We start from the raw sequence: 141,895 nt of genomic DNA, 5'->3' as shown, positions 1-141,895 counted from the left end.
GTTTTGGTAAACAGATTGCATCATGGTAAACATTGGCTGACATCTGCAGGCTCAGGATCTCGCTGCCACTATTTGAAGGAGGGTAAATTTGGCACTTTTATGCTGATGTCACCAATGTTGATGTTTCTGGGCATTTCCGGGAGGTTCATGTTCTTTACAGCTGATACGGCACGAGCAGGCGCTCCTGCAATACCGGCCTATACACACACACACACACACACACACACACACACACACACACACACGCACGCACACACACACACACACACACACACACACACACACACACACACACACACACACGCATACACACAAGGAGGGATGATAAGCTATAAAACAGTAAAATTGGAAAAAAATGCTGTACACAACAACACGTTGAACAGTGAACTCCGGACACACACACACACACACACACACACAATTCTAAACAAAGTACTAGACAAACAATATTCAACTGCTGACAAAATGCAAAAGCACTGACAGCTACTAGAACAGACATCATGTGCAAAAGTACATTCGGATGCTTTCATAGCTTCATACGCTCATGCATTATTTGGTTCTATAATGATTTACATCACAACCAGAGCCAATTATGAATCAACTGTGAGGACATACTGTAGTAGACCATTCACTATTTTTTATGTACTAAGCAGAACTGAACATTCATCAAATGGAGAAAAAAGGCAGCATTGCTTGGAAAGTGAACCCACCGGACTCTTGAGGACCGATAAGGGTAAAAATGCAAGGAGAGAATTGGTAAAGCAGAAAAAAATGGATTTGGATATGAAGGCGGAAATGATGTTTGGATAGATAGGTGTGTATAGAATGTGTGTCAAATTAAAAAAAACAACAACAAAAAAAACATGTCAACATCATATAAGTTTTAGCCGTAATAATACAGGTGATCATGTATCTCTAGTGGGTTGAGATACTTTTGGAAAGACTACACATGAGTGTGGCTAACATTCTTCTGTCTAAATACATATTTGTGCATAGAGGAACAACAAAACTGTGCCATTTACGCATCTATAGTGTTGCCTACTGATGACATGAGGAGGTTGTAAGCCTAGTAGTACTAAACTACAATGGGAAATCTTATTCTCAGGGACAGGGAGGAGGCACTTCACTCTAACACAATGAATCTCAATGTGAAGCTGTGTAAGAGCAATTCAGGATTTTTAAAGAAGGCATCAAGGTAGTTTAGCCTTTTGGAATAATAAAATAGAACACCTCCGTAGAGAGTGAATGATTTGATGTTTTCGTCTCAGGTGTGAGCAGACATTTGAGAATCACCGCAGTTAGAGATCCCCCTACTGAATCTTCAGGAGACAGACCCAAAAATGAGCAAAAAAAAAAAAATACAGCTTAAAATGCAGTTCTCTAACGAACACATTCAAATCAATACCCTTGTAAATCATTTAGTGATATGACACACACAAAGTATGTCTGGAATGTAGACTTTATCCACTCCACTTATTTTCACAAGATTATTTCAACGGACCATTTGTCTAATGGGCATTCCTCCCTCTGCCAAGCATGAAGGAGACTTGTGTCAGATGGGAAGATGACCGTGGCGTTAAGGGAGAGGAATTCTGATCCAGCACATGGGCTCAGTCCTCGGGAGTCAGACTCAAGATATTTCTTGCCTCACAGCGGGTTGCCTGGAGCCCTACTGCCCAAGTCCATAATAGTGGGGTTTTTATTGAAATGCTGGGTGACTAATATGTACAGAAATAGTAACACCAGCTGCGTAACACACAAGAGCGGTTTGATTCTCTGGTGTGTGTAAGTCAGAGAGTCTTTTAAAGCTCAAGCAGTACCCGATCTCTTGTCTGTGAGGGATGTCAGTGCAAAAGAACCACAGGATAAATGTCTGGAAGGTTTCCATCATTGGTTAGAGTCAAACTGTGCGTGGTTTAGAGGAATAGATCTAAAGGGAAAGGTTTTGGGAAGTAAGCTTATTTGCTTTCTTGAATTAGACAGGAAGATCAATACAACTCCCATGTCTATGCGGCAAATATGCAGCTTGAGCCAGCAGCCGGTTAGCTTAGCTTAGCATAAGGACTGGAAAAGCACAGAAACAGTTAGCACCTGCAAAGCTAACTAATTACCGTGTTGTACCTCATTTTTTTAGAAAGTGAAAAAAAAAATAAAATAAAATAAATTCAATTTGTGGGGGGGTTGTTTGCCGTTTTGACTATTTCTTGGATGGGACCAGTCAGTAACTACTGAAGTCTCCGCTGGCCAACATATAATCAGACACATAATGCCCTATAAAATGGCAAATTGTTGTTGCTACACTTCAGTTTCCGAACAAGCGGGAAAACCTTGTTTACTACTGAGCTTTGGAGGTGCTGGTTGGCGGATTATGCCACCGTTTGACAGACCCAGGCCAGCTGCTTCTCCCCGTTTCCATTCTCTATGCTAAGCTAAGCTATTCAGCTGCTGGCTCCAGCTAGACATTTAGCACACAGACATCAGAGTGGTATCGTGGTATCGATCTTCTCATCTAACTCTCGGCAAGAAAGCGAATGGGAGTATTTCCCAAAATGTTGTACTGCTCCTTTATTACGCTGCACCGTTTTAGCTCAGAGAAATGTTGTCACACAGTCACACAGAGACAAATATCATAAAATAATTAACATATTTGCTTTGAGTGTGTTCTGAAGCAGTGATGGGGAACTGAGAAAATAAATAAAAAAATAATAATAAATTAAAAAAAATTCTAAAAACCATCTTGAAACTAGGTTTCGAGACAGTTTAAGGATATACAAAAACAAGAGATACACAAAAGCACCTTTAGTTTGTCTCACCTTTCAGATTTACATTTCTTCAAACTGCAGGGGGTGGACATTATAATAGGTCCACCTGACAATACGTATAATGCACCACCACAAACTAGATTATACTGTCAGGTGTTTCTATTATTCTGTCCGGCGTGCGTACATTCACCAACGTGATTGCTGTGTGTAACTAGTTAAGGAGAGTAATGGCAACATTTTTGGGTCTGCCATGAAAGATTCCTAGACTATGTTAGTGACGTCAGTTTACTATTGCATGGAGGGGCCATATGAAGAGACTGAGGGGGGATAAACTTCAGTTAAGGTTGCAGTACTTGGTTGTAAATTTAGCAGTACCTGTATCTACCTGTCCTGCCTGGTAGACTGAAAGATAAACGTCTGTAAAGAGAGAGAAGAATGGAAAGAACTAGACAGGGTCAGGAAAAAGAGGAATGAGGAATGTTAAAGCAGGTTAAAGTAATTACAGTTTATCTCCACAGAAAAAAGTGATAGGACCTATCATAGACCACATCCATGAAATCAAAAGCGATCCTATTTTTCTCCCTCGATTACTTTTATTGTAAAAAATAAAAGATATTAATTGGGAAGGATCACTTTGATGAAAAAGCACGAATGCCAATTAAACAGTCTTTGCCAGTTTGGACGAAGAACAGCTCGTTCCCTGCTCCCTAGACACTGCCCTGTAAATGGACGGTGTCATTTTGAATCAGCATCAGTGTGAAAAACATACACTGTGGTCTAGGGTAGGTCCAAGAGGGAAGAGACAGAGCAGCTCTGATGACTGTAGAACAGTAAAGTAAAGACTCTGCTTACAGATTATCAGTCGAAAAAGAAGATTCTGTCTGGTTAGAAGCACACAATGTAGCTCAGATTTTTAGAAAAAGTTTGTTAACAGTTTAAGTTTATAATTCAAATATTAAAGCACACAATTGATGTCAGGCAATTAAAAACCTAGCAATGTAACAATTCACTTTGTCGTGTAAGCAACAAAACAAACTTTTACAACTTTGTGACTTTATGTCAGTGTTTCTCATTGCAAACATAAAAAGGACTTCCCAAAAAAATTGCCTCAGTGTTTGGACATAATTGCAGTGCATTGTAAGTAATTTAAAAACAAAACCAAATCATTAGTGCAAGTTTTAGGACTAAAGAGGCTAAAATCCGCATAATGCAAAACAGAAATGATTTCATGAAATTGTCTCTGGCTGTCTGTCTGATTAAAACTTTCCCATGAATAAATGAATGTTTATCAGCTAGCAGAAGCCATATGGAAAGCAAAGCAATGTCCCTGCATAGAACAAATATCTAAGCAATGACACTGGCTTATAGATGTTACAAAACATATTTGGAAAGCAGTTTCAACTTCAACATGGACAGCTTATACAATTCACAAAATATCCTCTATCATAATGAGCAGGTAAAAACTCAGCCTAACACCGGCCTATTTTCATTACTGTGTGTCAAATTTAGAGGATATGAGAGATTTAATGGTCACAGATTCTGGAGATGCATTGGACAATGGTACACTTAAGTCTGCATACTAATGACAAAAGTGATGACTATGGTACTGTATTTTATACTGAGGGTAACAGGAGAGAATATGTTGAGTCTTGTTCTGCGTTGAGGGCAGTGCAGCGGCAAGAGGAGAGGCCGAAAAAAAGAGCACAAACACTCAAGAGTAGGTAGGGAGCATCCACAAGGTCACCGGAGAGTGGCATGCAGGGTGCAGCATACACACATGCCTGCATACTGCATACAATACCTCGGAGAGTATGGAAGTAGAATCAAGTCATACACAAACAGTGGAAGGTCAGGGTCAGGCTTACCTCAGACTTCTCCATCTTGTTCTGAGCATCCACCTGCATGATGATTTCATTCATGTTGGTCTCCAGGACCATCCCGCCCATCACCATCTCTGCCAGAATGTTGTGGACCTGGGAAAAATGAGATGTGAATTGTGTCTCAATATCTTTTTTTTTTTTTCAGTCATTGTATTTCCGCTTATTAATTTAGCATTTGTAAGCAGGACACAAACATTTAATAAATTGGTTTTAACACACTATATTGTGGTTGTAAGCAGCTATAAGGAACGTTAAAAGGTTTATTTATGTACCGTATTTGTCAACAATTATAATTTCTCCTATGAAGACATATTTTATATTATTACAAGTGTGGTTTACTATGTTATAGACCATCCATCATCCTCTACTTATTGGTGCCCACCGGAGGAGCTTTAAGACCATAAGAGCTGAAATCAAAATTGCAGCTGGGCTGCAAATAATGAATGTTATTATTATAAATGAATCTGCTTATGTTCTCAATTAATATTGTTTCCATAAATGTATAGGTAGAAAATAGTGAAAAATAACCATTATAGATTCCAAAGGGTCTAAGGAGACATATTTAAATTCTATGTTTTGTCAAAGTAACATTTATTACAAAAAAAAGCAGCAAATCCTCACATTTGAGAAGCTGATTATTTGGAATTTCTGCTTGAAAAATTATAATTAATCAACTATCAAAATAGTTATCAATTCATTTTCTCTGGATCTACTAATCAATTCAGCTCTTGATTGCAGGATGCATTTAAGTTCTGTTTAAGAAGGACTGTGCAATAGGACTTTTGGGACAAATTGCTCAACTACAAAGTCTGGGAAGTCAGTTGATCTGTTACAGCACAAGACAGGTCAGCAGATAAGTGCAGGCAAAATATTACAATAGATTTCTGATTTCAAAAAAGTTAAGAGGACACTTCTAACATCAACAGTTCAAGCAGTATTATTAATATATAGCATCACAGAGAGGTTAACAGATCCAAAGGTATTTCCTACCTTGTCTACATGGAAAATTAAGTCAAGCTCACAGACATTCTCAAAGCATTTGTCCAGCGTTTCCACAAATACCTGAAAACGGATTTGGATTTTGTAAAACAGAATTCAATATGTACACATATGTAAATCTAGAAAAGATAGTACTTTGTCAACAATGGAAATAATTGGACTGTAATTTCATAGGCTGTTACCTGAATTAAGTCTAAAATTCCTAGTTCACTCTCTGAGGAGTCCACACAAAACACAAAGTACAGTGTGGCATAGTGTCTGTAGATCAGCTTGTAGTCTGATCCTCCAATCAACCTGGCACAGACGGAACAAGGAGATATCACAGCAAAATTATTCCCGATCGAATACATCACGTGAAAAAACGTAAACCACCATGCTCAACACATCAGTCACTGTCTCCGTAACATTTCCATATGACTGAAAGACAGAAATCTTGTTTTCTACTTGTTTTCCATTTTAGGAGAATAGACACAAAAAAAGGTTAAGTTCACCGGGAGTTGAAAAACACACAGGGAACGCTACACTCTTCCTAGAGCATCACCTGGTACAATTTGCCTGTCGTACACATGTCATCACAGAAAACAAACAACACAACACAGAGTCACTGCTAAGCTATACTAACATGAGAAGATGTGGAAGGTGGTTACTGGGTTAGACAAGACCTCGATGAGTGTGTTAAAACACACAAATGTAGCTTTAGCCGCAGGAAATGTTGTAACCCGCCCAATCATGTGTTATCCCTTGGAAGTGATTGTAATAGTTGTAGGAGTTTGGTTTTTGGACACTACTGAGTAGTTGTCTAAATGCTTAATGTACAGTGCAATACAATATTTTCATAACAAACAATATAAGGTAACAGTGTTAAGAAGGGAAAAAATGCAATATTGAGTGCATATAATGGAGTTTCCAAAGGTAAAACGGCACCTAGTCCCTCATTCATCAATGAATGAACTTCAAACAAACACCGTTGCTATCGATTGTCATTCAGAAAGCCATCTGAGCTTTACTTCACAGAGTGAAATGAAATCCTGTGATGTTGCGTTCGAGTAAATTATTTACTTCCACTGAGTTAACACCTGGTTCTTTGGCATTTAGACGCGGTTACTTGCTAACACACCCGGGCCTCATAACTTACATTCCACCTTCTAGAAAGTTACAGACGTTCTCATCTCTTTTCGACACCAAGTGGAAGGTTTCCCTGATGATCTGTTGCTCAGTGTCTTCACTCTGCGGGAGGAATGAGGAAACAGAGGCTGTTAAACAAACAAGAGATGGTAAATAATGCGTCGTTTGTGCCCTTAATTGCTTCCAGTAAGCCATTTCATCACTACTAGCCAGAAGACTGGGTTGGCAGGTAAATTAATGGTTCCTCTCTTTTTCTTGAATACATGTATTGGCTCTGAGCGTAAAAACAGGATTTACATATTTACCGTTCTCTTAGTGGTCATGTGTGGTCTCATGGTTACTATCTTATTGTGCGCAGCTCTAACACGGAGGCTGCCTCACATTAGGGTGGTAATGTCCTGTCGGGGTCTATGAAAGGTCACTGAGCAGAAGGAGAGAAGAGGGAGTCCAGTGTGCAGTTGGCTGGAAGGCTAAACCGGTCATGTGATTCGCAGCACGGGACTAGTAGGGTTTGAGGTGCTCGCAGTTTAATGATACAGTCGCAAATAAGCACAGCAGCATCTTTTAAACCTCTCATTGAGATGTTTTAGTGTTGAGGATTTTAATGGACCCGGGTTCCAGTGCCCTCCTCTGGACCAAATCTGACCCTCTGAACCTGTAACTTTCCTCCAAATTTCCCCAGTCTGATTTTGACCAGGGACCCTTGTCACATGTCCTACCTCTCTCTCTCCCCCTGTGTTTCCCGTCTGTATCATCACCGTAAACTGCCCAATAAAGGCTCAGAAAAAAAATCTTATAAATGGTTTATAAGACACTACAATGTAATTGTAAGCACATGTAAGGACTTTTAAATGTTATTTGATTTACGGTATTTATCAGCAATTATAACTTCTTATATAAAGAAACATTTTATATCATTACAACTGTGTTTTACTATAGTGTCGTTCATTATCTGATTATACACCAGCCTCCGCTTACGGGCGCCCACAGGAGGAGAGGTAGTTCTAGTCATACCTGCTTACAACTACATTAAGTGTACTATAAACCATTTCTGAAATGTTAATACACCGCTTAAACTTACTAAGTAGAGGGGTTAAAGTAAAGTGTTACCGAGCATTAAAAACCACTTTACAGTTCTGTGATTACATAGGCTGTAGCACAGAGATTCGCAGCTCTACCACTGTCACATACTGTATATGTAAGATTTTTTTTTTTATACAATGAACCGCTGCAGCTTTAATGCTGGAGAACCAGAAACTCACACAAAAATATAGGCCTTGTGGTTATGAGATGATTACACAGCTGTCCTTCTTCCAAGGCTTCCCATTGATGCTGGCAGAGTTCCAATTGATGGTACATGAATTTATTTGGTGTGAGCTTGAGTGTGTCCATATTTCACTCTCCTCTCCCCGACATGTCACACTTGGATCGGACAGATGCTTTGGCTTTATGTCTCAGCCTGCAGGCCGGGTCTAACTGACAGAGCAACGCCTCTTCAGCTCCTTCACTCTCCCTCTTAACACAACAGACTTTACACCCAGCGAGACTCACACATCGTGTTAACACCAAACTAAGGCCCTGACTTAACAGTAAACTCACTTAAGTAAGCTGAATACCTGAGAGCGAGCAATACGCGTGAAATATTACACCCTGCCATCCAGCAGGCTAGCATTTCAGCTTTCAATATAACAGATGGTGTCTACATAGTCTTCTTATAATCCAATCAATTTCAATTTATCCTCCTGAAACACAAATACATCCATGTTCATCTCATCTCAAGATTAGACAACATGGGGAAAGAAGCTATACTGTTCATTGGGGCCGCAAGTAGGGCTTATTTTCATTATTGATTAATCTGCTGATTTCTTTCTTGGATACTGGATCTTGGTTTATAAAACGTAAGAAAATCGTGAAAAAAAAAACAAAAAACATCAAATTAGTTTTTGTGTCTGAAAAATACTCCAAAACCGAAAGATATTCAGTGTAGAATGATATAAAACAGAGGAAAAGCTAATTGTCAGACTGAAGAAGCTGCCACGGTGTAACCGAAGAATTTCTGGTGGTGTTTTTATTTAAAAAATGAAAAAATGATTAATCACCCATCCAAATAGTTGTCTATTCATATTCTGTTGATTGACTAATCGATTAATTTACCAGTCGTTTCAGCTCTAATATTTGTGTTTTTAAGTGCAGAGAATTCAACTAACAATTATTTTTTTATTATTATTTTTTTAAACTGTCAGTTACAGTATTTTCTTGATTAATCAATCAATAATTTTGTCAATAAAAATTGTAAAAATGTGCATTTCCCAAATCCCAAGATGTCATCTTTCGTGTCTTCCTCTGTCTGAACAAAATCTAGAGCTGAAGAGAATAATTGATTATTTAACTAGTTGATTGACAGAAAGTTAAGTGGCACATATTTTGATAATTGTATGTGGTAGAAATGCAGGTGCCTCAATAAGTCAATTAATCGATTAGTAGAACGGCAGAAAAATAATCTACGATTTTGATAAATCAATTTATCTTTAATGTAATTTTTGTGCAAAAATGGCAACCAAAAAAAAAAAAAAAAAAGCCTCTCAAATATGAAGATTTCCTTTTTTCTTTTTTTTTTTTTAAAGCCAGCAAATATCTGGGAAGCCAGTGCCAGGTAGTGTTTGCTCTGAACACGACTCATACACAAACTGATCACCCAAACAGCTGCCAGTTAATTTTCTCTCAATCGACTAATCGGTTAATCGACTTAATCGACTCCGGCTCCGGCGGAGAACTCCTTTGACGCCACATTGCCACTGTAGTACCAATATTAAAGGGAAGGGGCAGGCGGCCAACCTTGAGATATAAATCCAATTATGAGAACAAGCCGACGCAGCTCGCCCGGCAAAGGACATTACATAAGCTCTCCTTCAATATCCGAAACTTACTCCTTCACTTTTTTTTTTTTCCCCCCGGCAGAGCGGGCACGGCAGCCGATGCCACTCGCCGGGGTTACGACAATGAAGCTAATTGGATCGGCTGCGGCGAGAGGCTGGCGCGAGCACGAGTCAATCACAAGGGCGTCACTGGAGTCATGTGACACAACACAAACACCGAGTGAACTCACCCCGCCGCAGCCGGGTTTAGCGCGTGGGAGCGGAGTTGAGGCTGGCCACACGGTCCTGCTCGCGGAGGCTTCGACGGGAACGCGAGAGCCTCGCTCCGGCTCGCACGCGTTCAATTATTCATATTTAAAAAAAAAAAAAAAAAAAAAAAGGACAGAGTGGTTCGCGCTGGCATCGGTCTGAAACAGCAGCACATCACTGGGGCGGTTGTGGAGTGGGCTACACACACACACACACACACACACACACCTTCCCATTCAGGCTGTTTGCAACAATAGTACAATATGTTTTTTTTTTCTTCTAATGATTGCATAAGAAAACATGCAACAAAGTATCTTCACAGCTGCAGCTTGAGGTTTACTTTTTTCTCCCCCCCCATCTTGGCCTGTCAGGCAAACACACAAACCTGCGTTAACAGTAAAATGTGGAAATAGACAACAGTAGTGAGAAGAAAAAAGCAATCCCGTTACTCACATAATGCTCGTAGAATTTAGAAAGCCTTGGTTTCCCGTGGTTGTTGAATATTAAAATGGCTTTTATCATGATTGTGGCTGAACGGAGGGAGGCGGGGGGAACGGAAAGGGATCAGCCTGTGAGAGACTGTCGTCTGTCAACTCCCGTGAACCCAGATCTGACTGGGATTCGGGGCTGAATCCCGGCTCGATGGAAGGTTAATACGGGATGGCTTCGAGCTACACGCTGCTACTCCCTCATAGTCTCTCTACGGAAATATCCACGTCAAAGGACCAGTCATGCTCTCCTCCTCCTCCTCCTCTTCCTCCGCCTCCTCCTACTACAGCAGCCGCGATGGTTCAAACCACGGAGGGAAACAAGTTATTACTTATCTCTGGTCTAGGGGTAATGCTCGGATCATCCCTGCAGAGGCGCAAGACCGAAAAGTAATTCGTTTATCAAGGACATCATATAAATATTACCTACAACTATGGCTATATATATATATATATTAGATTTAGCTGCATAAGTATTTGGACAGTGACAGTTTTTGTACTGTTGCAACTGTACACAACCACAGTGAATCTGACACATCAAGATGTGACTGAAATGGAGACTTTCATCTTTAATTCAAGGGGTTAAAAAAATATATCGCATTAACCATTTAGGAATTACAGACCTTTTTATACATAGTCCCTCAGGTTCAGAGGCCCAAAAGTAATTGGACGGCAAACGGATAATCAGTTTCATGGCCAGGTGAGGCCCGTTCATTCATAATTTCATAACGAATTAAGCAGATAAAAAGGTCTGGAGTTGATTCCAAGTTTTGAATTTGCATTCAGAAGCTGTTCATGGGAAGTCTCAATATGAGGTCCAAAGAGGTGTCGATGCAAATGAAGGAGTCCATCATTAGGCTGAAAAAACAAAACAAACCCATCAGACAGTTGGCAGAAACTTTAGGAGTGGCCAAATCAACAGTTTGGTACATTCTTAAAAAGAAGGAATGCACTGGAGAGCTCAGCAACACCAAAACACCAGGGAAGACCACAGAATTCTTTCCTTGATGAAGAAAACCCTTTCACAACATCTAGCACGGTCAAAAACACTCTGGAGGAGGTTGGCGTATAATTGTCAAATCTACAATAAAGAGACGCCTTCATGAATCTAAATACAGAGGGTTTACCACAAGGTGCAAACCACTGGTAACACTCAAGAACAGAAGGACCAGATTAGATTTTGCCAGAAAACTTCTAAAAAACCCAGCCCAGTTCTGGAACAAGAATCTCTGGAGAGATGAAACCAAGATTAACTTGTCCCAGAATGATGGGAAGAGAAGAGTGTGGAGAAGGGAAGGAACAGCTCACGATTCAAAGCATACCACATCATCTGTCAAACATGGTGGAGGCAGTGTACTGGCATGGGCATGTATGGCTGCCAATGGAACTGGGTCACTGGTGTTTATTAATGATGTGAAGTAGCAGGATCAATTCTGAAGTGTATAGGGCTAGACTGTCTGCTCACATTCAGTCCGTTATAAATTGCAATAAACACAGAAAATTCATTACAAATCACAAAATTAATGCAAATTGCAGTGAATTTTGCACAATAAAAAGCCACTGTTTTTGTTTTTTCCTATGAGGTGTGTTATTGTGTATGTGTGTGTGTGTGTGTGTCTGCATGGTTATGAATAGGATTTTGGCCTATTTGTAGTGTTGATGTTGGGTTTTGCTATGTGTTTTTATTGTTTCCTTCACCTGCCAAGGGACTGCAAAATGAAATTAGCTAGCAGCTAAATCTGGTACAAAGCTTGAAGATTAATGTCTTTTTCTACATGTCCCAGATATGAATACATTTTATTAAAACAAAAAACAACATTAACAATAATAATAATAATAATAATCGTTATCATTAATCATTTTTAACCTAAGGAGTCTGTGAGTGCATACATATTGTGAGCTGGGATAGAGGCAGTGGTGGACTCCAGTCACGTTCTAGACACATCTCAAGGACAGTTAAAGCAGAGAGGATGCACGTGACCACAGTTTGGAGTGCCAGAGAAAAATGTCTGAATACTTTTGTAAATGGGAGATTTAAGATTTTGATCTTCAATAAATTTGCAAAATTTTCTAAAAACACGTTTTGCCTTTGTCATTATGGATTATTGAGTATAGATCGATGGGCAAAAATGGCAAATTTATGCACTCACAATTAAATCTGCCACCTAATGTGTGCAAAAACTGAATTGGTCTGAATAGTTTCTGAAGCCACTGTATACATATGTAGATGTGACAAAGTGTATATTTCATGTATTATCTGTATGTTTCTGTGTGAATCTTACTGGAAGTTTTAATTTTTTTTATTTGTTCAAAGATTATTTTTTTGAGTTAGTAAATTACATGTACAGTCACTTTATTACACGGTCACAATCATGGTCCTGTTTTATTGTGTTTCTTATCATAGCCTATTATCATAGCCTGTCTGGTAAATTTAAGTAATTACTCTCTGAGATAAAGTTTTCTTATTTGTCATCCCATCCAATTATATCTATTGAATCATTCAAGGAAATCTATCAGCACATTTCTAGCCATAAAAATGTGATATCAAAGTTGCATAATCTTTTTTGATAAGTCACTTCCCATTTAGTCACTTAATATTTCCTACTGTCCTGAAAGAGCTGCGGTTTAATGACCAATGTCACTACTACTGGCTGATTAAAGTAAAGTTAATGTTTCAGCCACAAGGTGGAGCAAAAGTACATCTGGTACTGATGATGTGGCAGCTCAGAGGAAAACTTGGCACAACCTCTCTTACAAAGAACATTCTCCACTTTTTATGCTGCAAGTAAACATGACAACCTGAATATCTTCCTCGGCCTGAGAGGACTTTCCTTTGACAGACTGACACATATTGGAGTTCTCGTGCCGGCATATCGCAGCTCGAGTAAGGTTTGGAGCCCAAACAGTGGTAGCCAGTAACACTGAGACAATTTTACCTTACCCAGTTCTGAAAAATGTGAAAAGTGAGCTGTTCTCACCCAAGCAGTCTCCTTTTGATTGCCCAAATACTCCTAGCAGGGTGTCCCTGAGCAAGGTACAGTGTCAAAGCTGAAGCTCAGCTTCTACATACCTGTTTGATATGTTGTATTTCTGAGCAACAGTAGCAGGCAAAAACAAACAATTTATGCATTTTATCTGCACCATATTTGACCTACAATACCCTCAACAACTATATAGGCTTCAACTGACATGTTGTTTTTCTTCTCAAATGGAAACGGGTGGAGCTCTGTGAGTGAAATAACCCACTGAAGGACTTATGACTTATGATTCACTCCAAGTTTTCAGAGCTGCACTGGCTGACATACCGCTTCAAGAGCATCCCGCTGAGAGGATGTTGGATGTGATATCAAAATCACAGGCAAGATCATCTCTCCCTGTGTCTGACTCGTCCATATGTGTTGTGATTTTTGTATGCACTGTGCGCCTGTTATTTTGGAACTCGCTCACAGATGCACACATGGACTGGCAGGTGGAAAGTCAAAACATTTCCCCAATTTAACTTCCGGTGTTTACTTATCTGAGGCTGAGATGTGACATTATACTTTACCAGAGTATTGGAATTTTGTGAAACTCCACATTGCAGATGGAGAGAGTGCACTATTAGAGTTCAAATCTACCTGTCAATCTATCTCTGGATTTACCTATCCTTAGCTAAATAACACGAGTACTTTTCCACCAGTGCTCACTCACACCCACAAGACCTGCATGTTTTTATTGCATGACCCATCATCAGATTATGGGCAGTTAAGTAAACCATTATCTATCTGCAGTATTAATAAAGTATTTCCCGCCTTCCCTTTATATGTTTTAATGATTACCATTTTCCTCCTTTTGGATATATTGTTATAATATAATAATCCGAGTTCTCACTAATTAATTAGTACGTCTATTATTTCATGTATTGCAAGTTATAATCTCTTGATTTAATGCAACCAAAACACGGGCCTGAAAATAAGGCAGATTAAAACCAGAGAAGTCTGCCGGAAAACAAGATGTTGTGTTTCATAAAACATTCTTGATACCAGTCGATCTTCCCCCCCTTACGTTTTTCTTTTCCAACCCCCACTTGTTGCTGAGCCTCTGGTCTGCACACACCTTGGCCAGTGTGTTGGTGACTGCGTTTCTGAGGAGCCGGCCCACAGAAAGAGGCTGAACAGCTATTGTTGTTGGAACGCCTCAGTGAAAAAGAAAAAGGGGAGAGGGGAGGTTGTGTTTGTGACAACGTGGTGGAATTGGACTCAAAGAGGATTAGTCCAAGTTCGTAATGTGTGAGATGGATGCATCATCTGGATTAAAACATGCAAAATAAAAATAAAAATGATCTAATCTCTATGGAATAAGTGTAGCGAGTGGGCAGCCGCGTATTTGTTTTGCAAGGTTTCATTATGCGCTCATTACAAAGTTCATTTAAAAGGGCTGTGTACAGGGGGCGTTCACCTTTTTCCATAATGGTACAGTCCATCACCAGCTCGCCCCTAATTTGCGGCACCAGCCTATAAAAACTAAACGACTTTGCAAAGTAGGTAGAAGAAAGTTGTTGTTTCAACTGAAGCAAATCATCTGAAAAAAAAAAAAAAAAAAAATAGCCTCCGGCACGACTCAGAGAGATGGAGCACACCAAGGTGATCAAGCCAGAAACTCTGGATGACCTGATTAAAATCCTGCATAAAAAGTTCGAGGGCGACAGCATCAATGTTGAGGAGGTCCAAGACATCATGGAATCCTATGAGAGCAAGCCTGACGAGTGGATGAAATATGCCAAGTTTGACCAGTACAGGTAAAACAGCCCGTTTCGTAATCCTGCCGTTATTTACAACTTACTAATCAGATATTACTCATTTATTATGCTGATGCACTTTGCACTCTTGCTCTGCAGCCTTGTCTGTCACCTTGGCCATAGTGTGTTTGTTTTTAAAATACTCAAAAGTTTGATTCGTCCAGTCACTTTTTTTTTTTTTTTTTTTTTGACCTTAGTTCGTATTTTATTTCTGCTGCTCTTATTTTTATTGCGAAAAAAAAACGAAAAAAAAACAGACTTTTCTTGAAAAAAAGCGGTGAATGTAACACATTTTATAAAATTAATTTTATGCATAAACTTTTACATTCCTTATAAAGTGTGCAAAAACTACTGAATAAAGTTTAAAAACCCACATGACCAGATATCAAAATGTCTGGCCCCGTTCTCATATTTGAATGAAAACCAGTTTTTTGTTTCCATGCAGAACAGCAGCTTTCGTCACATCTTATTTGAAGGTGGGGGGGGGGCGAGTTGTTTGTTTAGATGATATATATCAATGCAGTCAACGTATGAGCGCCACTTCTGCGACGGCCACACGCCAATCAGACTACTCAAAAAGTTTAGCTCTGCTGCAAGGGGGCTCCTCGCTCCAAAACACAGCTGCTCTATTCAAACGTGTTCAAAATGTCCATGTCCCAGTGTTTTGCTTCGGACGGGTCAAGCGGAGGGAGGGTGAGTGGGCCGTCCAATCAGCGCCGAGAACCGAACACACCCGCTGATTTTAGCCGAGGCGGATGCTTGCGGTGTGACTGACCGTTCCCCGCCGGGGAGCTGCAGCTGCCACGGAAATATTTGGAGGCTGACAGAATCGCTCAGAGCAGGCAAACGTGCGGGGTATCGACGATGTTGTTGCGGACCGAGCAAGGACGCAGCCTGCCCCCGTGACGCGGAGGAGAGGGTGGTCGATCGTGTGGGTGGAAACAAAACCGACAAAAACATAAGAGGGGCCGGGGGACCCCCTTTTTTTTTTTGCCGTCTGTCCGGTCGGGTAGCGCTGGATTTGTCTGTAGTGCAGGTGACAGATCAACTTTATCGGGCGTCTGTAAAATGAAAAATGATCTCCCCACTCCTTCCCCCCCCGTACACGTTTTTACAGATCAGTAGGATACGGCAAGTGGTTGTTAAAGTTGAGGGAATGGAATTAGCCTCATGAATGAAGATCAAGCCATTTCAATCAAATACACCTCATCATACTAGTAAACACATTGAGATTTAGGTTTGTCAAAGTATAAAATGAATCTACATTATTGGAATGAATGATGCAAAGCATGCAAAGCAGCCCGTGTCTCTACCGGTTTGTTGAATGTCTCAACAACTTCCAAAACTTCAAGAATACATTTACCAGTTCCAGTGGCTCTCGCCACAAAAGCTTAACAAGCTGTCCTTTGGACTCCTCTGACACCTTGAAGTCTTCGGATTAACAGTAGCAAGGACACATAAATGTGACGTACAGTCTGTCTCCCTGTTCCTTTAACAAATTGCGCTCTTTTGCAGGTACACGAGGAACTTGGTTGATGAAGGCAATGGGAAGTTCAATCTCATGATTCTGTGCTGGGGTGAAGGCCATGGCAGGTGAGATGCTTACACATGCAAAAGAATAATTAACATGACAAATTAACTTAATGTGATATCCTTAGTTATTGCAACACACATTACTATCTAATACTCTTCTGCAAATTTTCATTTTGTAGCGGCAAGGTCTCATAGATTACCACCGACAAATTGAAATCTATTATACCTGTTGCTTTATGTAAATCTATCAAACCTACTGCATTTTGGGAGTAGTAAGATTATTTCATCAGTCCTGTTACCAGCCTTTCATTTTAGATGGTAAAGCCCACATATTCAAGTAATTTCTACCTGGTAATTATTTTATTATTTAATAAAGATAAGAGAGTTCAATGTTCTTCAGACGGACACAAAGGTTGTATAAATAGACATTATTTGATGATATCTTTTGCTGGCACCACTCCGTCAGCAAATGTCACTTGAGCACCTGACATTGGCTGATGGTGATGTAAGGGATTCATTCAAGTTTGACGTGGTTTGATGATTTCTCGACGTGCCCCAAAAACACATGGCAGGTTTTTATATGATTACACAGTAGATTATAGGACGAGGATAAGAGTGAGCTGTTTTGTCACAAGAGCAAAGACACCTGTTTTACCACATCCAGTGGGGATGTGGTTTTAATAGGGATGGGGTTTTACCATTTTAGGTGTGTTCAGACTTACCATAGCCGCAATACTGAAGTAGCAATGGGGCAAAACATGCATCTTTCCTCTTGTGAAAAGTGACTGTTCTGGCCATATCTAGGTTTGTTTCTACTGTCTGGTCTAGCCTTAGAGCACTTGTCATTGGTGCTGAGACATTTGTCTTGCCACATGCCCAGTGCACTAACAGGAATATGGTATATGTAATGGTTAACCAAACAAAGATTTTCAAGTGATAGTAAAGCCATGTTTCACAAGAACAGCCTAAACATGTTGTGCATGTGTTATGCCTCATTACTTATGACACTGTATTAACAGTGTATTATATTATGTGTAAATCTGCCGGTCTGGATGTGCAGTTCTAGTTGTATTTTCAGCCCTGCTGACCAAAGAGATCAAGAGTTTCTAAAAAACACAAAACTCTCCCGAACACAAAAAAAAGTCTCACCTTTAGACGAATTGCCAGATTTAAAATTTTTTTTTTTTTTTTTTTTTTTACTCTTTAGGACAGTCTTTCACCTTTGCTTCAGATCCAAATGTCATGAAGAGGCCAGAGTTTTGACACCATCTGACATTGTATTCTTCTGTGTTCTTTGATGCTTTGCAGTAGCATCCATGACCACACAGACTCCCACTGTTTCATGAAGCTGCTGCAGGGTCAGCTGAAGGAGACTCTGTTCGAGTGGCCGGACAGTACATCTCACGGAGATATGGTCCAGAAGTCAGAGAGGATTCTCCAGGAAAGCAAGGTTGCTTACATAAATGGTAAGAAACTAGACTGTTTGTTGGTTGTTTCTTTTTGTTTTAATTAGAATTTACACTCCTGCAATATTAATACCAGGTAGACCTATCAATATCTGTATATATGTGTGTGGGGGGGGGGGCGATGTGTGATTTTTTAAAACTGGTTCCTGATACAGCGATACACTCATGTTGCTTTGTTGCTGTCGCTAAAATGCTGTGTTCAGTACATTAGAATAAACATGTTCTTTACATGTTCTGTCCCCCACAAGATATGCTGATGTGACATATCTCTGAACTCTGTGCAACAGTGTAATATGTGTGTCTTTTTTTACAGCGCCCATTAATCCCTAAGTTTCCAACCTCTGCAGTTATGTAATGTCAAATTGGCCTCAAAGGAGTTACCAGCCAGTAGTAATTTTATGATGAAAAGTACTGAGGTCTCTCCCCGAATCTCTGCTAACTATGTATTTCCACAAAGCCAGCGGAGTCCTGGTGTGCTGTTTTGAATCAGTTGTTGGTCACAGCACTGCTAGTAACTGCCTCTGAGCCCCATTTTACAACATTCAAGTGGCATGCACTTTATAAATGTATGTTGGTTGTGTGTGTGTGTGTGTGTGTGTGTGTATGTGTGTGTGCGCGCGCGCGCAAATTTTAGACTCCATTGGCCTGCATCGTGTGGAAAATGTCAGCCACACAGAGTGTGCAGTCAGTTTGCACCTGTACAGTCCCCCGTTCCAGACCTGCCAGACCTTTGACCAGCGGACGGGGCATAGGAACATCGTCAAGATGACCTTCTGGAGCAAATTTGGAGAGAGGACTCCACTTGTAAGGGACTTTAATACACACACGTTCACATTCAATGAAAATTGACATTTACAAAGAAAAAAAAAAATCTTCTTCTGAGCCCGAACTAAAGAACACTGAAACTGTAAATGTGGGAAATTAAACCGAGGATATGTGATATTATGACAATACGCACAGTACAAAAAACTTTTTTGATCATAGCATTGCCCTCAACGCACTAACAGTCTAAAGTAATGTCATTTTTAGATGTTAGCTACAACTAAAAAGAGAGAGTAAGATTTATTTCATCAAACCTCTGTTGTTGAAGATAACAGATTCAATTAATACATTTTACTATAGAAGCCATAAAGGATATATAAATGCATAACTGCATATACAGTATTTACATAAAAATGCATATCGCGATAATTAAAATCTTGATAGCAAAACAGAACAAGCACAAATCGTTTAATGTAGTCTTTTTTTTTTTTTTTAAATTTCAGCACACAGGATCACTACAAACAGTTAATTGAATACACAGTTCACCCCCCAAAAAATTTACTAACTGAGCAGGAAGCGGGAAGTTTTTATAGTGCCTTGCTACTCTCATTATGCAATTACAGCAGCTGATTCATGAATTTAAGAGAAAGATTCAGTTCTGCTTCAATTTGCTGCTGTTTCAACAAAAATGTTGCTCTAGTGGGCAAGAAGTGTTACTTAATGAATACGTAAGAGCAGTGTTTTTAGGTTCAGGGAGGAAGGAATCAAATTAACTTTTTTTTAAATGAACCTTTTGAACATAATGAGTCCAAAGTCCTGCACATAATGAAATAAATTACAGACAAATGAATATTATACAAAGGTAAAACAAGAGCACTTGCAATATAGGACCGCTGCCTGGTTCGGCCACCCTGCCAACAGGCCTTATCTGAAATCCACTAGTTGTATAAGTATACCTTGACCATAACACTGTCAAGTGCATTAGATTGCAACACGAAATGGAGGAGATAAGATAGTATAAGTACGGGAATGTGAGTACAGACTGAACTTAACTTACCATACGCCCCTAGCTCTAAACGGTTGTTGTGGTCTGACGTTGTGTCTTTTGGACAGATGACCAATTAGGTGCTATTTTATGTTGGAAATCTTAATTTTAGCCTAACGTAGGAACCTGAGTTTGAATAATCCTGGTCTAGCCTCGGGGAGGACTTTCTTAGCGACTCTATCGCTATGTGAAAATCAGTGACCTGATCCCAAAGTCTGACTCTTTCTGTCTTTCACTCTTTTCTTAGCAGACCACGGTCTCCCAAGAGAACAACTAATGGTCACCAAAGGAGGCTCCTGATGTTGAAGACAGTTGCGGTCAAAATGAAAATGTTGTGAAATTGATTCAAGGGAAACTGCTGGGGAGGCGAAACGTGGACCTACTATGACTAAGCAACCTATTTAAAAATCAGGACCGGGCCAGTTCAAAAGGATAACCCAGTAATTAGAATGGCTTTATCGCTGCCCAGTGTGAGCTTGGCAAATACTGATGAGCACAGGACGAATGCATGAATAGGCTTGGACATGGATTGAATCTGCCTTTTGTTTGCTGGGCCTGAGGAGACCCTTTTCCAATAACAACATTCCTGTCTATCCATGACCTGTGTAACCACATTTTTGTAAAGTTATGGCCCATAGTCGAAGAGTAGAGCTTAAGCATTTCACAAAGGGGAAGATATTTCTGTTATAGTGCTTCTCTTAAATTTTATATCTAAAGAAAAGGTAAACAGTTCTGCAATCAGTATTCTCATTCTCAATGGAGCACTTTTATAGCTGTACTTACCGTCAGTTTATACCACTCAAAATAGTCTTAACACCTGTTGAAAATTGTGATGAAATGTAACATTGTTTGTATAGTCTAATTAAAAAAGAGTTTGTTCCATTTGCATTTGGAAAAAGAAATGTTAAGCTTTAAAGTTGTGTTGTTTTTAAAAGTGTGATGCTTGTAATTTATTTACAGAGTATTCTGTTCATGGAAGGACTGTTTAAAATCAGCAAGCTACCATGTCACTCCTAAATGTATTCATACTCGAGTTTTGACCAAGAGAGTTTTAGGGAGCGACTATTTTGTCGTATTGGCAAACAATATGTTTAGATAAAACTCATACTTTTTCTCAGGATTTTGGCATATTTTGATTGTCGCTGTATATATATATAGTGTGTACTATTACAGCATAGCACCTCTCATAGCACTGTCAAATGCATGCATGCTTTCTGTGTTGCAGTAAATGATAAATCTGGCCATAACTGTAGACCATTAAACACGATTATCCTTTCACAGAACTCCATTTTGTGCTGTCTTTATTTTTTGGGTTTCATATTTTTGTAGTTATTGAGATACATCCATAATTCACTTCATCTGTCTCATACTTCATGCAGCAAGCACCGAAAACCCCCAACAGTTTGCTTGATAGACCTGAGGAAAAGCTTCAGTGTCACGTACCAAAAATAAGAGGCGACACGTGTGTCTCCTGCTGTGGGATAGTGGGTGTAAGTGCTCACATTTGTTAGGGTCAGTAGCTACATCTTATTGATACACATATAGTAAAAGCTGGCTAGTAACCCCCAGTGGTTCGTTGTTACGTAAAAGTACTAAGTACATTACAGTAATTGCGGCATTACAGCAATTTATTAACAGATACGCACTGCTTGGCGCCAGCATGGCAAGCAAATGCTTTGGTTCAAGGGAAGTACTGACTGGTCATTACTGTGACCAATAAAAAGATAATATTAATACTGCACTGGTAACAGTGCTAAAGTACCAGACATGAATGTCTGTGCAGAATTGGCATCTCTTTTGCAAGTAAACAAGTGCGTTAGGTGTGTATGTATTAGAGACAGACAAACATGAGTGGACGTGGGAAGCTTCATTTCTCTTTGCAATTCACACATAACGGTGACTCTAAATATTGATTCTGACACCTTGTCCTGTTTCAGTTGCACGTGTCCAGCTAGACTTGCAATGTTAGTCCACGACCAGATAAGAGAACAAGTAACAGTGTATGAGGTAGAATGCACATTGATATTGTATTCTAGGGTGTCCACTGTATATACCGATGACCTCTTGGTCTCTCCCACTAGATTTTTTCCATTTTAAACTGTTTTTATGCTGTTTTTGTGAAAAATGGGGAAATGCAGCTTCCAAAATCAATGATACTCATGCAATCTGCGCCACCCTGGATTTCACTGCCTGTAGTCAGCACGCTTGTTGGTGACAATTTCTCTAAGCTTTAGCCTCTCTTTCCCCTCTGACATATACTGACAGTGCAGTCAAACAGCAGACATACGTCATTAGTCACATAACATCATTATTTGCTTTTGCTGAGAACGCACAGTGTATCGGAGAGGTGAATTTGTAAAATAAATCTGCTCAGGTTTCCACAGTACTAAACCAACGATGGGACGGGCTACAGCCAGTCTTATGTAATAACGAAGTGAAAGCCTTGACTGCCCCAGTGAAGCACCTGTTTTATAAGAGGCCCTGATCACCATGTGCCAGGCTGGGTGCAGGCTCCCGTGGAAGACTTCTATCTTCATCTGATGATATATTCTGATATTTGACTTGTCAATTTATTGATCATGGTGCTACCAATCAGGGGACTAATCCTCCAATAAAACAGGAACAGTGCAGTGTCAGAACATTGCAGAACAACAAACAACAAGATGTTGAGCTTCTTGTACTGAAACAAGGCCCCTTTCATCAATTGTGCAGATATAGACTGGGACGCAATCTTTCTCTCTGTCTTAGATTATGGTTATATCATCCATACACAAACATCAAACCCCAGTCGAAAACCTCCAGAAACCATCCCCTTGACTTATACAGTTTGGAACAGTGGACTCTTATGTGACACATCCCTGCTAGTACTATTATAACAATACTTAAAAAAATCTTTATATTTCATAATGAGAACTCTCCGAAGACCTATTTTAAATACACACAGTTCTACAGCTAATATAACTCACCTGTATATGTTCTATCACAGGTGGCATTTTTGAGTCGTTTTTCTTGTGGTGGTTCTCATCATTTCATTTCATATCTTCCTGTTGTTTATACAGTTTGAATTGCTTACTATAAATCACATTGTATTGAAAGAATGCAGAATGAGTGTAATGAGTGTAGATGTTGACCTTGGGTGATATCTTTTGCTGGCCTGGATAGGAGGAGGCTTGGAATGTAGTCACGACAATGGTCCACTTATTTTGTTTAACTGGGATATTTGGAAGTGTGACAGTTTTCATGTAGTGTTTTGTTTGTTGTATCAACTTCGTCGCTCTGTCTCCACTTGGATCTTTTCTCTTTGCGCCCTTTTCTTCACCAGTCACACTTTTCTCAGTTAGCGCTGCAACAGTAGTCTCCATATCTATGGAGCAGCAGTAGTTATGGTTGAGATCATAAAGCATGACAGCAATTTTCACACTGTTTTCCTATTTTGTTCTGGCGGTGCTGATTGAAAGTGCAAAGTAGAGTCTGGGACTGTGTCCTGTGATGATAACAATGAGCCAGTGTTGTAGAATCTTCTATGACACCGAAAGAAGCGGAGGAGCTTTGATAATTTACTTATCAAAGGACTCAGTACATTGATAGTGAAACACTCATTTATACAGCAAATGTACATATGCTGTATCAACATTGTGTGGCACACACAGTGGACATCCCACTCTTTTATTACAGGAGAGTGATAAAGCCCCTGCTCTTCCCCTTCAGGGCCTTTTAGCTTTTTATGTTAATATTATTAATTATTTATTCACATACACATAACATTTAAATTGTGAGCTTCTTATATTTTTTTGAATGAATCCAACTTTAAGATTAAAGGCTCAGTTGACTCAATAACAAATTACGCCATGCTCTGCAAAAAAATTGCATACAAGAAAAACATAAGCACTACACCCCGGATGTGCAAACCAGAATTTAAATACCTCAGCTCAGTCAGCATTTCCAAAAACTAGCCTGAAATGTGGCTTCTTTCAAGTTTGTCAATTGAATGTTTTCGTTCTTGGCTACCTTCACTTTCATTCTGACTTTATATTTTCCTGTTAGGTAGGGCGCTTATGGCCAGACGGTACTGTAATATTCCAGTTCTAAGAAGGGATATATTAGTAATCAAGGATTTTCTATTGTGTGGACTTCCTCCATTAACATATTTTCAAAAAGTAGATGGAACAGTTAACAATGGACAAAGAAGTAACAAAGAAGCTGCAGAGTAAAGGTCAAAACTGCAAGGATGCTGGTTTGATTCTTTCCATGGAGTAAAAGGGTAAAATAGTCAGGAAGACGAGGATTGTGTGAGTGACAGTAAAAGCTGCCACAGCCACAAAAGGGGAACTGACTGTAGGATGATTCTGTCAATGCAGAAAATCCAGGAAATTAAGCTATACAATGTTGATAAAAACGTAAATGCAGGTAACAAAGATGGCTGCAAAGTAAGACCTAGCTCATGTTTAAGGGCAATTTGTCCTGATCTACTGACTGCACCTTAAGGCTCTGGTTTAAAAAAAAAAAAAAAAAAAAAAAAACTCAGCATCCTGTGATTTTCGTTGAGTATAAACCAAGGTAACAATCAAAGAAATAAATTTAGAACATAAGTAGAATAGGAATTTATAATGAATAAAAAAGGTTTAAATAAATCCAAGAAAACAGGTGGTTGTGTAAAATTAAACTCCTGTCCTGTCAGAATGAAACTCTTGGCTCAACACCAAGACACCAAAGACCGTAAACCAACAAAACCAAAAAAAACAGATATACATCAATTTAAAGGCATCTCAAATTGAAACAGAAATTAAAAGTCACATCAGCCGTAGGAAGTGAACTTACAATAAGTAGCCCAGCATTTAGGGGAACACACTTGTTTGCCTTCTTACCTACACAGTGGACATCCCACTGTTTTATTACAGGAGAGTGATAAAGCCCCTGCTCTTCACCTCCAGGGCCTTTTTAGCTTTTTATGTTAATATTATTAATTATTTATTCACATACACATAACATTTAAATTGTGAGCTTCTTATATTTTTTTGAATGAATCCAACTTTAAGATTAAAGGCTCAGTTGACTCAAAAACAAATTACGCCATGCTCTGCAAAAAATTGCATACAAGAAAAACATAAGCACTACACCCCGGATGTGCAAACCAGGATTTAAATACCTCAGCTCAGTCAGCATTTCCAAAAACTAGCCTGAAATTTGGCTTCTTTCAAATTTGTCAATTGAATGTTTTTTTTCATGGTTACCTTCACTTTCATTCTGACTTTATATTTTCCTGTTCTTTTGGGTTTGTTTGTACCTTCACCTTTTTTAACCTCTGCAACCCTTTTCTGGTAAATGCTAAAACATTGTGTAACAGTTACACAAGTAAAGAAGCGTCATAAAGTAAACTAAATTAATAAACTGAATTAGCAAGATCCACGATACAGCATTATCCATCTAAAATTTTAGCTATAATTAGCGACCATTAGCAAACTATGATTACTAGAAGTATTTATACAACAATGTTTCCCTTTATAATAAGAAATAAGAAAATAACATGAAAATCAATTGAGTTAAAGGCAGTTAAGATGACCTCAAGATAAAAAAAGAAAAAGATGAGTTAACAATAAGAAGCCCGTATAAATGAAACGCTGTCTGAACTCTTAGTCATACTTGCAGAGAGCTCTACTTTCGGCTTTTACTGCTGTTTGGTGCTCATTTGTTATGTAAAATATGCATACTCCAACAGAACACTATGTCCTATTTTAACCCACAAAGATCATGCTTTGGTCCCATTTATTTCTCTCTCAGGGCACCAAAAGAGGCTGCAAACCAGAAAATATAGTAAACAAATTTTTGTCCTGCTAAGGAGGCTTCCATCCCCCACAAAAAGGTATCTACATTTAGAGTAGAAACAAGTCCAAAAAGTATTTGGACACAGTTTTATGCACTGATGTGCTGACTTTTCTGACATTGGAGTGGCATTAGAGTGCTTTTTGAATTTTGAATTTAAAAACTCAGAAAACACAATTTGAAACTACCAACATGTTTATCATAAAATATACGCTTGAGACGTGCAGAATATCCTAATAGAAACAACAGATGATGCAATACAACATCATAAAAGATTATTTAAAAAGGACAAAATTCAAATTCAAATTAAGGGGGAATTAAATATCCATCAAAAATCTCTACATCAGCACGAAGTTCGAAAATTAAAAATATTTATTTAAAAAAAGGATGTATAAAATCTATATCATATTCAGTTTTAAAGTGAAAAATGATCTTAAAAAGTAACAGAAAGAACTTTAAGAAGGCAATGAGAATAGACACAGAGAAAGCTTTTCATATTTCTCTGGTCAGTGGGTCAGAAGGATTCATTTTCTGACTGCCCTCCCAGACTGCCGAGAGACCTGATCTGCTCCAGAGTCTCCCTCCCAGGATAGGCTTTCCCCTCTGACCCTTCTGACCCTGACTGACCTATTGTCACTAGCCTTCCCGTTCCCCTGTTCCTTGACCCTACTGATGGCACAGACTCTGCCTTGTCACTAATAATGTCACTAACACTCGATTTTACAGATAATGCACAATGTGACCCATTGCTATGGGAAGCATGACTTTGAGCATAGCTGTTGTTGTATCCATGGGAACTGTTGCTATGATGGGAATTGCTCCGGTGAGAGTTGCTGTTGCACTTGTGCTTGCTTGGTTGAGTCTGAAAAATGTTACCAAAGGAAAACTTATCAAAGGATTTTTGGCTATGGAAACTGTGCTCAGAACCTGACTCATGCTGGGTATCAGGCTTGGAATATTGATCTGGATCCTCTTCTCCACCTTTACCGGGGTCTACTGCAGGTCCAGAAGCCTTACTGAAGGTCACATCTAGTAGCCTGTCTTCATGCAAGGACTTCCTGACAGAGGATGAAGATCTGGGTATGGTGATGTCAAATTGGCCACCAGGGAGAGCAGGCATGACACTGCCTACCTAAAGACAGAAATTGGACGTTTGATTTGGTTTCAAGATATTAATGTGATACCACCTATGGATTATGTGCCATCACCAAAGACAGAGATGCTTAGAAATTACAGCAAATCAACAGAAGACATGATAATATTGGCAATACTCAAAGTTATTTTGTAACCCTGGTTCTCTGAGTAGCAAGAGGAGGTTCTCTGTCGCAGAGTTCTATGAAAGAGAGTTTAGTGCTAACAACAATATAAATTGTCAGACTTGGCATAGACCTGGTATTCAATAGGTCAGGTTATTCCTAATTCCCACTTGATACGGTTCAGCAGTGTTACAGCTGAGAGGCAGAAGCAAGTTTGTGGTGCTGTTAAACAATTCATCCTTCAACCAAAATCAATATTTGGTATATGGATTTGTGGTGTCATAAGGTCAAGTATACACACTGCTCCTGTGTTTTAAAACTACATGAAAACATGAAACTAAAACAAGCAGTGCAGGTCTAACACAATCACCTGCCCTTGGCAAATGTTTCCCAAACATTGCATTGCATGTCCTTACCAAAGAAAAAGCATTAGTCTTTGTCCGAACATCCCGATACTCCCCTCTAGTCGGTGATGCTGCACCATCCAAATGTGTTCCTATTGTAGAGGAGAGCTGAGGTTTTCCCAGAGGCTGAAAATCTGGCCTGTCAATTCCAGCCATTGAAGCTAGCTGCCCAAGGCTACAAAAAAAGAGATGAAATCTATTAAATTTGAAGGAAAGGTCCAGACTTGGCACATGCATTTCATTCACGAACTACTGAAGTATATGCCAAAAAAAAAAAAAAAATCTGATATTGAAATATCTTATACACGTTGCCTTTTTTCCCCCAACACAAATGTTAATAAAAGTCCACTGAGATGCCACATGCATCAAAATGAATTACTTATAATTATTATATTATTATTTGGTGTTAAAATGGTAAGAGCACTAAATTGCATCCATAGCAACAAGCGTCTTCGTATCAGGTGTGGACACAGTAGGGCGCTTATGGCCAGACGGTACTGTAATATTCCAGTTCTAAGAAGGGATATTTTAGTAATACAAGGATTTTCTATCGTGTGGACCTCCTCCATTAACATATTTTCAAAAAGTAGATGGAACAGTTAACAATGGACAAAGAAGTAACAAAGAAGCTGCAGAGTAAAGGTCAAAACTGCAAGGATGCTGGTTTGATTCTTTCCATGGAGTAAAAGGGTTAAATTGTCAGGAAGACGAGGATTGTGTGAGTGACAGTAAAAGCTGCCACAGCCACAAAAGGGGAACTGACTGTAGGATGATTCTGTCAATGCAGAAAATCCAGGAAATTAAGCTATACAATGTTGATAAAAACGTAAATGTAGGTAACAAAGATGGCTGCAAAGTAAGACCTAGCTCATGTTTAAGGGCAATTTGTCCTGATCTACTGACTGCACCTTAAGGCTCTGGTTTAAAAAAAAAACAAAAAAAAAAACTCAGCATCCTGTCATTTTCATTGAGTATAAACCAAGGTAACAATCAAAGAAATAAATTTAGAAAATAAGTAGAATAGGAATTTATAATGAATAAAAAAGGTTTAAATAAATCCAAGAAAACAGGTGGTTGTGTAAAATTAAACTCCTGTCCTGTCAGAATGAAACTCTTGGCTAAACACCAAGACACCAAAGACCATAAACCAACGAAACCAAAACAAACAGATATACATCAATTTAAAGGTATCTCAAATTGAAACAGAAATTAAAGTCACATCAGCTGTAAGAAGTGAACTTACAATAAGTAGCCCAGCATTTAGGGGAACACACTTGTTTGCCTTCTTACCCAGGGTCACAGGAGAGGACATCCTGTTCAATTTTATGCATCAAGCACAAAAGGCCCTAAAACACTTGACTGTTCCACTGTATGAGCTCTGTTAATCATGCAGTCCAGTATGATGGACATCAGTTACACAACTAATGTGTTTTTTCATACATAATCACTATTAGAAGATACTTCTACTGTTGCACCAATTACAAAATTAGAACAGACTTCCAAGAAAACAAGGTCACAGCAACAGTCTTGATAGACAGTATGATGAGCCTATGGCTGACTCTTTGCCTCTTTTTTGTGCTGGGCAAGTAGCGCTTACATGGCTTGTCTGAGCATATCTGCTTAAACAACTGCCTATGGTTTTACATTGTGAGTTTACGGAAAGCTGTTGGGAGTCAACCATGCCATCTTTATAAACCTTTGTTAAAAAAAAAAAAAAAATAGATAAATTAATTTAAAAAAAATCAAACAATTACAAAACGAACCCTTAGCGGTTTTCGACTGTTGGTGAACAAAATAAACAATTTTAAGGCATCACTTTGGGCTCTAGTACCTTGTGAACATTTAATTGAAAAAAATAATATATAGATTGATTAATAATAAATAATAATTGTTATAGTGGTCCCAAAAGAAAGACATTGAAAACAAAATTAGATAAAAGGAACCTATGACAAGGGGAAAGATTAATAGTTAAATTAAATGAAAATATCTTTCTATGGAGATACTGTCAGAATGAAACTATTTTGTCCTGGGGTGTGTGCCATATTTCCAGTGGACAAGTACTCTAACTCAGGGGTCTCAAACATGTTGCTCCCGAGCTATCAGTAGCTCGCTCCCTGTTTTAGAGTAGCTCGCCCAAAGGTTCAGAGAACATAGCATGTACCCACCATGGATGCTGTCAACTTGGTTTATGTTAGGTATGCCGTAGGCAACATGCAGTGTTAGCAACTCTGCTGGAAAAAAAAGTTTTCACCTATATGAACAGATATAAACGAAACTTTTCCAAGGAACAGGAAATATGTTGCCATGGATTTAGTCAGTTATGCTGTGGGCTACAACATGGAACTCATTTTTTTTGTAAAGTCTATCTATTTACATTTTGGAAAATGAAGTATGCTGAATTAGCCATTATAAGTTCCTGTTTGCTATGCACCCTTGGATGTACTCACAACTATCACTGAATTACTTTGATAATGAAAAAACTTTAAAAAAAGTGACAATTCCCAGATAAGTTCTAAAATTATAAGGAGCCTTCTTCCCCTCTGATTTCTAAGCGTTTACTTGCAATGGACATCAAACATAATTGTTTTCTTGGAAAGTGTAAGTCATACTGATTCTAAAATTTGTGTATCGTGTACGTGTGTTAAGGATTGACTGAACTATCACTCCAATTTTTGACACAAAAATTGACAATGATGTGATGCATGATGTGAGTTTAAAATGTGAGTTTTGGATGGTGAAATTTGATAATTGGTTACACAAAAATTACCTTATTCAGCTGGTTTGGTTTGGAGATCAATTTGAGTATTTTTTTAATACGATACGTGAATAAATGTAACTAGTTATATAAGACATGAGCGGCTCACTTCCACTTTCCTTTTGGCGAAGCAGCTCTCAGAGTCAAAAAGGGTGGAGACCGCTGCCCTGACTAACAAATATATTCTAAAACATGATAGGAAAAAAAAAAAACCCTGGATGACCAGAAGTACATAATGAAACTGAAAGTTCTAAGTTGAGCAAAGACTTTCTTTAGACCTGCTATGCCCAGAACCAAATTGGTACAGTCCGAGTCAAAAGAGAAATGTCTCACTGGCCAGTTTTAAGGCTACACACCCAGCATCCTTGAGGAGATCCAGGAAAGCATGGAACTTGTTAAATGAGCTCTCAATGCTCTCGAGTACGGCCCCGTCTTCAAGAGCACTGACAGCAGGTGGTGCTGATCCAGAGCCAGTGGCTGCGAGCGCCTCTGACAGGGAGAGGTTAGCATCACGAAGACGGGCATTCTCCAGCTCATACTGAATGTAAATAAGAGGAAGACTGAATAATAAAAGGTATCATCATTCATTTGCTTACTTACAAAAGCAAATATATAAACATAAAATATCAGGATGAACTGAACTGATGGCCAATGTTAAGACTGAAGATGCAGATATGAACTAAAGTAACTTGAGCACAAATGCTTGCAGGGTTCTCCTTAAAAAAAACCCGCCAAAATTTAAAAATTTTAATGTTAAGGATTAAAATCATAAGATGACACCAACTGTCTATACAAATCATCTCAACATGTCTATATCTTAATAAGATTAAGACTAAGATTAATATCTTTAAACATTATTAAAAAATACTTGAACTCAAACTGACCTTTGAAACCATGAAAGGTACAAAAATTGTCAATTCAGTGGCAAACATTTAAACTATACAATAGTTATAATGGTCACAAACTTCATATCCAGAGTGTAGTCGTCCACTTAATCTAGCAGGGCAAAGCTGTCATGGCTGCATAGAGAAGTTACAGTGGTGCAAAACAGAAGAAAAATAAATAACAGACAAAAAAATAGTATAAGTATTTTCAAGATTATCATTACCTCTACGAGCCTTGACTCAGCTTTCATTCTAGCTCTGCGCTCCTCAGCCACCCTCAGACGACACTCTTTTAGCTCCATCTGCAGGACATGCATAAGAGCACATACAAATACGCAGCATGCTTGAAGTGCTGTCAACAGTTTCAAAAACAGAACTCTGCCTTTGTGGCTGCAAAACATAAAAGTCCAACAAAGTTCCAGTTTGGGATCTAGCCTGTTGTGACTGACCTGCATATGTTCAAACTGCCGTCCAATTATCCTGTCCTTGACACTGAAAGAAGATGGTCTCTGCTCCACTTCCACCACCAATTCTTCCTCTTCCGCATCCTCCTCTCCCTCTGAATCTGAATCCACAGTAACTTTCACAGTAGCTGCACCCTAATTGAAACCATGTATTTCAACAGATGAACAATTTGACTGCTATTTAAAGGGTTCTGATCAATCTTCTAAACAAAGCTAATCAAATCCATACTTGGCCCAGATAATGCTGCTGTCTGGGTCACTTTTTTTTCTTTTCTTTTTTTTTTTTTTTTTTTTTTTTTTTACAGAAATATGCTGTGCATAAACACAGGAAAACTTACCTGAAAGCTTTGGTCTGTCACAGTTAATCCAGGAGGCAGACCTCTGCAACAAAAACATCCAACATAAAATTAGTATTTGATTCACTGAGTGATATTACAGTGACATCTAGTGAATGCTTTGTAAATATTTTTGGATCTGATAATTTTGTTCTATCAAAGTTTAAAATAAAAAATGTCTTAAATTTATAAATGGAATACAGTTTTTTTTTTTAAACTAGAAGCAAAGCCAACATCTGCTCACCTCTGGCGTCCAGCTCGTGCAGCAGCGCGCCAAGGAATGTAGCAGGAACGGGAATAGGGATTCTGTGCCTGAGCAGCACCTGAACTCTGCCCTCCAGGACACGTTCCTTTATGAGGGGCTGCAGCAGACAGAGAGCTATGTGAAGAGCTGAATTTTTAAGATCACATACTTTTATGCTGCAAGGGGTTATGCTAGGAGTAATGGCAATAAGCCTCTGTTGATGAAAAACGTCACACTGAGTCATGGATTCAAAGCCCCTCATATTGTTAAATGTACTTCACTCGATGGTGAGCGAATGATCCTAGTTCTGTGATATGTGTAGTCATTCCGCACAATGGTCACCAGAACACAGGCAGGCAGACCATGAGTTAATGAATGCATGAATTACCAGTAATAAGGGACTTGTATACTGTATGGATCCAAGAGGTGCTTTACATCTAAAGCAGGTTCTAAACATCACAAGCAAAAGAGAATAAAGAAAATAATTTTAGTTACTGCATCAGTTATGACACAGAATCGCACTCTTTTGCTTTTGATATTTACCACAGGGTATCTAAACCAAAAGTATTTTAAAGTGTTGACCTTGGTGTCATATAAATAAAAGTAGACATTTAAAAACATTTTTAACATTTTATCAATAACATCTAAACCATATCGAGCACATAAACACAATTTTCAAGTTCTTTTATGCAGCGGTCGGCAGAGAACAGGATGAAAATGAAGGAAATCCTCACCATGTCTCCAGATGACTTAAAAGCCAAAAGGTGAGAAGTCAGAAAGGCATAAAATGAGTTGCGTGGTCACCACCACAAATAAGTGGTTATTTTGAGCTGTGTTATTTTGTTTTACTAAAAAATACAGTGACCTTACATGTTTGAAATTGTATACAAGAGCCTATGTTTTATGTAGCATTGTGGGAAAAAAGAAAAATGTCAATATATACCTATCCTAAATGTAGCTTTTCCTCTCACTGAACTGTGCAGTGATCGCTTCTTTGGACCAGAAGCTCTCTGTGGCTCAGTGGTTGCAGGCTTGATCCAGCGGTACTGCAGTACAGCATTAGAAAGATACAAGCCATTAAAAACTTGGACACAGTTTTTTAACTAATATCAAACAGATATGCTAATAAACCACTAGTGCACTTTGATTTTGAATTTTTTTTCTTAATGATGACATTAACTGCAGGTACTGACCTCTAGTGACTGTCCATCAGCATTCATGAGTACTTTTTCTATTATAGTTTTAATTAGGACCTTGTCTGTCAAGGAAAAAACAACATTTAGCAGTTACTCAAAACTTGGTTAGAATTAGTATGCAATTTGGACACAGCTAAACAAAAATCTAACAATGCGCTATTTTTACCTGGAGGTTGCAATATTTATTACGCCCACAGTACAAAAGTTCTTTGTGAAACAAATAACATACTGATAAGTTATCATATTGGCCAAAGTTCTAAGCTGTGTGAAAAAAATCTAGACTTGTTATGACTTTGTTTGAGGTATCTTCTTACCAACTAATGGGTTGTTACGAATATCCAGTACACAAAGAGCAGAATTTGTTTTCAAGGCTTCCAGCAAACGACGAGCTCCTTCATTGGACAGACCACATCTCTGTAGGTCCACAGCTGTTCAACAAATCAAAAAACAGAACACCTGAGCAAAATCCCTACAAAAAAGAAAACAGCAACAAAAACCCCTCTCTTCTCTTTGTCTCATATGTATCTCTCAAACCCACATACGCCCACTAACCTTTAACCCAGAGGTCCTCGGCCAGTTCATGTGCAAGAGCGGCAGCACCCCGGTCCCCAATCAAAGTGTTACAGTTAAGGGTGACACGGCGGAGACCTCCCATTCCCTCAAAATGTGGCTGTCGATACCTCAGAGACTCTGCCCATGCAGTACCATGCCTCTGCATTCCCTGATGCTGATAAATAACTTTGCATTATTATATAAATATGTATTTTTTGAATACAGTCAATTTGTGAAATTGGGTCTGGGTTTACAATTAATTAATAATTGCACATCTACTGCAGCAGATAGAGTCCATAACACATTAAAAAATAGTATGCCAGGTCAAGTCTTAAAATTAGATATTACACCTTGATGATGTTGGCCATATGCTCTGCCCCTCTCCAGGTGAGATTGCATCCTGTAAAATCTACCGTCCTGATGCTTGTAGAATACTTAACACTTTGGCAAATCACTGAAACATATGAAAATTGCAGTTACAAAGACAACATGCTCACATACAGTATAATCTTGTGAAGGCTTTCTGAATAATTAAAGGAAGTAATAATGTGAATATACATACCCTCTAAGCCCTTATCAGTGATTGGACAGTCTGCTAGAGATAGGTTTTCCAGGGAAACACTTTTTGCCAAACCCTGAAACATTATATATATGGCTCATTATTTTTTCTTTAGTTTTTAGCAACTTTCACTCTTAAACTTAGCAGCTGTTTGAATCTATTTTCACCCAGGTCTTTTGTTCCCACACATCCAGAAGGTATGTCTCCTCCTCCGAGACGACAGTATTCACCATGGTTTACAGTAAACAGGATTATGTGCCAATGATCTTATAATTCTGTGCCAGTCTCTCTAAATAAGCAAAAAATAAATAAAAATAAAATACTTAAAATTTCACTGTTCACACTGTAAATAATATTGTCAGTCTGTTTTTACCTTTGTCAAGGTGATGAGGTCCCTCTCTCTCAGTGGAAGTCCGTTAAGCTGCAGAGTCTTGAGGTTGGAAGAGACAGTCAGACACTCTCTCAGGGCCTTGCACAACTTAAATGTCATGTCCTTAGAGCGAATGGCTGGGATCTTCTTCCTGAAGCCAGACTTATAGTACCTCCTATCTGAAATTGGTGGTGATATGATTAATGTTTACATTCAAACGTGGTAAGTCTAATTGAACTTTTCTTGTACAGCTTAAAACCATAGGTAAATAAGATGATATAAACTATTTTTCTCTCCCTCAGTTGAGGAACCAGGTTTAAATTCTGCCTTACCTGCATCTCCAGAACCCAGACTAGCTTGGTATGTGCTACTTATCGCAATGTGGTGGAGGTGTTTGTTGATGGAGACAGAGTTGAGAATGGGTGGCCAGTCTGTCAGTTTGAGCCTGTCTCCATTAAAGTCCAGCATCCCTTTGTCAAGGTTCATCTTGACAGCGGGGAGAGGCACTGATTCCTGTCTGGCACAGGCAAAGTCATAGAATGCCATAAAGTCCTCGGCCCCCTGCCGCCGAATCTGAGCACTGTCCTTTACCATCTTTGATCTGGGAACAGAAATCATTTTAAAAAGTCATCAAACAAACTGTTTACTTGTCAGAACATTTCAAGGTAAACAGGGTCATGAAATCTTCTGGTATTGATGTGAAAACTGTGAATAACCAAAACAAAATAGACATCTCCATCATCTTGTTCAGTACCAAAATAATAAATCATCATTTTGTTCTTATACTGTAAATGGCTGCCTCAGTACATTTCTTAACTTCTGCAACATGTATTTGCATAGAAGGCCAATGCCCTTTAATATTGAAAGAACCAAAAAGTGTGGTTCACTTGTACCAATTTTGTACACCTCAGCTGTGAATGTTCAGCCAGCTAAACAGCTTTTCCCCCATCGCTGACCTACCCTAAAAAGATAACGGGTCAAAGACTATAGTTTAACACCTGACCGCCAATTTAAACCGTAACCGTAGTAACCAGACGTTCGGCTAGTGGCGTTAGCGAGCTAAGCGCCTAGCGACCGTTGCTAGTTAAAGACAGGAGCGGGCTCTAGTGCTAATGACAAGCCGTAAACGGTCGTGTTTAGCTGCAATTTCATACATTATCAAATAGCATTTAATCAAACTAAAACAATATAATATACCTTCCACATACAACTGGAGGCTCGTCTTGGCACTGTTCTGTTGGGTTTTCCTTGACCTCTGCCTGACAACTTTTGCGATCTGTTACTGTCGGCGACGTGCACGACCGAGCGCTCAAAAGTTGCGCTGTTGTGGCAGAGGAAACCTCGCCTACTCCTCTTCCTCACTGTATGCTCTTCGTCTCCATCCGGAGCCCTGCTGCCACCTACCGAAGCGGAAAGTACAAACGCACTCACTAATAATCATGGTCAGGTGGCTTTGAGTTCGAGTGTCTTGTAAAAGGGTGGTCCCGTGTGACAATGGAAAAGTGTCGTAACTGCCCAAGGGGCCCCAAAAGCCCTATATCATTTGGTCTACATGATCTGATTAATCTCAGATTTGTTTGAAATTTGCACCAATAAGCGGCAGCTATGTCAGGTCCTCCGTCCTCCATCTTGTGGCCCCGGTCAGAGGGAATCTATAGTTCTTAACGGTTTTAGTTCTTATTGAGCTCATTTGTTGTAAAGTTGTGTTTGATCCAATTGCTTTAATTTTGTTCTTTATCAATTAATTAACTCACGGAATACCTGAGGAACCGTAGTATTATGCCATCATAGAAGTACTGTAGGGCTTCACCCAATGATTATTTTCATCATCAATACATCTGAGTTATTTTCTTTAACAATCAAATGATTGTTCAGTCAATAAAATGTCAGCAAATAGAGTAATATACTCATCATTATTCATAAGTTAACTTTTCAAAATGCTTGATTTTTTTCTGATCAACAGTCAAAACCCCCCAAATTTATTTTCATAGAATTTATTATCATAGAAAACCGGAAAATTAACAAATATTCAGAGTTAATGAGTTGGCTGCATTGACTTTGGGGAATCTTTTTCGCTTAAAAAATACTTAAACAATTAACCAATCATCAACATTGTACATCAGTGGGTAAATGTCTGTGATTTATCAAAGTGTGTGGACCAAAATCATGTTTTGGTCGTAACCCTTACGTACCCCCTTGTCCTTTGTGACTGGCACGCAGCAGGAAAACGCCCTCTCCTCCTCTCCTGCAAAAAAGTATCAGTCGAAGTCCATTGGTCAGTGCAACCGTCAATCAAACGCCTGGTCCGCTCTATTCCAGTAATCCCAACCTACTCTGGCTGCGTTGGGAATGGGCTAACGACACTTCACGGGAACGGGACTGTGAAGCGACCGAGCAGTTATAAATATTTGAAACGTTTTGCTTAAAAAGGAAGACTGGGATATTGGATATCGAGCCCAAACGGCACTGAGAACGATTTCTTGCTACATCAGAGGTAATTTTGGCGTTATTTGTCCGCGCGTAATAACCGTTTAACGATAGTTCGTGGATGGCAGCTACTGTAGCTAGCAGTGTTTTTTCCAAACATCAGTGGCCTGTGTGTGTGTGTGTGTGTGTGTGTGTGTGTGTGTGTGTGTGTGTGTGTGTGTGTGTGTGTGTGTGTGTGTGTGTGTGTGTGTGTGTGTGTGTGTGTGTGAGTGAGTGTGAGAGTGAGAGTGAATTTGATATGTAATTATGACCCCGTTTATCCCTATTATCTACACTGTTGCCCTTGATAAGACAGAGTAAAAGAATAGCTGCATTTTGTAAAGTATAACTACTGTCTGCTGTTTTTCAAGATGAGACTTGCTGTAACCAGCAATGCTGCCCAGTTGCTAATGCTAATGATGCAAAACGTCCTGTGATGATGCAGTTTGGGATATCTGCTGTATTAGCCAGTTCTTCTGAAAGAGCAGAGTCAGAATCAAAATATCGCTACTACATATGAACATGTACAAGATGTTAAGTGAGATGACGCATGATTTTAAACCTTTATGTGATTATGTAGTGGGGACCTCAAGGTGTGATGTGCATATCATAAGGTGAATTTCGTCATCAGGGTTGTTTTATTTGCAGATTGAAGAGGGGTCAGATCAAGTAACCTTTTGTCGTAATTTCTTAATATTTCGATTTCATACTAAGTGTGCTACAGTATGGATGAACTAAATAGCTTTTTGTTTTCTTTCTTGGTCTTATCCTGGGAACTTATATTTCAAGTGAGCAACACTGTTGTTTCCTTGACTATTAAGTTGTGTGAAGTGTACATTATAGGCTGAACTTTAAATACATTTCCTGGTTATTGAACTGTGTACCAAGTATATATATTTTACTTGGTAAATGCAAAACGACTAAAATATGATCTATCAATATTTTTTAGGCCTAAATGTGAAAAACATTTGAACAAGAATAATAAACCTGCACCACTTACAAAGGTTTCATCATATCTATATAATAAGAAATAATTGCTATCCCATACAGCCATTCATGGTGTTGTAGCAGACGCTTCAACTTAGTACAGACTTTAATGATCATTTTTGAGCACAGACAGGACGGAAAGTGAAAGTCTGATCACTAATTCATCTGCATTGCTTGTGTTGACAAGCCGTCAGCTGTTAGCTGGTGTTCGCTCAATGGCGGGGAGACACTGAATAAAGTAGAATCCACACACTATTCACTCGACTTCCATGGCTTCCTATTTGGTAGCCAGAGATAAATCTGTTTAGCAAACACAAACTGAGAACTCAGATCACTTTGTAGAGTCTTTTTTCAGTCTATCCCCCTCGTAGGTGCAATCTCTAGATTCGCTAGGAGATAGCCAGAGTGAGCTAACCATCCTGATACACAACAGTACCGTAAACGGTGGTGGAGACTGTAATTATTCACAGTCACGGTTTACAGGACTGTCTCAAGGCAGGTAATATAGGTAGCTATCGTCTACCTTCTTTTTTAATTTAAAATAACCTTTTTGTGCACATTGTAATGATTTGTATTTCCACAAAACAGTAATTTTACACATTATGCAGCCCTAACTGAACCACTTACAACAAGTAACCACTGCTTACACATAACATTAACACATTTACATATTTTCTGAGAAAAGGTGCAAAGTCAAAGATCGATCTTGGGAAAGAAAAATTGCAATTAATTGGAAAATCTCTTTTTTTGTTTTTATACAACCTTAACAAATGGCTTATAGCTCAAATTTGATCTACATGCACAGAAGAAGGGTGTTTTCCTCTCTTTAAACATATAGTATTTTCTCAAAGAGACTGGGTGGGGTTATTGTGCCAAATTTTATAAAAATTAAATCATGCACTAACATACCCTACACAGAGGTTGGTTACCATTACAAGTGATAGTGAATACTAATTATTATAATGTTTTTTTCATGAGACTATTTCAGAACTGTAATGCATAAAGAAATAAAAGTGGAAATGCAGAAAGTGCATCAAAAGGAGACAGTTGAGGTGGATCAACAGTCACATGTTCAAAGGTATTACAGTGTCTGCACCTCCATGGGGAAGGGAGGTGATCCCTGTAATTACAGTGTTAATATTTACATGCATTTACATCTACAACAGAACACAGATTAATATGTCTTAATAGTTTTAATGTTCCTCTTTCGCTTGGTACAGTCTTTCTCTTCATTTATTCAGCAAAAAGGAACAATAGTTATTTATTCTGTATTCTGTTCCCGGTTTTCTTATGCATTAAATCTGATGTAGTCCTATATAAGGGTGAATTGTAAATTTTCATGCCACATACTTTTGTCTTAGTATAACGCAAAACCAGAAATACCGAACACCAGTCACGATAACAACCTGGATAAATATAAAGCACCTGACCGGAAAATAGCCTCTGTTGGTGTGTTTTCTTTGTTACCAGTCACTTGTCTTTGTTTGTGCCAAAAAATATAAGACCAGTTTGTATATTTCTCCAAGGGGTTTGGGTAGGACTGGCATGCTTTTGACTTCAGTGTGTGTTTTATTGTCCTAAGCCAGTAATTTAGAAGCAAACACTTAAGAGCAAATTGTTTATTGTTGCCTCTAAGATTTACATTTACATTCATGAAGGATTACAGGGAAAAAGGAAGGAAGGAAATGCTGTTTGGTTCAGGTCCAAAAGCTAGACAGAAATACAGCACACACAGAGAACTGAATGTCCTTTCTCCAGTGAGGTCAATGCACCGGCATTTCACACAGACACACTCATCAATGCTCACTTTTTTTTTTTTTTTTTTTCTCACAGTAGCATCCGGTCTTCCTCTACTCCCATTCAAAGGTCAAACATAATTAGCAGAAAATTTAGCTCGTGTTTCAAAATGTAACCACACTTACATAGTACACTAGAGCCACAGTGTGCTTATTTCTTTGGTCCTGGTCGTCATCATATGACAGCATTGCTAAGTGTAGGCCGAGAACAGGCACACAAATTTTCCCTGGATTTGGCCTCAGCTGCCATCCCACACACTTTTAGTCAAGAAAAAAGTATCAGAAGTTTTGATCTTTGTTTTAAAATGTGGTTGTAATAGTAAGGTGTTTCAAGGTTGGTTGCTGTGTATACATATGGATAAAGATAGAAATGCTTGGGTCATACCTACTAGTGCTTGGGGCAAAATATATATGGAAAACACTGCAGCTCACATATAAAAAGGTATCATCACAATCTGAAGCCTATTTAGATAGTGTCTGAAACTTTTTAAGCCTGTAGTGTTTTCCATGAGTAGTTTTTTTTTTTTTTTTTTTTTCTTTCCAAGCAGTGGTAGTTTGGAGTAATTTTGGCTTAGGCTCTGTTTCATTTCTATTTCTGTCCTGGTTTTGGTTGTAGTAGGGATAACATTTCATTTTATACTTCAGGATGTCTCTTAGACTGAGATTAGCGTTGAGTTGATAGTAGATTGACTAAATATTAATCAGTGACTGTTTTTGTCACTATTGACACATCATTTAGCAAATATAAATGCCAAACATTCAGTGGCAGGCAAAAAAAAAAAAATCCCTTTGGGCTCTGAAAACTTGTGATGACCATTTGTTATTATTTTAGACTGAATAGTTATTTTATTTAACAACCATTAATTCCAGGACCACATTAGCTGAAACACAAAATAGTTATTATGTGAAGTGATAGAAATAGTAAACTAGGGTCAGGTGAGGTATTTTAGAGTGAATTTGGAGAAATCACCGGGTTGGTGGTACGAGCAACCTGAATCTTTTACATGTCTTACTCCAAAAGGCTGCCTTACACAGCTCATTAATCAAACAGAACAGTTTAAACAAATCAACAAATCATGATGCTGTTTTTTTTATGTGAGTTGGTTTTTCCTTCTAAGACAGGACTACTGCAGGAATATAAATGAAGTCTGGGCTTGGTGTTTAAGTAACAACATCCTTGTTTTTTTTTTTTTTTTTTTAGTTTGTGGTCACATTTATTGTTGCTGCAAGGACTAGGACCAGGGCCCAGCAAAGAGGTATTGATTTGTGTGTGTATGTTGGTGTGCATTTGTAGCTATCAGTTTCTTGGTGAGATTTCCCAGAATCTACAGCTGTTTTTCCCGTTTCCCATCAATGTTTTATGTTTTTTTCAGGGCTTGATGGTCACAGGATATATTGGAGGTTGTAGAACCTTTCAGCCTGGTGTTGAAGTTGGAACAATAATCTTGTTTAGGATCCAGGGCCAATAAACATGTTACTGCTCTTTTTATGTAGGGACCTGCTAGGCCTGCAACAATTTTTGTGCATTCACATACAATAAGTGTGTGAAACATTGACTCTACACAGCTGTATTTACATTGAGCCATGCCTCTGAATTTCACCTGGAGGTGATGTTTTTTTTAAGCCAGGAACACACTAGAAAACTTGTCTTTCCAACTGTGGAAAGACTCAGCCGCACACTTTTGGGTTAACAAAGCCTCAAGTGCCCAGATTGTCTTGCTAACCTTGTGAAAACAAAGAAATCTCATTAAGAAAAGTGATTGTTCAGTGTGTTTTTTTTTAACCGCAGAAATAGTTGCTGGATGGAGGCTCCTCAGTATTTTTTATGGTATTAATTTAACATGGGTGAGCCTCCAGTTGTTACACTACCATAAAAATGAGCAGTAAAATCAGTTTCTGTACATAAAAAACAAACAATTGGATGGATGTGACCTTTAAGTTCATCCATGTAAGCTACATGTCTGTATAGGAGCTCTTTTTAAAACCATTTGTGGAACTACTTAAGCAGCCAGTAGTAAAAGCACATCCGGGATTTGAAATTCCTCTCTTACGCCTGCTGCTGCAAAATCACACAGAGGAAAGAAAATGGTTACCAGATAAATGATTATCAACAAGTTGTGGGTAGTGTCCTTTAAAATGCACGACAGCAAAAAAGCTGTGTTTTGCTGCCATTTAAATGTTGATACTCAATCTACTGTTTTTTTTTTTTTTAAAACGTTAGATCTATTTATAACACTTTTCTGCCTGTACTAAAAGGTTTTCAAAAGCCTCTTGTAAAGATCTTTTTATCTGACCTGTACACTTTTTATTCCTGTATTAGCATTCTATCTTTCACCAAATTGAGCAAAATGAGGCTAACTAGTGATTTAGAATGAAACATTGTGGAGGCACTCTTTTTTTAAATCGATCTCTGACTTCTGTTTTTTTTTTTTTAATCTCCGGGCAGAAACAGAGGTTTACAGTGGTCGTATTCTAAAGCAAATGAAATAACATGGTGAGGTTATATTAGAGTCATACTGTACTGTCTGTCTGTCTGCAGTGCATACTCATTTATATATTTATATATATTTAGTCATCCAAAATGGGCTTTGCTTGTGTGTTTGTGTGTGTCTGTGTATTTTGCTTGCGTTGTTACAGTAATGGGCTTGGCAGTACTCGAGAGCATTGTTTTATCAAGGTACAAAGAAGTTTGAAGCCTGTCCCAGCTTGTCTCAAGGGAAACCAGACAAACTGCACCGCAGCGTCTCGGGGACAGTTAAACACACAAAAACAGAGTTATGTACACAAGCATGCACATGCCGGTTAATGCAAGCCAAGGCTCATAACAGAATTTTTGCAACATCTCCTTTTCTGCTTTAAGAACCTGGAACCAATTAATCAATTATCAGAATAGTTGCTAATGAATTTTCTGTCGATTAATCGATGAATTGTTTCAGCGCTATTCTTAATTTTGTTAACCTGCGTATTTAACCTGTTTGTTGTAACAGCTTCAGTGAGCAGTAGTGTGGCCTATCATTTGCTTATTCCATGACATTAGTATGGTAGACTTGTTAGGAGCACAAAATTTAATAGTACAAGTATGTGGTTATAGTGGTACAGCGGGCCACAGCCAGTGAGCAAGTTGTGGCAGTGCAACTTTTTAGGAAGGAGGTGTGTTGACAGTAGAATTTAATACACTGTGGCCTTTCAGTTAGTAGTTCTCTGGAAAAATTTTGTTAAATATAGTTGTACAAGTTTGTTTAGGTGTATCTTCATTTTTCCCAGCTGCCTGTAAATAAGTTTATTTTTGTTTGAGCGTCTGTTAAGCATGTAGTACAAATAAAAGCTGTGACAAGAGCAAACTAGCCGAATTATATTTTATGAAATTTCTGTCCATATTCCATGAATAAGGACATTATCTTTGCATGACTCCGACTTCACAGTTTGACAGCAGCTGCCCTTAGCCCAACACCACCTTCATAGTATGAAACAGCCCTGTGTGTTGACAGTCAGGGAGTTTTATTTGAACAAAATAGGTTTCCCAGTTAGCTGACTAATCTGCCTGTGTTTTTGCAGATCTGTGTTGTATTCTTTGTACAATTACCGTTTGTTTTTTTTTCGTTTTTTTTTTTTCTCTCTTTTCTGCTGTCTCTACCCACAGGTCACCCTCTGCCTGCATCTTGCCTCTTGGGATGCCTAGAATTTTGTTACAGTAGTGGAGAGGATCGCCACCTTAGTATCTGCAAACATTGGGTCAGCCAGCTGATCACCATGCCTCACTTTAGCGTCAGTCCCAGCTCAAAGCCTAACTGTTGCCCTGTCTGGCTCATTTGTATTCTCCTGGGCCTCTCGGCTGCACACACTCATGCCAAAGATGGTAAGAACCGAACTACACTAAGGGAAAGATCCATCCTCGAGAGTCTGATAAATCAATAATCTGCAACGCTCAATGCACATGATGTTGAAAGTGTTGAATATTGACGCAGTATAGCAGGTGCATATGGAAAGGTTTGACCTTTGGTTCTTTGGGGCTGATGCTAAATCCATGTTTGCTGATGGAGAGTTTGCTGACTTAAATTTACATTAAGTCTATATCTGTGGTCTGTATAATTTGCCATTTAAATCAATTGATCCTGTCCTGATCGTTTTTTTTTCCCAGTCCTTAGTGTACCCCAGCAGGTGAGCCTGTCAGCCAACTTGTCTACACAGCAACTATCAATATCTTGGCTGGGAGGAACAGCCACAACGTTTGACCTCATGATTCTAAGAACTGAACTCAGTGAAACTGTCTTCTATGTAAGAGCTTTTTATTTATTTTTTATTTGTTCTCTTGCCTTTCTCATTGTTCAGTCATGTTACAAGTTGGTTTCATTCTCTTTTAAAAGGAGCTATAATCCGACAGAGATAGGATTTTTGAGGCTGATACTGATATTGATATTCAAGAGTTTCAAAAATTTGATAATGATATATTGGCCGACATATTTATTTATTTATTTATTTTATTTTTTTATTTTTACACAGCCCAAACAATAGTTAACCATTTTTTATAACAATTTGTGACAAGAAATGTACTTAGCAGGACAAATAATCTTCTCACTTTTCCCTGGTGGACAAACTATACTAGGCTGAGAATGTTTCAAAACATATCATTGGCATTTCTGTGCTTAAGTTGTTTGTCATTTATTTGCTGACATATACACCAATACAGTAAATCTGCAATAAGCTAATATCGGCCTGGTCGATTAATTGGCTAAATATATTTTATAGATTACATTTTTGTAGTTTATTTGCATTTTCAGCACATTTTGCTAAAATAGTTTATTTGATATTACATTATATCATAGGTTATACAAATGATATAATAATCCAGAGTTTCTTTTCCTGGTTGAGCTATGATGTGACTGTCATCACCATCAGCTGTCATCATCTAGCTTTCATGTTGTTCTGGTTCATTCTCTCACTGTTCTTGTGTGTATTATTTGTAGGAGACAGTGTCTGTGACAGTGAATCAGGTGAGTGGTTGGCACCAGTGGAACTGGACCTCAGTTGAACCTCTGGAGTGTACCTCGCTGTCAATCCAAATCCGCTCAAGAGATGGACAGACAACAAGTGAATGGAGCAAGACTCAGATACTTCAAGGTTAGAGGGATAATAATTACATCCATATATATTATAGGATACCAGTAGTTACAGAAACGGAAATACTGTTTTGCCTGACCTGTCAATTTGGGATTAACATAATGCATTTTACTCATTCAAGGAGAGTTAAGACCATTTCTAATTCAAATTCTTTTCCTCGCTGAAATCGTCCTTTTAAGCCAACAAACAACTTTCCTTTGTACCTAAATATAGACCTCTATTTATATCTCCCTCCCTAACGCTTTGCTTTTTTCTTTCTCCCTCACTCTCTCTTTTCAGGAAATGATATCCCCAGCAATGAGAGATTCCAGATGTACCCTGTGGACAGAGTTGTACCTGTGGGGGCCAACACCACCTTCTGTTGCATTGTGGAGCAGGGGAAGGTCTTTGGTACCATCCGCTACAGTGGCAAAGTCATGAACACGACGCAACTCAGTCTGCGAAGTTACGCCACTACAGTGGTTAATCAGGGACCATCCGGCAGCTCGGGAACCAACATCGTCTGTTACGACAGCCTGAAGGCACTGTCTGGAGCAGTGGTGTTTGTTGGATGTAAGATCAGTGACTGGATGGATAAGAACTGAAGTGTGAATTGTTGTCTTATCCAAGATGTATGAAGGTTGGACTGGCAGAGAGAGTTAGCACAAACTAACCTGGTTTTTCAGACTGAAAATTGACAGACATTCACTGAAGGGGTCAGTGTAAGATGGAACTTGCTCTTCAGTTATACGGCTTGTGAATTTTTATTCAGATAGATATCCGAAAAGATTCTTGAAACAGCTGATCTTTTGGTGATAATGAATGAATGTGTGGTTTGCCTAATTCCTTGAATTTGTCTGGTGATCTATCTGAAAGAGTTTATAGATTATTCCAGAGCCTGTCTTTTAAATAAGTCTTGGTAATTATTTAAATGTATGTAATCTTTATTTATATTATGCAAAATATGAAGCAAGCAAGTAAGTCTGTTTCTACACTGTGTCCCCATCCCCAGATCCACCACTGCCCAGTGATTTTGTGTGTGAGACGCATGACTTAACCTCAGCTGTATGCAGGTGGAATGAAGCACGAGACACACATCTCTATGGCAAACGAGGAACACACTACTTGCTGAACAAGAGGTAGTAGCACAGACACACTTTCATACACAATAAATTAAAATAGCTAAACCTCCCCTCAGCTCACACATGTATGCAACACAATGGCTGTAACCTGCCCTGAAACCTGATACTTTATTGGAAACCATAGGGCTCGGGTTGGGTATCAGAACTGTACACACTCACTCTCACGAAAAGCAGACTACAGATTCTTAAATGTGTGTAGTAGGACACATGCTCAGCACATCTCTGATTCTGAGATTGGTTTCTTAACAGTTCACAATTAGTAGTTTAGCTTTTAATATTCATGCTAAAATCACATATCTGCTATCACAAAAAATCCTGGGGTTGGACTGCGTTGCTTTTACACCACAACCCAGCTGCACCAGACTTAGTTGGAACCAGACCCAATTTTTTCAGGCCGTCTTGGTATGGTTATGCAGTCCACACCAGAGTTCAATGTCAACAGCAGTATCTACATTGTGAACACACTGAACAAAAAGCCAATTTAATCATACAATGGAATCTGTATCTAACTCAGATTCCAGACGCTATAAAATAGGAAAAAGCAAAGACACAGTATATTGGGAGTCAATGGGAAGTCATACCAGTCTTTGACAAAGGTGGAAGAGATAGCGTGATGTTTTCTTGTTTGGCCAGATTCATAGCAATTCATGGATGTTCCAGGATGTGGTACAATGTCACTTTGTTTATAAAATAATGTCTCTGCAATATTGATGATCGTTCACCCTGCCTTTCTCTAAAATGTGTTTTCCGCCCAGAAGAAAAAATCTACCTAGAGAGAGAGGATGATAAGAAATATGAAGCACTTAGTCTAAGTAACAACTTGCTGCTTCTGTGTGTGGATTGATAGTGGACTGGCAATCGGCCAGCCCTTTTACAGGAATTGTCTGTGGGCTGGTCAGAGAAGTTGTTACATTATTAATGTGTGTGGGCCTCTGCCTGTATTTGTAGGTTAGGTGATTATCTAAAGTGATTATATTTGATTTTAATTCAATTTCGTTGTTTTGATTTTCACATTCTTAGTGAATCTGCTGTTTATTTTTTATCTGTTTTGTTTTGGTTATAGGGAGTGTATACAGGACAGCCGGCAGCAGAAGTTAAAGGAGTGTAGTGTGGCCCAATGGGAGGGTAACTGGACATTGGTAGCTGTGAATCCCCTCGGCCAGTATAGCCTCACTGACTCTGCTGAACTCAGTCACAGAGGTAGGTGTATTACCTACCTATGTAGGTGTTTTGTTTTTTTTTCTTTCAGTTCACTGATTGTTGTTTCACCCTTTCTCCTTAGTGCATCCAGTAGCACCAGCCAACCTGAGCTCTGTCGTCAATGCCTGGAATGCCACTGTGCTGTGGCAGTGGAAATACAAAAGCTATGACTCCCTGGCTCTTGTGTGCCAGGTAGAGCTTACCTGCCATGGATCAGAAACAAATGTGAGTGGTCTGTGGTGTGCTGAGGTGTGTGTGTTTTGGAGGAGACCACTTCTCTATTTTTTTGTATTCGTTTGCGCTGCCTGTGTCCATGTACAGAACGTTCCCTCTGTTTTTTTGACATCTTAAATGTTTTCTGTTTGTGTGTGTACAGTATAGCAGTGAAACAGTATCACTTCTATTCATCTACTTCATTTAAGGTTGTATCAGCATGTTCTATCCACTTGTGTGACCATCAATGTACCAAACAGTAATGAAGTCTAACGTATTTATCCAGCATACCTTCTCTGGTGTGGGTCTGCGGTCGGTGGTTTTATCGGACCTTTATCCTGATGAAGATTACAGTGTTCAAATCCGCTGTGGTGCCCAGCAGAATTTCTGGAAATGGAGTACCTGGAGCAAACAATTTGCCTTCAAAACAAGCACTGACAGTAAGTGATTCATTTTTGTTATCTATTTATTTTAGCAGATATTTCAGTGAATTAGGGCCACAAATAATGACAGTTTTCATTGATTGACTTGAAGCAATTAATTAATGCTGCTACATGACTTAATCTTAAATAATTATTGCTAATTGCTCTGATGCAGAACTAGAATGTGATATTTTCTCACTTCTAAAAATGTCATAGCTTATCATTTACAAAAGACGAGACATTTTTTCACTGTAAAACTTAATGTGAAGCCAGGATGTCAGTTCAAGCCGTATTCATATTTATTTTGACCTCACAAAGTTTAGGTATATTCATATACATAACAAAAGAGCTCCTCTAACAAAAAACTCATCATTTTTGCTTCCTTGAATGTTGGTCTCGTAATAACAGATGGTTATATATGGGTAAGTAAATGGACCTTGTGCTAAGAAGATCAGTAATGAACATTGAAGTTTAAAAGATTTCCTTATTATTTTTAGTAGTCATCTTTATATTGCTGTCTTTATATAGCCTTGTCATTTTCAATGGTAGAAATGTCATTTAATTGTGACTATGAAACACCGGCATTAATGCCATTTTTTTCTAGCTTTGATGGAATATGTTTTTGTTGTCTCTCAGTTCCAGATGCTCCTGATGTGTGGATGTGGAAGAACACAGACAACACTGGGCAGGTCATTTGGAAGGTGATTTTTGTTTTTCGTCTTTGTACTGTATTGTTTTAGACAGTCTGCTATTTTTACTGCGGAAAGCAAAGATTTACAGCCTGTTCAAATAAGCGCCAATCAGATTATGAAAGTTTGTCAGGGTTCCTCTTTTTTAGTCTTTGTCCTTTGTCTCTAGCACTCTTCCTCCTTTTTCCTTTTACCTTCTTTCTCCCTTTTGACATAAAGAAGCTTGACCTGTTTTGAAGATATGTCACGGATATCTGAAATTGCAAGTAAAAGATGATTTAAAATTCTCTCCGACTTAATCTTTCCCCCGTTCCTTCCCTTTAATTTGATTTATTCTAGCCTCTGACACGAAGACAAAGCCATGGTCAGATCACAGGTTATGAAGTCACTCTCTGGAGTGCTGGAGAAAATGTACAGCACACAGAAATCTTTTCACCAGATACTACTGCTGCACCAGTCAACCTCACACAGATCGCTACCTTCAGCAGTGACAAGGTCAATGCAACCGTCATTGCAAAGAACGCTGATGGGTTATCTCAACCCGCAAGTGTAGTTATATCTCTGCGTTTGACAGGTATGTGGAAATAGAGGGAGTGTGTGTTTTTGATGTTTTAGCATATATAAAGCAAGTAAGAAGGCAAAAAGCGATTGGTTTGTTTATTCTCAGAGGCACAACTTAAACTATGTGTGGTATATATGTAACATATGTTTAGTCAGTTAAGTTTTTAGGTACTGAGAGCAACTTGATGATTTATTGTCGTCTGTTTGGTGTCACAGTCTTACTTGAAAAACTCAAGAATAATAGAAGAATACGAAGACATGCGGCTTCTACGTGCATTTATACATACTTTCTTCTTACCAGATACTGAACCCCCTGCTGTGTCCAGGGCAGTTTATATGGAGAGAGGTTTCCCTCTTTCCTGGCAGAGTGATGCCAACACTACCTGTGGTTATGTGGTAGAATGGCATGATGCATTCTGCACGCGGGACTGCCCTGTGGAGTGGATCAAGGTGCCTGCTGGAAACACTAATGTCTCCATTGAGTCGGGTAAGCCATTCTTGAGACCTCCTTTAAAAAAATCAACAAAGTCTGTGAAAATTGTTTTCAGCACATTTAAAATGTACCGTATGTATTTCTACAGTCAGTCCCCTTGATATTTTTGGCTATGGACAGTGTTAAGTAATTTAAAAAGTAAACAGGATTTTAACCTTTCCACAAACTCAAACATAGCTTTAATCTCTAGTATTTGCCAATAGGGCGTCAAATGTGAAATGATACTGTATAATACATATTAATTTCTTCCTTTGCCATCAGCCAACTTCCAGCCCGGTGTGAGGTACAACTTTTCCCTGTACAGCTGCTCCTCAGAGGCCCCAGAGTTGCGTCAGCGCTGGCAGGGATACATGGAGGAGCTGGGTAAGGATAGCACTGAATGTGGGAAGTTTATCCTTTTAGAAGAAACAGTGACTTCAGAAATCGTACTCTGCATTTTAATTACTCTCTATTTGTTCTCATTCTCTCTGTTATGCCTCCCTCCCTTCTCTGCAATTTTCTTTTCTCCCTTCCTTGTGGCTTCCACAGTCCCTTCCAGTTCTGTCCTCCTGTCAACCAGTCAGCAGGGCTCTGATATTCTCCTCACCTGGGGAGAGATCCCACTGGTCAACAGAAGAGGTTACCTCCTCGGCTACAACATTTACAACAGCACTGGCTCCGAGCTCAAACTTCTAGGTAAATGTTATGATGTGAAGTGCCATCTCTTCAAAGAATTCAGCTGTTCAAGTAGAGGGCTTGAAAAAGGAATTGTATACAAAACATGCATAATTCATGTTATTACATCATTCGTCAAATATTGTTTTAGAAAGTGCATTTTGTATTCCGTTAAACTCATTCACTTTGTCATTGCTCCCTCTCCTGCTTCTCTATTCTTCTTTGTCTTTTCTTTCCTTTCTATGCCTATCTCCCTTTGTTTTTCACCTCTAACTCTTGAACAGCCAAACTGCCAGACCAAGGGAGCAGGAGCTACACAGTAAAGGGACTCTTTGAGGGCTCACATAAATTTACTGTCAAGGCCTACACTTCAGCAGGCGAGGACACAGGCGCCACTGCCTCCATAACGCTGGAGCCTTACAGTATGTGAATGTATAGTTTTGTGTATAGCTATGAAAGTAGTACAAAACTTGTGTTTATTCTACAGGTATTACTAATAATAATGTTTTGAGGCTACAAAAGAGGCTCTTGTATAAATAAATGCTTGCAGGGTTCAGTTTACACAGTGATTTATATTCAAAATTAGGAAAAATAACCATATTGCTTCAGGTCTACTATCTCTAATATTTCTACTGTCCTGTTCTGATAGCTGATTGGCTGATCCTGGAAATCTTGACTTCTCTGGGAATCACAGCCTTATTCCTGGTCATTGTCACCTTCATTTGCTACAAGAAAAGGAAATGGTGAGACTGCTATGCTCCTTTCCTTTGTCTCTCTCCTTTTTTGGATGTGTTGCATAAATAATGGAAAACGTACATACAAAGCAAGATTTGTGAAGAAATCTATCACATTTGCAAAGACCCAGTCCACTTATTTTCTACACTGTGTTGAAGAGGTGTAACTAGGGGGTATTGGTTGGATTTCTATAGGCTTTTGATGACAATGTAAGGGATATTTTTCTTTCCTACCAGGGTGAAAAAGGCATTCTATCCAGACATACCTGAGCCCAAGCTGCCTGGTGATTGGTCCAGGACACAGGTACAGTATCAGCCTAATCCAGTCTGACACTCCTGACTAAACTCATTGTTCTATGAGTTCTATAAATAGAATTTACTATTTACCAATCCTTATTTTTGTGTTCTTTCATCATGCCTTATGTTAAGACTGTGGCAGATTTCTCTGAATTAAACTGACTCAGTAAAGTGTTTATTACTCTGTGTCTTACAGGGGCCACTGGATGTGAAGCCATCTTCTCACAGTATAATCCATATTGTAGAAAAGCTTGAGTGGGATTCTAGTAAAGAAGTGCTCGTCGTCATTCCTGAAGAAGATGAGGATGAAGAAGAGCAGGGGATGGGTGACGAGCCAGTTGACACAGATGAGCCAACATCATTGCGCTACTACAACCAAGTAGTTGATGAGAGGCCCATAAGACCGCGTTTCCCAGACTCCTCTGCTTCTTCTGCATCTTCTTTGGATTCAGCACGCACCGATGTGACATACACAGGAATCCAGACCTCAGGGTCTTCTTTGGTGTTCCAGCTGGATCCACAGGGCTCTTCTGAGGACCACCAACCCCATGCTGATCTGTCCGTCAGCTGTGGAGATGGAGGAGGGGGCTACCGGCCCCAGATGCAACCTAGAGCTCCAAGTGATGACATAGGCCTAGCTTCACCTGAGCCTTTCCTAGAGCCCCAGGTTGCAGTTGCTGGGGGCTACAAACCCCAGAGCTCCTGGCATTTGGACTCCCCTGTGGAGGCCGAGGAAAGCGGTAGCCTGGCACCCTTTCTTGGATCCCCCACCTCTATCGCTTCCACTCAGTTCCTCCTCCCTGATGGAGAAGAACACGCAGAGGAGAAACGACAGCTGTCATCATCCGCTGCAACTTGGTTCACCAATCTGCTGTCATCCACAAAACCATGATATCATTTCTGTCTCACTACTAGCAGTCAGGCCAGGGGGGTTAACATAAGACTTTAGCCTCTTTTAAACAGAGATCCCACTATAGTGCTATTAAAAAGCCCTTTATTATGTCGGCTTTGCTTGCTTACACTGAACCAAACAAAGCCGGCATAATGCCGCTCCCTTGTATGCTTTTTGATAGTATGCCGGCGTTCCGGAATCAGAGGCATGATGTGTAACACAACAGCGTCAGCATCTGTCCCGCAATGCCGGCTCTCCCTATTACACAGACATTGATTCGGCTCTGTGACTACCTCCGCTGCCAGCCTAAAGGCAGAACAACAATGCCCCCCCGTTCCATGTTCGTACCTTTTATACAGAACGGTGAGGCGGAATAAAGGTGCAACATTTCCGCCTTGAACAGGCTGTATAAAAGGGACTTTTCAGATTCATTATTGTTACCAGCGTCATGCATCAAAGAAGTTTGGCCCATATGGTCTAGGTAAATATCCACTCTCATGTAGCACTACCCTTACATTTGCACTTTGTCAGCAGGTCGATAATGCTATTACAGAAATACATATATAGTTAATTTCTCTTTCATGAAAATATCATAAATCAAAATCTGTATATTTATGTGTCAAAACATTTCTATTTTGACAACAAATCTTTTGAAAACATTTCTTCAGATCTCTCGTCCACCATACTTATTGCACCCCCTGGCAACTTGGTGGCTGTTACAATAAATCCCCTCACTGCCTTTTCTGTGTCTCCCTATAATGGGCATTTAGGAACAGCATATCCTGTTTCATTTGAGTATATCCAGTTTTTAGCTTGCATTTTAAATGTTTTTTTTTTTTTTTTGTGATGTGAATTTTACAACACAGCAGAAGAAAACTGAAAGTAAGAAAGTTTTTATGCAAATTATGTTGTAAAAATAAAGAACACTTTTGAAAGGACACTACAGAAGACAGTTTGAATAGAAGGTAGCTAAGTAGACAGAAAACCTCCCTCTCCTTACAATATCTGTGTCTTCTGCTGGTCTACAGTTTGAGGTAATCTTGCCTCCTTTATGACAGCCGATGAGCTACTGAAAGGAAAAAATGCATTTGGCTGTAAAGAGTCAGTCTGACCATTGAAATTTTAATTGAAAGATGAACCTATGAATGAGAACTGTCATCATGTTACACAGATACAGGAGTGGTGCTTTCTGTTACAGTCTGGAATTGTGTGGGTGATGAGCCCAGTGGACATACACTTATATAAGCTAGAACATGAATACAAACTGATGTAATTTAATGTATGAACACACTATTATGTTACTTTTGAGTGTTATTGTTGCTGTTTTGTCTGCCTTAAACAGTAGAGTTTTTTTTATTTTTTATATATATATATATATTTTCTTGTTAAGACACATATTTCACAGTCAGGCCAGTGTCCTTTTTTATTGTTATGTATCGTGAATTATCCTCAAGTTGATGATTGGTGGTATTGAACAAATTATGAGAATTAACTTGGTTGGGTAATTACAGTGTTAAAATCATCTCTGACACACTGCCTTACTCCTAAATGTCATACATAGTTAAAAAGGATTTCTACGGTAATGCAGTTCAGAACTGATCAGGAATATATTGTATTGGGCATACTGATTCCACTGGCACGAAGTGTAATGTACAAAAGATGACTGTTTTTAATCAATGTTAGCAAGTGATGAAATTCCTAAACTTTGGCTACATTATTATTGTCATGATGTTACCCTCAGCCCTTTCTGTATATTTGTGTGAATGTGACGAATCCTTTTTCTTTAGTTGCTTTATTTTCAAGCCCAGAGAGATGGCTAATTTGCTGGGCTTGGAAGCTTGTTTATTTTTAGGGATATCTAAGTCTACACTTAGTAGTTTTTTTTTTTTTTTTTTAAATGTGACTATTTATCTTTTCATTGCAAGTTTTTCATGAAGACACCATGTAAATTTTGTGACCAAGGAGAAAGTATATATTGGAAAACGCTATCTCTTAGCATTTGTTGACTAAAATGTGGAGAAATGACCTTGTGAATATTGGTCGCTTTACAGCACTTTGGCATCGCTATAATGGTGTCAAACACGGCACTAATTGCCCAAGTACACTTCACATACTCCATTAGCTCTTCACCCATGTGTACAGTGGGGGTGTTGAGGATGCACCATTGGCTGGGCTTCCTACGAGCATCATTATGCAAATATTATCCTTTGATATTGTCTTCTATTCAACCAGAATGTTTATTTTATCGTGTTTTTCAGGTAGGCCCTGACTTGCCTGTGTGGCAGCCTATGGTCTATTGTTTCTCAGTGCCTCCAGCCAACAAGCTTTATGTAAAACTACTGTGACATGAATTATGACTTAGATTAACTATAATGGATGGCTTCACTGATGAACTCATAACAGGCAGGCAGTCCTCTTTGACTACTGAGAAAATGTATCCCCTCTTTCTCTTTATCTTGTAACACTGATCTGAATTTTACCTTGATTAATTGGAAACATGGTTGAAAGAATCTGTCAGAAACTACACTTTTCACAAGTCAAACTGAGTAAAGAGTTTCACTGTGTGAGATCAGTGATCACTTCAAGGCAGTGATAAAGGGTGGATATAATTTTGAGTATTTAAACATGGCTGCAGATTGTTTTCCTTTGAAGCCTGCTTTCTCAGACCAGCAGAGCTTTGGAGACTAACCTATGAACGCTATGTGTTACATGCTTTTATGTTGATTTATATCAACAAAATGGCACCTTCTTTATTTTTCTCCAAATTTTTGTTTTTATATAACTGTACATAATTATAATTTTCTTTCATTTGTTCCATTCTCACAATACAAAATCTTACATTGTAAATGATATTCCCTATACTACAACATGCAGAGTTTACATTGTCTAACCAGCTTTCTTGAGAGAATAAACGTAAATGTTTGTTGATCACACCAGATATATAAAGCCCTATAAAATGTAGAGCGTAACACTGTAACTGTATCTTTGTTCTGTGCTTAATCACATGGAAAACTTTAATCTGAAAAGATCATGTAAACTGAATTACAATCATGATCCTCTTCACTTATAATGGTTTAGCGTGCTTTGCATTCCTGCCCTATCACAGCAAAGTTGCTTTGCCAGACACATTCTAAGTAAGGCAAGAGTACTCACCATGCAGAATCATACATCAGAACTGCTAACATGCAATTTTCCATTCAGCCCCTTATCTTTCTCCATTGTCCATTCACATTTTTAATTGGAGCATATGTTTACTCAATAGAGCATAATGGTTTTGACGTTTATATGTCAGGGTACACTTGCTGCCTTACCCATCTTCATCTCTGGCCCTAGATGTTTTGCAAAATCGATGCATGCTGCCTAAACTATTACTACTAAAGAATGAGTCATAAATCCTTTCAACGCCATGTTTATGTTACCCCATGGCTTTAAAACACTAACTCTGACTAATGTTGTGCATGACAACATGACTGAAGTATTGTGCAACAGAAAAAAAGGCTTTCAATTCTGAAGATGCTTTAAAATTCATGATATTTTGCAAAATAGTTTACTATTGATTGAATGAAGAGAGACAGTGAAGTGCTTCTGAGTGAATGAATACATGTTAACAGTAATAACACAAACTGAAATGCTACTTGTCTGAAGGCAATAAAGTTATTTGTGTGGCCACTTGTTCGTTTGTTAGTTTTGTTCGTGTTTTAAATATCCATATGCCTCCACTTGCCATAATCAATCTGCTCAACGTTACTGATAAGTTAGTTTTTCCGTCCAATAATTATAAGTTATTCTTTTCTGTCGTTCCCTCATTAGTGAAGGATGGCAGCAATCAAATGTTGCTAAAACACCGTCGTCCCTGCTTACCTTTTTGAGTGTGAAATCGCACACGTTCTGGATCAGCTTGTAGTTGTAACATCCCTGTTTTCCTTTGTGTGCAGAAATGAGAACTGATCCAGGGCGAGCCGGTCCCGCCCGCTCCCATGGGTGCCCTCCTGACGCGCGCTGGGCAACCCCGTTGACATGTCACCATGGGAACGGTTCACCGCTGGGATTTCCTCGGTTCTTGACTGTGTTTCAGCCTGTTTATTAGCGAGCTAAAGAGCCTTACTGTTACCTAGTAACGTGAATTATTTGGTAGAATATTGTCTTGAGTTGAACTTTACAGACCGATCATGTCCGACATATTGTGCAGGTGGCTGAACCAGGAGCTCCGGCTGTCAAAAGCTGTCGGTAAGCGTGACTAAAGTTACAGCCGATCTAGCAGCCTGTTAGCTTAATTACGATAACGTTAACGCTAACTCGGTGGTTTATTTACCGTTAACGGTAACTACTTTGGGGCACTAAAAGGCGAAGAGCATGTGAATTCACAAAGCGAACAATGTAGGAGCTATCCTAGAAGCTACCTATTAAAGTTAATAAACAGTTTATAAGTTATCAACAAAAGCAAGGCATAGTGGTAGTGTAGGAGATGTTATTGGCAATGAGTATTGCCAATAACATCAAAAATACTCTTGGTATAACAGTACCAAGAGTAGTTTTGGAAAAACCTGAAAAACCTAGCTATATAGCTATGTGTATAAGTTAGCAACCGAAATTGTCCAAACAGATAATCCAATTTATCATTTTAAATAGTTGTGATAGTCTACTTTAGTGGTTGTCCAACATTTTTTAAGTTATAAATGATGCAAATGTTTACGTACATGATTTCATCTTCACAGAGCCAAAGACCTTTGCCAGGGATTTCTCCAGCGGTTACCTAATCGGGGAGGTTCTGCATAAATATCAGTTGCAGAACGATTTCAGTATGTTTATGAAGAAGGAGTAAGTTTCCCTCTCTCTCGCTCTTGCTTTCTGTAGTTGTCTATCCATGCGCTTTTGCTTTTTGTTGCTGGGAAAATAGCTGACTGACGATTCATTCTCCAGCTTATTTTAAGTGTTCATAATTATTAAAGTTAGTCACAACTTTTCTCATAGCACCTCCATCTCCAAACTGAATAATTTTACCCGCCTTGAGCCTACTCTCCATTTACTGGGGATCTCCTTCGACATAAACACAGTCCAGGAACTGATGCAGGAGAAGCAGGGAGTTGCCACACGCCTCCTTTACCAACTCTACATCTCACTTGAAAAGAAGAAGAGAGAAGAAATCACTGGAACAATGATGGAAATCATGCAGCCAGCAGCCAATGCAGACCTGCACAAAAAGGAGCATGACATCTACTCTGATGTAAGGGGGGCTGTATAAATATATTGTATGTGTAGTTCATGCATGTTGTTAGGGGCCAGTGTCTTTGGACAACAGTATGTTTTGATGTATAGAAACATACTGAGATAAGTAGTGTTGCTCTGTACCAATACTGAAAAACTGTATGATTAATTATGGCAACTCTGACTGTCTTTTAGTCTTTCAGTCTACCAATATCGTAAATTTTTAAGTCTGAAGTTCACATTATTTGTTTTAAGATATTATTAGTACAAAAGCATGTATTTTCAAGCATCTTACTGTCTTTCTCTTATATAGCGACTGCATCAGGTGGTGAAACGTGATGCAGAGCTGAAACTGCAGAAAATTTCTCAGCACTATGAGGAGAAATGCCAGCAATTGAATGACAAGTCTGTCATGACCCATCCCATCCAACAAAAAAGACAACTCAAAGTCCAGGATGAGAAGAGAATGAAGAATAATGAGAAGGTACTGGAGATCATGGAAAGTACATTATAATAAGTACAATATTGTAAGACTTTACCCCTGTATTCATTTAACATAAGATCAAAATTTATAACCAGACTTTAATGCAGTGTACTGTTCACATCTTTATCAACATGACATATTGTTATTGTAACACAGTTACAAGTTTTTGTAGTATTTTGGTTTTGGACATTACTACAATACTATAGTACCTAAGAATACCCACACTTAAACCCTAGTGTTTTGATGATGGAATACGTGAAAACTCATGCTACTGACAGTGGTGAACATGGAAAACTGTGTGTGTTGCAGCTGCGGATGTGCCATCAAAAGTACATTGGCATCGTGCCTTGTAACCAGGCCACTATTGTTCATGTACCTAAGCCACCGCCCTACACTTCACAGCTCCAGCTAAAGAAGAGACAACAGCAGCAACAACGCAGAAAACACCAAGCACAGGTGTGATCCCGATTAAATGAAGTGATAATTCACTAACCCACAGAAGGAGTTTAATTTTTTGGCTTGCTGACACGGGGAGAGCTATAGAATGGTGCCCAAAGAGTTCATAGAGGCCAATGCTTATAATAATAATAATGGGCCTTACGTCTAGGTAGAAGTCCCTTCAAAACCTTAAATTGGTCATCAAAATCTGATGAGTACATTATGAAAAATTCCTTTACGCAATTTTAGAAATCCGGCCGAAGAACATTGTGTTTGTTGTTAAGTTCACCAGATGTTCGCAGGTCTTCTCAAAACCAATGGCTTGTTATTGTAGAACGGCTTTCATTGTTTACAGATGGGAGATTGTTTCTAATCCTCTTTCCTTGGTATTTTCCAGACTAGGAATTTCACCAGATGACACTCTGTATAAAACACTACCTCTAAGACAGTTGTCGTGCCACAGTGTTGATTGAATTCCTTAAAACAACAGAATTTGTTTCACATGTCAAAACTGAAAACAAATGGGTGACATTAGTTTTTTTGTCATTCTGGCATTACTGCAATTTCTTGCCATTTTGTCCATACAGATGGTCCAGATTGAAATAGCCCAGTTTGAGACAAGCAGGAAGAAACTGGTAACTTCTGGTTTTGCTTCCTCTTCAAGGTAAGAAAAAAGGAAACATCCACTAAGCTAATATTGTATTTATTGTGAACCGTATTAAATGTTTGTATTAATGGAGGATTATAACACTCTAAGATAATGACCATCATACATCTTGATAATTTTCCCCTTGGTGGCAGCAGCCTGGGCTGTGAGGTCCCTGGAAGTGGAACTAAACTGATATTACAGTCCAGTAGCAAGTATATACAGGAGATCCGACAGAGGCTGAAGGAGAATGCTGTAGCTTGCGAGCAGAGAGAGAAAAGACGAGACAGATTCCTGGTGAAGCAGCTCAAGGCCCATGAAGCTCAAGAGGTGAAACTTCTCCTCTCCTCTTGCTGAGAAATGTTAATATATTTAATGTTAATAGAAATAAATACCCACTCAGGAGATGTGAGAGTTCCCTCAGTACAGTCTGTTTCTTTCTTTAGTCATTCAAATGTAGTCATTCATCCATTTGTTTTTGTAGAATGTATATGGAAAATATAATTTAAATAAACCTGACATACCCAAAATCAGTCAACGGATCAGCCACCTCTACCTCATCTTACAGGAGGCACGGCGAGAGGAGCAGCTGGTGAAGCGTCTGACACGTCAGACTCAGCAGGAGCAGCGTTTGGCATCTCAGCTCCTCCAGATACGTATGCAGAAGGAGGTGATCCAGGTGAACCGCCTATTCAGAGAGCAGCAGTACCAGCAGCGGAGAGAGAGAGACTTCCAGGAGGCTCTGGAGAGGGAGGCGGTGAGATAGGATGAATAAGGAAGAAGAATAACCCTCTTTTTATTAGCGTGTATCAGTGATAGTCTGAGTGGTATAATAGGGAGAGAAAGGAAAAGGTGGATTTTGTTAGTTTGTATATTATCAACAGGGTATTTGGCATTATGAAGAGAAAGAGAGAGAGCCTTTAGAGGGACAGATAAATGGTAACGTAAGACTCATGACATAAACAACTACAGTATGTGTTTATCTCTTGAGTCCTTCCAGTGATCACACCTATACCGTAGATGACTGACATAGTTGAAAAGACAGCAGAGTTACTTGAACAAATACCTTGCAAAGGATGACAGCTATGGTTCAGCATGGTTTCAGTGTTAAATATTTAGTATGTTGTAGTATGGTGTGGTCATGTTGCAGTGGCGTTGTTACTAACGTAGTTCATCAGGCAATCCCAGAGCAGATTCTTATGTGATTAAGAGTCTTTTTTTTATTATTGATGTTGTGTAACTTGGCAAACTAGAAAGCTGAATGAACTGTTGCCTGCTGTATAACATCAGCTATACAGTAAAAATGATTAAAATGTCCTTTCTTTTTTTCTGTAAACTTCAATGTAAGTAATCCACCGATTACAACAATTACATTACAAAAATACTTATATACTTACATCTGTGGTGAATAGCAGGAACATTTACAGTATGTCATGCCTTCCCCACTCATTCCATCTTTTTGACTGGGGCCTGGTGTAGGCTTTGGCTCAGCAGGCGACGTTGGACTGTGCTGAAGAGATAAAAAAGGAGCTTGAATTCTTTAACAGAATTGCTGCTGAGCGAGCTCAGAGCAGATACAAGAAGCACTTTAAGAGCTGCAAGGACATTTTGGAGCAGATTGTGGACTTGGCAACCAAGGTTGGAGAATATCGACTGCTGACTGCAAAGTACGTAATTGCTTTTAATGATGCAATAGAATAATACGTATGGTATTTGGTCTTAAAACCTCCAGACTGACCTTTTGGATAATCCCAAATTAGTTAGTTAAGACATCTGTTTTTCAATGTACTTAACAGTAGTTGTAAAGACATTTTGACTTCAGCCACTTCATGATCTGAGGGACAGGATTGAGGAGGAGGTAGGACAAGTCCTCTGCTGTTTCTGCAAATTTTATTTATTTATTTATGCTTGAACAAAATTCACATTCAAGCACAAAAAATAATATCTCATCATATAAATTTTTGAATCTTCAGAATAAAAATAGACAGGAGAGACAGAAAGAAATGTGAATACATATGCCCTTCAATTATTGCTTTGTTTGTTTGTTTGTTTCTTTCTTTCTTTCTCAGGGAAAATATTAAAAAGATATTTCAGGAAAGAATTGACAAACTGAAATCTGACTGAAGATTGAAATCTTTTATTTAATGTTGTATAGAAACTGAAGCATTGCAGTGCAGTGCAGTGCTAATTCAGATGCAAGTCAAAAACCTGAAAAAATTACCAATATTGGAAACATTCTTGTACAACTGACCAAGTCAAATAAAATCAGGAGATGTGAACATCCTCTCTGCTTCTTCTCATGATCAAATACATCATTTCCAAAGAAATGCACTGCCCACACTACCCTGCTCAATATTTACTTTATATATACAGTATGTCACCTGCTATGCTAAGTTTTAGATATCCACTACATCAGATCTTCTGCTATTAGATTAACCATTTCTTAAGTTTAATCAATCAACAATTTGATTTTGAATACATTTGGAAGACATTAAAAAGTACTTTATAGTCCAGTTAGTTACCTGGTATGCAGCAAATTAAGTAGTTCAAGAAAGTCAAACCATTTACAAATGTGTGGGCCCGATTTAATTTATACCACAATTGGGCTTTTTTAAGTTTAGCTTTGCCTCCAGTCATTTTTTCTGCTGTCATGTCCAGTCTGATTCCAGAGAAGCTGATGAGAGAGTGGAAGGAATTGCTGTTCATTGGTCTGCCTCTCTATGAGCCGATAAAGGGCCAGCAGCCCGGGTTCGGAATCTCTGCCCCACTAGTTCCTATAGAGCTTAAGAAGCAGGAGATACTGAACAACCAGGACTATGATGAATACACTGTGAGTTTGAAACACGAGTGCAGTGTGTTTTTAAACGATATTGGTATGTGTGTGTTTGCCCACACACTTGCATGTAACTTGTCTTTGCAGACTGAATAACTTTTTGATCAAACCCAAATTTTCAAACAAATGCTGATTTCACTAACAGTATCAGGCATAATTAAACATGAAATAGGGAAAGCCAACCTAGCTACGTTTTTGACACTGAAAAGTTTGAATTGTCTCTATGTTGAACCTCTTTGTCTTAGCAAAATGTTATATTTGTCAGAACATGGTAGGTGAGTGGGCATGGCCAGAGGAAGCAGGGGAGACCAAATTACCCCCGACCAACAACAACATTCTTGGACATGTTGTCCTGCGACTGAGGAACATTGTTCATCCACCCATCAGGGAACCCTCCTCACCTTCATTTCCTGAGTTTACCCTCAAAGCCTGTGTCCTGGGCAAGTTTTGCTCTGGCAAGACCACCTGCCTGGCCAAGATTGCTGAAGGCATGCAGTCTGAACAAAGCATACACACAAACGCAATGTCACACCACTTAAGGCTTTACTGAAACACAGTAAATACAGTATCCTAAAAATGGATGTGGTATAAGATTTTATGGGTTATTTGTTGCTGAGTTTGTGTGTTGTTTTCTACTTTAGACCATGGCATCTGTGTTTTATCAGCTGACACACTGATTGAGGAGGCGCTGAATGCTTACCATAATGGGGAGGAGGTTAGTCAGATACAGTATAACAGTATTGCAACTGGATTAATATCCTTTTTTATAGAATTTAGTCACATGATTTTGCTCTAAAAAGATTTTTCGGGACCATATAGTCTCACAAGTCTGTCCTGCCAAAAAAAAAAAAATATAAAAAAAAAAGTCTTCAAAGATCCTAAAAAATTCACTTTTTAAAACAAGTCTTTTCTGGTCAGAATATACAGATCACAGATCAGCAGGAAGAAAAAGTAAATGAGCCACTGCTCACATCCTCCACGTCCCTGAAATCTGGTGGGTTACTGCAGCCAGCATGAATCTATTCTATGCTATTTTATACTTTTCATTGCATTGTGTTTATTTGCTTGTATAAAAATGCAGGGCATACTAATGTGTCACTGATAATTTCATTGTTTTTTAGACCCTGACACTCAAGAGGAAAATAGAGAAAGTGATGTAAGAGTAAGAGTTGTTTGTGTATACATATGTTACATTTGTGATTTTCTGACTTTTGACATAATATATTTACTTATACATAACGTAACTTGTATTCAACTATTATCACTAACCAACCTTCTTAAAATTAGCTTTCCCTGTTGATAAAATAATGACTTATTTTCCTGCTTACATGTGTCCCTTATCCAGCTCTCTACTCGGGCCATGCAGGGAGGAGCTGCAGAAAAAGAGCTGAGAAAAGGCAATGCCATCCCTAATGAACTGTTAGTAGATATAATAGTAGAGGCTATCAGGTAAGCACAGGATCTGTATTTTAATGTTGTGGCTGAATGCTTTATATATACTATATATACATTTATACACCATGGTTTTAATGTCGTTTCTGGTTGTCGTACATAGGATTTAGTCAATTGCTTTATCTAATTTTTACCATATGCAATTCATTTCACATAGTCAATATTTCAGAGAATTCTCAATGATACAGTCTTACTTGTATATACATTGTGGACAATATAAACAAGAATCCCGCAAGCACTCTGTATAGAGTGAAATATTTGTTGTGCTCTTACTAGGCAGCTTCCAGCTCAGTCAGGTTGGATCCTGGATGGCTTTCCAGTGGACATCACCCAAGCTTACCTGCTAGAGAAAGCCCTGGGCGGGTTTGTAGATGTAGGGAATGGAGTTGAAAGCAGCAGGGCGAACCTTGCTGTTGATCCTGATCCAGCCAAACCTCTGCCACCTCCACATCCTGTATTTGACCTGGCTCTGCTGCTGGATATCCCTGATGAAAGTGTGGTCAGACGTGCATTCAGTCACACTGGTGGGAGTTTAATACCGTGTATTTGTGTGTACCCATACCTTATCTGTTAGATGGTGTGCGTATGTATATGTACAAAAGTAACTGTCAAATGCAAATTATAGGTTTTTGTTTTTATATGGCTCAGCTGCTCCCAAACCGAGTTCAGATACAGATACTGCTGCTGATACAACTTTGCATCCCAAAGACAAAAATTTGTATCTGGCACAGATTCCACACAGGTAAAAAGAAGCAAAAAATGGGAAGCTAACTGAAATCAATAAATGGCAGCTGCTGCCTGATCACAGTATGTGTCTAATATCTAGTCCTCAATCCCCCAGGATCACAGCTTTTCAGGACACCTGGCCAAAACTCGAGAAATGGTTTGGTGGAAAGCAAAAAATTTTGGTCTGTGTTGATGCCAATGTAGTCAAGGAGGAGCTTTACAAGAGGGTGGAGTCTGTCATGCTGCAAGTTTCCATGCAAAAACAGGAAGGTAACTGGTTGTCATTTTAGTATTAAGCGAATATTAGTACACCCAATTCTGTTCAGAATCAGTTTCTTCATTGTTCCATGAGATTAGGTAAAAAAACAAGGTTAGAATAAGTGATCATTGGATTCTAACTTCTTCTAGAGTATATGATTTATAGTAGAAAATATGTCTTTCCTGAAAGAAACACAATATTTACTTACGATATTGCGATATATTCCCTCATCAGCTCTTGCCATTACTCCTGTTGAAGACGTGTTGGATGGTGGGAAAGCTCCGGACTCCTCCTCGTCAGCCACTCCTCCACCTCTAGACCAACCTCCAGCCCTAACAGACGAAGCCCCTGGGCCCACAGAGTCCTATTCAAGCTTTAATGAGGAAAAAGCCCAAAGTGTGAACTCACTTTCCAAATCCAACACACACTCCCCCAGAGGTGATTTGCTCAGTAGTCTGTGGATTACACATTTTAATTGCTATTTCAAGGACGCTTCTGCTCACAAAAGAAATTCTGCTTCAGAGAGAGGATTTAATGTGTAGATGATATCCACTGACCATAAACATGGTGTGTTTAAGATATGTTTTCCAACTAAAAATGACTTTCTGGATGGTAGATGTGTGTTTTTACATTTCGACACATTTCGTGTCTCAAATGTACCAAACTGATACAGTATAACTGATATACTGAAGTATGTGGATACAAACTTCACCTATGAGGCCACTCAGTCTTTTTGAATTTAAAATGTAAAACCCAAAGAATAGGGTCATACACTTATGGTTCCCAGTTTCAATAGTACAGTACTTATAAAAGTTCATTCAGAGTGATCTTTATGAGGTAATTTAAATAGCATTACCAGTATCTATTTTAAGGTGGTTTGGCGCTAAATTACCTGCCCGCTGCTATAATAAATAAGAAAACACAGTCATTATTATTTTTAAATTTCATTTAGTCACTTAATAGACTATAATAATTATTATTCTTATTATTAATCATTGATTAATATTCAATAGATATATTTAGTTTTACTTTGTTATGGTGATGATTTATGTACATTTGGCTAATTAATAGGGCACTCTAGGAAGGCATCAACTTCCTCAGTGACTAATGAGGACTCTCAGGGAGTCCCCAAGAACCCTCCTGAATCTGCCCCTCCCTGCCCAGGTTCATCTAGCTGGATCTATGTGGATGAACCACTTCCTCCAGTAGGATACAACTTCTATTTATATTATATTATATTTTATATATTTATATTATATTATTTTTACTAATCAGAATTGGAAGGGCACTCCTAATCTCTTTCCTCTCTGAAAAATCTGTTTTTTTCAGTGACATATGACAATTCAGATTGCCACAAGGTGGTGCTCTAATATGATTTAGCCTGTGAGCCTCTGATTTCCTACCTGCCTTGCCTTTCTGTTTCAGTTATGTTAAAATACATGTCATGTGACATCTCTGTTGCATTACAGTTATCTTCCCATGCCCCCTGCTATGTTGTCTTCCCCTCCCCATCTCTAACTCCAGGAGATCTCAGAGTACCTGTGTCCCCACTGGGACACAGTGTGTGATTCTTATGTGAACAACATAAAGACAGTGATGCAGCAGCTGCGCTCACAAAGCACTGTTATTACCTATCACCTATTCAACATAAGGTATTCTGCCAGGCCCGTGAAGTACAGATAAGCATTTGCACGTTGAACATATTTCTGTGACTGTCTTTTGCCCGTTTTTATATTTGATGTCTATGGCTGAAGATTCAACATTTCATATTTGGACATGTCTGTACATGCGTTCATACATTTGTATATCTGATAACGTTAAAAGCTAGCAACACAATTATGCCCTGTAAATCTAAAACTGGGGTAAACGAGAGCAGTATCTTGTTTCCTACAATCAATTGATCAATTTTATCCTTTTAATACTAGGTTTTGTCTTGTACGTTTATAGCTGCAGATGCAGTGTGACAGATGAACAGCTCACCATTTACAATTAGCATCTGAATACAGTACCAAGGATGTCATGGTTATTCTTATTTTTGGGTACAATAGAATGTGAGACAAATGATTATACCATTAGAATCTTGGTCAGAACTATTTTACAGATGAAAGACAATTTATATTAGTAGAAAATGATTTTTAAAGAGATCTCTGATGAATATTACATTTATTACTATGCAAATATTACCCGGTTCCCTGTATCTTCAGAGAGGAATTCAAGCATTACCTGGGGCGTCCAGACTTGAAGCAGGAGTTAGTGTCTCAGTGGCAGAAAGACTTCAACAGCATACATGATGATATGAGAGAAGATGAGGATACCAAAGCAGAGTTACATCTGAGACTTGATGTAAGACTTTGTAATATAACACAATACAAATATTTTTAATCTGATTAAGAAAATTGTGTGAAAACCTGCTTAAAAATTAAAATATAAAATACGTGGAGATGTTCTGATATGTGTACAGGAATTGCGTGAACGCTTGTGGGACATCAGTGACAAGCGTAAGGAGCAGGACGAGCAAGAGGCTTCTCTCATGTGTGACGGCTGGCTGGAGGACCACACTGCTATCCTCATCAACCACCACTCTACACTCATGCAGGTAACTTTTCAGTTTCTGTGTAACTGTAAAGCTGAAAAAAAAAGCTGTTGACGGAACAAAAATGTCATTTTCGGGGCCATTTCAATTCTGAGACAGCCTTGAAATGGCAGTGGCTCAGAAGAGGAGAACCATGGTGCAAGTAGCTAGCTAGTCATCTGCACACTTGGTGAGCTCTGATTAGCCTAAGCTAGGTCACCTGGAGGAAGGGTTATGGTGTTCAAAGGATGCAAAATGCTGGTTGATTCCAGGAACTTGCTGAACATGCATCAGCAGATGTATTTGCTCATCATAGTTTATAAGCTCATGTAATAGACAATTTCCTTTATTCTGTGTGATTTGTACCTCTTCCATTGCTTCTTTTCCGTCCTCTTTGGGTTAATGGTGTATAGGCACATATGTCTTCTATTTATCCCTTCAGTGTGACTTCATTTTAGGCAAAACTATAATCTTGGATTGTTTGTGTTTAGGTGGAGTTGGACCGTTTCCAGGAGACCCTCTGTATTCTCAGGGTCTACTATTTGAGCATGTACAGACAGGTGCTGCCTGAACCACCATCCAACTTTGTCTGTATCCCCCTACTGGAAATCCCAGAAATTAAGGATCAGGGCGAGAGGCAAGAAACACACTTTTAAAAGCAACCTAACCCTGTTAATAGAAGATAAAAAACTGAAACGAAAAAAATTGTCAATAGCTTAAGGATAATGAATGGAGAAAGTGAAAATATTTTGTTGTTCCACCAGTACTGAGCCAGCGGACACAAGTGTGTGTAGTCAGATGGATGACGGAGACGAAAGGAGGAAAACTAAATTGTAAGGGAAAAGCAATACCACACATAGTGTTTCCTTTAAGTTTTCTGCAGTCTGTATGGTAGATGATATTGATAGTCAATTCCTCACAGTTTAAATATCTAATATAAGTTCAAACACATAGAGTACACACAATTTCCTCTTCTTCAGTGTCCCCCCCCTCCCCAGACGTCCTGACTCCTCAGGAGGGGTCTCCAAGACCAAACGCCAGGGTCAAACAGAACCTGTCAAGGTCAGTCCTGTGTCTCTCTGTGTACCTTTCATTCACTTTGATTTTTATAGTCTTTTTCAGGGTCTGTTACTGATTTGGTTATTTTAGAATCTACTCATATCTACTCACAAAGAACTACTATAGATCCTATATACCCTGCTATCTTTGTTTATTTTAGTTGTTTCAGGTTGTACTGCTTTACAAGGCAGTTTTGTTTGGTCGACGAAATAAATTATTTTGTTTCATTTAATGAATATAATGTAGTATGTGAAACTGGAAATCAAAACAATCCAAAACACTGACACTTAGATAAAAATATTAATTGTGTTATATATAATAAGAAATATTGAACCTTTTCATTTTTTACTCCAGCCATCCCATGAGAAACTCGTCTCAGACTACGAGGAAGCACTCAGAGCCATCAGCAAGTTGGTAATGCTCTGTGTGTGAGAGTTTGCTCAAGTATTTTATGGAGGTCTATATATATATATTATTTTATTATTATTATTTTTTATTTTTTTATTTTTTTTATCATTCTTGGATGTCTTGGTCATACATGTGTGTAGGTGTCAGCAGAAGCCCACCAGGGGGAGACAAAAGAGCAGAAGGAGAGACCACATGAGAAGGAGAGGGAGAAGGCCACTGCAAGTGCAAACAAAACGAAAAAAAGAAAGCAATCAGCAAAAAAACAGAAAGGCATGTCTTAGTATTAAGAAAACTATGGAGAGGTGTACTGTATGTTTCAGTAGATCTTCTAGATCATTATCTTCTACCCCATCTTGTTCCTCCAGGTCCACCGTCCCCACCTCTGGCACCTAGCCCTGCACCGGCTGATGACAAAAACTCAGAGAAGACTCATGATGAAGAAGTCAGAAACAAAATACATAAAGAATATGCAGCTGCACTGGATCACGAGGGTATGCACACACACACACACACACACACACACACACACACACACACACACACACACACACACACACACACACAAACACATTGAGAGATTCAGTAGTTTCTTTATATTAAAATATACAGTACTTATTCATCATATTAACATATTGTCAGATTTATTATTAAATTACCAAGCGGTTTTCTAAAAACTGTGATATGATACATGTTGGTGTGACTGTTTTAATATGTATACATTTATGCATTTGAAATTGTGCACATGTATGCATATGGGTGTGTACATGGTCAATATGCTTATATAGTTTTTTTCCTCTGTGTGCATGTTTGTGTTTTCCAGAGAATGCAGCAAAGGTGCGCGTTGCGCTGGTGAAAGGTCATGGTCTGGTGATGGTGCAAACCCTGCAAAGCAGAGCAGAACAGGCCTTTAAAAACATGGAGAAGTGGTTAGGAGAACACTATCTTGCAGAAATGAAGAGGTATGGTACAGTACAGGTGTGGGTTCACGTGTGGTATGGTGTGGTGGGGGCAATGTGTGCATATACAGGGACGTGAATGTGAATAAAGTAGCAATAGTCATTAATTATACATAGAGTACATGTGTCACATTTTATCTGTGTCTGTCTGCTTTTTTTCTAGTATTGACAAATTATCAGAGGTGGTTCGCCACCACATAGAGTCTGGTGTTAAGCTGCAGAATGAGCTGGTGTTGGTACGTAGTGACTTTTTAATTGTATTGAATTCTAAGACAATTTTAATATCTATCTCAGATATAGTGTGGTACTCACTCATTACAGGGTAGCTACTATAGGGTGAAATCTGAATTGTTCTTCCAGTATGTGACATTTAACAATGGGCTGCAGTCTTCTTTACCTCACTTTTCCCATTTTAAGATTTGCCATATTGTCTTCTCCAGGAATGTACTGACTTCTATCTGAATGGAGACTGCCACATGGTGGCTAGCCAGGCTCCCCCTCCCCATCCACCTCCTCTGGAGAAACCCATGCGGTCCACCCCCACCATCACTCAGCTGGAGTCACTCCACCAACAGCTATACATTGTTGCTCCATCAGGTGCATACAGGGGAAAAAAATTGTGATGTGATTGGGTCTATTAATCCTACTATCCAGCTGTTCATCCATCCATAGATCCCTTTTCATTCCTTTCTGACTTTCAGGACTCATGTGCAGTTCTGAGTTCTCCCTTTTCCTCAGAGATATCACCTCCATTAACATGGGCAGAAACACCTTGCCTGAGCCCTGGATCAACAAGAATGAAACACAGGTATTCTTCAAAGTATTCCAGAGACTCAAAACATAAAGTTGGGCAACAATGTATTTTCTCTTCACTTCATAGCACCTAATAATAGAAGGAGGCTGCTAAGTAGACAGTTTATGAACAATTTGAGTCAGCAGACAAAAAGATTTAAAACCAAAAGACTACACAATCACATAGCACTCTGCTGACTACAACTCAGTGCAGAGAAAGCAAAGCAAGACACAAAACATTCCTGCACCATGCTTTCCGTTACCTGCATAGTCTAAACAACCACATAAAAGACACATTATGTAGCTTACAGGAGTACTGTCCTTTTCTCTCCTGTCCCCAGTTGATGGAGATTATGTCTTTGCTAATGGACGACCATGAGCTTGTAGACTGGCGTCGATTTCTGCTCAGTGCTGCCCTCCCTTGGCCATTTCCTTCCTTAACACAGCTGCTGGTCGTGCTACAACGTTTCAAGGCAGCAGATACTGGCAGCACAGGCTATATAAACAGGGAACAGTACCTACAGGTTAGTCTCTACATACACACAAATTGAGACGAATGTAGTAAATACAGATTCTGATTCTCTGGTCAGACATTGTAACTGTGTTTTAAATCACATTAAGTCCTTCTACACGGGATTAACCTGTATCTACAAGTTGTTCATCCACTCGTACCCATCCATGGCCCCTCTTCGCACTTCTGACATTACCGTGTACTGAGACTATTTCTACAAGCAGGCATGGGTTGAAGTCAATGTGACAACACATTTAGTATATATTATATACTTTATATGGTATACGTGAAAACTGTTGCTTCCTGAACCTAAAAATAAATGTTTAAGTTACTAATCTTTATACCGTTCTCCCCAGACGAAGTTGTGGTTTTCCAGTGAGAGTGTCCAGCCCGTCCCTGAGGACCCCTCTGAGCCTCTACCTTATGACCGTTTAGCTAACCTACGCAAGGTAACTAACTACCTGCAATGACTGACAACTTCATTCAAAGTCGAGGTAAACTTTTATTCCTGAGATGGGAAATAAAAGTGCTCATTGTACACAAACAACATACATGAAATAAAAAGAATGAACAAAGACAAAAGAGTAATGAGAGAACATAAAGATACAAAAGAGCATTACCCAACTTTTTAAACTATTGCTATAAAAGGGATTTTCAGCTATTCTCAGTGATATCTTATTGCAAAGAGAAATTATCTTAAAACACAAACTTATAGAGGATAAAGTCATCAGATTACCATTCTTTTTTTTTTTGGAAACCTCAACGGGATAAAACCCCAAAGTCTTATGTTTACTACACGTCCAAATGAACAGAACTGCAGGTAAAAAATAAAATGTATTAATAGTAACACTGGTCTCGGTTCTTCCTTCTCAGTTCTTTTTCCAGTTGTTTGCGGACCACTCTTTCTCTCCCCCTCAACTGGACTATGTGTCTATGCTGCAGTACTTTGCAGCTGACCCTAACCCCAGAGAGGGCTTCATCAGAGCACTTAGTGTAGTGCTGGGAAAACATCTGAAGCACTCCTTACAGGGTCCTCTTGTCCAGGTGAGTAAATTAATGTACAAAGAAATGTGAATGAAATTTCCACTTTATTGAAAAAGCACTCTATCTTCTTCAATCATCAACAACGTTATTATTTTCTGTCACCTGTGTCTTCAGAGGCTTGAGAATTATAATAGAAATGTCAGTGTTTCTCTTCGGTATATACCAAAACATCAGGAACACAATATCACTCTGTGTTGTGTTTACAGTCTATGCCAAGTATAGAAGAGGCTACAGAGCTCAGCTCCTCACCACTTGATGGAGAGTGCAAGGAAGAAGAGACTCCGTGTGCATCAACCGGTTCATTACTGGAGCAGGAAGTGTCCATCCCTGCTCTCCTTGCTGTCATCTGCCACAAAGTCACCAAGCTGAAAGGCGGCAACCCCCCTCCTTCAGGTTGCCTGAGTCAGGAGGAGCAAACTGAGGTATAGCCCTATGAAAGTTCAAACTAGGCTTGTAAGGAAGTACATAAACGAGTAGTTGAATTAATTGATAATGAGGTGACGGCAGAAGACATGTAGTAAAAGATTTCAGTTTTAAATTCCAGTTCAGCAGAATGTGTTTTCCCTCAGAAAGATTTTGTTTTCTATTATGCTTTCATCATTTTGCTATCAATAAGCATATAAAGATATAGCCTATTTTATTTAAGCTTCAAAGTTCAACTAATAGGGGTGATTAGCAAATCTTAATGGGTTTGTATGAAATTCACAATTCAAGGGTTATCCCCTGACTTGTCTTACACCAGTGGCCATTTTGAGTGTCAGAGTTTTTTTAATGCCACCATAATTTGGATAATTAGGGGAGGGTCCACATCTTCATTTACATAATTAACATTAAAAAAAATTACGTTACACCTTTTTTTCATGATGGAGGTAAAATAAGCCAGGCAAAACCCAACCAAGGTTGTTCATTCACTGATTCTGTGGGTTTGCATAATATCTTAGTGTATTTTAAAGGCTAAGGGCTTAATTTTTATTTTGTGGTAATACTGTTTATCTCTGCTGCCCTCTAGCACCTAGTGCATGTATTCAGAGAGCTGGGCTACAAACCTGAGCTCTGCGTCCCCTTCTCCATTCTGTCTGAGCATCCTTACATCCAGGGCCTGATGGAGTTCTCAACACACTACCAGCTTGTAGTAAGTGTCTTTCTGTTTATCATGGGGTTGTTATTTGTTTCCTTACCACAGTGTCTGTTTGATGATAATCCAAAATAAGAGACTTCTTGTTCTCTACTGCTTTGGCATACATACATGAGGATTCACCTTCTTTGTGATGCCAGTAGATTCACCTTCCGCACCTCATCTCTCTTCTCTCTCTCTCCCTCACCGTCCTTTGTGTCCTTTTTTTTTTCCTTTTAACTTTTATTTATCTGTCAAATTTTTCTCTCTCTCTCACTCTCTCTCTTTGTGTCTCAGAACATTCACAGCTTGCTACTGGCCCATCAGGATGAAGGAGAGGCTAACCGCTTGACAGGCTCCTAAAGGATGAGAAATATACAATACATATACACGCTGCTGTCTGCATCATGAGGAACCCTTCCACTTAGGAAATGCAAACAATGTCGCTTTGGCCATTTTTAAATATTCTCATTACATTTACGTATGAAATGTTTGCTGTCAGCCGTATTGCTTACTTCGGTATTGAATAAATGCATTTGCAACCTTTACTTGTTTCAGTATGTAGAAATGTCTATAACTGATGACGGTTGGAATGAGAACATAATTGAAATGACAACAATAACATCAATGATGGCAGGATTGACCCCTGTGACTCGCTGTTTTTTCCCGATACACTCCAGCAGTTTTTCTGACTGACTTGTTTTTCTAATGACCTCTCTGACACAGAACAGCATTGGTTGCAGCTACAATGAGTGCATTGTCCAGGATAACCTACATGTCAAGCCTGACTTGCCAGCAACTGCCTGCCAGGTCACCCACAACCCTATCTCAGTCCATTCAGCAGTGATGGGTTGTGGTAGTTGTCGCTGATGCCTGTCTACCAATCAGGTTAACGTGCATGCTGGTTACAAAAGAAAGTTAAGATTTTTTTTTTTTTTTTTAATAGGGACATATATAAATAAAGTATTCCGTGTTTTTAGCTAGCTTATATTGTTACAAAGCAACTTATTAATACATCATCATGGGTCACACCAAATATCATTATGATCATTAGTACGTGATTTCCTGTACTTGTGAATGGAGGGGGTTACAGTCTGTCAGCAGCTTTAAGAGAATGTAGCTCCTGTTAACATTTCCATCTGTTTAATGTGATGCAACAAGGGCTGGCGGAACCTCCCACTCGCTTGTCCCTCCACATTTTCTCTCTTTCCCTCCCTTTCATTATCACTGCAGGCCCAGGGCTCTTGGACTTCTCAGTGTCTGACTTTTAGAGAAAACAGAGTCATTCACGTGTGTCATATAGACAGAGCCATACTTGCAGACTTGCACCCGAAACCTCTTGAATGATAAGGAATAAATCAGCACCTTAATGTTGGACCTTATCCATCTAGTGCAAGAAAAAGCACACTGGATACAGTCTAGGTACACTAGCTAAGGAGTTGGGATGTCCTCCCTATCAAATTGACACTGCAGACAGTATTAAAAAACTTTTATTTCCGGCTCAAACGGACATGAGATCAAAAAGAAGACTTTCAGGACCTAACGTGGTGCACTGAAAAGATGATTTAACCAAGAATGTGTTTTTCTCAGTTTTATGTTGGTAATCCTGCATTTTGTCCTGCTGATTTCATGTGGAAAATTTTCCATTTGTCTGGACCACAACCCTTTTTTAGGACCTGTCTGCCCTGGTCGCTCGTTGGATCTGACTCAGTTAAAAGAGCAAACTTTCTCACAGGGAATTGTTCAGACAGGACGGCTTTCATTTTGGTTTATTTTTGAATTGGAAGACTATTTTTGACTTTGGCCGCAGGTCACAGTGTACTACTCTAATAACAACATGGGGATCGTATTTTGGATGTTTTCTCTTCTGGCTCTTCCAGTACTTTGGTCTGCCAAGATCCTGACTGTCTGTCTAATTGGTGAGTAGTGGAGCAGTGATTGTTGTGAAGTGCCCTTTACTAGTTGTAATAGAGATATTCAGTGTAAATTTTTTTTCAGAAATATTAGAAGAATAAACATCCCATTGCCAGGGTGGGGAGTCAATAAAGTACAGTAATGGGCACAGAATGTGTAAAGGAAATTTGCTACAGTTTGCATGTAAATTCTTAAAATATGTTGCAAAAAGCAAGCCATATGTTCAGATGGCATAGTGATAGCACAGTTTTTCTTTGGAAATTTTGCCTCTCTTCTCATCACCTTCCCTCTCATCTTCTAAAGGAGGTAGCCACTACTTGCTATTAGATGAAATTTCTCATAACTTACACCAGCATGGCCACGAGGTCCGCATGCTCTTGCAACTGGGCAACCCTGTTATTACAGGTATACTGTACATACAGTACACACACAAACATACATGTACAAAAAAAACATTTTGCATAACTTCCTTTTCTCATTCTTTCTCTGATATAGTCATTCTATTTTTCATGTAAATCACTCTCTCCCAGGTTTCTCCTATGAAGGTCGTGCAGACAGTTACCAGACAAGCACCTGGTCCTTAGGAGAGAAATATATTAAAGAATACAATGGCTGGTTCCTGGAGCAACAAACACAGTTTTTACTGGGAAGGTATCGCACAGATTTTAGGAGACTTTGTTACATTGATAATTACGTTAGGAGAAACAGACAAGCTCTTGTAAGCTACTATATCATGTTTAAATCTTGAGTCTGGGTTTCCATCAGCATTTTGAGGCTCTTTGATTGATCTTATACTGATGCCCTATTTGTGTCTGTTACACGGTAGATTTATGTTAATTCTTGAAAGTGTTTGTCTCTAAAGGAATTATATTAGATCAGATTTACATTTGTCCTTTCTTTATCCCTTTGCCTCTCTAATTGCCTTTATCTTACTCACATTCTAATTTTCCCTTCCTCTCTCTTTCTTTCAGGGATAACTTTGATAACTTTTTAAACTTCATGGGGCACTTGTCCTATCAGTGTGACAAGTTGTTAGGGGACAAAGAGATCATAAATTTCCTCCAGAGGCAACGCTTCGACATCACCATCCTTGACGCTTTTAACCCTTGTTCCTTCATCCTGGCACACAGACTTGGTACATCTGCTGTTCATATCAATACAGTAATGTATTATTTACCAATACCTTGGCACTTACATTATTTGCAGATTTCAGATGAATTTAGATATGCTAATTCAAACCTAAATCTAAATAAATCTGTTAACAGCTACAAATAAATCAACGGCAGTTCAAAAGTTCCATGCACTTTACTCTTGATTTCCTACAGGTGTCCACTATATAGCTTTCTATCCTGGCACTCTGAACGGTCCTCTGTCCATCGCTCTCCCCAGCCCAGTCTCCTACATCCCAGTCTTCAGCTCCCAGCTGTCCGACCAGATGAGCCTCTGGGGTCGTGCAAAGAACCTGTTTTATTCTTTCCTGGTTCCTGTAGGTAAGAAGGAGAGCACACAGTGTCGAGGGTATTATCTGGCTTTCTTAATGACACACATCATCATTGTGCACTGAACTTGTCACTGACCCTCCAGACATATTAATATTTTTGGATGTCATGAATATATTAAGTTTTTACTTTTTAATTATTCTCATATCTCAGTCTCCTCTCATTCATAATATACTGACTCTGACAATATTATTACATATTACTAATTTGCAATTACTACTTATCTCTCATTTCACACTTATTACTTTTTCAGCTTAGTTCAGCATCCACTAGTGCTGCCATTAGCACACCATCTAAATACAGTAATCAATACTCCACTTCTTTTTTTTTTTTAACCAGTTTCTTCCATACAATTTTGTCTAATATTCCATTGAAACTGATTGTAGTGTTTGCATCTGCAATAACCCGGTATCTTGGGAATAATATTTTTCTTATCTTAATCACATATCCTTGTGTCAGCCACCTACTTTCCATTTCTTCCTGAAAGAATTGCCCTCTTGAGTATTGTTTGCAACTAGCCAGAAAGTGGATTAGCTAATATCCATGAACAAGAAATGAGTTATAATAGTTAAATCTGAATGAAATTCCACAAAGATTGGGTTTACAATGTTGGTGCTTTTTGACTGTGTCTTGTGTTTTATATCAAAGGCCAGGAACTTGTATGGTCGACATTTAGGGAAATAGCTGATCGCCACCTTGAGTCACCCCCTGGTGGTCTGGAGGAGTTACACCAAGGAGCTGAACTCTGGGTCTTCAACACTGACTTTTCACTGGAGTTCCCCCAGCCTCTTATGCCCTACACTGTGCTGGTAGGAGGTCTACTGAATAAACCTGCAAAGCCTCCGGAACAGGTCTGTTTTTATACATATTTATATATATATATATACAAATGGGTTAGTGAGACTCAAGTTTTCAAAATAACTAGCCTTGCTTCCCTCTCTTTACCTTTCTCACTCCCACTTCCCTCTGGAACTTTACTTCCCACTATGCACCACCATCTCTCTCTCATCCCTCCTTGCTCAACACTGCGAATTTCCCTCAACGTATTTTCTCTGTTGCACACACACACCAACCCTTTTGATCCCTCAGGATCTTGAGTTGTGGATCTCCAGTTTTGGAGAGGCAGGTTTCATTGTCGTGACTCTGGGATCAATGGTCTCTTCAGTCTCTGTGGACCCTCTGCTCGTGGAGCTGGTGGCCGGCTTCTCCATGATCCCTCAGGGGGTGCTCTGGAGGTAAAAGCAAGACACAGTTCATACAGGCATAAAAAAAATATAATTTAACTTTGTTTGTCACAGAACTCAGTTTTTATTAAATAAATAGAGGGAAGAGCTACACACAGTATGTTTTTCATGACAAGATTAAATCAACCCCCAAAACAAACAAACTTGGTATTTTCAATCAATGAGAGGATGTTACGGGGACTTCTTAAACCCGCAGTGTTTTGCTTGCAGGTATGACCCCAAGCGATGGCCATCTCACCTGGACAGACCTCCCAATCTCAGGCTGGTGGACTGGCTGCCTCTTAATGACCTGCTGGGTAGGAACAGTCTGCCTCTCTCATCCTAACCTTTTGTTACTAACATAAGGGAATTGTGGACTATCTGAAAGAAGACCAACACAATGAGTTTCAGGATAGATTCCTGCCAGACACTGTTTTTCTGTTTACCCCAGGCCACAAGAAAGCATGTCTGTTTATCACCCATGGTGGACAAAACAGCCTGCTCCAGGCAGTGTACCATGCTGTTCCTGTGCTGGGAATTCCTCTGTTTGGAGACCAGTTCGATAATGTGGTAAGGGCTGAAACAAAGGGACTTGGCCTCACCATCAACCCAACACACATCACTAGGAAACTGCTCAGCTCTGCTATTCAAACACTCATACAGGACATCAGGTATCTGGATGGGTGGCTGGGCATTATTTGTTCATGCCAGTAGAGTACAGAGATTCATGTAACTAAACCTTTTTTTTTCTTTTTCTTTATTTTTCCCAAATCATTTCTCCTTTTCTAGGTTCAAGTCCTCAGCTTTGTCCCTTAGCAGGATCCACAGATCCCATCCTGTCCCTCCAGCCCTTCGACTCATCCAGTGGGTGGAGCACATCCTGCACAGTGGGGGTGGTGCTCATTTAAGGCCGACTTCGCTTACGCAACCATGGTACCAGAGATACTTGTTGGACCTGGTGTTTCTTCTCTCCCTTGGGCTTCTCGGACCTGCAGTTCTCTGCTGGACTTTCTGTAGGAACAAGAATAGCAGGGATAAACGCAAAAAAACCCAATAGCACCAGCAAGCGTCAGATTTATACCTCATTTATGTGTCACTTGTTTATCTTGGACTTACTGTATGTTGTACCATACTGTATAGAACTTTTGGAGAACTTTTTAAAAAATGAATCCTTGCTACCTTAAAGTAATGCAGATGTTCAATAAATAAGCCATGCTTGTTGTAACTGATTCATCCAATTCACCTTTAAATACATTAAATAAATAAGTAGCAAAGCAGGCTGGCATGTTGTAGCAGGAGATCTTTGCTTTGACAAGATCCAGAAAAAATATGCCTCAAGGACAAAAATATAACTTTTTAAAGAATATTCCCTCTAATTATTAATAGGAAAGCTACAAAGTACTGAAAAGCAGAAAAATACAAATGTTTAATTACACTCAAAAAGAAAAAAAGTAGTTTCACTATTAGTGTACAAAACAAGGATTTAAGAACTGTCTTTGATGCTGTTGCTCAGCGTAACTTTCACGTTGAGTACTTTTTCTCTAGGGAAGAAATTCCAGTTTTACTTCAGGGGAATATCCCTAATGCCAGGTTTCCTGCCCTCTCCCCTCCCAGCGCCATCATGTCTACCAGACATCTCATTTGCACTGCAGCGCCTCATTGTCCAACACCTCTGTGCTGTTTTGACCTGGCTGCACTGCAAGCAGGGGTGGTTGACGGTACGCACGCAAACGAACACATAGACCCTAACTAAGCAATGCTTTTGTGCTTTTGTGTTGTTGCATATTTCCAAATGGCAGCAAGCCATGTTATGGATGAATGACTGCAGAGAATTCTGGTTTGGGTATATAGGTTTAAACAAAGTACGTTGAGAGTTATACAATACACCTGAATTCTCAAAAGTCTACTCTACTTGCTAAGCTTGTGTATGCATGTGTGTGTGCATGTGTGTGTTTGGGGCAGCATTATGGTCTACTGGCTCTTCGGTTATTAACCACCAGCACCACCTGCAAGTCTCAACTCTGACCCCCACACCCTCCTCTGCTGATTTCCACTGAGTCTCCTTCCACTTTCCAAACAAGACACAAAAGCGCACAGCAATGTTCACGGTCAGCGCTCAAGCCACTGTTGAGAGCAGACCAGGCCTTTGAGGACCCCTCCTCTCTGTTCTGTCCTCCCTCCCATTCCTCACATCTGTGTTGAGGGTTAGCAGGGAGGAAAATATAGATTATCAGGGAAATAATGACCAATTAGGACGGCTTGTTCTCTGTCCACTCAGCTGTCCTTTCCTTCATTCCTTCCCTGCATTTCATTTGTCTATTTGTCTGGCAGTTGCAGGTGCCAGTGAGTCTTCCTCTGTCTCGCACGCAATCCAAAACAGGCAGGACAAAGCAGCCAAAGCATGGCAGGAAAAAAAAAAGAAAAAGGCAAAAAAAGCAAACTTTAATGAAGCAGAAGATGAATACACCAAAGCAAAGTAGAACAAAGGAAATTCATAGAAGAGAGGAGAAACAGAAAAAAAACAAAGCAGAGAGAAACAAGACAGAAGAAATAGTGATCAGAATACCACAGGATAAAACAGACAACATAGACAACTGTCCAAACAGTGATAAACTGTGTCGCCTTTGGTCATTTTAACACTGTAACTTTATTTCATTTACAATTCTGGTTTTCATTTTTGGTTTAATTTGAAATTACAATCATCTCTAAATTTTATTTTCAACCATGACACCTAGTTGAGAACAATTTTTCTACAGGTATCCTGCAGTTAGAAAATAAAGAAAAGTTAAAAATTACACGATGATAATTGCATCACAATGTCATATAGATTATTATTAGTGATGTAAAGGTTTTAGAAGCTTTGTTAAGAAAGAGATTTAACGGCTCTGATTTGAATTATTTTCAAAGCGTGGGAAAAAGGATCTTTAATCATTGTTGGCGTTAAAGGTGGATATGCGGTTTCACGCTCTGTAAATGCCCCTAGTAGCATGTTGCTGTCGTGATGAGCTGTCGTCGTTGTAATAATGAACGGTAGAATGAAAGTGGAAACTGATTGTTCTGGAGCTGGGAGGAACGCCTTGTGGCTGTATAAGTTCTGAAATTACTGAAGGTCAAAAGATTGTCCTGAGTACAACGGTGAGATCAAACAGGAAATGAGAAATAAATCTTATAGACTCTAAAGTAAACCCCGGCTATCGGCTCAGTGATTTCCTAGGCCAAATGAGGAGACAGTAGGAGACTGTAGAGAGGGTATGACCGCAAGAATGTACTGTATGTCATGGGGTTGCTGGGATTTTAACCAATTTGTCTTCTGAAGCTCAAATCTGTGTTTATAGGTTAGAGCCCCATCTAGTGACCTGAGGGGGAAAAAAAAAAACTTTGAGTTTCAAGAACTACTCCTATATTAAGTAGAAATTAAATAACAAAGTAAATTTATTCATGTACTGTTACTAAAGTTGAAGCTTTTAGGATCGGGCATGTTAATACCTATGTCTTAGTGTTAACATTTTGTGCAACTTTACAGTTCTGTTACACTAGATTCACTCCATTTTTCTGATGGTTGTACTTGGCTACTTTGCCAAGAGGGGTTTCAAATATTAAGTCTATCCTAATTTATATAGATTGGGTGGAAAAAATATTAGACCTAGAATATTAAACCTGAACATTACAAGCTTCCTGAACGTAGGAAGGTAAGATAAATGAGTTTTAGCTAGGTGAACCTATTAAATGGCCAACTGAGTGTGATGAAGTAAAAAATATGATTCATTGTCATAGGTTACATACCCCAAATTATTTAAAGTAGGCATCCTAGAGTATTAAAAATATTTCTTACAGGGTAATGCATCAGCAATTATTATCATTATTAACAACAACAACAACAATAAAATTATAATAATGTATGCAGTTACTTTGTTTGGAGTACTTGTACTTTATTTGAGTATTATTTTATGCCACTATATTCTTTTACTCCACTCTTCCACATTTCAGAAGAAAATATTGTACATTTTACTCCACTACATTTATTTCAAAGCCAAAGTTACAGGTTACTTTGCATAGTATGAAATTAAAAAAAAGTTCATAATAAACATATTATCAGCTTCTAAAATGTGACTCTCCCCAAGTTATTTTGGCCTGCAATTCAGTCCTTAATATATTTTTTGAATCTTATTATTAAAATTGAAAAAAAGTGTCTAGTATGATTATTTCAACCTGCTTTCACTGAGAATCTAATTTTTCTAGGACTTTCCTTAACTCAACTCTGTGATTGTTCTAGTGAAGCAACCTGTCATATTACACTTACACTCTTTTCTATAACATTTAAGTAGAATCAATACGTTGATTTAAGTTAAAAACAGGTTCACGTGCTCTTGCTGCACGGAGGTTTGTCGTTCCGGGAAGTACATTTTTATAAGATTGAGGTTTTTGAAGATTAAATCGCCCAAAACTTTATAAAGTAGTTAAATATGACTAACACTGCTGTTCACACATTAAGGCATTGGTGTCGATAATCCTATAATATATATAACACTGGGAAGGCACAACACATATTTTGCTGATAATACTTTTATACTTTTACGTGAATAAGATTATGAATTCAGATCTTTCACTTGTAATGGAATTTAGTTGCATTGCGACATTTCTCAGTTAACAATCCGAATAATAACTGCTTTTACATTTATTTTTTTTCAGATAAGAGCTCACCTGTATGTAGTCCATTTCACCCAGTGTCAACGGTCCCCTGCGGTGGATAAGGCTTTTATTTTGTTTCGGATTTGTATTTTGTATGCTCTGCACGTAATGGCGGGTGATATTGCTACTTTTAATCAAGTAAAGGATCCAAGTACTTCTCCCAGCACTATTTCTCTTTTATTTGGCCTAACACTGTTATTTTGAGGCTATGTTCATTTTTATTTTTTTTATTTTTTTTACCTGTGAAATGTCATACTCAAAATTGTCCACCAGCTGCCATGGGGGCGCAATTTTATTTTTTAAGAGGAAGCTGCTCTCGAAAGGCTCGTGACACACTCGAATCTGATTGGTTAAAGTGCCGCAGTTTAATTGGTCAGTGCTGACAGAGTGGGCGTGGCCCGGCGTCAATGTTTATGTAGTGTCACTGTCCGGGTATGTAACCGCACCAAGGACTCGGCAATGTGATTTTCCTGGCGTCGATTTGCGGTCCTTTCGCTTTTACCGGGCTGTCTTCACCACGCTACGCTCCGGCATTCAACATGGGGAATCATTAGCAGGTGAAACACGGAAGAAACCGAGGAAAAAGCCGGGATGGCGGGCGCCTTTGGCTTCAAAGGCTGCCAGAAGATTCGAGGTCCGCAGATCAGGAATCTGCTGGAGGCGAAGGACTTCTTCCTCTTCGACTGCGACGGGGTCATATGGAACGGAGAGAAGGCGATATCTGGCGCGGCGCAGGTGGTGAGTTCGCTGATCCGGCGCGGAAAAAACGTGGTGTTCGTCACCAACAACTGCACCAGGCCCCGGGAGAATTACGTGCACAAGTTCTACCGGCTGGGCTTCACCGACGTGATGCTGGAGCAGATCTTCAGCTCGTCGTACTGCTCGGCTCTCTACCTGAGAGACGTCGTCAAGGTCCGCGGCCAGGTGTTCGTCATCGGCTGCGACGGACTGCGCCGAGAGCTGCAGGAGGCGGGCATCCTCTGCGTGGAGGAGGCGGATGATCCGGACGCCACCATCTACGACTGCGCCTTGGCCCCGGACGTCAAGGCGGTGCTGGTGGGACACGATGATAAACTGACTTTTCTCAAACTGGCCAAAGCCTCGTGCTACCTGAGGGACCCGGATTGTCTGTTCCTGGCCACCGACAACGACCCGTGGCACCCTCTCTCAGGGGGAAGGATACTGCCAGGTACGGTGGTGGGGATGCTCGCTGAGGCTTGGCCCGATTTAATTCAGTTCATTGAGGTCTAGTTCTGCACAATACTGCTCATTTCAGTAAAGCTCAGGACCATTCCAGTGTTATTGGACACCTGCATTACTGAAAAGGGGCCTACTGGGCACAGGCCCAGGAGCCAAAGGGGTCACCGGGCCCTGAGGTAGAGCCTCAGTTTGATATTTTTGTTCTTTCTTTTTCTTGATACAGTTGCACAGTGCATACTTAACTTACAGTCAATCTTTATGATGAATTAGTAAAGCAATTTAAATGTGTAACAGCAGAAGAGCCATGCGGCTGCATCACAGGTTTCCTTTAAGGTTAAAAAAAAAAAAAGGTTGCAAATTCAAGCTGCACTTATGCTGCCTTAAACAGTTCTTTTGTCAAAAATACAAACAGACATGCTGAATTGGGGCGGAGGGGGGGCTGCCGCCATTCTTCTCACTCTGTATGCATTGTTGATGTAACCCATCCTCCATAAGGGGCCCACCATGTACGGTTGCACACAACAGACTTCATTATAGTGTATTTAGCCTAGAAGCCAAGGTACTAACCAGTGATCCTGTGGTCAAATACCATCTGGCCTCAGGTTTGTGTCAGTTTGTCTCAACACAGATTTATTTAGGGAAGAATGTGCATCATATAAGTGCAACATAAGCTCATATATTAAGGGTATTAAAACTATTCTGCAGGGCCTTAATATTAGGTTACAATAGAGACAATAGACGCTCACTATTTAATCGCGATGACCCCGCTTTAGGTTCATCCTCGGGTCTTTGCTGCACGTCATCCCTCCTCTCTCTCTCTCCTCGTATCCTGTCACCTCCCTACTGTTGCTATCACAGACAAAAATGCCCCCAAAAAGGGTAGGTAATAATGCAGGGCCTGCCTGGATGGCCTTAGCTTTAGCAGTATGTATGGACGTGTTACCAAAAATCAACTGACACAAAGCGAACCTGAGTCTTCCAGGGTCCCAGGAAGTGTGCGGCCCTAGGGCAAACGCCAAGCTTCCCCATTCGGTAATCCGGTTTAAGTTTCAGGAACCTGCTTGTCAATTTTCGCATTGCACTGAAATAAAGTGAAGCCAGTGGCTCCCTGGAAAATAGCAATACTGCAATCAGAAATCTGAAAGGGAGATTCTGGCTCTAATGCAGCCCTTACGTAGGCTATACTGAATGTGGTTACTAGTGGGCTAGCACTGGCAAAGCCACTGTCACATAACTGAAACGATTAATCGACATTGCAGAATGAATCTCCCTCCATCTCTCTCTTCTATTGGTGTTTGTGACAAAGCGTGTGAGTTGCTGTGGCCTCCAGCTGCACGCGGAGGCAAAGTAGCCACTGTTGATAGTGATGCATAATGCATAATATCTCAGTGGCGTCAAACGTAACTGAAGGAGAAGGGTTAGTGGGTGGTTGGGGGAAGAGGATGATTGACCGTAATCTAACCTCGCTCTTCTCTTTACTCCCTGGCAGGTTCTGGGTCCCTCACCGCGGCCCTGGAGGTGGCCTCAGGCCGCAAGGCCACCGTGATCGGCAAGCCCAGCCGCTTCATGTTCGAGTGCATCTCCAGTCAGTTCCGGGGGGTGGACCCCGCCCAGTGCCTGATGGTCGGGGACCGCTTGGAGACAGACATGCTGTTCGGGTCCAACTGCGGCCTAGACACCATGCTCACTCTCACCGGCGTGTCTCAGTTCGAGGAGGCCCAGGAGTACAGGAATAGTGAGCTGGCCACCAACCGCCACTTGGTGCCCGACTACGTGGTGGACACCATCGCTGATTTCTTACCTGCTTTTGAGGAACTGGACGAACAGAGCAATTGACGAGTCCTTTCGTCTGTGGCACGGAGCACAGATTGCTTCTACTACATTTCAAGTGCATTGTTTAGTCTGGCATTTGCAAAAAACCTTCCTGTCCGCAGTTATCAAAACCGTAAATGTTCCTCAGTACCAAGGCGCTGTTTATGTTGAACAAGACATGCGTAAGCCAGAATATTCTCCTAAAAATAGTAATCCAGTGCATACCTCAGTGTTTCTTATGGTGTTGTGCCCATTTGTGACTTGACAGTTCCTTGTTGCTGTAAGTGTTTATATTAATATATGAATATACTGCACTTTCTTGTTCATCGAGTTCATAGGTCGTGTTTGATATTGGGGTTTTAAACATCCAGAGGTATTTTTGTAAAGCCATGAATTGTTCTGTAATGGCATTCATGTGTTTAGGAGCCGGTTGTTTAATTTTTTTTTTTGCCAAAAAGGCAGACATTTTTTTCTTCATATGTATTTGCCTGGGTGTGAATTATCGATTCATTCATGGCAAGAGGAGAAAATTAAATTAAAACCTGTGCAAGCTTTTCTCAGCTCTGGTAGTGACTGAGGTGACAATCTGTCAGTCAGACAAGTGTATATTCACTTTTGGCCTTCCTGTCGTGTCTGAACTGCTTGTGCTAATATTCATCCAAGTAATCAACAGCTTACTGAATCTGATAGTTAGAAAACCAGTAGCACATTAATGGTGGCTGATCATACTGCACTGTTGTGAAATTTCAATGTTGTTAATGTTTACCATAGAGAGCATGTCAGCAACCGTAACAATAAATACTTATAATTCCGAATGTGTTGCTGTTCATCTGTTGAAGACAATGATGTCCTCTTATTACAAACGCCCTTCTCTTCTGCTTGCTTAGGGTCTACATATCTAAATCAAGCATGATAACAACACCACAATCAAAATACAATAATCCTTTAATAATTTAAATCCAGTAGTTCACATGAACTCAACACCAATCTCACTCAGTGCTATCCCAATGTGACATCCAGCATCTCTTCAGCCTCCAAAAAATAGATCAGTCAGTTTATTGCAGTGAAAGGTATGAAAAGCAAGCCTTTTTTTCTATGTACCAGAGCCTTGTGTTTGGATTTGGGTATGGTGGTATTGCGAGTGCAGCTCAAACAAATATGAGAAAAATGTTGATTTGAACTGGTATAATGTTAAAACCAAGGTTTAACAAAAACAAATCTGTAAGGAATAGTTGTGGTGCAAGTACAGTAAATAAGGAAAACCTAGAAGCTGTTTTCTGTTATGGCTTTACTTTGTGAAATACAATTACGATGTCCCTTAGTATCAACTTAAAATACAATTAAGATTTAACATCTAAAAAATAAACATATGTACATTTAACAGGATTTATGTAATACTTTATTCTACATCAGGTCTCATGTGGCAAAAGGTTCTCTTGTGCTGACGAACAGAATTCAAGACACATACTGATCTTCAACAGATAAGGACTTCGGTTGCAGTGATTGAGTCGCTTCATGTCACTCTGGTCCACCACGCTGTGGCAAAGAAAGAAAATAGATTACAAATCTGTGATTAAAAAAATATATATATACCAATAAGGGACATGACACTATTATAAATATATCCTATTATAAATCAATCTTAATCCCTTCATATCAGTGAAAACCAAAACTCTGCCTTCAAGTCTATTTTATCACATTTTAGTCACGTACACTGAAGCATCACACTATCTGCACCTACAGTACCAAATAAGTAAATTCCCTGGGCACAGTCTAGTATGCAGGAGGTCAGTTCTAGCCCTTACCTGGATGTAGTCCATTTCATCCACTGTCAGCGGTCTCCTGCGATACCTTGCAGGAAGTAGCTGAATAGAGGCCAGCGTGTCTGGTGTGCCAGGGAGTGGGGTCAAAGGTACATGAGGTCTTGATAACGGCGGCGGTGCTGCGGCTGAAGGTGAACTGGGATCGTTGTGTTGTGGAAAGTTAACTGCTAATGTTTTCAATGCCTCTTGGACTAGAAAAGGAAGAGCGAAAAAACAATGTATGTAAAGCAATTCAGGAAGAACCTTGAAGAGCATAAATCATCAGTGCAGCGCAGAAACACGCTGTTAAAAAAAAAGTAACTAAAAATCAATAATTTGCCAAACTGGTGAAACTTTGCCAAAATACGAACTTCAAGTACTACATCTGATCAGTTTGGCACCAAAATGACAAAATGCACCACAAAACAAAATAGCCAAGAAAACACCAGGCAGATCACAAACAGTGTACAGGGTACATTTCAACTATCTGACCCTTAATTCACAAGTTTTTTTTACACTCACCATTGGGCCTTGGGACCCCTTGTCTATTGGGGAACTTGATCAGAGGAGCATGAGGCCGTATAGCCTGATTAAAAACACACAAAAATCAGACAGGTGTGTCATTTAACAGTTATGGCAAAGTTAACGAGTCAGTTAATCAAAATATCAAGAAACACACAGTATTTTCCCACCTCCCACAAGTGGTATCTAACCTGTCTGTGCAGACAGTCTTAGTTTTAGCTTCTTAGTTTTGATACATTTTGAAGACTCTGCCACCCCAGTGTAATTGATCAACGGAAAACAACGGCCAGACAATAATTCAGCTGATTGGTTAACAGTTTAAGTTTTTTACCAAAACAAAAGAGGGCAAAAAGTAGCCGTTTCCGTCTTCTCTAATGCGAGTGTTTGCAAACATTTCACTAATTTATATAACTGTAAACTGAATATATTTGGATTTTGGACTGTTGGTTGGGCAATACAAAGCAAACCTGAAGACAGTATCACACCTTATAGACTAAGCTATGCACCAACTAATTGAAAGAATCAATCAAATGATGAACATATAATGAAAATAATAATTAGTAGCAGTCCTAATCCATACAAACACTGCTCACAGGTTTGCTCGGCTACTGGGATACAAAGCTTTGAGCGAGAGAAAAGGACAAAATGACAAAATACCAATGTCCGGTAGATATTTTTTTTAGGTAAATTTCAGATCTGGACAAACTTAGCTACCTCCTCAGCGGATGTGACTGCTGCAGTCAGCCGTGAGAGACTGGACTGACGGCGCTTCCACAACAGCGAAACTATCACTTAACTTTAACATCAGTGTGGCCAGTAAACGGCGTTTCTGCTCCTGCCTGGACATGATAAAGAACACAGGGCATGACTCTGTGTTTTACTGTTTAACAAGGACACCAACAAGGGTACGAGGGTAAGTCACCCTAACAGGCCTCACTGACATCAGGGCTCAAGTCGGTCAGAACAACAACAACAACCAAAAAAAGCGACATTTTACTTTGTGCTTTTTCTTCATCTGAGCACAACACATACATGTCTACAGTAATTCGAATATCACGAGCAACGGTACCTGGATCACTCGGGCGGCTGGAGCTGCCATTTTGGAGCTGACTTTGCTGCCCATGACGACCTCCGAGGTTTACTTCCGGTACGAAAAGCTCCGCGTAGCTGCCGAGACACACCACAGGGCGGCGCTGTTATCACACTAGACAGTGAAGTTCCTTACCGTCACACGCAGCGGTGCGAGGGATGCGGTTTATGGTAATGGTACAAGGGAAAGGGGGGGGTGTGTGCCTGCCACAGCCCACAGATGAGAGGTAACAATACAAGACGAATGTTATGCGTATTAACAACGCATTTATTTTAGACTAGACGGCTTTAAATTAATAATTTAACATTTAAATATCGAGTCATTTTATCAGCTGCGCCTTACCTCTAGCTGAGTCTTTACCTCTACGGTGAATATGGCGGCAGCCGATGAAGGTGCTGTCCCAGTGATCGTCCCGCTAGGTCAAATCTCAGGCCATACTGCAGCCTGATCCCTCCGGGTTGTACATTTCGCTCCTGTCCCAAAAACAGGACACACACGCGCAAAAAAAAAAAAAAAAAAAGACCTTAATCCGCTACAAAGGAGAACCAGTAAGGCTCCAGAGGGTTTTGTTCCCTATAAAGCAAAATAAATGGCAAGAAAAATAAATGCGTGATAACCGGAAATGTCAATACATGACTACTGTGCTAAGCAAAGACAAATATCGTACCATATCTTTAATGTCACTCCGCCTTAAAAAAAAAAAAAAAACAACAAAAACAAACCCCCCCAGTAACCTGGTCAGGTGGTCGGAGCTCGTCCAATCAAAGACGAGAAAAGCAGCAAAGATCTTTTATTTGAGAAGATGTGTCACAAGCATAAAAGTCACAGTGCGCATCAAATATTGTCAGTTTATTAGGTACGTCTGGCTAAAACTAATGCACTCTAATCCAACAGTCCTGCAATAAATCCCTCCTTTATGAAGGTTATAGTGCTCACTTTTTATTAAAAATGTTTTAGAGAGGTGTTGATTCAACTGATCTTTTTGGAGGATGTAGTTTGTGGTGCTGTATTATTGTTATTTCACCTATCCTAATTGATTTAAAATGGGGGGGGGGGTAAAATAATAAAAACACCCGTCAGTATAACGCAATACAATTCAACTGCATCAGAGACTACAGCCTGCAAAATGATCATACAGTTGAACCGACACCTCCCTAAAACATTTTCAACAAAAACTGAAAATTATAACCTTCATGAAAGTTTTATTGATTTTAGGGAAGATTAATTGCAGAATCAGACTGCATGAGTTTTAGCTAGGTGTACCTAATAAACCAACAACTGAGTGTATAACAAGCTAGATCATAATCAGGGCATATTACACTATTTTCTAACATTTTATACACTAAGCAGTCAATCGATTTTTAAAGAAAATAACTGTCAGATGTAGTGAGAATGACAATAATCGTTGGTTGCAGCCTTACAGTACCTCTATGATGAATCATACTACCTTGCCTGAGGTTTTCTGAGCATTGAATATTTGACACAGAGAAAAATCTAAAGCAATCTAATAAAACACAACTTTACAACAAGTGAGCTCAATACAAAGTAAAAACATTTACAGTGTTAAAACTAGATTTTGAGATGGGTGTCCCTCTTCAAAACTGGGGCCACAAGATGGAGGATGTGATGTTGTTGATATTTTATTTCATTATTGCAAATTTCTAATAAATTTGCATTTAATCATATTATGTAGGCAGAAAGATAGTAGAGTAAACCTGGTTCCTTTAGGGCCCATGAGGGTCTGGGGCCCCTGGGTTGTTTTCCAATTTGCCTCATTGGTAGTCGAGCCGTGGCAGAAATAAAGAGTATTTCCATATAGTAGAATAGAGATAGACATTAAATCATCCCACTATAGAACAGGCCACTTGAACGGCATAAATAAAAGACTCAGTAACAGTTTTCATGAAAGGTGAACTGATCTTGTAAAATGAGAGTGTTGTTCCCTCTTTAATACAAAATATAACAACTTTGAACAGAAAATACTGTAGAGCAAGCCTTGTTGAATGGTTTGTGGAGACTAAAATTCTGATAAAAGCTTTAAAAAAAAAATTCACACAGTCCCAGTTTGTTACGAGTACCTGCTAGCTGTTGGAACATCTTTCCTACAAGGCTCTTTGTAGATGTGGTCAAGTAAATGGGCCGTGATACCATAAGCCCGCCATCTAATGGAGTCCTAATTCACTGCATGATTCCGTGAAACTTTGGAGTGTTAAATGTTTGTATTTACTCATAACTAGTTCTGCATTCATACATAATAAAGCCCATCTACAACTCTTGAATCATAGAGTGGGACGGGGGAATTTTCAAACCATTCTGGCATGCTCCTAAATTATAACGTGCAGACTGCAGAGAGCCACTTTTATTATGTGTATGTTGTTAACTGTTGCCTGTAGTTGGTGAGTTAACAGGTCTATCTATGAGTAATCAGATATTTCAGTCTCTTTTTCTTTTTCCATGGCAAAAATAAGCTGTAAATAATGAAAATCATAATCAGATCTACTACGCAGCACACTAATATAGGCATAATATTTTAATAGTAATTCTCGTTGTATTGAAGCTTTGCACTATTTTGACATGTTAAAGTCTACATCATATTTGCCCATGCATTAATAGTTATTTCAAATAATAAATTTGGTTTTGTGCATGGTGCCATGGTCAACAGCTACAGATGATGGAACTGATAAAGCAGAGATAGAAATTCCCTCCCCCCTGCCTTCTCCCACCCATCCAAAGCAAGAAACTACATCTCAACAGCCAAGTAACCAATTCACATTTTATTAGATCTTATTTTATTAAACAAACTGGTCCAGAGTCATGGAAAACAAACAGGTCCCGATCTTAACACGCGCCAACTCCTAACTTGAGATGCCACTGTGGCTTCACATAAACTACAGTTTTAGAATGAACAGATTCACAGAACAGTGCCAGTCTCAAGGGAGGATTCGGCCCGTGACATTATGTTTGTTAGGTGTAGTACCGCTTACAGATGCCGCACAGTGCACACAACTGTGCGGCATCAGTAGCTCCACAGCACAGCTTTCTGACTCAGCTCTGCTGCCGGGTCTGAAGGAGACAGACTGACTCAGTGGCTCTTTGTCCTGTCGAACAGCTGTTTGAGTTGGTCCCGAGTGGTGGCCTCTTTCTGCTGCATGAGCTCAGTGTGGCCCTTAGTAACACCCCAGCCATCGGGGGCAGACATGGAGGGACACTGGGGACGACCGGAGGCTGGCTTCAGGCTCTCCCAGTAGTCACGGCGGGCTCTAAAAGAGACAAAAAGACAAGACTATTCATACCTGTTACCACTCATGGGTGCTGAAGAACCAGTATTTTCACATTTGACTGAGTTTAGGTGCATATTTATTTTATTCAGTGACAGATTAACTGACCTGGCTCTGACCCAGGGCTTGGTGTGCATCTCCAGACCAGCACCCCAGTTGCCGTGTTTCTCAGATGCAGCTGGGAGGACGCCTCTCTCGGGGGCGAGCTCCTCTGCCACAGCCCTGATGTGATAAGGCTCAAATCCACAGCAGCCGCCAATGTAGCGAATGCCAGCGTTGTAGGCCTCCCTGGCGTACTTGTGCATGTCCCAGCGGCTCAGAATCCTGGGCTCCAAACCTGACAGATGATTCAGTGTTATACACATATGACTGCAGGTTGGTTGCTTTTGTTGAAATTGGTGTATTTCTGTGTTGAATGGTTCACCTTGCAACTTGTCAGCAGATGGTGTATATGCATGCACACTGAGAAAGTGTTATTTTTAAGGTGTAAATTTATACACGATTTAATTAACGGAATGGTAACATTTAAATGCAACACAGTATATTATTACCGAAGGGGAACTCTGGCAGATCGATGAATCCCTGACAGTTGCAGTCAGGGGTGTGGAATGCCAGGGGCTGCACCATGTAGTGAGCCTTGAGCCCAGCCTTCTCCACTCCCTCCTTCATCATCTTGACAGCTTTCACACAGGTCATGGGGTCAAAGTGGCAGTTGACTCCAACAATCTGGGCACCTACAGAAAAACATGCATTGCTGTGAGCTGACTGTTGCAGATAAGCAAAGAAAGAACACAAGTAGGGGAGACAACACTAACTGTGGTTTGCGGTTGTGGTTGCAAGGCTTGGGTTGAATCTAACACAAGACATTTCGGATTTGGTTCATTCCTTTTAACGGTCAACGTTTTGGTGTTGGCGACTCAACAACTATGCACACAGTTTTTGCTTGTAGGCTGGTCCCAGTTATTAATTAATAATACCAGGAGACTAAGAACATATGTCATATCTCATGTCTGTCAGTTAGAAATCTTGTCCTTGCCGGAAACACTGCCAAGTCACACTACAGAGGGGCCATCTGAGGACAAGATGAGTTAATATGAACACATTTAAAGTTAAAATCTTACTGCAGTAATCAAAATCTGCAATTCCAATTACTGTTTGGATAATATATTAATAAAAATGTGTGCCATCCCCTTAAGTCTGAGATTGACGGACAAGTTATACTCATGGGTATATTTAATAACACTGTACCCACCAGCTTTGACCAGCCTGACAGCACACTCTGCAGGTGAGACACCGTGCATGTCTCCCTCAGGTCCGATACAAAGAGAGGCAGCCACGGGCTTCCCTGTCTCCTTCAGCACCTCAACAGCCCACACGGCCTCTTCAACGTGCTCAAAGTACTGAAGGACAGAAATACCAGTCAAACCACGTTTCTCTTAACATGCGAGAGATAAACAAAACTAAAAAAAAAAAAAAAAAAGAAAAAATTTCTACCTCAGCAATCAGGAAGTCCACATTTTTCTTGATGAACACGTCCAGCTGTTTCTTGAAGATGGCCTTCACATCTTTCTCACTCTTGCAGCTCAGGTATGATGGAGTCTGAGACACTCCTCCGGCAACTAGACCATCGCCCTCATTGGCAACCTCACGGGCCAAATCGCAGGCGGCCTCGTTGATCTGAGCTCCCTGCAGAAAGAAGCCAAAATATGGTGAAACAAAGGTCAGAATTAAATAGACAACACTGATGCATGTAAAGTAATATCACTGGTATTTCTATAGAGTGGAAATTGAGTTTCCCATACTTCCAATGAGCATTGCCTCTACATTGTTTACTTTACATTTTCCCCCAGCCACCTGCAGGATATTCTGCTTATTCCCATGAAAAGTGGTGGGATGACCCATTTAACTTACAGTGTAGGTGAGCTTGTTGCCTCTGTTCTCCAGTTTGTCATCACTGGCATAGAAGGTGAAGGTCTGCATAACGTTGGCCCCGGCCCTCAGGAACTCCCTGTGCAGCTGTCGCACTGAGAACGCAAACAGAATGCATCAGAAGACAAACATATTAGCAAATCTAAAATATAACACATAAGGCATAAAGAATGGGAATTTGCAGATCTGTAGATGATAGTGAAGAAGCCATTTTAAGTCGAAGTGGAGTATTAAAGTTGGTAAAATAGCTTATTCTCACCCGCTTCAGGGTGCTCTGCAGCGGCTTCAGGGGTCCAGGGACCAGCCTTCACGTAACCTCTCTTCTCCAGGGCAAACACGAAACCTCCATCGCCGATCACAATCTCGCCGGCGTTAAGACGCTCCAATACTCCCTGTGAAGATGGATCATTGTAAGCTTAGAATGATGCAGACTGAATATGACTAGATTACTCAGGTTGGAGGTGAGCCACTGAGGCCAAAGGGTCTGCGGGTTTTCATTCCAAAGAACACTTGATAGCGGCCGATATGAACTTACATTTACACGTTATGCCTTGTGCATAGTGGTTACCCAAATCCAGTGCCAACCCCCCACGCCCATGGCTCTGAGTCATCAAGTAAGGAGCACATGTCTGAGAACAGCTGCACGGCTCATAATGACTGATAGACCTGCACCTTTTCATTCCAAAATGCCTGGCTGTCAACCTAAAATGTAGAGTTCGTTTAACCATTTAGGCCGCCTCACTCTGAAAAGCCTGTATTTACTACACTTTAGACTTTGTCTGAAAAATGCATTTGCATCCAAATTCAGACATAAAGTGTAAACTATTGAGTAAATAGCGATCACGGTAAGTAGTTTGAATTCACTGCAATAGCACTGGATATTTACAATAATTTATTAATTTATTAATTTATGTATTTCAATTTAAGAAAAGCGCCACCTTCATGTCATGAAGCCTCGCCAGATCCTCCCAGGGTTATACTGCTTTGAGAGATAGATTTTAAAGTTTCTGCAGTTTATTAAAAATCCTAGTATAAAAATGCACTTGGCAAATCTTAGAAATTAAATGTTAAACTATTTCAGAATGTAAGTGATCAAAATGTTCTTTGTTATTGTTAAATCTAACGAATTAAAAAAATTAATAATTCAAAATCACTCTTAATGAGAGATAATTTCATCATCAGTTGGAAGCTTCAGTGGTCAGAGGAATGTGACCTTACATGCCAGTGGTGCAGAAGCTACATTGAGAAGACTGTAGCCCTCTGCCCAGAATACACACCACACAAAAACACAACCATAAATATGCAGTGGGTCCCCTTAGCGGGGCCCCAAGTTTGGACCTCAAGAGTCTTTACAAGTAGACATCACTCACATTATTACTATTGGCATTCCACAAAACAACCAGTTGTAATTCCCTGCATGGGTATTCTGCAGGATGGTCCTGATAGCATACTTTAGACAAAACTCCACACGTACCTTCTTTCCTGGTGCCATAATCCTACAGCTGTGTGGACCCCTGACTGCTCAGACTTTGAGAGGCTGAAGTGACATTAGAGTGGCGCAGAGGGCCACTATAAATCTCTCCAAAGTAGGGGAGGGGTCTATGTAAGATCTGCTCTGATTGGCAAGGGGCAAGTTACGCAATGTTTACTCCGTCCCCTCCCCTCTTTAGCTGAATGAGAGTATTGTATATGTGTGTTACTAGTTTGGTCTGGATTAATTGTTGCTGTTGGTGTGTTTGTTTGTCTTTGTGTTAGTTTGAGATTTCTGTTTTATTGACCCTTAATGGAGACACTCTTACGTAACACTTTACATTTCTTCAAGTCCACTTTGATAGTAGGCAGCTACTTTTAGCAAACCAATTAGGACTGAATGACTTCTAAATCAGTGCATATGTGAAATGTGTGACATATTTATAGTTAAAGACACTGTTTCATAAGTTTCTTGGCAGGGTTTGTGACAATGCGTAGCCGTAAAATTAAGTAACAAACTCAAGTTTATTGTTTTGGGGTTTACATAGTAATACTACACTACTGCAGCATCACCATTACAAGTGCTTTTTATCTCCAAACTGAACTGGCAAAGACCTCACTCTTTCCCCTTCGTCCCTCTGCTGCTGACTGACGGTTTTCTCACTTCAAGTCAATTTCAATTCATCGCTTCATTTCCTGGGTGTTGTTGGTCTCTTTGTGCTACAGCAGGTCAGCATAGCCCTTGGTCACACTCCAGCCTTCTGGTGTGGAAAGGGACGGCCACTTGGGACAGCTGGATGCGGACAAGAGATGCTCCCAGTGGTCACAACGGGCCCTAGAGGAGATAAAGATGAATCCGATGCCAGCCTTGTAGGCTTCTCTGGTATACTTGTGCATGTCCCAGCGGGTCATGTTAATCGGCTCTAGGGCCGAGAGCAGAAGGAAAACTGAAACAAATGTGAAAAGCTGCCAACAGCACCACCGTCACCTGGTAGATGTTTTTCTTTTTTTCTTTTAAAGTCCAAGTTCAACAAAATATTACTGAACGGAAATTTTGGCAGGACGATGAATCTCTGACAATTGCAGTTGGGAGTGTTGAAGGCCAGTGGCTGCATTATGTAATCATCATCATAACAGTCTTCACCCAGGTCATGGGGTCAAAGTGGCAATTGATTCCTACGACCTTCCACCCGGTCACACTCTTGCAGCTCAGGTAGGATGGAGACTGAGACACTTCACCAGCTATCAGTACATCTCCTTCACTTCCCGTGCCAGGTCACAGGCTGCCTCGTTGACTTGTACCCAGTTAAACAATGAGATAGGTGATGACACTGTGGAAGATCATGCTCTGTTGTGTTTATTGATAAATCCGCCATGTTGGCTTTAAAGGGCTGTAGTTGGATACTCACAATTATTCACCCTGTAGGAGCAGAGGGATCTATTGATTTATGTGTATATATAAATATATATATATAAACCCCCCCCCCCCATGGGGGGTGGTGGTGTGTCTTCCTCAAACTCGAGTCCTCTACCAGAGGCCTGGGAATTTGAGGGTTCTACGCAGTATCTTAGTTGTTCCTAGGACTGTGCTCTTCTGGACTGAGACCTCAGATGTTGTACCCGGAATCTGCTGGAGCCATTCTCCCAGTTTGTGGGACACAGCCCCCAGTGCTCGAATTACCACTGGCACCACTGTTGCCTTTACTCTCCAGATCTTTTCTAGCTCCTCTTTGTCAGCTTAGATCTTGGGTTTCGAAGCATCCATATATCCCACAATCTCTGCATGTAGCCCCTCTCATCAGGGTTTACTTCTATAGTAGCCTTCTAACAGATCCCTACAGAGAGAGAGAGAGAGGGAGAGAGAGATGGAGAGAGAGGGAGAGAGCAAGAGAGCGAGAGAGAGAGAGAGAGAGAGAGAGAGACAGGGAGAGAGAGGGAGAGAGAGAGAGAGATAGATAGATATATGTATATATAATATTGTTTTACTGCAATGTGGTTGAGACATTGACAAATGTCACTGTGTGCAATGAAAATTTTATAATTCTGTATGTGTTTATGTGAGAGTAGTTTAGGTACAAAGGTGCAAAGATAAAAGCAGTTATGACCTGAGAGTCTCCAGCAGTGACCGCTTTAGTCTGGCTATTTCACAAACCAAAAGCATGAACACAAATGCACACACACACACACACACACACACACACACACACACACACACACACACACACACACACAAAAACCTGCACTGACAACACTTTCCTTACAACACCACAGTCCATCGACCAATAGGACAACTATGTCCTACAGTATGTAATTATGTTGCATGATGTTAAAGCCTTGCATGATGCATCAAGAAAATCACTGTTCTCTGAAAATTAACATGGAAGCAATACTGCATATATGCAGTATTGTCTGCAAAAAGGTTATTCTACCTTCTTGACAGGTACCATCTCTTTTTTTTCCATTTTCAGTTGCGGCACTAAGCACCTGAAACCCCTTTAGAGTGCAGAGAGCTGCTCCTCAACAGTGTTATACTGCTGCATGAATAAGGGAGGATTCATGTCGATGCCAAATCCACATCTAATTGCCAGATGTCTGTTTAGACATAGTGTCTATTGCCCCTCTAAAAAAGATGCATGGTTCATCAAACGCGCATATTAAAGCGAACAACGCGAAAACTTGAAAGGATATGGCATTCCAACAAACTGGAGGAATCCTGCTTAGTTTAACAGACCAGAGCATCCTTATTATGTAAACAATGCGGTTCTGCTTTTGACTTAATTCTACACAGAGTTTACCTTGAGTAGCTTCCTGCACTTTAGCTTCAGTGTTAGAGTGTTCATACGTGTTTTTAACCTTGTTTTTAGCCAGCCTGGTTACATCATACCAAATCCATCAGGTGTTTGTCTTCATCTTCACGTGACCTTGAAATGTCTGATGCAAATGAGGGACTTCTCCAACTTGCAGTGTCCTCACAGTTGAAACCTTCTGCAATGGCTTGAAGAGATAAGCTTGTATTATGCCACATCTGTCCAACTGCTAACATTCCTGTCCGTCAAGACTGATAAGACTGGTAATGCTTCCAACTCAGGCCCCAGTGTAATGTATGGTGACTGACTGTAGCTTCTATATGTTATACCTGTGATTCCAGTTTTTGAAGATCTCATAACAGAACAGAAAGATTTGGGGTTTGCGTAATGTAAAAGTATTTTACTTTTAAGTTGTGCAAAGAAGCTATGTCATACGTACAGTCCTCGTTGAAATTATTGGCACCCCTGAATTTTAAGTACAGAATTCAGAATATCTTCAGAAATAAATGCAAATTTACCAATTTTGAATAATCCAATTATTCTAATAAAATGTCCAAGGAAACTGAACAAAAGAAAATAAAAACAAAAAAAACTTGCATCACAGTGAAAAAAAAATAAAAACACAAAATGTACCCCAGACACAAATATTGGTGCCGTTCACAAATGTTAGGTTGCAGAAACTTTGGCAACAATGGCAGCCTCTAAACGTTTTCTTGTAGCCATCTACAGGGCTTCTTGCACCTGTCTGCTGGTACTTTCTGCTGAAAAATCCAAGACCCTCACCCCAAACCTAGTTTTCTGACAGTGGGTGACACATTTTGCTCCAAAGTGCCTTGTTAATCATCTGATTTCATCCTTCCTTTGATATATTCAAAGCCTCCAGGACCAGAGGCAGCAAAGCCGCCGCACAGCACGATAGAACCTCCACCATGTTTTACTGTAGGTAGGCTGTTCCTGATGGGCCTCATTTCGTCGCCTATGAACAAACTGATGCAGTGCATTCACAGAGAGCTCTACTTTGGGTTCATCTGTCCATAGATCATTATCCCAGAAAGACTGTGGCTTATCTATGAAAGTTTTTGCAAACATTTGTTTTGCCTTTCTTTCAATAGTGGTGTCCTCCTTTGCCTTCGCCCATGGAGCAGTACTTGGTTTAGTGTGCGTTATATGTTACGGGCTGAAACCACCACTCCAGATCTCTCCAGGTCAACCTGAAGCTTTTTAAATGTCTTGCGTGGTACTTTTTTAACCTTTGCAGACTTCTCTCATTGGGTTTCTTCTTAGCACCACCTCCTGGAAGCGTCTTAATAATTTTGTGTGTGAAATTTCTTGGCAACATAACGAACTGTTGACACGGGGAATTCAAGAGCCTTTGGAATTGTTAGATTTTTTGATAATAGCATTTCTGATGCTCTCAGACAGCTGTCTTGTCTTCGCTATTGTGAAAAAGAAATTGGAAACAATCAACCCCTTTTTATGTAGTTAAACCCTCATTCATTGGTTAATTCAGGTCATGTGAGCACTGAAAATTAAGCAAAGGTGAGTCTTATTTGTTTTTTATATTGTTTGAAGAACTAATCTAAATTCATCAAAAGGGTGCCAATAATTGTGTCAAGCCTACACTTTCTGTCTCTATTTTTTATTTCACTATATGAAAGCTTTTTTTTGTTGTTCAGTAATTTTGGGCATTTTATTAAATATTCTGATTATACAAAATTAGTTAATTTGCATTTACTTTGGAAGATTAATTGATTGACATAAAATGAATCATTGTTAGTTGCAGATCTTGACAGATATGTTTTAAAAAAATAAAATATATATGTTTAGTCAAGCTATCCTTGAACCAGAGCCCTGCTGGACCATTTTACATTGTATGACAGAAACCTGTATTACGCTGGATTTAAAAACCAATGACGCATGTACATCATTGCTTTTATCCTGGTTAACCAGTAACAACTCGTTTTCCACAGTCTTCATAGCCTTCCTTATTTTTTCCATGCACTGCACGCAGACACGCAATAAAATATGTCAACACACACACACACACACACACACACACACACACACAACCACCTACACAGACACACACACAGACAAACACACACACACACACAGACAAACACACACACACACACACACACACACACACACACAGACAAACATACACACACACACAGACACACACACACACACACACACACACACACACACACACACACACACACACACACACAAAAGGGGATAATGACCTTCAGCAGAGTGGTGGTGTGTAGTTCTGTCAGGTCTGGGTCTATCCAGTTTCAGGGGGAATGTTACAGATAGGCCTCCGTAAAGTGTTTATCAACAGAGTCAAAGTTCAGAAAAACTCCTCTAATCTATAGTTCACAATAGGATTTCATCAGCTTGTATTAGAGTTGCGCAGACCATATTTCTTTTTGCTGAGCAAAGAGGGCTGTGTTTACTGCATTACATAAATGTGTTACATGTCCCAAAAATGCATCCTGGCACTCGTTGGCAAATATGCTGTCCATTTTAACCTCTCCTCACTGGTAGGTCACTCATTACAAACTCATGCTGTGCAGCAAAGCATTGTTCAAATCCAAAGGACTTTATCTCTCTTTTGGAGTTACGGAAGTTTCCAAAGACTTCAAATGGGTCGGGTTGATATTTGGAAATGTGTGCACGATGATGGACAAGAATTAAATGGAATACTTCCATTTGATGAACAGTGCAGCCAAAATATGGCGTCTTGGGTTTGGATATGTCACAGTGCAAACATCATATAGTTTCAATGAAGAGCTGGAATACGATGATTTCCCCATCCTTAAATATGTCTGTTAAATATGAAGCTGTAGCCAGGAGATGGCTAGCTTAACTCCCAATAAAACTAAAAACTGCTGTTTTTACACTTTGTTTTCTTTTCTTTCTTTTTTTTTGTACCGATTAAAGAGACGAGATACAAAACTTTAATTAATGAGCTTTAGACATAGACAGAAAAACTTTTTCGTCTTTGTCCAGGCTTTGTGCTAAGCTAAGATAACCATCTCCTGGCTGTAGCTTCGTATGTGAGATATGAGCGTAGTATCCATCTTCTCATCTAACTCTCTTCAAGAAAGTAAATAAGTGTATTTCCCAAAATGTCTAAATATGCCTTTCAGCCAATTAAAATGTTTATAGTTATGTTCCAATCTGGATAAAAATCTAAAGGCTCTCAGACAAACAGAAGGAATATGAAGGGAGGAAAGACTGGGAATCTGTGCCCTTTAACATGTATATGGGTAGTAAGAAGAGCCGTCAGAAAAAAAAAGTTACTTAAAGCATTTTACCTCGAACTGGTGGGAAGGTGATGGCTGTATACATCCTACCCAGTCATTCATCAAACAGAAAAAAATGGCTTCTCTTTGTGGGCGACTTAAATGTATGTTCTTTTCGACTGTTTTTAAATGTTTAAATGTACACGCGTGGTGCACATGGGTTCTTTGGTGAGCATTTGTCCACATGTTTGTGAGTGGGTGCACGCGTATTTATGTGTAAGAGCAGAAATAGCTCAAATGTGTCAAGTGTCACTGAAGTACTGAGTCAGACAGCAGATCTCCGCGGTTGAGACCCCAAATTCCGAGTGCACGCTGAACCCCAACCCTGTTCTGAAAAGAGCTCCAAATGCAAAGAGAGCATCGCTCTTCATGTCCACTGCCCACATTACATCATGTTGACTGACCTAATGGCTTATGTAACACACAATGAAGGTACCAAAGAACCATGGAATGACGAATAGTTCTTATTGAGGGCTCCTTTTCTTCTTTTAGATGTCTTTCCAACTCCTCTTCATTGACTAACTCACCCTGTGGCTCCTCGAATCTTCTCATTCTCCTTCTCCTGTCCCATCTCAGAGGCATCACAGAGGCCACATCAAGATTTATTACATGTGGGGCCTTGTGAGGTTACACCATAGATTCAGTTCTTTGAAATCTATTTACATGGTGTGTCTACCATATCCCATTTCTTCAGAGTTATTCTAGCTATTCCAGTTGGAGTATCAGGCGTTGACCAGCAGATGTACTGAGTGACATTTTCTCTTTGCAGCTACAACTAGTTCTCTCAGGCTGAGGCTGGGGCTGAGGCCCTCAGTTGGAATTGTTGAAGGGGTGAGGAGAGGGGGTGAAGCTGGCTGGGAAAAAGGCCACATTTGAGTCATGCGAGTGGAAGGAGAGAGTGCACATAATTGCAAGTTTGCCAGCTCCGTTCTTGCTGTGGGGAAACACGTTTGTAATGTGGATGACCTATGCTGACACTGATAAAGTTGTGGTTAACTATTGACTCATAACAAGCTGATAAAGTGTTGGACCTTTCACATGCTCTTCTGGTCAAGGGGCAGCAGAAACAGAGCAGAGAAAAGTGGCCCGAAATTGTTACTCTTGCCATGAGACTGTGGTTTTGCTTTGCAAACTGCATTGCAAGTTATGGTAATGCTGTTGTTTTACGATGATTACTGATGGTCTTACCCAACTTCTTTAGTCCGCAACTATCTGTCATTGACCAGTCATATTTCGGGCCTGATTTTGTTATTGTGTGTTTAGAAAGCTTGTGAACGTTCCCCATGTGCTAAATGAGGGACCACTAAGCCAGAAACTAAAGATTATATGTATCAGAACCTGTAGAGCCAACGCTAACCCACCTCTTGATGTGTTTTCTCCCTGTAGTCGTCACACATGTTCTGTTTTCTGTGTTGCTTCTCTCTCCCCTCGCCTGTTTTAGAGGGACTCCCTGTGCCCCTGCAGCCCCCTGTTTACCCCCACCCCTTCCTCTGGTCCAATCACAGCTCTAGCTGAAGAAGACTCTCTGCGGAAACCGTCCATTCTTTGTGGATTTGTGGATAGATAGGGAGAGAGACACTGAGTGAGTGAGTGAGAGAGGGAAAGCACTCTGTGACCTAATAAACTTGTCTCTTATCTCTCTTATGTTACACAAAGGCACTGGTTGTAATAAATAGCATGTGGTTGCAACACTCTCATCATGATCCACTTCTTTTTAGGTTTTAAACATTTTTTGAATTTCCTAAACAGATATTGCAGGACGGCCACTGCTCCACCCGACCGCTTCTCTGCTACAGTGCTGGAAACATTAATGAGTCCAAAATATGTGCTCTGATATATATGCTCTGATAGAGGTCTGATAAACCAAAAGCTCAGAAAATGAAGTGAAAACACTGCATGGATCTAAGTGTGCAGAGATCTTTTCTATCAAAATTTACCAAACAGAAAAGTGGTAAAATTGATACAATGTAATACTACTTTGAGACACGAGAGGGCACAAGAGAACCTTTTCTTCAGTAAAGGCAGCGGCTTTCTCTCTTATGTACAGACATGGAAAGTTATACCTGAATGGACGGGTGGAGAAACAGGACAATGCAGATGCTTCCATTCGGGGCATAAAATGTCACAGAAAGGTTTGGTCGGTATCAGGAAGGTGTGAATGATATGTTAAGGCCTTCGCAGTCACCAGCTCTCAGTCCAGTTGAAATTCCTGTGGGACATGATGGACTGAGGTGTTAGTGCTCTCGGCCTCCATCATTAAAACACGAGGTGGGGAAACATCTTTTGTAAAACGGTGTTCACCCCTTTCAGCTCTGAGGCCGATGATACTGTGAAGAATCGGCTTCCTAAATGTGTCAGCAATGTCAGACAGGTGGAGCCGCTCAATATAGGGCAGTGAAAAAATGTCTAATAGCTTAGTTTGTGCACAAGTGCTGGCACTCAAAGGCAGAAGCAGCACCAAAAGGCCTGGACAAGCAGCTAGTCAGAAATGCAATGTGTTTCAGGCGTGGCGCTCTTCTCAGGAGCCAAGCTTGTAGCCTTTAAGTCTTCCTTTGGCCTCTCAAGTGTCTGCATTTGTGCAGAAAGTGCATTAAAAATGTGCTTTCACTTCTCAGCATTTATATTTCTCTGTATTATACTAACAATCAACTGTAAGAAACCTACATGACATATTAAATGTTTTCAGATAAATTTTTGCTGTATAAAGCCACAGTAGCTGCTTCACAAGTGGGGAACACATGTTTTGTGACACACTTAAAAGTAAAAAGAGGGATGATTTGAACGAACCAACATATAACCCACTGTAATTAAGCAGCAGCTTTTTTATTACCTTCCTCTTTTCATCACTTCTTGGCAGTTTAAGTACTTACTGTATAGCAGGTTTACAGTAAGTTATCTTTTAACCGCTCCTTCTAATCTCACCATAAAGTCTCACGGAGTGACTGAACAGCTACAGCCTGCCATTACTTGAATGCACATAATAATAAGCAATCAGTACAGGAGTATTTATCATCAAATATTAGCCAGATGAATCCCGGACTTGTATGTCTCACATGAAGATTAAATAACTGTGAACAGCAGATCCCGGATCACATGACAATATTTTCTTTATATCCTTGTGTACATATTCAGTATTTTAAATCACATGAAATACACAACTGTAGGATTATAAAAAGCATTCCTGAGAAATGATCCTCTCCAAATATCAGACTGAATTAACCAGTGTGTGTTGTTTCTCTTTCATTTGTTAGCAACCACAGATGTGTTGTCCAAACAAAGTTAAAGCAGACACCTGGATCCATGAGTTATGCTTATTTTGGCAATAGAAACAGCAGTGTAATACTGTTGATGTTAGTTAGGTTTGATTGCTTAATGTGATTTTTGGGGGAATGAGTCAGGAGATGCCGCAGCGTTTTAGCTCATTCCTTATGACAAAAGGTTGATTAATAATTTGAGATTTGTATAAGAGGGTTTGTCAGATAAATAAAAACTGGATACGCAAACAGTCCAAATATTTGTAAAGCTAATGATAAGCCAAAGTTTGCGTCGAATTCACTATATAAGATCAGCTCTACTTTACGTATTTGTGTGCACGCTCATGAGTCAGGCATGGATTTAATAGCCCTGAGGACTTTGTTTTTTAGTTGAAATGAGATACAACATTTTCCATCATGGTGAAAAAGTATCTTTGGCCACAGCAGAGACACCAGAGCGTTTTCTCTCTTATTAAATCATGACTTTACCCATGCGTGGCTTGTCCGAGCATGGTCTGTTTGCTCTGTTTTGGTGACCCAGCTCATCTGTTATGTTCATCTTTGGTATGTTTTTGTGGTCCTGACTCTTGTGTCATCTCTATGTCATACCCCATGTCTGTCTCATGTGTGTCCTGGTATGACCTCATTTCCAACATCAAACTGTATCTTTCTGGGAAATCCCCCAAAACAAAAATGGAAATGATGGATTCTCCTTTTTTTTTTTTTTATAAATGCCAGGTCTCTGACCACACTGCTGCCTACTATATGTTTATGTTTACCTCACTGGACTGAAGGTTTTTAACCCCTAATTAACTGGATTCTTTCTTCACGGACTGGCAGTGTGTGTGTGTGTGTGTGTGTGTGTGTGTGTGTGTGTGTGTGTGTGTGTGTGTGTGTGTGAGAAAAACAAGAGCTCAAGGTATTTTAAAAGGAAAATAGAGTTCAATTTAGATTTGCAAAAGCTGAATGAATTATTGTCATTATGATAACTTAGAGTTACTTTGTTAATATTAAAGATCTCAGTCCAGCTATCAAGGTAAAGTGTATCTGGTATAAAGCCCTTGAGTCAAGTGACAGGCAGTCATGAGGGAACCAGTTTAACAGCAGGTTCTCTTAGCCTGACTTCTTCACATATCTGCAAAATATTTTTCACGTCTCGTGGCGCCCTACAGAGCAGCCAAAGGGAAAAATATTTGAATACCCTTTGACCACCCTTTGTAAAACGGTGTAATATTAGCATCCTTTTTTATAAAAGAAAATTCCATGTATCCCCCTACCTTAGATCATAGAAGAGGAACTGGGCTCACAAATAGCAGAAATATTGCAGCAGTTAATTTAATAAATTCATCATCAATATGCATCAGGCATTTGCTACTACAGATTAGAGTACTTCAGAGGCTTCATCTAAGGTTCTGCCTGCTTTGCCTGAAAACAAAGCTGATGGGAGCAGTGAGAGTGAACTAAAATAATAAAGTTGTGGGCCGTAAAAAAAAATACAATGAGCTGAAATGTGGTGAGTCTAAGAATCACTATGTAGCTGAGGGGAGCCGCAGTGTCAGGTGATAGTTCTCTGAGGGGGCAATGAGCGAGCCGTTTCACATGCGCATTTAGTCAAACTCACTAGTAAAAACATTCATTATAGCGGCTTTAAGATGCAGGGGTGATCTGGGCGCCCTCAGATGTGTTGTGCATAACCAAGGCTGGAGGATTTTTGAGCAGAGGTTTTTAGCACCCTCTCTAATGTTCAGTATATTGCAAAGTTATTGATCTTAAGTCTTTAAGAGCCATACAGTATTTAGCGCAGGACTTTAAGATCACAGCTGAGGCTGTGGCCTTTTACACACTGTTTGCTTGTTGACTGTTTCTCCTCAGATGGAGAAAGACTTCACCACCATCTCATCAGCATTAATTAGAGGAGGTGATGGCACATCTGTTACTCCAAACAACTCCAACACGTCGCTAAATAAAAATAATAATTATAAACTTTATTCATATAGCACCTTTCAAAACACAGTTACCAAGCACTTTACATAAAAAAAGACATTTAAAGTACAGAGAGAGTAAAACAAACTAAAAGCCATAAAACTGAACACATAATAAAACAAACTAAAATGTCATAAAACAAATGGATTCATCGAAAGTCAGTTTTTAAAAAGTGGGTTTCTTAAGAGTTATTTAAAATACACGAGAGAGTTTGCAGCCATGATCCCCTCAGGCAGGTCATACCTGACCGCAAAGGCTCTATCACCTTTGTGTATGGATCTGGACCTCGGATCATCAAGGAACGACACATCCGAGGATCTCAGGGAGCAGGAGGCGACTTAAGGCAATAAGAGATCTGATAAACAACTTGAGGCGAGGCCTCTCAGGGCTTTCTAAGAAACAATAAAATCTTAAAATCGATTCTAAAAGCCACAGGTTGCCAGTGTAAGGAAGCCAGGATCGGTAAAATGTGATCAACTGTGGAAAATTTTATGAAATCTGGCACTCATAGTTTCAAAACTGGATGAATATCTTTTAGTGTTTATAACAACAGATGTATTCGCCCCTGTGTAATTTTGTCCTTCTCTTTTGTCCATGGTGCCCTACCTTTTCATCTTGTGACCCCTGCTGTGTGTACTTGTGAACTCTTGTCACAGGTTTCAGATATGTATGAGTTATAGTAGTTCCAACAAAGAGTTTTGGAATTGTGTCAACTAGTCAAAGTTCAAAGAGGTAAAATAGTCAAAATCAGTAACACTGACCAATATTTCACACACAAAAAATTAAAACAAATTTTGTAGCTGAACTTTTTTCTTATTCTTTTTTCTTTTCTTGTCCTCCACAAACTTACCTTGTGACCCACTGCCTCATACTATATGATATATTTATTTATGTGGAAGGTTTTAGGTAATTTATGCTTATAGTTTGTTATTGACTCGTGTTCTGAAAACTCAATAAGCAAATCTTTAATTTTATATGAAATTTATATGAAAACTCCCATATACACCCACAATTGCTTTATTCCAAAAATAAAATATTTCAACTTTTAACTACTTTTTTCATCCATTCAATCAAATATAAAGCCCTTGTTCATACAAAGGCCACTTCTTTTTTGAAACTTAAATACCACCTTTCACATCTTTGTTTTAAAATCTAATGGGATTTATCTACTGGTACTTTTAGAACTAGTGCAGTTATATATTCAAACACTACTGCAATTAACACAATTATACCAGCCCCTATTTTCATAGACACACGCACACACACACACACACACACACACACACACACACACACACACACACACACACACACACACACACACACACACACACACACACACACACACACACACACACACACACACACAAATATCTGTACACACAGGCACCAGGAATGGCATCATGGCATAATGTCTGCACAGAGCGAAACTTCCTCCCCACAGCCACTAACCATCAAACCTAATCATCTATCCCAGTGTCTCTTAAGTCCTGACTGCATTTCCCATGGAGTTGCCCTGGAGCCAAGAACATCTTCCTTCCTCTGAGACCAGAGCGCCATTGAGACCACGCTTATCTATTTACAGACTTCTCTACCTCCCACAGTGTTCTCACCAGGACAACACACACAGACAGATCTGGTGTGGAAAGAGGGAGTCCTGAAGGCAGGGCCGAGCAAATGACACAGTGGTCTTGGCCGCAGTGGAGACGTTGGGCACCGTGTGAGCGAGGAGACAAACTGTAGGAAACGAGGTTTGAGGCTGTGAAGAATGTCAGAGGGGGCGACGCGAAGTGCTGCACTTATCAAACTCCCACCTCAGCATCCCAGGGAGGAAATGAGAGCTGGTGTTAACAGGCTGGGAAGAGGAGTTACTGGGGTTGTTTTTTTAGGTTTTCTAAATGGCTTGTTCAAAAAAAAAGAAACAACATGCAGTGGGAATGCAGTAAATACCAATGTGGTGAAGCTCGATTTGCCTAGTCACAAACAAAAAAAGGCATAATGATGCATTTAAAACACATAAAAAACAAAGTGGACTTGTGGTCACAATTAGGACCTTACCAATGCCTACACGTTATGAGATCTCTGATGGTCTGAACAAAAACTGTACAGGATGAGCTTTACAGAAACTGTCAATTACTGCAGGGATATTGGAGTGTATTGTAAAATATTTTTGCAGTTTTTTCCCTCTAAGGAAACATTTGTGTAATAAAAAATTGATGACAAGGAGAAAGATGCCCAAATAATCTTACAAATGATGATTTTAGCCCTTTTTGCTGAAAATGCCTGAAAAAAATTGGATCAAGGAGACCATAAGGATTCAAACAGAGCGGAAATGTGGGTGTCTGACTGGCACTGGGTAGAACACATGCTGCCTTTTCTCACAGTACAGTGTGTTTTTCTCAACATCAAAGCTGCTCCATTGGCTGTAGCATGTTTCCTGGATTTGGATGCATATTCTCCGTCGGAATATCTAACCAAAGAGACTGAAGAAATTAAGCTGAACATGTGCCAAACCTCATAAGGACAAGGCTTAGAGACCCCTCCACCACATTACATTCTCTTCTCGTAAAAATTTGGAAAAGAAGCATCCCATAGAAGCTGAACCTAAATTACTGTATACAGCGATTAAAATGAAAATCAGACTTCGTAGATCATGCACGCAGCATTTAGGGTGTCGCTTGCATACAGTATCTGTAACCATGCTTTAAACGATATCACGGCAAGGCTAAATATAGGACATTTCATACAAAAAGGCAATTCACAATGCTTTTCATAAGGCAATCTAAAACATAAATTAAAAATGAAAATGCAGAGAAATAAATGGAAGAAAACGCCAAGGAAAGAAGCAGGTGCTTAAAATTTATTTAAATGCAATTGAGAAAGGTTTAAAGTCAGATTTCAAGCAAATCCTTTATCCTCAACTACTGTGTGTAGATAATATTAAGAGATGCTGCTTCTTCATGTTTAATTTGGACTTGGAGCTGCTAGCCACCTCCTACCTGATGATCTGAGGCTGATATCAGGAGATAATCAAGACAATCGGATGTATTTTTAAATCGGACTTACACACAAACAGGAATATTTCAAACATTATTCCAAGACGCACCATAAGCCAGTACCGAGACCCGAGAAAAGACTACTATTTCAGGCCCACATAAAATTAAAGCATGAGCGTATTCTTCTAAACCTGTCTGTAAGTGACACTTGGTATGTTGAGACTCAAGGGACTCTAAACAGAATTGTGCAAAGCCTAGATTAATCAATATGGATTTCCTCTGGCAATTCATCACCGTCACCATTTAACATCGCTCACAAGCCACACAATCCTTCAAAACACGGAGCTGGGGCCCAGTGTCATTCACTTTTCCCTGCTGCGGTGTATTTGCCCTCCCTAAAAATTTCATAGGTCCCAGTGCGACAGTCTTTCCCTGAATCGTCACAGTTCCACAGGCCCACAATGTAATAAGTATGGTTTATATCTCTAGCTCAGTTCCCTGAGTGAGACGAGAGGTCAGAGCACAGTTCCTTCTCTACAGGAGTAGACACAACATCCACAGGGAAGGTTATGATCTGAAATCTCTGGAGCCTTCAGCGAAGAAAACAAGGAAGGAGGTTCTCTAATTACTTAGTGCTGCCTGGTAAAACAACACATAGCTGGAGACACTGCTATCTATACCATTAGACAACTAATAATCAGAGCCGTCAGGTCAAAGTTGTCAGGCAAATGCGGGGCATTCCTAAACCAATTTCAACTCAAATTCCTTCTACATTTTGGTAAAATGTGCTTTTTCGCATTCTTGCCGAGAGTTCGATGAGATGATCGATACCAACGTTATGTCTGTACGGCAAATGTGAAGCTGTAGCCAGTAGTCGGTTAGCTTAGCTCAGCACAAAGACTGGAAACAGGGGGAACCGGCTAGCTGGGCTCTGTCCAGGTAACAAAATCCACCTACCAGCACCTCTAAAAGCTTCCTAGTGGACATGTTATATCTTGTTTGTTTAATCTGTAGGAAAGCCAAAAATAAAAGAGACATGTTGTGCTTTTACAGGGTGTTATCTGCCAGACTGTTTCTTGGTGGACCTTGTTAGCTTTGGACAAAGCCGGGCTTTTTACCCATTTTCCGGTCTTTTTGCTAAGCTAAGCTAAGCTAACCGGCTGCTAGCTGTAGCTTCATGTCTAGCTCGCAGATACGAGCGTTATCAGTCCTCTCATACAGGCTGACTCTTGGCGAGAAAGCAAATGGGTGTATTTCCCAAAATGTCAAACTATTCCCGTGAAGCTAAATCCAGGTAAAGCTACAAATGGTCATAAGCAGAATGCAGGTCAGTTTTAATATTTCAGGTATCTTGAGTTGTTTTTTTTTTTTTAAACATAGCTGAGACTATTCAAGTGCATATTCGAGTGAAGCGATGCAAAGTCAGCGTTTCCATCGCTGTTTTGCGAGTACACCAGGTCAAAACTTCATATTCAAAGATTTTTGTTTTACTTTCAAGACTCATAGCAAAGTGAAGGCCGCCGTCACCATTTTTGTCACATTAGTCTTAGCTCCAGTCCATGTGTCAAGTCCGCAGCGCCGCCGATAGCCACCTGCTGTAATAACACCTGTCGCAAACCGGTCCGGACAAAACAGGAAAATAATGACTCAGTTTCGAGCAAATAAAGCGTTCACTAATTCAGTCATTCACATAAAAAACAAACAAACAAACAAACAAAATAAAACACTACAGTTCATGTAAAATGATCCGGAAATTCCACATCTCACTGTTATAAATCTATTTATTTACTAGTCTTTTATTCCAACTTATATTTCTATTTCTCCGAGTGTATCCTGCTCACGTCCAAGGGGGTACGAGGCTGATCGGGAGAAGGCAGAACTTGTAAGCTATTTTCAGAACATGCATTGTAACATAAGCCGAGCCGAAAGCTTGAATAAATCAGCCTAGACTCGTTTGTTTGGGGGGGGGGTTGTGGGAAGAAGAGTGGCGAAGTCCAGGAACGTATCATCAACTTTCACATCATCGACTTTTCTCCTTCTTCCTCTCTGACAAATGGAATGGGGGAGGGGAAAAGGGGGAGGGGGGAGAGAGAGGTTTTTTTTTTTTTCTTTGAGTCAGATGGTAAGTGGGATGGCTTTGTGTGCGGGAGAAGCACGGAGAATAAAGTCCCGAAGAAGGCAGACTCAGTGAATGAGCGTTCGGGAAGCTGCGCTGCCCCGGGAAAAGAACCAGCGTTTCAAAACAAAAGGACTGCTTCTTCGCTTGCGCCTGCGAAATCCCCGCAGTTTCACGTCCCGTAAGTAGAAGACGATGCAGCGAGGAAACACAGCGGGGCGGGTGTAGGCCCCGGTTTCATATATAAATCCTGCTGCTGAAAATGTTATTGATTAAACTGTTGTTCTTTGATTTGATTTGACTTACAGCTACACACACAAAGACACACACACACACACACACACACACACACACACACACACACACACACACACACACACACACACGATGCAAGAAGTCTTGCATAGTGTCATGTTCTTCTGTCAGTAATAGCTGAACTCCTTTGTCAGAATCAAATTTTAATTGCCTGGCAGTGTTTATTGGCAAGGGGATGGAGTTTTCATGCTTCATTGCAAATAGAGATGATGCTCCAACAGCCACCTGAAGACAACCAGAATGGTGATTTTTTCAATATTTTTGGAGGGATGTGGATTAGGAGAAGAAGCGGCACTTCTTCAAAATCGAAAGTGAGATATCTACATTTACATACATGCAGCTGGCTATGCCACTTTGTGGCCACTTTGTTCAGGTGCAACATCTGGTAGCAGTTGGACATCGCAGCACAGTGCCTATTATTAGAGAAATCTCCTGCACGAGAAACTTAACTACTGATTATATGGCACGTTCTTTTTTATTTCTCAATGTGTCCTTCACACGTGTCCGCACAGCAGCCTTTGCTCTCCACTTCTCTTTCAACCACAACCCCATGTCCTTGAAGTGCAGGGAGGAGGTCCGTCTACGTGAGAGCCACCCATGGAGCTTTCTGCCTGATACACACTGCGCTGAGAGGGGAAGCGGTACTACATCATAAACTAAACAAAACCAGGAAAATGTTCAGTGTTTATTCTCGCTGAGTTCAAGGACAAACTAAAGTACAATGATGAGAGAAAGGAATCAGCACTATCTTGCTTTTCACCATCAGGCTTAACAAATGAGTAATCTACCTTCAAAAACTTTTACACTGTTACAAATCGACGTTTCTAATTCTCAACAAATTCTAGGATGTATTTTATATTGCAACTGTGCTGTAACTTAGCTTAGTGCGACTGCCCTAGCCTGCCCACTTTTCTTAGAATGAGTTTTGACAATCCCAAGGGAACAAGTGCAAACTTGTTACAAGTCATTGGATGGAGCAATGTGATAGTGATAGCAGAGTGAGCGTTTTTACAGTGGTGAGAAAGCCAAGTGGCGCCTCTCAGTAAAAGCAAATGCCTTGTGGCTGTATGTCATTTTGATGTGGCGGACAGCAGAGAATTAGGCAATTCTCCCTCTTTCATGACTGATTTCACCCCGTGCCTATGAGTTTTGAAACATCAGCAGAGAGTAACGAGTCTAGTAGGAAGTTTAGAGGTAGAAAACACTTAACCACATAGAAGATACTAAAGAACCAGATGCTTATGCTATGTTTTTATTTTGTGATGAAGTTATTCCACTAACTACTAATTACGTGACCTGTGCACACTGTTGCTTATCAGAGGTTTTTAGATAGATTCTCTACCCTCTCTGGGAAATCACTCTTTTCCATTTATTTAAATCCTGACGCATTTTCTTTAGCATTTTTGGATTCATAGACATCTGGAACTTTTCGAGAACAGCTGGATCCCAGCATTCCAGCAATGCAACTTGGTAGCATCTTTCATGAGATTCTCCATGTTTGGTAAATACCAATGTCTTTCAAACTCCGTGCACCCAGTTTGAAATGAAGGCTTTCCATTTTTAGTAACCAAGCTCAAGCTGACATTACCTTGTGACACCACCAGGGTTATTTTTTCAGACTTTGGAGAGAAGACTTTATACAACTGTTTTCACAAGCTGAGTAGTGCATTCTGTTTGAAGTAAATTGATCTTCATGTGTAAAATCATGTGTAAATGCAAGACAGATTCAAGTTTTTGCCTATTGTATTTTCCATCAGGAGCTTGTGAAATCAGCGCTCATTGGCACTGACTCTCAACTTCGAAAGGGAACATCTGTGAATGCACCAAAAATGATATTTTGGACCCACTAACTCTGTTACCATTCTGTGGAAACAGAGTGTTGACAGTGTTTGCTGTGATTGATTGTAGGGGAATTAATGGAGACCAGTTGAAATCTTAACCAATCTAAAAACAGATGTAATATATCAGGTAATATGCAGTATAAGCAACTATTAGTTATTAGTTGAACATGCAAAATCAGCCATGAGGTGCTTCAAACATCAATGTAAAAGGTTAAGTGTAGAGGTTTTAAGAAAAATAAAAAAAGAAAAGTTTGTGTGTGTGCATCTATTGTCTTTTTAGAAACAAAAGTGAGAGAAGAAGAAATGAGGTGGGAGGAGAGGGAGGCCATGTTATGCCTGTCTTTGTGTAGGTGAAATGTGAGGGTCACTAAGGGGCTTTGTGCGTCAGAAGCTGTGGGACCACTACAAAGTCGGGGGCCAGGGGTGTTGCACAGACTGAATGCGTTAGGGGGCCACAGCAGCTTGTCTTTGAGAATGAAGGAGCGCATTCTGGACCAACGGTGGCATGTCTGAGAGCTCAGGAGTGAGTGAGGGGGCCGGTGTCGGCATGTCTTTGTGCAGCCTTTGTTGAGTTGAGTCACACCAGCTGAAGAGGGCCGATTTTATTCAGGCTTTTTTGGCACATGCACACACAAACAAACACACTCAAAGGAGCTTGACTGATACTTTTCTGTGGGGAAGTCATGCGTTTTTAAGCAAATTACACCCTGGATGGGTGGGCACAGGCTGGCACCTTTCACAGTTGATGAAATTATATTTGTTTTTGTGTCAGTGAAGTGGGCTGTGTTGTTTTAGTATGTTGTTGAAGGGCTTTCACTGTTGACTTGTTGTTTACATTTTGGGGCCTCTTAATGTCACCGAAACCTCAGGCCCCCATGGTTGTATTTGAAAGCTAAAATTGCTGGCATTTCTTCACTCTTCATGGACAGTTGGGGAATAACGTTTCCTGGTTTTTTACAGTTTGAAATGTTTTCTAGTGTTTAATCTGGGTCTGTAAAATAAATCTAAACTAACTCTGGAGCACTAAACACGCATTTGATGGCCGCCGTCACTCACGGGCTGAAGATATGAGACACAAGTTGTGGGAAATGCCTGTCCATGGGAAACATTCTCTCCTCTTGCAACTATTTCATTCGCTGTTTATCAAAGGCTACAAAAGCAATTTCTCACATGGTTATAGTTAGCAAGGAAAAGCTGTTGTAGATAGCTGCCTGGGTTGTTTCATAATATCTGGGAGGTTTGAGAAAGCTTAATGTAAACCAAAGAAACTGAAGTCATCTTTGTGCTTGTTCTCTTTGGTGCTTTGTATGTTTTACATGTCTCACTTTTTTGCTATCTCACCTCTGTATCTGCATTTGATATTAAGCGTGCTGTGAAAGCAGGAGGATGTTTGCCTCCCTAAGGCCACAGGTTTAGGTGTAACAATCAAAGGGAGCCATAATATATAACTCATTAGTATAGTGTGTAAGTCCTCTCTTTGTTTGCAAGGCTTTGTTGTCTCTCAGCCTCTGATGGTTAGACATGGTTTAGGTTTCACAAGTTCCCAAATCTGCCATTCACACTGCTGGGGGCAAATAAATGAGCTGGGATGAAAATGTACGAGTCAATACTGCAGGGCAAGGGTGTCTCAATTCTGGCCGATGTTATGGCTTGCCTGCTGTACTTACATCATCTGCTCTGCCATTTCCTTTAAAGTTAATTGGGTGATTGAGAGTTGAGGGTGTGATATTTTTCCTGGGTGAGGGCGGTGTTCTGTATGTTCAGCATTCAGGCTACATTGCTTCATTCTCCCTCACTTAACCTAGAGCTAAGTTGCTGGCATTCCTTTATAAAAGAGGGATACGTTTGGTCCTGCCCAGCTCTGACTGGTATCACACTAGTCTCATATCTCTTTGGATTTAAAAAAAAATTCCTGATTCTGGGAGATACAGAGGGGAAATTAGACCCTCATCGGTGGCCTGTGATTTACCCACTGCCCACATCTTGTTTGAGTAGCTCTGTAGCCCTGAAAATGGTAAATGTGGTTTTGGTTTGAGGGCCTTCCTCTTGGCTGGGTCAGATGCATGACCAGACCAAACCAGGCGCAGCAGCTTAGGGAGCAGATTGCCTTGGTTTGAGGTTTCTGGTTCAGGATCTGTGAGTTAAGAAAAATTAGCTAATGGCATTCTCCTAGCCCAGATCAGCTGGGAGGGGGTCCACTGATCTTGGTGGGTGATCTGCCATCTCAAATACCCTTTTCTAAACTGCAACCAGCTCACACCCATTATAAACAAACTAAAACATTTCCATCATCTCCCACAATTTGTACTTCATGTCCATGAATGGAATTGTTTCTTGCAAACTCTTGATGGCTGAGTCTAACCTCCCCTTCATAGAACAATCTGGGTCAACTGTGCTTTAGAACTCTCAACCACCCACTTTCGGTCCTCATTCCCTGTCACCCTCCAGAATAGACTACAGTGCCCAGCACTCATTACCTCAACACCTTGGCATGCTACCAGCGCCATTGCCTTTATCTCAGACCAATTACAGATTTACAACTTAGCGGCCTTCTCTAACTAACGGCCAACTGACTGACCCACATACTGTATGCTTCGTATCCACTGCACTGTCTGGGGCTCTGAAAAGGACCTGACTCAATCTAATGTTAAGTTTAATTAGTTGAACTTTTATTGACCATACAGGCTCCTTGGCCAACAGGTTTTCACAGCCCAAGTTGTAGTCCACTGGCTGTTAGCTCATGGACTGTATTTTTTGTAAATTCCGTGAGACAAAGTTTGTCTCATAGCAGCAAGGAGACTGTTCATGTTGGCTCACTGAATGAAGGATTGGAAAACTGTGTGTAAATTGGCTTCAGGCCCTCACTACATGCGTATAATCCTGTGTGACTAGCTTATTTTCTGCCAGGACAGGAGAGCAGTGTGGGAATGAGCAGGTCCAGATTAGATGCAGAACCACGTTACTGCTGATCAGCTTTCATCTTGTAGCATATCTACTGTATCATCAGTCAGACTCAGCATCACGTCATGAAAGAAGCATATGACTCCATGATCTGTCTGATCAGTTATGGTGCTGATACATATCTATGGCAGTGGCTCCCCTGGAACATGGAGAGCTGCAGTAACAAAGATCTGACACTTTGAAGATACATATCTATCAAAAGCAACTGGGAGGCAGTAACCTCTTGCCCATAGTGCCTTGATCGCCGGATTATGAATAAGTCATAATTCTGAGTGTCTGATGTGCCGTGAAGTGAAAAATACTCCTCCCTCAGCACTCACATAAACACAGAGAAAATCTTGACCTTGCCAGGGAAGTGCTGTTCAACAACCAGCAAACAAGCGGAAAGTATTCATCAGTTTCAGGATGTGGTGACCTTTCTGCTCTCTAAATGACACTGCAGCACAAACACACACATACACGCATAGACAGGATATTCATGCATGCAGCCGCACACACATACAAATCACCACATGCAGATTAGAATCTCAAATTAGTAAATTTTAAAAATGATTGAAAGTGCTCTGTACCCGACTTGAAAAAGTCCCCTCAAGTTTTTTATCTTCCTCTGAGGACAGTCTTTAGTGAGACTACAGAGAGCAATGATGAGATATGAGTGAAGAGATTTCCTGTAAGAGCTGGGAGAGATCACACAAGGTGCCTGCTGACAGCCTCAACAAGGTATGTTTCGGCTCCATCCCTGTAGTTTAAAGAGGCAGAGCTGCTAATTTGTGGGCACTGGAGTCTTTACAGAGAGCACCGTGCCCGGTCCTGGATGGACTATAATCAGCTGCAAACAGAAGACTCAAACTCCAGAGAGAAACTAAAACTGAAGCCTGGGTGGCTGAAAACCAAAAAAACTTATGCAAACAAACATGCACACATAAGGCATATACTGTACATGATGTGTGCAAGCATATATTATTATATTTATTCAGGATGCACACCCATTTTAAACCGACATTTCTGTATTGTAACAGTAGCTATTAATAGTGCTAAAACAGTGTCGGTGTCGTGAGTCAGGCTGAGTGAATGCTGTTGTGTGAAAGCATTGTAACTACTAAAGTAAATTGTGATAGCAATAAGGAGACCCATGGTTTGTGAGGAGGTCTGGAATAAATTCAAGGACTATAATGGTATAGGGCACTCCCCAAACTGTCCTCAAACACATAAACACACTTCACACACCTGATTACATTATACTCTCCCCTTTTCTCACAACTATAACTCACTGGATGTAGATTTACAAATGTAAAAATGTTTCTTCAGACATTGTTTTTATACGTTTCGCATAAACTATACTGAGTGACGACGCCTTAGATTGAAAGAAGATATCTGCGCCTCAGAAGCTGTTGGACAGACACTAACTCTTCCTGTTTGCTTCCTGTTTATTTCTGTGATTTACTTTTTGGTTTATAATGAATAGTAATGTTGCCGTAGCTTCTTTATGCTGGTACCATAACTTCACTCAGAGCAGTTGTAACTGAAATGCACTCTCTCAGTGTATCACCAAGATGGGTAATTATATGTAGGCAGAGTATTTTGGCTGAGGGTTCCTGTGATCTCTAATTAGGAAGCAAAATTGTGGAATGAGAATAAGGCAGGTTTTCAGTGGAGATATACCCCTTAAATTCTGCAGTAGATGGAATGAGATGAAATTGAATGTTAGAGATAGGCATCACTCTCAAGCTCAAGACAAAGCAAACCTGTGCGCAGACTACAAGCACAACTATTCATACCAAAAAAACCTGTCATAACTGCAGCAGAACTACAACCGTGAACTGCAGACATACAGAAATCCTGCCGAGCTGAATCACACCTGCATCGTAAGTGTTTCAAATCTCATACCTGCTGCTCAGATGTTGTCATGCATCTGTGACTTTGTTATCATGACCTAGTTCTGCTGGTCTCTAGTTGACCTCAACTCCAGAGGAATCTGTGAGCCTTTTTAACTGCATGAGCCAATACCTATTTTGTCGCCTGGGAAATGTCTGAAGTGTTTTGCCTTGAATTGACGCAGACCATATCAGAAAATATACAACATCAGTGTTCATTCCTTTAGAGATGTGGAGGGATGATTTACCATCCTACATGGAGGCTGACAAAGAGGTTATGTGTAACCTAATACCACACTTATTCCCTTCAGGGCATCAGAGTGACTTAATAAATGTTTTTGTGCTGAACTTTTCATCGCCACCGATATGACACATTCAGCAAGAATTAGAGTGATAATTTGATAGAAAAGACCACTCACCATCAGTTTAACAATCCTCCCTTTCCTTTTATGTTTAAGTCATGAATCTATCAGACTGAGGTGAAGCCTGATTTATATTTCTTCTTGTGACTGGTACAGACTTCACACTCGACCGAGATTTTGAGATGCCAGTCTCTGAGATTTCTGCTCCCACCCTAATAAAATGGAGCTGAGTTAAACTTTGTTGATGTTGCTGGCAGAATTGAAGAATGATATTTAAATAATTCAACTCCAACTTTACTTTTTAGAAAAAAGGATCCCATTATTCTGGATAATCCACAAACCTCACTGTCAACAGTCGAAGGGACTATTTCTTCGCTAGAAAGTAGTTCGAAAGAATCAGAACGCTGGAATGACACATTAAATTATTTAAAATATATTTTTTAACAGCCTCTCTCCAGTAATCGCTGCGCACATCTCTGATTTGCTTAGCTGCTCAAATGTCTATAGCTCTGGTGTTGGGGCTCATTGACAGCTACAGTATTTCCCCTAGTTGGAGAAACAATCAACCAAACAGAGCTTTGTAAATTGGATTCCGAATGGGGGCATCATCTTCCTACGCCCCAGACAGGGAGATCCATGAAAAAAATAGTGACAGAAATGGACACAAAAATGGCAGCAATAGCAGGCGAAATCAATTAAACTATATAGATTGTGTAAAATTTGACTTATAGAAGTTAACTGAGCAGTTAACTGCCAGACCTCTACCTCAGCTTCTGTGTTCACTAAAAATGATGGGCAATAGAGAAATGTTAGGGCAATAGTCCCCTCAGAATTACAGAGACAGATATCTCAAAACCTGGGCAAATAAAACAAACACTATCTGCATGGCTAGATGCCACCACAGATAAGTTAGAAATACAACCTTTTTTTTTTTAGGGGATACATGGATTTGGAAATATCAAGACTCATCCTAACTCCACCAGTCAGATTCACCGGCACAACAAATCCACGTTGCTGCTTTAAACCAGATCCCACATATTTTCCTGTGTGTATCATAATGCTGGATCATGACGTCAGAGGGCCTCTCAGAAACCCCCCCCCACGCACATGAGAGCACGGCTGTGTCGAGACCAGTTTGGTCACGGCAACTAAATCATAACATAGAAACAGTATCACAATCACTCTGATTGGGACCTATACAAACTCGCTCAAAAAGACACTTGAACACTGACTCAGAGGCACATAGACACGCACACACAAATGATTGAGAGGATTGCTCTGAAAATGTCATCTGTTACAAATTTGTAATCGAGTTTGGACTGGTGTTGAATAAAGAACAAAGAAATTGGATTTTTTGCTGCAGCATAAAAAAAATAACATAATAAATGCTACCATAAAGCAAATAACCACACCCTCTAGTTTAAAGCATATATTCAGACTGAAATCTAAATAGTGAACTGAATGGAGCTCCAGTTGATGTCATGTGTGTTCTTGCCACAGCAGTCAGGATCTGGCATGTGGTACTTCACTGGAGCGCTGCACTGATCTGTGCTGACAGCTGCTCGGCGGCAAAACACACACGGCTCCTGTCATTTTGCAGATAAAATCAAACACACCAAGACGTAATAATTCTGAGTGAAATGACGACAGTGTCAACTTTTTCGTCTGCGGCAGTTAAGTGTGTGTGTGATTCAACATGACTGTTCCGACAGACATCTGGAAGTGATGTTCATGGTGTCCTCACAGCTGGCTATTATTGAATCTGAAGTAGCGCTCTGTGGGAAAGTTTTGGGTGAGGAAAGGTCTACTGGATGACAGTGGTACAAATTGAACATCCTGTGGGGTGTCCAGCAAACGCAAGGGAGCCTGATGACTCATAGTGTAAGGAAAAAAGAGTTTGGTCATCCTTCTTTTTTCCCCTTCCCCCTCATACACGTCAGTTACTCCCATTCCGTATGCATAGAGTTTGTGTGTGTCTCTCTGACTCTCATGTGTCTCCGTGTTCGTAGGTGTGCTTTTCAGATGGTACCATGGCTGAGGGAAGCTGCTTTGGAGCGTTGTAGCTGTTTGGGATGACCAGAGCTGAACCTTGCCTCAAAGAGGAAGAGGGGAAAGCCAAAAGGAAAGAATCGTGAGAGGAGGGAAAACATCAGCTCATAGAGGATAAGATCTGTAGCCCATCTGGATCTGAATAGGGAACCTAACGGACCTTTGTCTTTGTAAGGAAAGGAATTTAAACTCCCCAATATCAGAGCTCTGTCACTTGGAAGAGCTTTAACAGGCTTCGAGTTTTTTTTTTTTTTGTTTTTTGTTTTTGTTACCGTTTCAGAAAGAGTTAACACCATGTGTCATGTCATTGTAACATGCCGCTCCATGCTCTGGACACTGCTCAGTATTGTAGTGGCCTTTGCTGAGCTCATCGCTTTTATGAGCACTAATTGGTTGCTAGGAGTCCCTCGGTCAGACTCCAGCGAGAGCGGGGCAGGAGTAGACTCTGGGGAGTACCGGCCGTCTCTCGGTCTCTACAACCGCTGCCTTCGTGTCGGGACTCGGGGGGTAGGGGTGAGCTGCGGGCCCTACGCTGGGACATTTGAAGAAGTGGCCAGTGGCTTCTGGAAGGCTGCCATGTTGTTTCTGGCAGCAGGGACATTAGTGCTTGGGTGCGTGGCCTGTATCTCTATCTTCAGCCTGTGTTTTCAAAGCATCCTGAGGAAGAGCATATTCAACATCTGTGGACTGCTCCAGGCTATCGCAGGTGAGTGAGGGTGTATGTGTCTGTGTCAGACACATGTGTTCCAGATCTTCCACACAAACTGTGCTCTTGGCGTTCAATTTCACTCAAATTGATATGACTTTTATTTGAATTTTTTGGCATTTTGCCTTTATTCAATAGTGTGACAGCAAAAGTGGGAAAAGGGTGAGCGAGAGAACGTATCAAAGTAAAAAATATATACAAAAAGTTGAACTTCTGTTTTTTCATTGCCATGTTTCCTCTGGGTTCACACATTCAAAGTTTGCAGCTGAAAATGAAGGAAACTAAGTTCCTAGTGACTTTGCCTCCTCTAATATGTATGTTTGGTGACTGAGCTCAGAAAAAGCAAGAAAGAACCTTGAACAAACTCAAGAAGTTGAACACCTCACTTGCTACCACAGCTAATTCTAATAATCTGGGACCTTGGGCATATGGTCTCTAGCATTTACACATCTATGCAAGCATATTACTGGATGTTTTATAATCGTGCCATAACCATTTCAGTATAGCTTTTTTTACAAGGGGAAAAATCTTGAGTTTACAAGTTGGCAACACCTACTAGCCTTCCATTGCACTTCTCCTGGTAGTCTTTTTTGAATGTTTCTTTCAACAACGGGCACCCACAGGTGTTTTCGGCTGGACAGGCCTGTCGAGTAGGTAATCTGTCATTATGTGACATCCTACGTCGGCAAAGAAAGCTGCTGTGTGTTGAGCTCTCTCAGCAATCCTAGACTTCTGGGCCTTTCCTCTCATCACAAATCAAATGCTTGTTAGATGAAAAATACACGTATTCTCAACCAGAGCTTAGTCACCACGTTCCCAGCTGCACTGTGATCTGTTTGTACTTTCAGCCCCGATGTTTACATGTACGTGACTAAACCCCCTCGTCTCATTGTCTGCTCTCCCTCCAGGCCTGTTGCTGATGGTTGGCCTCATGCTGTACCCTGCTGGTTGGGGCTCAGAGAAGGTGATCGGCTACTGCGGCCTCGAGGCCTCGCCCTTTAGGCCAGCTCTGTGTTCACTCGGCTGGGCGTTCTACGCAGCGATTGGAGGAACGCTGGCAACCTTCCTGTGTGCTGTTTTGTCCGCACAGGCTGAGATTGCCACCTCCAGCGATAAGGTTCAGGAGGAGATTGAGGAGGGGAAGAGTCTGATATGCCTGCTCTGAGCCTTCAGAAACCTTGGGAAACCATCCTTGGTGTAATTTTTCTCATTTGAACAGCTGTACTTCTCAGTGGAGGGAGGACAGACATTTCTCTTGAGTCATCTTTTTCGTGATAGCTGGATAAAATCAGCTAATTGTTGAAAAGATAGAAGGCTTGGTAATAGATTTTTAAATTGTTAGGCATGGTGTTCTGTTCTGAAACTTGCTGAAGACTACTTGAGGCTAGGAACAGAACCCATACGCTTATTCAGTGTTATTATTAAAATCATTATTTTTTTTTTACCAAGATACTGTTTATTTTTGTAATAATTCTTGGCTTAAACAAACCACTGTACTGGAATAGCAGGATATTAGTTAAAGAATTAGTGTTATTGTGGATAGACACACTGCCAGTAAAACAGTGTGTAGGTTTGTAAAGTCATTACAATGTTCATTCACACACTTCACCTGCAAACCTCAACAAACACTAAATACTAGCAGATGTGCACACTGCAACACCCAACAATGTTCTGTGTGTGTGTGTGTGAGTGTGTGTGATAGATATAAGCTGTTGAGGTTTCTAAATGTCCATATGCTCTGATTCTGTGGCACAGTAGGACAGTAAGACTCTCCAGCTAACTTTAGATGTGCCACTTACGGGATTGTTCACTTCAAAGGGAGCTCCTCCTGTTAAATGGAGGATTTGTGGCCTTGTTGCATCTTAATAACTGGCAGAGTGTGTGCAGGAAAAGAACAGAGACTTGCCATATGTTTCACTGTGCTGAGCTTTCATGAGGGGATGTCTGCTCACAGCGAGATAACGCAGACTGCACCATAGCTTATCATGAGCTACCGTATGACATGAAGAGAACCGTACAGGCAAGGTCTGGCTTTGTAAAGCAGTCCAAGACAAAAAGTAGGTGAAAATTCAAAAAGCCTTTGTTGAGCTGTTGCTAGACGAAGGCCAAAACTCCCAATGGACCATCGGAGTTGCCATGTCAGTGTGCTGTAGACATTTTATTAAAGCTGATTTAGGCAGACCTTCTTAGTTTGGTAGTTTCAGATTCCCAAATAGAACCTGATATTGTGTTTTGCACTTGGTCCTTAATTCATTTTGCATTGCTACATAAGTTGCTGTAAATCTAATATGATTCGCGTGATGCTGTGCTTTTATTCATTGTAGATGAGATGTGCAATAATTCAACTATAGTGTTTGCTGTGAACGGACCGAGAGGATGAGACTGATTGAAATCATGACATGGATTTGTATCAAAAAGCATTTCTAGTCTGTCTGTGCTTAAATTAATGTGTTGACTGTCCACTGTTTTTGTTACATTAACAAAAGAGTAACAGCATCTATGGCAAGTTGTGTGATGCTGAATGTATGAGAGGTTGAAATGTGTGAATAGAGTTACAGTCTGTACTTTCGTACTCAAATAAACCAGGCCTTATTTAGTAAACTTATGCGTGATAAATTTGTATAATCTTTTCTACTACTACTACTACTCAATAGCCCTTTCCTGGTAAATCCCAACTTCCTGAGGAAACACTGACACCTAGAGATGGAAGGTCAACAACACAGAACAGTGCTTTATATCAATGTTTCCCAACCAAGGTTTCAAGATAAAACTTGTTTTGTTTTTGTTTTTTAAATACTTACATTTTTACCTCATCAATCCTCTTATATGAGTGTAACCAGCAAAAATTTTTGGTGTAACTCCTTGCAACTCCTATATATATCAAAAATGTGATCATGAGGGTCATGAGTAGACATTGCTTCATTTTAAATGGTCACAGGCCAAAAAGTTTATAACATGGATCCTAAGCAAAATTTTGGCTTTAAGTAAAAATGAGTTGCTTTCACTTGATTTTGGTTTGGTGTGAGTTTTCTGAAACTAAGTCCGCAAATATTTCTTTCAAATTTTATTTCATGTTAATACCATAAATATACAAAACTCAAACTATTTCACATGCGACAAAGGCCAGACAAGAGTGCATCACGTTTTCTTTTTACATGTGATTGATAATGGGGATCAGATTTTCAACTTTACAAAATATACAAGTGTCCCTTTTGAATGAGTTTCTTCTCTGATTCAGTGAAATAACATGGTCACAGGTCAAAAACACAGTTTTTTGTCAACAAACTTCAAACGTCTTTCTGTACTGCGGACCAACTCGCCAAATACATCAAGAAATTACCCACTGTGGCATGGCTTCATATAAGAACTGCTTAAAACTATAGATACATGTGTATCGTGTGGGTGTATGTAGCAAAGAAAAGTTGCGTAACACCTTAAAGTAAAACATGGCAAGGGAACACATCACAAATCAAGATTTAAAAACAAATCTATATGGACATTTGGTAGATTTCGCACAGCTTTTCTGAACTTGGAATAACACTTGAGGGAGATTTTTTTTTTTTTTTCATACCAATCATACACACATCCTCATCCACACAAGCACACCTCTTGCAGGAACAAGTTGCAAAGTCATTGAACACTTTTCAATCTAGCTGATGCCATGATCATGTCATTAAAAAAACCACACAAACCTAATACATAATGTATAATAAACCGAACACAATTTAAATGCAAACAACTTAAATTACACCATAAATAAAAACATGTTTGTCTTTTGCACAAAGTTGAACGCAAAACAAGAAATGTGCAAGGAATTTGAAACAAAACATTTCCAAACAAAAACCAATACTGCCAAGATGTATGCTTACGATTTCATGACAAATTATTGACCTTGGTTGCACTCACAGGAGCATTTCATCCACTATAATGTTCAGTCCACACGTTTGTGATAACAGCAGTACCTATCATCAGTCATCTATCATGCACATCTTCAGACACTCAACACTATGAGAGGTGCTAAAGCACAACACAAATGTAACCCACTTCCCTATTTCACTTCAGTGACAGTAGTTTGTACAACTGAGTATAGAATAACAATTATTATTGTATATATAAATGTATCTTAGTGAAATCACTGAATGTGCATCAAGTCCAATCCTCTCATATATCAATGTTCATTTTGGCTGTGAAACGTCTGATGCCAGTAATCCAAAACTGACAGGAAAATCAATGGACTGACTTTTTTGTCTGTGAAAATGCAAACGGACTGTTAGTCTTTGTAACGTACATATACACAATATCAGTGTTTTCACTATTTTGTGTATACAGGATAGATTTAAAAAAAAAATAAAAATAAAAAAAAATCACAGCTTTATCACTGTCCAGGTCCTTGTGAGAGAAGGCAGGTCACTTCCCTCAGTTTTCACTATGTATGGTATGTGTCCTTTTGATCAGGAAATATGACAACATTCATAGCAGCGTTAGTTTTAACCAAGTGTGAAGGGCTACAAAAGCAACTGAGGGAGAGCCACACAGTAGTCTGTTAATGTCATACATACATAAAAGAATATGAGATTGTTATATCTCAGGTGTTTTCCCCCTTTAGTGCACCAGGCCATGAAAGCATCCGACTGAACCTCTGAAGTTTGTGGTTAGAGCTGGTGACCTACTGACCTGGCTGTTCAGTGCGTCTTCACAAATAGATCCAAACATCATCAATCAGTCAAACAGCCAATGGGACATGCAATAACTTTACAGCTCGCTTCTCACAGAAACTGAGGGAAAATAAGTAGGCAGACATTCCCCTGAACCAGCTACCTCTGTAGCCTGAGAAAAGGCTGATAGTGGACAGAATGACCTCTACCTTGAGTGTGCTAAACAAGCATGTCATTTTCATGCTGTCAGATCTTTGTAAGCCACAGAAGTGCTGACCCAATCTACTTTGCCAATCAGGGTAGCACACAGAGAGGGAACAATTCAACTGAGGTGTCGCTGGATCTGTGTCGGGGGGCTGCGGGGCGGGTCCTTACATAAGAACATACAGTCGTACTCGGATTTATATGAACTAAGTTTTACCATAATTGAACAGTCTTGTCTGAGAATAGAAGCACTGCTATAGTACAAGGTAAAATTCACCATTCAGATCTCAAGCACTGGATTATAAAAAAAAAATAAAACAAAACAAGTCAGAGCCACAAATTTCATAAAGAGAAATACATATTCACACGCAGCCCCAGCCACTCAAACATATACTGTACTTTTGGTATGTGACCAATAAAACAGAACTATGTGCAAAACACCATGATCAGATTATCACTTTTCATGACTCTACACTGTATTAACCAGGCAGGAAGCTGTTTGGAGGTCATCACCATGACAAAAATAAGGTATGCTAGAACCGCAATCTCTGCCTGACCTAGGATCACCTCAAAGGGACAGAAGAACCGGGAAAGCAAAGGAGTGAGTACGAGTGTGTGAGGTGAAATCTCACACATTCTTACTCTGGGAAAGCCAAGGAGTGAGTAAGAGTGTGTGACACACTCAGAGCACACCTTGAGTCACTAAGTGGCTGTTTCACGGTTAGTGAGCAGACAGTTAACTGACTGAAAAGCAGACAGGGTGGATGTAGGAGAGTTTTACTGATATACAGTATGATTTTAAGTGAGGATGGACAGCTCTGGTCACTTGTCTGTTATTAACGTTAAACTTTTTAAGCAAAGTATGCAGGGCAATCTTAGCATTGCGACATTCATAAATAAAATCAGTTTGATCTGAGAACCAGCGGGGCCAGAGCTGTGCATCTCCATCTTTTCAGTGTGTGTGTGTGTGTGTGTATGCTTGTATGTGTGAGCATGTGTGCATGTTTGTCTGTGTAATGCATGTTCATGGATGAGGTTTGAAGGCCCCACGAGCAGCGTTGGATGCCGCATTAGCTGCAGCGTTGGCAGCCGCAGTCTGAACGGTCTTGTTGGACATGACTCCAGTTGCAAACTCCTGCTGAGCCTTCTCAAAACTAGCACCAGTGGTACGATAGAGTGCGTGCACCTGGAAAGAGTGGAAGAGAAAATTAGCTGGAATCAAGTTGAGCAATTTAAATCTACGGCAATGCCTTAGGCATTTTTCACTTCTGAGAGTTGAGTCAACATTAGTAGTGAATAATAATGACACACAGTATCCTGTCAAGTCTTGATACATTGCTAGTGTCTCAATGGACTCGCATTTAACCCCAGAACAGCAAGAGCACTTTGAGACACAGATTCATTGAGATGATGGGGGAGATATGAAGACTATGTTGGGCAACTGGAGCTGACTTAATTACCTGTGACTGTCAGTATCTTAGTCAGAGAACATCTTTCCACTCTCCAATTTTCAAACAATATAAACATTTACTGATAGTTTTCAGATAGTATGAATAATGAAACTGTTGCCATTGCCATTTGGTTTCTCTCACTTCAGGCAACGTTTATTAAAACACAGCAATTGATGCTGACATATTGGAGTCCTCTGTGATTGAGTTACCTTCTTAAACATAATGAGCGAGCCCACAGATAGTGCAGTGAACAGAGCTGCGATCAGTAACATGATGATGCCCACTGGGATACTGGTGTTCAGACCAGTTAAAGCTGCGATCCAACCGCTGACAAAACAAAAACAATTACAGTGTCAATGAACTTTAGTATACACTCACAGAGGTACAGAGTAACTAAAAGCACAAAATACTTACCATGTTCCCCAGCCAGTGATGCCAATAGTTTGTAGAACGTGGACTCCAAACTGACAGATATAGACGAAGAAGAAGACAAAGAAGCGGAATGAACTGTCACTCCTGTTGTGGAGATGGAGAACAAGGTAGTGAGAGACAGCAATAGGGAGGCAATAAAATAACTAAAAGGCAGTTCTACAACTCTGTCACTAATTCATCCTCTATTAAACATTAATTCTTCTCCACGTCCCTCAGTTTGTCAAAGTCTGTCTTTATCTATGTCTTTACATGGTACTCTTTTCCCATTCAGAAAAGATTTTAGGAAAATAGTAAGTGTAGGGTTAGAGAATGAGAGGAAGATAAAAAATGGGCCTCCTACAATGCCAAGAAATAACAGCATTTTCTAAGCCAACTGCCAACCTCTTTTTACAAGTTTCATACTTGGAGAAGTTCCTGCCTTTTGTCTTTTCAGTGCATGATGGTTGTCCACAGAGACATGTGTCTGCTTCTTACTACTGCTGCCAAAGGAAGGGGGTCATTTTCCATGTATCTGCTTACCTGAAAGCCCCGTAAAGTGGTCTGTACCAGCAGACAAAAGAACAGGGGGTAAACAGCAGAAACCATAGCATGGCCAGGCCAAAATCTACACCACGAGATGCATCCACACAGAACCAGGCCAGGCAGCCAAACATGTTCACAAAAAGCGTGCCCGCATGGACTGGAAGAAAAACAACAAAATTAAGACCTTTAGTGTCGCTTGAGAACACAGTGAAGATTTGATTTATGACCAGAAAAATTTATAAACCTCTCTTCTTTATTTCCTAATGCCCTTGTGATCAATGAGCAGACAAAAATATGTCTGATAACACACTGACTCAAATTTCTGCATGTTACTTGATGATGCATAAGTGAGCTATGCTACAGCACAAGAGGCTTCTCGTGCAATGCAAATACGTGGGTTGATGTTGTAAACCCATATGTTCTGGGAAGTTTGTGAGAGAACTAAAATAAATGACAATGATAATATTCACTGGAATTGGAGGCATTCCTGCCCATTCTGGGATGTGAGATATGATCCGCTTACACATCCAGAGGTTGTACATGATCTTGACTGTCTTCTGGAACTCTACAGGAATGTCCACTGCAATATCATGGTAGAAACATGGGCCAACGGGGAACTTCTCTGGCAGCGGGGGCCAGTTGTTCTTACGCCCTGCGAGAACAAAGGCAACAGTGTTTGGGTGATTAGCCGTGTAGTTAACATACAATGAAGCATACTAATATCAAGTGTGTGCGCAAGAATTGGAACAAAAGAATGAATTACAGTACACTGCCAACCAAAAATGTTAACACCCTGCTTTCCAGCTTTTTTGGTTAAATCTCAAGCAATGTGATCAGTATATATATATATCCTAAAATAAGTGTGATTAAGGTATGGGTTTGAGTGAAATGAAAAATGTGACTTTGTATTGTATTACAAATAGCCTGGATGGTTTTGGAAATGGCCTTGATATTTGGAGGACTCTAATTAGGAAGCTTTAGTGGAAAACCTAATCTGCATTTGTCTAAAAACTGATGCTAGCATACCTTTTCCACTCAGAGTTTTTCCATGTTTCTAAATGCCTTTTGACAATGTAAGCCATAGTGCATAAAGCTCAAAGATACTTTTCCCACTGTATCACAAGTTTTCATTTCTCATAGTACAACCTGCCTTTCTTCTGCTGGGAGCCGACATTTTTTAAATTTTAGTTTATCTGACAAAATGAGAGAAAGGGACCCAAGGACACACATATCTGCAAAATGTCAAGGATGATGCAGTAAAGTCCAACATTTATTTCCTGTTTTTTCATAACATGTCAACTGCTCAGTGTCTACAAGGCTGGTAACCTTGTTATTTTGCAGTTATTTTGAAAGGAATCGTCCCAATAAGATGATTCATAGAAGCAGAGAAAAACACCCAAACACCCATAAAGTATATGTTTGGTGCATTCACACTGTTGATACAACCATTACTTAATTCTCTTAATTCCTTTCTAATATTAAATAACACTATTTGAAATTTAACCAAAAAATCTAAAATACACGGTGTCATAAATCATTGAAGTGCAGTGCAAATTGTGAAACAGAACATAATCGGATAGATAGAATGTTTGATGGTGTATATTGGTGCTCCCATAGAAATAAATGAACATTGCTTCATGTGTATGTAAAATGTAGGCCTTTCTCAATCTGCGTTTCTGTCTGCAGCTGTGTTCCTATAGACTTGTGAAGCATCATCAGTCACAGCCAAAGTACTGTTCCAATTCAAATTCTGCATCTAGCTGAGCATTGGAAGTGTTTTTGCTCCCTCTGTTTTATTAAGGGTACTTTGGGAGTGGACTTGCATGGACTTGAAATTGCCACGTATCCAAGAATTAACTTGGTGCCAACCAGTGGCAATGGTGCAGATTACGAGCCAGGCTCAAAGCTGTTGTAATTTGCCCTAGGACTGGTATTATGTTACTTTATCATTTTTTCATATTTTTTTTTTAAAAAATGTGTAATGTATCAGTGTAACCGCGTAGTATCTGTTTGGAAATTTGCTCTGACATCTTTGGAGATGTGAGGACCCACCAGTCATCTTGGCAGCAAGAAGCCCAGCTCCTGAGATGACACTAAGCTGTAAATGGCTGTGGGGCAACATCTCCGTAGACTTTTGGAAAATAAAATTTGGTCTCAGACATGAAATATAATTTTTGTGCTGCTATTTTAGTTTGTCTGAAATTAAAGTTAAGGTTCATGTTTTTATTGAACTGCTTTAACACTGAAAAACAGAGCTGCCTCTGTGGACTTTAAGCTCCATTTATGTTACGATATCTCCACATTTCAATAAAAATCAATATATTAATATAAATGAATATGAATGAAAGCGGTATGGTCTATATTGAATAAAGTTTTATTTTTTAGTATACATTGCCTATCGGATGACAGGCGTATCCTTTGAGCACATCTCAATATTGCAGAAGTTAATTTTTCTTCTGAAAAAGCCTGTTAGTGGACCTCTGAGTTGAGATTGTTTTGTCAGACTACAGTTGTGTTGTAGCGTAGTGATGTCAGCAAGAACTCTGCTGTCCCAACTGCAAACTGACTGTTGTGTGTCCACCCGTCCTCAGGAGTTTGGACTCAAGAGTCGAACTCCCAAGTACACAAGTTCAAACATTGCGCACTATGTGTTGAGAAAGGCCTTATGCAACTCAGAAAAATATCATGTTCACCACAAACGGAATGCTGAGTCAAATTATGTTGTTGCCATGGTAACACATCAACTTTCTTAGTCTTATCAACATTGTCGTGAATCTAGCTCTGGGTACTCAGACTCTGAGGTAAAGAGGATGACTGACTGACTGACCTCCCGCGGCTCCGTGGGACTGTAACTCTCTCTCCCGACGATCAAGCTCTGCTGCTTTCTTCTCCAACTCCTCCTGCCTTCTCAACAGCTCAGCTTGGGCACGTGCTTGGTCCTAACAGAGACACAGAAATGCTCTTAAAATTCACTACCCCGCATCTGACAGGAGTTATGATATTCAATAAGGTAAGTAATGGAAGACATTTTCCACTCAGGTAAGCTTGGGTGTGTTAGTTTGAGAAGGAAAAAAGGGGTTAGGGTCGGAAAAGCAATCCACTCCTGTTGTCAACTCACTTGTCTTCTTCAGTTAGCACTAAAATTGTACTGCAAAGGGAAAGCTACAGGTGGGGAAAAGGCATTAAATGAATTCAGGACAGTGACATGAAGGGGTGCAGGTGACATCAGATTAAAGACAGTACCTCATTACGCCGCTGTTGGGCCATCAGAGAACAGATGAGTATATGAAGGACAAGGGGAGAGGTGAACCAGAAGCAAAGACAAAGTCTGTATAGAGTTATAGAGTTGTCAATCTAAATATTGAGAGCATATGTTGTTAACCTAGCTTGGACAAAAAACAAGTTAAAGGGAAACCAGATGCATTTCCATGTATATGAGCATGTGTGTAGTACCTGAGTCTGTTGCTGTGAATAAGCCGGCGGCTCTTCTGTGGGCTTCATGATGGCAGGTTGTGTGTTCTGGGAAGGGGCAGGATTAGATTTGGGGGCATTTCCAGGGGCTGCCTGTAATTGAGCATAGACCTACTATGTTAATATTTGTGAAATCAAAAGACAGACCCTGAATCAAAAATGTAATTAGGCCACAGTCATATTTTGTCAGGGAAATCCTCTGTGACTGAGGGGTGGAAGAAGAGAGAGAGAGAGGTTAGTGGATAAAATGAGGTCAGTGACTCAGAAGCACACAAACACATGCACGCACACTTTCATCAATAGCAACGCTAGTTAAACTGACCGTTCTGGCGTCTGTGAAGGGGTTGTACTCCTCCAGACCACCAGGAGGGGCAGACCGGGTCACCTGCGTCACTGAAGGATCCTATGGGACAGAGATGGTTTCAGGAGGTAAAACTACAACCACAAAATCAGAAGCTTATCTGTTGCTGTTTTTAACTGACCTATAATTTGAATGAAAAACCACAGCTAACAACACATTCACTGGGTCTATTAATTCTCATGCTCTGAAAAGTTATTGTTGTTGTGGTGACAACAGGTAGGGTGCAAACAGAGAGCAGTATGTGCATGCAACACTATAAAAAAGTTAACGTTGTAATATTCTCTCTGAAGTGGACTTTCATCATCTTGTGGCCATTTGAAACACTATGAATGGGATCAGGTGCAGAGGGAACTGGAAAAGGCCACTGATAACATGCTTGCATGACAGGACTACCTAGGGTAGTCTTTGGTGGCCCACCATGAGCCAAGAAGGGCCAACAGTCAGCAGCTTAACTCCACCCACTGATGAGCACGCCCTCAAGTAGAGGGGAGGAACTCAACAGATCAATCGCCCTGTGAGGTGATTTGTTGGCATGAACGCTGGTAGACTGTCGGCAACCCCTGGTCTATGGTAAGAGGTAGGACAGTCTACAAAGGAGAATAAACTCTACTGTACATCATGTATAACGTGGCACTGACCGCTGTAGCACAAATAAACAGCTTATTGTCTGCGTCTGGCCTACAATGAATGGGAGAGTAGATGGAAAACACACAAAGAAATATTATCTTAACTGTCAGATTTTTGAATGTGGAAGTAACTGGTCTTCTGTGTCATTCCACACTGCGATGAGCAGGGAGTCGATGTTTCCTTATATGTGCCAATATTCTTTGCGACGTTTATGCGTGCAGTGTATTTAAGTAATACAAAGGTAGCCAAGTTTATGTTGGAACACTGCTGTGTACAACGATGTACAACTTAAATAAGACGTTTAAATCTCATTAGCCTGCGTCCCTGCGAAACTGGGAAAAAACTGTAGACACACAATGTACGTAACTGGTGCTAAGAGCTAGCCAGCTAACGTCATGTGTCTTTGTTCTTAGTTTGCATAATCGTTATTGCAACGTTAGAGACAAAGAGCCTCAACAGCAACGAGCCAGATAATCCTGCGTAGCCTCATTTACCAAATTAACAGCCATGTTGTGTGTGTGAGTGACAAGATATATAATGTGGACGATGATTAGCTCGGTCTGCTAACTAGCCGTATTCCAAGGAAGACGTCTTGCTAGCCGACAGGCTGTTAGCTAAGACAGATAGCAGGCGTGCTAACATAAAACTGGCCTCAATGGGTTTCCAACCATACGTTAGCCGGCTAGCTAGCCAAGTTAGCTACCTGAAAGGGATTGCTGAAGTCCGGGTCTGCGAACGGGTTGCTGTCAAAATCGGACATTGTATAGCCTTTCTAATAACAGTTTAATGTGTGAAAGAGCTCCCCGATTCTCCTAGGAAAGTTCGATCCCTCGATTTGACCGCCTCTCTCCGGTGCCTGCAGCCTTCCCCGCCTCCCTCTGGATGGAGACCCCTCGCTTAGAAAGTTAGCCAGTAGCGGAAAAATGGCAGAAGAGGGTAGGATGCGTGATGAGAGGCGCCCTCCGCGTCACCGTTTCAGCACCGCGGACAGCATGACGTCTGGGCAGGTGAGTCTGAACACACCGGTGCAGGGCACTGGGATGAGTTACCTCCACCCTTGTGTCTCTGGTACAAAGTATGTTTGTATCTGACATAGAAAATCATAATTTTTATGCTTGAGACTTGAACACCGATTACATGGCAAGATCAGAAAATAAGCCACTCATTCACTCGTCATCTCTCTTTGAGCCAGGTTGTCATATTAATAGGCCTGGGGGCAAAAACTCGATGTTGGCCCCCCTGCACTTTAGAGGTGCAAATTACCTGACAAATATGCTGCTATGTAAATTGCAAAAAAAAAAAAAAAAAAAAACCCAACTGGAACTCAGTTAACCTGAGGGACTTTTGGGGAAAGTTTTTTTAAACAAACATGATAAACATGAAGTACAGTTACTCAAATACAGTCTTAAGGTATTTGTACCTTACTTAAATATTTCCATTTGTATTCTACTGTATATACCTACTTTGAAGATTGAAAGATTAGATACAAAATATATAACTTTAGAAATCTGATGCATTGCTTTACATAAGAGCAGCAAACAATACTCATACTAATTTATTTATCTGTAATTATATATATATATATATATATATATATATATATATATATATATATATATATAACACACAAATACCACAGTGATCTCCTCTGCTTGATGATTATTTTAATGATAATGATGATGAGGATGATGATATATGTAAGTGTCTGCTGCTCAGCTGGTTGCTTATGCCTGTGAGAAAGAGCTGGAGAGGCGAACCCAAACTGCCTATTTCATGATATGTAACAGTGACCTCCTTCTTGGCAGCAATCCCAGACAATTTACTGGAAATCATTTTATCTCACTTGTCCCCTACAAGAAGCATCAGACCCCCTCAGAGCTCCTGTGGTGTGAGGGCTTTTCCACATTGGCTTCGAGTGTCTATTAGTTGCCCAAAATGCCCACATGGGGGAGCTACGAGCCAGTAGGTCTCCTCAACCCGTTTTGCAGAATCCTTTCTCATTTGCCATCAATTTATTTTCATTCAAACGAAGGGTGACCATGTGAAGAACATCAGATCAGTTGACAGCCTGTAAATGTGATTTAAACATTTAAGCACCATTTACCCAGATTAAGTTTCAATTGAAGAACAAATGCTATTAGGTGGAAATCTTACAGTATGTGGTAAGTGATGGAGTTTAAGATATTCCCTTTTATTGTTTGAATCGTATTCATATTTAAACAAAGGCACCATGCTACTTTGGCTTTGCTGTAGCCCAACACCCAATACCTTTAATCTCATTTGCAACTGATTTGCTTCTGTTAATAAGTAATTGTGCACCTTCATATACAGCTATTATACTCCTTCTAGTTTATGTACTGTACCTATATACTGCGCCACACTGATAGACTAAACACAAACTGTGGGTTCATTACAATTCAACTCCTGTCCACAAACACATGCACACAGGCCCACACACACACACACACACACACACACACACACACACACACACACACACACACACACACACACACACACACACACACACACACACACACACACACACACACAAAATGAGCATCAGTTCCCTCCCTAATCTTGTATTAATGGACCCAATCACAGACTCTATGAATAATCAATGGCCAGTGGTCTGCAACTGCAGTGCTGAGACTTTGAGTGAAACTGAATTTTCTTAATAAGACACACACACAAACACTTACGCTCACACACCTTGAGGCCCTAATAAGCACTAATGCCCTGTTGGTTGAGAATATGCCACATGGTTTGTTTGCTGCAGAATGTGAAAGATAAACATACTGTTCCAGGCTGTGCAATGTGTGTGCATATATGTACTGTATATGTATGTGCATATGGAGGAGAACAGTGTGAACACAAGGACCTGTCTGCCCTTTTCCACTCTCTCCTGACTCTCCGATGCTGTTTTCCTCAGATGACTCTGTGTGGAAACAACCGCTTTGGCTAATAGCTGCTGCATTAGTGTCTTAACCAGCTGGTCATGGCCATTTAGAAATGTTCATTAGGTTGCAGACCAGAGTGGATTGGTGTGATAGTTCACTCCCCACTGTTGGCTGTAGAAAAAAGACAGAAAAAGAGACAGACAGAGAGAGAGAAAGAGAGGCAGACAGAAAGACAGACAGACAGACAGACAGACAGAAGGAGAGGGAGAGAAAAGCAATTTACTGACCAGCATGACAACCAAGTGTTAAAAGCTGCAGATGCAATTATCATCGTATTGCCCTGAATAAGAACCTGGTGTATAATTAGATCTCATTAAGGTCTATGAGTGTTATTTTAGGGCTCTGAAAGGTTGGATAAGCAGGACTCGATATTATGGGTTATTAATGCTGCAACATCTGGTGCCATTCTGGCAATATTCTGACAGTCATTACAGCCACATAGTAAAATACAATGTAGAATGTATTATTTTTATATAACTATATGGATGAAGATATAAATAGATACTGTATATAGGTATGTGGTAATATATAGCTTTATATATGGTGTGTGTATACATATGAATTTGTTTGTGCTGATGACCAGTCAAAGCACATTACACACCGCCGAGGGAAACAGCCCTCTGTTGCCGGAAAAGCGATTGATTCTCCATTTCCATATTAATGAGCAGATTTGTTAAGAGCCTGCAGGAGAGGGAGAAAATAACAGGGTCTTCATAGGGCACGACATTTATAAATAAAGCTGATGCAGAGAAAAATGGAAATTAAACCTTTTAGTTTAATAAATTTGAAGCGTCCGCAGCAAAGCGAGCAATTTGCATTTCCATTTGTGGCCAAATAATGAGAGTGCGGGTCCATGATGAGCCTGCTTGTGCTGCTTTCGGGTCTCAAACAGTCAGACAATCACTCCAGCGTGCAGCCCTCCACATCGATGTCATTAGCTAAGGCCTGTTAACTCTGCTACTTGGCTTTCTAAGATTATTGGGTGAACTAGAGATTCCTATTATCACTTTGAATGTAGAATAGGATTCGGCACAAAGTAAAATTTATTCACTTCTGTGTTTCCTGTATTTCCCAACCTAGATGTGTCTATATCTTTTATGCAGGTGTCACTTTAACATTATATTTTGTTGTTCTAAAACAACCCTGTCAGAAAGAGTCTCTGTCTTTCGCTCTGCCTCTCTCATGGACACGCACACAACACACAACACAAAACCCACACACATACACGCAAAGCATCACTGATTGAATTTATTGGGGAATGGATGTTGACTAGACCACTGCAAGTAGGCTAGATTGTTGTTGTTCCCAGATTGACAGACAGACCCAGAGCGGCTGATTGAAAGTGCCTTTTAGCTTGCTCTCACTGTATATTTGATTTGGCAAAATGGAAGGGGAGTCCAGTCTTTTCCCAGGATGCAAACACAAGTCCCTGTGTTTGTGTGTTAGTATGAGTGCGTTTGTATATTTGTGTGTGCCGTGCGTACATTGACTAGTGGATGCTTTAGTAAATGCTGCATAAAATGTACCCCTTTCAGGTATTAATTGAATAATGCAAGCACTCCTCTAGTCAGCCATCAAGTGGGCCACTTTCTCAGTGGCTTGTGCTGCTCTCCTTGCCTGTGAATTGACTAGATTTATCTGTGTTGTTCCAGCCAATGGATGCCAATTGTTCTAAATGTTTGACATAAACATGCAAAGAGCAGAGGCGTGCACTCATAAAATAAGCTTCCAGACTGTTGTTTTACAGCCCAAAGGGAGTGATTGGGGAGGGGGGCTCAGCCTATCAAATCACGTTGAGCTCTTGCTGAGCCAACGGTGTGTTAAAGTTCTCTTTCAACCAACGATGTGATGAAAGGGAACAATTGCTGCCATAAAGAAAAGAAAGAGGAGACAGGAGAGGGGGAGAAAAGGAAAAGGAAGGAGGAGTGCTCTGGGAGGAGGGAGCATGCAGTTGGAGGAGAGATGAGGAGCGTTCTGCTAAATATGCAAACTCCTTCTCCATGCCTTTATTGGGACACAACTCATTGGGTGCCTTATGTCTGCTTCCAAACTGTAAAAGATATTTAGCTTTACACCTGCAGGAATTTCCCCATAATAAAGACAATATTGGCATATGGAATCTTTACTGAATCTGCTGTGTGCTTTCAAATGCTGCTAAGACAACAATGGTATTTATGCAGCTTGTACAGAATCAAACTGGTAACCCCCAAAGTTACATTTAACTTGTCTTTGAACTGAAATTATTTGAAATTGAGATTAATCAGTATATCTTAATATTTAAGAGTAGACAGTTTTTGTAGCGGTAGAAATTACACTCAGATGCTGTCTATTTTGTGTGTATGGATTAGACTCAGGTGTGTGTGAATGTGTGTGTGTGTCTCGTGCACATTGAGGTTCGATTTGCTGATTTAGATCTCTCTAATTTTCCACGGGGTAATATTTGCTGTATCTACTGCCATCTGTTTTTATTATGCGGGTGAATATGTTTGTCTAAGGATATCAATAATCATAAACAAAGCTATGACTCTTTCACCTCTCCCTCCGCATACCGTTCTCGATACCTCTTTCTCTCACACAAGGCTGCTCCCTGCTCCTACTCTGATTGCGCGCAGTCTACATATTTCAATGTGTAATTGGTGAAAAGCAAACATTATCAAACCTGGTTTCCATCAAACTGTGCGCGCACATACAGTATCTAGCCGCGCACACATAAATTCACACACATTGTGCTCTGGCTCATGCCTTGACTGAGTGTGTGCTCTCCTATTACAGACAGTAATTACCGTCAGTCACCCCGTGTGTCCATAACAAGCCAGCATAATGCCCTAATCAGGCCTGGATTAATCCAACCCTCTCTCTAATCACTCTAAAAGTGATTTATATTGTTTTCCCTGTTCGGAACAAATGAAATCTGTAGCCTAAATTAATACTGGCTTTTCATCACTGGGAAGTTAAAAAGCCAGTAACCATCACATTCTTGTCATTAAGGTTGCGTCTGAGGAGACACGAACATATGAACACACACATGCACACACACACGCACACACACATGCTCACATACGTTTTTAAGTTGGAAGGAAAAATATATCATGTAATATTCCATTAAGTATGCAAACTTATAACATTAGTCTTCTGCTGGGAAGGGCTTTCAGACCAAGCAAATGGGGTCATCAGAGGAATAACAAATTTTATTGCTACTATTTCATATTACATATCCTGCTCTGATTTAATAATTACAATCAGAAAATGGTTGCTGATAAATTACTTTTACATTATACAATTCTTTTTCAAGAACTTTTCAAGCTCTAAATTAAGTGCACCAAGAGTCTAATGGCCAGCCTCGTGTATGTCAGCACAGGAATATTTTTGCACTGTAATGGACATGAAATCATTTTGTATCCATCTACCAATTATTCTGATAAATGCTCTATATCATTCTGTACAAGTCATTTGTCAAATTGCATCAACCACAATCTTTCTTGGTCCCGAGCTTTCATTTAAGATAGCATGCCTCCTACTTTGGACCATGCCTCCTACTTTGTTTCATTTCCATTGTTAAACAAATCAATTCCAACCCTGTCTCACTTCCCACTGTTTTTCATTATGAAGAACGAAGGCCGGACACAAATTGTAACAGAACCCTGAAATTTCCTGCTCACAATTCAGTTTGTGCTCGGAATACAAACCAACTCACAAGACGTGCATTTAACAAATGCAAATTGTGAGCCAATCTGCTCGAGCTATCTGGGCTCCTGGTTCCATATTCATTTCCTCCACACCGCTGTTCACAAACTCCAAAAACAATCTTGAGGTTAACCTGCAAGGGATAGGAAATGGAGATCTGACATTGTCCACTATCTTGCTCTCTTTTCTTCTCCTTTATCGCTTTCTCTTCCATGCTGTCTCTCACCTTTGCTCCCTTCTCCTTCCTCCCCTCTCCCCCTCTTCTCCCCTCAGTCCCTTCTCCCCTGTTCTCTTCATGCTGTGTAATTCTCATCTTACACACTCTGTTGCTCTGGACTATGAATAATGCATGGTGTGTGAGAAATCCTCAATCTCATGCTTGGCTCACAGCAAGCATTACGGAGTTTGCATCTCTATTATGGAGATGAACAAGAGAGACGGGAATATCGCATAGGATACGCTCTAACTTCACTGTTTGTTTTCTGCATTAAAAACCCCAATCTGGGATTTCTTTAAGTACATATGTATTATGTATATAAATATACAAGGAGAGGCTTGCTGATGAAAAAATAGTGTCAGAACGTTTATAATCCACCATATCACCACCACAGTTACGTTTTTCCCCAGTGTCACAATACAAATAAATATGAACAAGAGCCAGACTATTTACAGCTTCAGAATAGATTTAAAATTCATATGCACTTGTATGCTGCCAGCACTTGAAGAATAATTTATTTTCAGTTAATCAATTTTTATAGAGAAAACTACTTTAAATTCAATAAAATAATGCTATAAAAAGCAGTGCCATAACATTTTTTTTTTGCTGTGGTGTGTTTCAGTTCTGTGGGGTTTTCATTTTTACTTTCTCCACGATTTGATTTTATGGAAATGATCAGATGGCAACTGCAGGAACAATGCATTTATAAGTACGGGAGTCTGGCTGGGTGCATGTGTACATGAATCTTTGTCTGTGTGTCCCCGACCATTGGCATTGTGTTGACAGCTGAAATACTACAAATACAGATAACAAAGCAGAGTCAGGTTACTGCTGGCAGACAAGAAAAAAAAAACAAAAACACTTTGAGAACGGGTCAGGTAAGTTCTTTATGTCCAGTCCACGGTCATCACACTAGGAATAAATGATTGCTTGAACCTTTCTGCAGACATTGTTGGATAGTATAAACCTACTGAAATGGCTGAGCTATGTTGCCTGCAATCTGAACTTTAAACAGTTCAAACAGTTTTTCAAGCTTTTTTGACAACCTTTCCTAGTGTGTGGTCAACATCTTCTTATTGATTTTCTTCTGTAGAGATTAGGCCAAATCAGGGAACTGTTATTCAACTGGTATTCAAAAACTGGAAAAGATTTTCGTTTCTTCTGACGACCTTGCTGCTTCTGAGGGAGTCTTGTGTATACATTATGTGTGTGTGACTGTATGTGTGAGCCACGCTACGACATAGACCCCATGTTTTATGGGGTGTGTACATGCGATAAAAGCACTGAAGAGTTAAAGTGCTTTTCTACCATGCTCAAAGCCATGTGTCAGCACTAGACCACTAAATCCACACAATTCCCTTG

The 141,895-nt window shown here is 40.0% G+C and overlaps 11 protein-coding genes across 16 annotated transcripts in view; 6 read left to right on the top strand and 5 right to left on the bottom strand.

Annotated features, from left to right (window-relative positions):
* ap3s1 (adaptor related protein complex 3 subunit sigma 1) overlaps positions 1–10,682 on the bottom strand; it is an 11,326-nt gene extending 644 nt beyond the window's left edge. Inside the window, exons 1-6 of the mRNA XM_040156390.1 lie at positions 10,345–10,682; positions 6,777–6,868; positions 5,824–5,935; positions 5,633–5,704; positions 4,628–4,735; positions 1–197 (exon numbers count right to left, since the gene is read on the bottom strand). The exon at positions 1–197 is cut by the window's left edge and continues 644 nt beyond it. Coding sequence (XP_040012324.1) covers positions 69–197; positions 4,628–4,735; positions 5,633–5,704; positions 5,824–5,935; positions 6,777–6,868; positions 10,345–10,413 — 582 coding nt within the window. The 5' untranslated portion in view covers positions 10,414–10,682 and the 3' untranslated portion in view covers positions 1–68. The remainder of the gene's footprint in view (positions 198–4,627; positions 4,736–5,632; positions 5,705–5,823; positions 5,936–6,776; positions 6,869–10,344) is intronic.
* Positions 10,683–14,914: 4,232 nt separating this feature from the next.
* cdo1 (cysteine dioxygenase, type I) lies at positions 14,915–21,245 on the top strand. Of its 2 annotated transcripts, none has more exons than XM_040154100.1 (5): positions 14,915–15,156; positions 16,672–16,749; positions 17,998–18,155; positions 18,790–18,959; positions 20,213–21,245. In XM_040154100.1, exons 1-5 carry the CDS (start codon positions 14,987–14,989, stop codon positions 20,237–20,239), a joined length of 603 nt encoding a protein of 200 aa, XP_040010034.1. In that variant the 5' UTR covers positions 14,915–14,986; the 3' UTR covers positions 20,240–21,245. The 2 variants fall into 2 exon arrangements, with proteins under 2 accessions (XP_040010034.1, XP_040010033.1); XM_040154099.1 differs by having other exon boundaries at positions 14,916–15,156; positions 20,210–21,245.
* A 4,754-nt stretch (positions 21,246–25,999) lies between these two features.
* Positions 26,000–37,009, bottom strand: cep78 (centrosomal protein 78). Its single transcript, XM_040156368.1, has 17 exons — positions 36,994–37,009; positions 35,999–36,201; positions 35,134–35,402; positions 34,805–34,980; positions 34,435–34,507; positions 34,223–34,326; positions 33,873–34,047; positions 33,635–33,748; positions 33,318–33,382; positions 33,068–33,170; positions 32,125–32,242; positions 31,884–31,926; positions 31,531–31,680; positions 31,306–31,383; positions 30,554–30,735; positions 27,455–27,617; positions 26,000–26,914 (listed from the first exon to the last, which is right to left on the bottom strand). Exons 3-17 carry the CDS (start codon positions 35,393–35,395, stop codon positions 26,297–26,299), a joined length of 2,424 nt encoding a protein of 807 aa, XP_040012302.1. The 5' UTR covers positions 35,396–35,402; positions 35,999–36,201; positions 36,994–37,009; the 3' UTR covers positions 26,000–26,296.
* A 115-nt stretch (positions 37,010–37,124) lies between these two features.
* Positions 37,125–56,106, top strand: lifra (LIF receptor subunit alpha a). 2 transcript variants are annotated; one of them, XM_040155411.1, is made up of 19 exons: positions 37,125–37,295; positions 41,252–41,306; positions 43,691–43,906; positions 44,189–44,325; positions 45,015–45,168; positions 45,448–45,720; positions 46,160–46,286; positions 47,353–47,489; positions 47,572–47,714; positions 47,989–48,142; positions 48,761–48,825; positions 49,153–49,387; positions 49,676–49,861; positions 50,129–50,230; positions 50,396–50,542; positions 50,806–50,943; positions 51,171–51,264; positions 51,493–51,559; positions 51,749–56,106. In XM_040155411.1, the coding sequence occupies exons 3-19, from the start codon at positions 43,801–43,803 to the stop codon at positions 52,442–52,444; spliced, it is 2,961 nt and encodes a 986-aa protein (XP_040011345.1). In that variant the 5' UTR covers positions 37,125–37,295; positions 41,252–41,306; positions 43,691–43,800; the 3' UTR covers positions 52,445–56,106. The 2 variants fall into 2 exon arrangements, with proteins under 2 accessions (XP_040011345.1, XP_040011344.1); XM_040155410.1 differs by lacking the exon at positions 41,252–41,306.
* Positions 56,107–56,421: 315 nt separating this feature from the next.
* On the top strand, positions 56,422–73,542 carry spef2 (sperm flagellar 2). Its single transcript, XM_040156388.1, has 39 exons — positions 56,422–56,671; positions 57,160–57,262; positions 57,416–57,668; positions 57,963–58,133; positions 58,443–58,589; positions 59,159–59,235; positions 59,373–59,547; positions 59,786–59,974; positions 60,697–60,884; positions 61,876–62,047; positions 62,316–62,538; positions 62,692–62,765; positions 62,969–63,044; positions 63,172–63,212; positions 63,396–63,499; positions 63,779–64,026; positions 64,151–64,244; positions 64,344–64,498; positions 64,722–64,925; positions 65,559–65,692; positions 66,012–66,139; positions 66,692–66,830; positions 66,949–67,083; positions 67,551–67,696; positions 67,824–67,892; positions 68,040–68,121; positions 68,473–68,532; positions 68,667–68,796; positions 68,892–69,017; positions 69,347–69,485; positions 69,646–69,718; positions 69,923–70,079; positions 70,184–70,290; positions 70,616–70,798; positions 71,142–71,234; positions 71,659–71,829; positions 72,036–72,251; positions 72,839–72,961; positions 73,241–73,542. Exons 1-39 carry the CDS (start codon positions 56,614–56,616, stop codon positions 73,304–73,306), a joined length of 5,229 nt encoding a protein of 1,742 aa, XP_040012322.1. The 5' UTR covers positions 56,422–56,613; the 3' UTR covers positions 73,307–73,542.
* A 427-nt stretch (positions 73,543–73,969) lies between these two features.
* Positions 73,970–78,767, top strand: LOC120805461 (UDP-glucuronosyltransferase 3A1-like). Its single transcript, XM_040155700.1, has 10 exons — positions 73,970–74,862; positions 75,161–75,262; positions 75,388–75,508; positions 75,829–75,992; positions 76,183–76,347; positions 77,005–77,207; positions 77,446–77,591; positions 77,811–77,896; positions 78,031–78,250; positions 78,369–78,767. Exons 1-10 carry the CDS (start codon positions 74,781–74,783, stop codon positions 78,634–78,636), a joined length of 1,557 nt encoding a protein of 518 aa, XP_040011634.1. The 5' UTR covers positions 73,970–74,780; the 3' UTR covers positions 78,637–78,767.
* Positions 78,768–82,662: 3,895 nt separating this feature from the next.
* LOC120805608 (pyridoxal (pyridoxine, vitamin B6) phosphatase) lies at positions 82,663–86,095 on the top strand. Its single transcript, XM_040155983.1, has 2 exons — positions 82,663–83,457; positions 84,958–86,095. The coding sequence occupies exons 1-2, from the start codon at positions 82,860–82,862 to the stop codon at positions 85,302–85,304; spliced, it is 945 nt and encodes a 314-aa protein (XP_040011917.1). The 5' UTR covers positions 82,663–82,859; the 3' UTR covers positions 85,305–86,095.
* A 112-nt stretch (positions 86,096–86,207) lies between these two features.
* Positions 86,208–89,349, bottom strand: mrps36 (mitochondrial ribosomal protein S36). Of its 2 annotated transcripts, none has more exons than XM_040155985.1 (5): positions 89,037–89,349; positions 88,674–88,897; positions 87,605–87,668; positions 87,086–87,294; positions 86,208–86,816 (listed from the first exon to the last, which is right to left on the bottom strand). In XM_040155985.1, exons 2-5 carry the CDS (start codon positions 88,725–88,727, stop codon positions 86,799–86,801), a joined length of 345 nt encoding a protein of 114 aa, XP_040011919.1. In that variant the 5' UTR covers positions 88,728–88,897; positions 89,037–89,349; the 3' UTR covers positions 86,208–86,798. The 2 variants fall into 2 exon arrangements, with proteins under 2 accessions (XP_040011919.1, XP_040011918.1); XM_040155984.1 differs by having other exon boundaries at positions 88,674–88,771.
* A 2,106-nt stretch (positions 89,350–91,455) lies between these two features.
* LOC120805803 (betaine--homocysteine S-methyltransferase 1-like) lies at positions 91,456–95,531 on the bottom strand. 2 transcript variants are annotated; one of them, XM_040156381.1, is made up of 8 exons: positions 94,840–95,531; positions 94,161–94,293; positions 93,884–93,996; positions 93,467–93,658; positions 93,225–93,372; positions 92,524–92,706; positions 92,081–92,309; positions 91,456–91,954 (listed from the first exon to the last, which is right to left on the bottom strand). In XM_040156381.1, the coding sequence occupies exons 1-8, from the start codon at positions 94,843–94,845 to the stop codon at positions 91,777–91,779; spliced, it is 1,182 nt and encodes a 393-aa protein (XP_040012315.1). In that variant the 5' UTR covers positions 94,846–95,531; the 3' UTR covers positions 91,456–91,776. The 2 variants fall into 2 exon arrangements, with proteins under 2 accessions (XP_040012315.1, XP_040012314.1); XM_040156380.1 differs by having other exon boundaries at positions 95,376–95,530.
* A 16,332-nt stretch (positions 95,532–111,863) lies between these two features.
* LOC120805814 (LHFPL tetraspan subfamily member 2a protein-like) lies at positions 111,864–124,556 on the top strand. Its single transcript, XM_040156403.1, has 3 exons — positions 111,864–112,022; positions 121,204–121,949; positions 122,858–124,556. Exons 2-3 carry the CDS (start codon positions 121,538–121,540, stop codon positions 123,112–123,114), a joined length of 669 nt encoding a protein of 222 aa, XP_040012337.1. The 5' UTR covers positions 111,864–112,022; positions 121,204–121,537; the 3' UTR covers positions 123,115–124,556.
* A 457-nt stretch (positions 124,557–125,013) lies between these two features.
* Positions 125,014–134,643, bottom strand: LOC120805620 (secretory carrier-associated membrane protein 1-like). Of its 2 annotated transcripts, XM_040156015.1 has the most exons (9): positions 134,376–134,643; positions 133,007–133,087; positions 132,667–132,777; positions 132,041–132,152; positions 129,737–129,865; positions 129,211–129,370; positions 128,674–128,775; positions 128,469–128,586; positions 125,014–127,994 (listed from the first exon to the last, which is right to left on the bottom strand). In XM_040156015.1, the coding sequence occupies exons 1-9, from the start codon at positions 134,430–134,432 to the stop codon at positions 127,833–127,835; spliced, it is 1,032 nt and encodes a 343-aa protein (XP_040011949.1). In that variant the 5' UTR covers positions 134,433–134,643; the 3' UTR covers positions 125,014–127,832. The 2 variants fall into 2 exon arrangements, with proteins under 2 accessions (XP_040011949.1, XP_040011950.1); XM_040156016.1 differs by lacking the exon at positions 132,667–132,777.
* Positions 134,644–141,895: the final 7,252 nt, after the last annotated feature.

The sequence above is a fragment of the Xiphias gladius genome, chromosome 19 (genome assembly GCF_016859285.1).
Source record: "Xiphias gladius isolate SHS-SW01 ecotype Sanya breed wild chromosome 19, ASM1685928v1, whole genome shotgun sequence".
NCBI lineage: Eukaryota > Metazoa > Chordata > Actinopteri > Istiophoriformes > Xiphiidae > Xiphias > Xiphias gladius.
This window is presented reverse-complemented; position numbering and strand designations above follow the sequence as displayed.

Coding starts and splice junctions, on each gene's coding strand:
- LOC120805814 (XM_040156403.1), top strand. CDS start 121,538: ATGTGTCATGTCATTGTAACATGCCGCTCCATGCTCTGGACACTGCTC. Junction 121,950..122,857: donor ACTGCTCCAGGCTATCGCAG/GTGAGTGAGGGT, acceptor CTCTCCCTCCAG/GCCTGTTGCTGATGGTTGGC.
- lifra (XM_040155410.1), top strand. CDS start 43,801: ATGCCTCACTTTAGCGTCAGTCCCAGCTCAAAGCCTAACTGTTGCCCT. Junction 43,907..44,188: donor ACACACTCATGCCAAAGATG/GTAAGAACCGAA, acceptor TTTTTTTCCCAG/TCCTTAGTGTACCCCAGCAG. Junction 49,388..49,675: donor TATATCTCTGCGTTTGACAG/GTATGTGGAAAT, acceptor TCTTCTTACCAG/ATACTGAACCCCCTGCTGTG.
- LOC120805608 (XM_040155983.1), top strand. CDS start 82,860: ATGGCGGGCGCCTTTGGCTTCAAAGGCTGCCAGAAGATTCGAGGTCCG. Junction 83,458..84,957: donor AGGGGGAAGGATACTGCCAG/GTACGGTGGTGG, acceptor ACTCCCTGGCAG/GTTCTGGGTCCCTCACCGCG.
- LOC120805803 (XM_040156380.1), bottom strand. Junction 93,659..93,883: donor GCAACAAGCTCACCTACACT/GTAAGTTAAATG, acceptor TTCTTTCTGCAG/GGAGCTCAGATCAACGAGGC. Junction 92,707..93,224: donor TGTCAGGCTGGTCAAAGCTG/GTGGGTACAGTG, acceptor GTTTTTCTGTAG/GTGCCCAGATTGTTGGAGTC.
- LOC120805620 (XM_040156015.1), bottom strand. CDS start 134,432: ATGTCCGATTTTGACAGCAACCCGTTCGCAGACCCGGACTTCAGCAAT. Junction 133,088..134,375: donor ACTTCAGCAATCCCTTTCAG/GTAGCTAACTTG, acceptor TCTGTCCCATAG/GATCCTTCAGTGACGCAGGT. Junction 128,776..129,210: donor CCACTTTACGGGGCTTTCAG/GTAAGCAGATAC, acceptor TCTCCACAACAG/GAGTGACAGTTCATTCCGCT.
- spef2 (XM_040156388.1), top strand. CDS start 56,614: ATGTCCGACATATTGTGCAGGTGGCTGAACCAGGAGCTCCGGCTGTCA. Junction 66,140..66,691: donor TATCACCTATTCAACATAAG/GTATTCTGCCAG, acceptor CTGTATCTTCAG/AGAGGAATTCAAGCATTACC. Junction 72,252..72,838: donor GTCAGGAGGAGCAAACTGAG/GTATAGCCCTAT, acceptor GCTGCCCTCTAG/CACCTAGTGCATGTATTCAG.
- cdo1 (XM_040154099.1), top strand. CDS start 14,987: ATGGAGCACACCAAGGTGATCAAGCCAGAAACTCTGGATGACCTGATT. Junction 15,157..16,671: donor GCCAAGTTTGACCAGTACAG/GTAAAACAGCCC, acceptor GCTCTTTTGCAG/GTACACGAGGAACTTGGTTG. Junction 18,156..18,789: donor CAAGGTTGCTTACATAAATG/GTAAGAAACTAG, acceptor CGCAAATTTTAG/ACTCCATTGGCCTGCATCGT.
- LOC120805461 (XM_040155700.1), top strand. CDS start 74,781: ATGGGGATCGTATTTTGGATGTTTTCTCTTCTGGCTCTTCCAGTACTT. Junction 76,348..77,004: donor TTCTTTCCTGGTTCCTGTAG/GTAAGAAGGAGA, acceptor TTTATATCAAAG/GCCAGGAACTTGTATGGTCG. Junction 77,592..77,810: donor CCTCAGGGGGTGCTCTGGAG/GTAAAAGCAAGA, acceptor TTTTGCTTGCAG/GTATGACCCCAAGCGATGGC.
- cep78 (XM_040156368.1), bottom strand. CDS start 35,395: ATGGTAAAGGACAGTGCTCAGATTCGGCGGCAGGGGGCCGAGGACTTT. Junction 33,383..33,634: donor TCGTAACAACCCATTAGTTG/GTAAGAAGATAC, acceptor TTTCCTTGACAG/ACAAGGTCCTAATTAAAACT. Junction 32,243..33,067: donor AAAAGCTACATTTAGGATAG/GTATATATTGAC, acceptor TGTCTGCTGCAG/CCCCTCATAAAGGAACGTGT.
- mrps36 (XM_040155985.1), bottom strand. CDS start 88,727: ATGGGCAGCAAAGTCAGCTCCAAAATGGCAGCTCCAGCCGCCCGAGTG. Junction 87,669..88,673: donor CAGCCGCCCGAGTGATCCAG/GTACCGTTGCTC, acceptor GTTTTTAATCAG/GCTATACGGCCTCATGCTCC. Junction 87,295..87,604: donor AGGGGTCCCAAGGCCCAATG/GTGAGTGTAAAA, acceptor TTCCTTTTCTAG/TCCAAGAGGCATTGAAAACA.